The 132,820-nt window shown below is 43.9% G+C and overlaps 8 protein-coding genes and 1 long non-coding RNA gene across 14 annotated transcripts in view; 5 read left to right on the plus strand and 4 right to left on the minus strand.

The window, feature by feature from the left end:
- Nucleotides 1-17,631: 17,631 nt before the first annotated feature.
- On the plus strand, nt 17,632-20,276 carry C1GALT1C1 (C1GALT1 specific chaperone 1). 2 transcript variants are annotated; one of them, XM_064159498.1, is made up of 2 exons: nt 17,632-18,046; nt 18,908-20,276. In XM_064159498.1, the coding sequence occupies exon 2, from the start codon at nt 18,914-18,916 to the stop codon at nt 19,868-19,870; it is 957 nt and encodes a 318-aa protein (XP_064015568.1). In that variant the 5' UTR covers nt 17,632-18,046; nt 18,908-18,913; the 3' UTR covers nt 19,871-20,276. The 2 variants fall into 2 exon arrangements, with proteins under 2 accessions (XP_064015568.1, XP_064015566.1); XM_064159496.1 differs by lacking the exon at nt 17,632-18,046 and adding an exon at nt 18,241-18,317.
- Nucleotides 20,277-22,002: 1,726 nt separating this feature from the next.
- On the minus strand, nt 22,003-29,012 carry MCTS1 (MCTS1 re-initiation and release factor). The gene is made up of 6 exons (XM_064159499.1): nt 28,792-29,012; nt 27,569-27,721; nt 26,767-26,864; nt 25,588-25,721; nt 24,505-24,572; nt 22,003-23,104 (listed from the first exon to the last, which is right to left on the minus strand). Exons 1-6 carry the CDS (start codon nt 28,800-28,802, stop codon nt 23,023-23,025), a joined length of 546 nt encoding a protein of 181 aa, XP_064015569.1. The 5' UTR covers nt 28,803-29,012; the 3' UTR covers nt 22,003-23,022.
- Nucleotides 29,013-34,948: 5,936 nt separating this feature from the next.
- Nucleotides 34,949-59,902, plus strand: CUL4B (cullin 4B). The gene is made up of 20 exons (XM_064159500.1): nt 34,949-36,249; nt 38,795-38,910; nt 43,691-43,794; nt 44,232-44,301; nt 44,766-44,839; nt 45,790-45,952; nt 46,045-46,134; nt 46,421-46,503; nt 47,527-47,594; nt 48,609-48,727; nt 49,592-49,784; nt 50,674-50,778; nt 51,073-51,183; nt 51,879-51,964; nt 52,681-52,788; nt 53,058-53,171; nt 54,102-54,207; nt 54,296-54,468; nt 55,002-55,154; nt 56,241-59,902. Exons 1-20 carry the CDS (start codon nt 35,721-35,723, stop codon nt 56,334-56,336), a joined length of 2,661 nt encoding a protein of 886 aa, XP_064015570.1. The 5' UTR covers nt 34,949-35,720; the 3' UTR covers nt 56,337-59,902.
- LOC135184033 (uncharacterized) lies at nt 40,179-66,609 on the minus strand. The gene is made up of 5 exons (XR_010305829.1): nt 66,510-66,609; nt 63,015-63,706; nt 56,597-56,667; nt 44,202-44,256; nt 40,179-42,087 (listed from the first exon to the last, which is right to left on the minus strand). It is a non-coding gene; the product is annotated as an uncharacterized LOC135184033 (long non-coding RNA).
- A 119-nt stretch (nt 66,610-66,728) lies between these two features.
- LAMP2 (lysosomal associated membrane protein 2) lies at nt 66,729-80,697 on the plus strand. 2 transcript variants are annotated; one of them, XM_064159501.1, is made up of 9 exons: nt 66,729-66,888; nt 68,041-68,159; nt 68,673-68,886; nt 69,465-69,626; nt 70,424-70,626; nt 71,128-71,247; nt 71,509-71,587; nt 72,328-72,495; nt 78,315-80,697. In XM_064159501.1, exons 1-9 carry the CDS (start codon nt 66,831-66,833, stop codon nt 78,455-78,457), a joined length of 1,266 nt encoding a protein of 421 aa, XP_064015571.1. In that variant the 5' UTR covers nt 66,729-66,830; the 3' UTR covers nt 78,458-80,697. The 2 variants fall into 2 exon arrangements, with proteins under 2 accessions (XP_064015571.1, XP_064015572.1); XM_064159502.1 differs by lacking the exon at nt 78,315-80,697 and adding an exon at nt 73,581-77,788.
- Nucleotides 80,698-81,474: 777 nt separating this feature from the next.
- Nucleotides 81,475-89,293, minus strand: ATP1B4 (ATPase Na+/K+ transporting family member beta 4). Its single transcript, XM_064159749.1, has 8 exons — nt 89,069-89,293; nt 88,228-88,390; nt 86,463-86,591; nt 85,610-85,714; nt 85,136-85,332; nt 84,480-84,536; nt 83,735-83,830; nt 81,475-82,853 (listed from the first exon to the last, which is right to left on the minus strand). The coding sequence occupies exons 1-8, from the start codon at nt 89,291-89,293 to the stop codon at nt 82,692-82,694; spliced, it is 1,134 nt and encodes a 377-aa protein (XP_064015819.1). The 3' UTR covers nt 81,475-82,691.
- Nucleotides 89,294-94,020: 4,727 nt separating this feature from the next.
- TMEM255A (transmembrane protein 255A) lies at nt 94,021-121,463 on the plus strand. The gene is made up of 9 exons (XM_064159507.1): nt 94,021-94,177; nt 98,140-98,282; nt 102,745-102,807; nt 108,399-108,488; nt 110,282-110,344; nt 111,285-111,373; nt 114,025-114,187; nt 114,531-114,674; nt 118,187-121,463. The coding sequence occupies exons 1-9, from the start codon at nt 94,120-94,122 to the stop codon at nt 118,343-118,345; spliced, it is 972 nt and encodes a 323-aa protein (XP_064015577.1). The 5' UTR covers nt 94,021-94,119; the 3' UTR covers nt 118,346-121,463.
- Nucleotides 121,464-122,458: 995 nt separating this feature from the next.
- On the minus strand, nt 122,459-132,680 carry ZBTB33 (zinc finger and BTB domain containing 33). 4 transcript variants are annotated; one of them, XM_064159505.1, is made up of 2 exons: nt 132,526-132,680; nt 122,459-127,373 (listed from the first exon to the last, which is right to left on the minus strand). In XM_064159505.1, exon 2 carries the CDS (start codon nt 127,369-127,371, stop codon nt 125,344-125,346), a length of 2,028 nt encoding a protein of 675 aa, XP_064015575.1. In that variant the 5' UTR covers nt 127,372-127,373; nt 132,526-132,680; the 3' UTR covers nt 122,459-125,343. The 4 variants fall into 4 exon arrangements, with proteins under 4 accessions (XP_064015575.1, XP_064015576.1, XP_064015574.1 ...); XM_064159506.1 differs by lacking the exon at nt 132,526-132,680 and adding an exon at nt 128,598-129,660; XM_064159504.1 differs by lacking the exon at nt 132,526-132,680 and adding an exon at nt 128,366-129,660.
- Nucleotides 132,681-132,783: 103 nt separating this feature from the next.
- NKAP (NFKB activating protein) overlaps nt 132,784-132,820 on the plus strand; it is a 3,879-nt gene continuing 3,842 nt past the window's right edge. Inside the window, exon 1 of the mRNA XM_064159508.1 lies at nt 132,784-132,820. This exon is cut by the window's right edge and continues 251 nt beyond it. Within this exon, the coding sequence (XP_064015578.1) occupies nt 132,812-132,820 (9 nt within the window). The 5' untranslated portion in view covers nt 132,784-132,811.

A 132,820-nucleotide genomic window follows, 5' to 3' on the forward strand; every position in this document is an offset into this window, starting at 1 on the left:
GTTCCGAGGTCCTTCTCAGAGTAGGGTCAACTAGAGCAATTTGCTCAGGAATGCACTCAGCTGAGGCTTGAACACCTCCAAGGACTGAGATCCCACAAACTCTGTAGGCTCCATTGTGGTAAAAAATAGCATCCTTATAATTAGTCAGCATTCACTACTTTCCAGTTTTCATCCACTGCCTCTCATCTCATCCCTGTGCACCTATGAGAAGAGTTTGGTTCATTCTCCTTTACATTATCCAGTCATGCAATTGCAGGCAGCAATAAGATCTCCCCTGAACTTTCTCTTCCTACAAATCTTTTAGTGAATGAACAGTTGTAACACTTCCAGTGCTTTTCAGAGTACATGAACCTATGTGGCAAAGGGCAGCCTTCTCATTGGTTTGGCTACTATTGCAAACACAGGGGACCGTTCTCTTCCAAAAGCTACAAATTCAGTAGATCCTTCTCTGTCTGACATGCAGGCAGAGCCCTTTCCTATTAGCAGTGGTTAGGATTGGGTTAGGTTAAACAAATGCAAAGTGCTTGGATCTTTTTTCTGAAGCAAATTACAGATCCAGTATACTTTATTAGATCTGGGAAACACAGGATATTTCTCTAGACTAAAAGCTATATTGCCTCTGCCCTGTAATATCGTTACAGCTCGGGTGCTCAGAATTTGTATCAGCACCTTCCAGCATCTTTAAAGTTCCAACAAGCTGTAAAGTAAGGATCTAATTATCTTCTTGTCATTTAACTGTTGTTGACCTGCTACCCATAATGCTGTACTAAGTCACAGAATGGAGACATGACATAGGCAAAGTTCTGGCAGAGACAAAAAAAATCACCATAGTTACATTAATAAGCTTTCCCCATAAGGCAAACTCAGCTCAAGCTACTGCAGTTCTAATTTCTAATTTGTTTGAAATCCATTTTGATTTTCTGTCTCCTGTTAAATACAAATCTCTTCTGGGCTCTGGTTTATGCATTGATTTTTGCAGTTGTATCCATATTACATTGGGACCCAAATCCACAGTTCTCTAATTCAGGTTGCACAGAAAAGTTTAGATGAGTAATCCCTTTTTATTTTCTTTTAAGTAGATAAATACTTTGCTTCTTTGAACAAGGATGAGATTCATAGAATCATAGAATAGAATCATAGAATCACCCAGGTTGGAAGAGACTTCCAAGATCATCCAGTCCAACCTAGCACCCAGCCCTATCCAGTCAACTAGATCATGGCACTAAGTGCCTCATCCAGTCTTTTCTTGAACACCTCCAGGGACGGTGCCTCCACCACCTCCCTGGGCAGCCCATTCCAATGGCAATCACTCTCTCTGTGAAGAACTTCCTCCTAACATCCAGCCTATACTTCCTCCGGCACAACTTGAGACTGTGTCCCCTCGTTCTGTTCCTGGTTGTCTGGGAGAAGAGACCAACCCCCACCTGCCTTCAACCTACTTACAGCACCATTTGATCCCACAGTCAAGGACACACATCAGGAAGGATGGACTGTGGAATTCTTAAGAATGTGGTTTTTTAAACGTTTCTCTCTGGGCTAGACTGTAGATTGGAGAAATTCACAGTTTAATGAAGTCTTCAAACTGCTATTTTAAATAGCTCCAGAGTGGCCATCAGAGCTGCACTGAGACAGAATACAGAGAGTCTCCCAAAAGTCTCTTCTGCACAGGCCTCATCTCTAATGCAGCACAGGGTGACTTTTCCCTCTTAAATAATCACAAATGGGTCTGACATTTTTATTTCAATCAGGGCAATTCTTACTGATTTTTATGGCTGCTAGATTAAAAAATACACACAGAAAGCACAATGATTATTACTACCTGTGCAGACCTGGTTTCTATTCCTGTCAAGTCATTTAGGGCTTTCTGGAATAGGCAGGTGCAAACAGAGGCAAAGCCTCTATTCCTGCTCTCAGGTTGCTAAATCCATAACTGGAGGCTTGTACCTGTGTCAGCACAGCACAATGCTCAGCCTCACCCAGTTGTATCATCTTTTGCAAGAAGCTCCTCCAGACACACTCCTTCAACTGGAATGTCAGAAGGTAATGGTTCTGAGGATTACAATTCAAAATTAACTCTTGAGATGGTCTCAAGATCATCTCATTTGTAAGGCATAAATGTTATTAACTACTTTTTAGTGTTTTCCCACCCTATTTGGAGCTTTTTGAAGTACTTGGTGGGTATGAAACAGAAAGTGATAGATAAATACTGAGATCCGTTAAAGTGGTAAAGATTTTCCTTTGTTTTATATAAAAGCAATTAAGAATTCTGACTAGCAGCTGACAATTTCTGCTGCTATAGGAAATGCTGTTCCAAAGGCAATGAGGTTTGTGCCTAAACACACTTTCTGCACCTTCTTTATTCACAGACTGTGATACAAGAGGTTTGGTCCTCTCTTAGATTCAGTTCAAATAAATATTTTCAATCATAAACTTATTTTATAGAGACAAACAGAATACTGTCAAGGACAAAACTCTCCTTACTGTTTCTCCTTTCCTTTCCCAGTTTCTTCCTACAAAGAATATGCCAGAAGACAAGACACCCATGGTACTATTCCACTAATACTAAGACATTTTGGTTCCTTCCTCTTAGAAAGCATCCTAGATATATGCTAGATTGCTTGCTTTCAAAATAGCCAAGAAATAGCCCAATAGGTTTTCTGGGCTTGGTTTTCATGTGGGTTTGGGGGGGACAAAAGTGAGGACTCCCTTCTTGGTCCTCTTCAAGCAGAGCATGAGCTGTATGATTTTCTAATATATGGTTCATTGTCTAAGATTATTCATCACATTGATCCAGGATTCTGCAGTAGTTTAAATATCTTCATTGTGTTCTTGTTTAATGTCAGAGGTTGCCTTTTGCCCATCATCTCAGGTGGAAGAAAGCAGAGCAGTCACTGTGCTTTGCTACCTGCCATTGCATAGTAAAAGATGCTTTGTACATTTTTTTTAAGAAGATGGAGTTTTCTATTGCTCCACTGCAGTAATTATTTTTGTGTCTCATTACTTCAAACCCTTTCTGCCTCATTATAAAAACACCACTTGCCAGAGCTAAGGTGAGTAGCACAACAGCACTTCAAGGCGGCGTGAATTAATCAATACAGCCTCTACAACTGAGAAGCACAATGCAACTCTCAGTGGGAAGGTGTAGGCTTCATTTCAAACTGCTCTCCACCTTCCTAATTAAGCACTTTATAACTCATCTTCTACAGAAAGCTTCAGCTTCCAGGTATAAAAACAAACACCTCTGTTGAGAAGCAGAGATGAATATAACTGGAGCTGAATCAAAATAACCCATCTGTAGAAGAAACAATGAAAAACATTGAGTCAAGCATGATAGTCCCTACTCCACCCAGAATAGTTAGGCTTGATCCATATACACCTACTCTTTTCTGTACAGTATTCTCAAGCCTCAGGGTCACTTGATCTGACAAGAAGAAAAGAAGCAAGGGCCAAGAGAGGTCTCTTGCCCATCCTTTTCAGACTAACACCCATCTCATTGCCAAAGAGCATTTGTTCTGGTACTAAGGTGCTGTGAGAGCACACAGCACACAGCTTGACACTCACTAGAACTCAAAAAGACAGATTTTTATTTCAAGAGCCACTATCAAATGAGGAAGCGGTTAAAGATTAGGACCCTTCATTAGGGTCACTGAGTGACCTCTGTGGGCTGTACATCAAACATTCACTCCATTAGCTGTACTTAAAAAAAAATGACTTTTTTTTTCTTAAAATAGAATACTGTGTTCCACTGTGTCTTGTGAGTGGACACAACTTCCATCACCCTCCCCATCCATCCAGAGCAAACCAGACCAGAGGGAGCCAGCAGAGCCCTGGGTTAATTGCTGCAGGAGCTGCTTGCCAAACTCACATAAAGCTCCACCAGTACAGTCATCCTTTGTCACAGACAAGACCTCTATCCATGCAACTTGCAACTCAGCCTCTAGAGCAAGAAAATCAGCCCTTGTGCTTTCTACTACCAACTCATCATTGTAAGATGTGGCCAGGCCCAGGGACCTAGGTCCAACAGCAGCTCTCCCTAACTGCATGATTAGGAAATGTGAGGAATAGTACAAGTCCTTCATAGCAGGAGCTCCTTCCTTCCTGAAGTACAGCAGTATAGCCTTCTCCTTCAGAAGAGGGAGCCACGCCACGCTGGAGGGTGGATCTGGATCATTAATTTCTACCTCTAGTGATGATACAGGAAAAAGCAGACAAATTGAAAACATAATTTCTCCTGTTACTCCCAAAACTTTTATCTATTTTGCAGTCAAGCATTAAAGCAAAGGCTTAACAGAGTCAGTGCTTTCTTACAGATAAGGTCTCCCCATGGCTGCTTTTGTTCAGCTGTGCCATGTACAGGTCTGGTTTGGAGTCTTTTTAGCACAGCAGAGCTGACAGAAGTAGAACCAGTGCTTTAAATAGGGAAATTTTGTGCACTTCTTTAATTTACTTAGTGGGAATCCTCCTCACAGACCAAGACTAATATTGTGGCAAGAACCATATGCATACAACACTGCAGTTTATTCTGTATCATGCTGATAGTTTTCTAGTGTAATTTAACGCATGAGATTTTATCACCAGTCTTTCAGCAGCAGATTTCAAGGAGGGAGAATGAAAGGGCTTATTCTTACATGTATTTTATATGACGACAAAGGACTTTATATGAAGACTTCAGGTTAAAAATAATAATAAAAAATCTTAGCTAGGCCTCTGATTTGATCCAGGATTGACAACTGAGCTAACCACATTTCTGAAGACTTTGCAGCAGCCAGAGGAAGAAGCAGTTACTGTCCTGCTTGACTCCAGAAGGTTAATCCTGAAGGAAGGCTCTATTTCATCATATCAGAAAAAGTCTTCAGCTCTCAGTTTCCTCCAACAGCTGTTTGTTAAACAGCTGCTGTTGGCTTCAGAGTTTTCTACCAGGCTCTTACATCCTACTGCAGACACCTTCATATCCTTGTCTCTCCAGCACCCTTATCAAAATTTTTACTCCCTTCTTTTGGCATTGTCTAGATGAGTGTTGCATAATTGCATCTGTTTATCTCAAGTATTTTTGTTGCTATTCCCTTTTAACACTACTGACAGTATTGCAACAAGGCAATAGTCCCTCATATCTGACTGAGCAGTCATGAACACAGCATGAGCACAACATGCCAAAGCCAAGTAAATGAAGGGAACAGAGCTCAACATGCACAGCCCCCTTGGAAGCCTGCTCCACCTTACAGCATGAATGGAACTGCCCCATCTTTGGGTAACTGGCTCAGTTGCCCACTTGTAGCCTGAGAAAGGCCAGAAACAACTGCAACATCTCCTCCCACCATGCTGGTCTGACTGTGCATACACACAGCCTTGACACCTCCTAGGCAAACATACTTTGTTCTGCCAGTGCACAAAAGTAGCTTCTTCAGCTGAGGAAAACGTGCTGGGCTTACTGCAGAGCTGAAGCAGTGCAGACAGACACAAATTCTGTGGCCGCCTGCCAGCAGGCAGAATGGTGACTGCAAATGCACATCACTGTCCTCCCACAGCCAAGACAGCAGCTTCACAGCAAAGGCAGAGAGCAGGAGCAGGCTGCTACCAGCACAACCCATTTGGTCTGAGTACAGCTCACAGAGGGATAGTCTCAGCCACAACAGGTCTTCAAGCAGCAGCCTGAGCAATGCAGCTCTAAAAATGGGAGGCTTCTATGCAGTGCTTTAATACTCAAGGACAAACAGGTACACAACAGGCAAAATATTTCTCCTGCTACCAATATGCTTTCTGATGCTAGACAACATGAGAGCTACTAAGGTGAAATCCAATTTTAATCCCTTTGTTGAATGAGTTCAAGTAAGTTCAAAAGGCAGCTTTCTGTCATTGTTACAGATCTCATCTCCTGAGACAAGGTGAGGCAAGTAAATCAACAGAAGCATCGTTACTAAACCATAGGAGAAATGGGTGTACTGGGACTGAGCTGGTTTTCTAACTACAACTTTGATTCACCTATTTTTCTCAAGCTCATCTCATCTGTCAAGCTTTCCAAATCAGCACCATTTCAATGCCTAGCTGAGCTATAAAGCTTCCACTGCTCCTTAGCTGTAGCACTTAAGCCTCTACACTAAAAACTGTAGCAGCACATGAAGAGAACAGACGTGTTTATGTTTAATGCTCACTATAGCTAAGAGTCATTTATGTAAATAGACACTTTTGTTTGCTGGAATTAATCTTTCTCTGGGATTTTTTTCCCAGTGGCATAAATCAGGATGGGTTATTTCCCTTACAATTTAGAATACTCTTCTTTCTCAGACACTGAGAGCAGAGAAAGACAATCACAAGCAATTGAATTACCTTATACTAATGAACTACCATTTGTCAGCTGAGGCATAGTGACTATTTACTTGCATGTAGCAGGTAAAGCACAGAAAGGCTTGAGGAAGGCAAATGAAGCCAGTGTTTTTAATTCTGCATTTGCAGCAAGCCAAGAGAGCACTGTCAACCACTTACAGTCACCTGCCTTCAAATCTTGTCCTTACTCTACATTTTCCACCTTTTCCAAGTCTCCCAACACTGGTTACTCTGACCAGTTCCTACTGAATTTTCCACTGACCTCTGAGTGCTGGAGAAAGAGATGTATTCCTGAGGAATACAGGTTTCTGGACCACAGCATAGGGAAGTGGAGAGGCTTGCCTGGTGTCTTAGGAAGCCAGAGTGCAGCTCTATTCTCAGGTCTGCAAGAGACATTTTGAGATTTCTTATGCCTCCTTTCCCTCACATCTGAATTGGGAATAACTTTGCAAAACATCCTGAAAGAAGAAGATGTATAATACTGCAGGAGAAGGAGATGCCCAGATGTGAAATCTTGAATGACTGCAGTGTATATCCATTAAAAGGAAAAAAAAAATCATCTTTTCCTACCCAATAAAGAGTTAAGGGTTCAAAAGAAATGGTTTAAGCAATTCTGGGTGCAATATTAGCTCAGCTACATGAGTTCAATCCATATGGCATATTAATGATTCCCAGCAAGGAAACAATTTCAGGAGCTATTCATTTAAGCAATAGTTTTCATTCCATCTAAATACTGGAAGCAATAAAGGCTCCTACGCACTCAGTAAAATAGATGGGGAAATAGCATAGTATGAACATCAGAGAATAGGAGGCAGATGTCAGAGTTTCAAGGCATAGAAGGCTGGATTTTTATTTTTCCTATTCCAGCTTCAAGTGCACGAAGGAGCACAAACCTGCTTTGGTTTTCAACACAGTGGCACTTGGTGCCATGGTCTAGCCTTGAGCTCTGTGGTAAAGGGTTGGACTTGATGATCTGTGAGGTCTCTTCCAACCCTGATGATACTATGATACTACTATGATACTATGATACTACTATGATACTAGTATCCAAAGGTAGAAGCTTGCATTTCCCCTAGGAGAACACAAGGTAAAAGTAGAGGGGGTCTCCAACAGAGAGGGTGATTCAGAGGATCAAAACATTAGGTGTCTAAAGCAGGGAAGGGGTGAATATTCCCCTCCCCTCATCTGGAGAGACACTGGACTTGCCTTAGCAGTAGTCCTTCAGGTACTCTGATACTATTTTAAGTTCCATAACAAAAATGAAATCAAGCTTAGCAGAAGGACCTCTCCTATGTGCAGCACAGGAAAAACCATGCATGCTTTTCCCTAGCCTGTCATCACACACTCCAAATGCCCACCAACAGTGGCACATCCATGGGTTCATATATTCCTTCTTACAAAAGCTTGATCTCATGGGCAGCTGAGGACTACAGGATAGCTCAATTATCCTTTGGTTGATCCACACAAGAAATATGTCAGGGCTGTGGAGCACAAGTCACAGAACACATATTTCTCCAGATGCTGATTTTTTCCTAACAAGATGTGATCCTCTTCTGCTCTTGCCAATGCCTGTGAAGACACTGCACGAGTAGCAGCACATACTTCAGTGACAAACACTAAGGGTCCAATCTTTATAGAAGTATGTATTATAATAGAAAAGTTTGCAGGTGCATGATCTAATTGGAGTTGGATCAAGCCCAGGATGAAGGACAGCATATCCCTCAGATACAAAGGACAATGGTGACCCTTTCACCTCATTACCATCAGACCATTCCACCAGTTACATCAGCACTGCACAAAGACTAAGGTTATCCAGCATTTGAGTAGGCTTAAATGCTTGAGTAATATGTCCAAAAAGGGCTAGGCTGACACAGGCAGGAATAATCACCTCTCTCTGTGTGAAGATGTACGCAGATTGCTATCCCAGAGCTACAACAAAATCAATGAAACGCTTTACTTTGTTCAACTTGTTCTATTACCCTATTTGGCCACAAATGGAGGCAGGTGCTATGCTACTGCTCTTTGAGGCATTTACATCAACCACCTTTCTTCAAGAGGAACAGTAAGGAAACTTCAAATACCCAAAACCCCTGAGGCATTCAGGAAGCTTACAGTGAATCTGGCACTGGATTCTGACTACAGCACTGCCAGTGCTCTACAGTGTCCTCTACACTGTGGCACCAGAGGTCTCGGGTGTACTCAACAGAGTTGTGATTTGAATGCCAGTTACCTATGGGATCAGCTTAAATATTTTTCTTGTTCAAGCAACTCTCCAGCAATGCTTCCCTCAGCAGTATTTCAGCCTCCTGCCACCTAGTTAGGCTAAACAGATCTGCACTCAGTTGCCCCACAGTCTGTAGAAATAGAGCTTATTCTAAGAAATTCATAAAATGGTTTGGGCTGGAAGGAACTTTAAAGATCATCTAGTTCCAACCTTATTGCCATGGGCAGGGATACCTTTCACCAGACCAGGTTGCTCAAAGCTCTATCCAGCCTGGCCTTGAACCTTCAGGAAGGAGGCATTCACAACCTACCTGGACAACCTGTTTCAGTGCCTCACCACCCACACAATAAAGAACCTCCTCCTTACATCTAATCTAAATTTGAGGCTGTTCCTGTCTCAAACTGTGCCAAGGCAGGTTTAGGCTGGATGTTAGGAAGTAGTTCTTCACAAAAAGAGTGATTTGTCATTGAAATGGGCTGCCCCAAGAGGTGGTGGAGTCACCATCCCTGGAGGTGTTTAAAAGGAGGCTGCATGAGGCACTTAGTGCCATGCTTTAGTTAATTAGACTGGTTGGGTGATAGGTTGGACTTGATGATCTCAGAGGTCTTTTCCAACCTGGTTGATTCTGTGATTCTATGATTCTGTAATCTACCCTCTTTCAGTTTAAAGTTGTTACTCCTTATCCTATTGCTACATGCCCTTGTAAAAAGTCTCAGCTTTCCTGTAGACTCTCTTTAGGTACTGAAATGTTGCTATAAGGTCCCCTCAAAGCCTTCTCCTCCCCAGGCTCAACAATTCCACCTTTCTCAGCCTGTCTTAATATGAGCTAAGGGCTTCTGATAACAGCTGAAGATCCCTCTGTCTTCAGCCTCAGAAGGGATTAAAATCACTGAACATTTGGCAAAGAAAACTGTTTACATTCAGCCATGACACACACACCATACACAAGGGAGAAGTGAGAAGCTACCAATCCTACAGAGAAGCATTTCTATTAATCAGAATTATAAGTCCACCATTGACAAATAAAGTACATTTATTAGGTGATCTTGATAGGAACATCACCTTCTAAGAAACTTGTACCCATATAAGACTCAAAATTAGTGGGGTTTAAAAGTCTTGTAAGCTTTGGTGTCCTTGGTCACCTCTTTGAGCTAAGTTATGCATGGTGACAAAGCACCGAGCACATTGAGGTCCATGAAACTCACTGTTCTGGCTGTATTTCTTGCCACTTCGAGCCACTTCTTAGAACTGATAAATTCTGGAGTTTATAAACTGGCAGGAGCCCTGGGCACAGGGCTGAAAGCACCTCACAGAATCATAGAATCATAGAATCAACCAGGTTGGAAGAGACCTCGAAGATCATCCAGTCCAACCTAGCACCCAGCCCTATCCAGTCAACTAGCCCATGGCACCAAGTGCCTCATCCAGTCTTTTCTTGAACACCTCCAGGGACGGTGCCTCCACCACCTCCCTGGGCAGCCCATCCCAATGGCAAATCACTCTCTCTGTGAAGAAGTTCCTTCTGAATCTGGTCTCCTTTCCTTGAAATTCTGCCATATAATCCCACTCACAAGACTTGCAACTTTAGGGTTGAAGCTAGCAAGAGAGCTTGTTGCTGGTGCTCTACAGATACAACTTTTCAACATAGTGCCCTGACATCAAGCTGCTTCTGCTGTGTTTTCAGCAAGTTTTGTACAACAGTTACTCTCTTTAGAGCTGTACCTGCAAAGCACTACCAAAAAAACCTCTATTAAAACTGCCACAGTAAACCTGCTGAGTCCATAATACGAATTCAAAGTAATTCCAGGTCAAACCTTTAATCAAAGAGACCTCTCTAAGCTTCTTCTTGCCCTTATTAAAGAGATTTACAAAACCATGAAGGAGGTTGGAGAGTTAATGATGTGCCATTTTAAAGGGCTCCATTAAGATTTGGGTATTTTTATCTTTTAGAAAAAAAAGCATTTGCAGATTATAACTCTAAGGAGACAATTATAAGAGCATTCTGAGAGTCCTTTCACTTGATCTATAAGAGGGAGAAATGGTACAGCAGAGCATAGGAAAGAAAACACACTGCCTAAGCCTTTTTCTTGAATAGGATCCTAACTAGCCACGTTGCAGCTGCAGTGAAGTGTCTTATATTCCTGTGATTTATTACTATAAGGGCCACATCATCTGCCAAAGCATGCTTGTAAGATATTAAATGGTTTCCAAAGGAAACATTATAATAAGACAGATTTTAGGGCTGCATTTTTATCCTGATGAGTGTCTGTGAAGCGCCTTTGAAAACTTTTGTATCAGACATAAATATAAAATTATTGCCAAATGCAGTTTGAATCTGGGAAGGTTTCAGGAAGGAAGCCCAGCTAGCCACATAAAGGGATGAAGAGACTCTTTACAGAAGTGAGAATGCAGAACAGTACTGAAAGAGAAAGAAAGTGGCAATCTTCCAACAGGCTGCGCCTTGAACCAAATTGCTTTCTGTCTAACATGATGAGTTGTTCACAGGCCTGAGTTATTCCCTTACCCTTTTAGCCTGACCTTGGACACTAAGCTTCAAATCAAATGTAAGTAACAAATTAAGGGCTTGATCCTGCACTCCAGCTTCCCTTTGACTTCAAATTGTGGAGAAGGGATGGTATTAAGACCCATATCAATGTTGATCATGGTAGTATTCCTGATGGACTTCCAACTAGAAATGACACCACAATCAGCCTAGCTACTGCTAATAGACAATTTGAGATCACAGTAGAAAATGAAGAAGCAATATTTGCATTGATCCACACAGCATCTGTAAACCTCAGAGTCAGCCTTTTGAGATACTGATTCGCAGATGAGCATTTATGCCAACTTGTGCCAGTTTCTCCATTTCAAAAGGGAAAGAAAATCCACCTTACAGTATTTGCTCATAGTTGTAAGAGTCTGCTCTGTTGTCCTGCCGTTAAGTCAGGAAAACTGCATGCAACTGTAAAGAAATCCCAGTACTTCCCTCAGAAAGACCTTGGGAACATAAAATATGGGTCTATCACACATTTTAATTTGTCATTAAAGCATAGGAAGAGGTAAAACAAAATATCAATACATGGAAAAGTAAGGACAGATAAGAAGCTAAACAGATTGGCAAGCTGTGACACTGGATATTCTGTCATGAACACCCAGAAATTTACTATCAGGACAAACAAGCTTCTTGGGCACCCTGTATAAAACATCAAAACATTGGCAGTGAGAAAGGACTAGCAACTTGCTGGCTTAAATAATTCCTGACTTTAGCTTTCTAGTATAGGAATCAAAAAGCACAAATAGCAACCATGAGGCATTGGGGACAAAGCAGTTTCGATAGTTAACACCACAGAGAAAAATTCTTCCCTGAGTTTCTTTAGCCTTTGGACAGGATGTAAAAAATCCTGGGGAATAACCAGCTGCATGAACAGCTGGAAATATGTGGCTAATCATCAAAAGAAGGGTCTTCTGAACGGAGTCTTCCCACCATTACTCGTATCCTTCTAGAGAAGTCTTGCAAAACTTCCACAAAGGATTGTTTCTGATTTTCAGTTTACAATAGCAGCTGCAACCAACAGCACCTCCCTACAAGCCAGGAATATCTCCATCCACATTCACAGAGCACAAGTTACACCACTCCAATACCTCAAACCATTCACTTTAGCACCAACCTGTGAAAGAATAACCCATAACTGTTCAGACTTCTGCTTACTTCTCTTTCTCATTTCATAGTCAAAACAAGCATTTCACCTAAACTACTGCAAATTTCCTTGGAGAGAGAGGATCACATTATGATGAAATCCATCAGATGTGGTTTAGAACTATAAAATTTCAGGATCAGCCCATAAGAATCCTTCCAAGTGTGTGGCATAATTGTCTTCCTGTGCATTATTTCTGCAATCCCATTCCAATTATGATGTTCCAAAGCCTCTTCCTCAATCAGAGAAGCCAGGTAACACATGAGAATCCATTGAAAACATTTCTAGCAGCTTCTTTGACGGATGTTGAATGCACACTGTTGATATTTTAACTGCTTAGGAATGACAATTAAAACTGATTCAGCACTGAGAAACTTCTAACTTTGTTCTGATCAGCAAAAATCACATTCAGAATTGAGATGACTAGTATCAGTAAAATTCTGTTTCAGTGAACTGCTGCTAAGTGATAATTTTGTTCTTCAAATTAGGAGAGAGGACTAATAATTGAATTCAAAGACCTAGTTATACATTTTGGTGGGTTTGTTTCCACATAGGAAGAATGACTTGAGCAGAAATCCATTAAAATCTTCAGTATTCCCATGCTAGTCTGATTCTAAGCTTTTCCATTAAGTAGCACAGTCACAATGGCATTAAACCACTTAAGCAGCAAAAACAGCACATAATTATCACTTCTAATTCAATCTTTTAGAATGTGGATAGACACTGTACATCACTGACAATTCACACTCCTACAGAGACTTTTGTTCCTTCACAGCAGCTTCACAGCCTCTTGTACTGATACAACTGACCCAAACATTTATGATTTTTTTTTTCCTCAAGAAAAACTCCTCAAAGTACTGAGCTAGCAAAATTAAGAAAGTATTACAATGTTTCATTCTTACCTTAAGGTAGATGTTTAGATATAGGTGGGAATCAGGGCACTAGTACCAGCATATCAACATTTGAAGCAATCACTGTACTCTCAGAATTATGAGCATGTTAAATTTTGCACATATGAAAAAAAAAGTCCTGCTTAGAGTGCATGAAGTACATGGAAGCTCTGTAGAAATTAGAGAAGAGAGCATGTAGCATCTCCCTTGCCCCTTAAGAGACCTCATTTTATTTACCACCTGGGACCTCTTTTCCTTAGGAAGTAGGATGTGTGACATCTTATCTGTACCTGCTGCATCAAGCAGCAGTAGCAATGGCTTGCACCCTGTCACCAAAACACAGCTGGGAGGTGTGGCTGGTGTGAACAGAACCAATATTCACTTTGCACCACTGCCATTCTAATGCAGACAGACAGGCAAGAGCAACACCAAGTGTGGCAGGCTCAAGGACCCCCCTTCAGGTGCCTTTGTCCTGCTGCCCCCTCATATACAACTAAGCCACTGGCACACTCTAAATACTACCACAGTGCTAAGGAGCAGTGGCACCTTTGCATTTCTGCAGCTGGTAAAGACCAATAGAAGTTAGAGCACAGGAGTGTTGTGGTTTAGATGTTGACAGCAGTGCCTTTGCTAAATGCTGCAGCACGTTAGCTGCAGTAACAGAGGCTGAGCAAGACAGGAGCTTAAAAACAGCCTGCTGTTTACAAACTCAACCAGCAGAAACCAAGCAACACACTAAGACAGGCCGACCTGAGCCCCACTGAGACAATACAACACTGTCAGCAACTGTTTGGAAGAGGCTAAAATCTGTCACATGGACTGATCTCAAATGCAGCAACTGCGGACCCTATGTGCTCTCCTCTTTTGTCTGCAGTCTGTGCTACTCCCTGCTCATGCGTGCTTGCTATCAGCACTGCTTCCATCCCTGCTTCACCAGAGAGCACAAAGACTCTGCATCTGATCATGGTGCCAGAGTGACAGCATCCACTCTTTACAGGACAAGCTCTCTCTTTCATGGGTAAAGATGAAGCAGTTCTGCTCTCACCCTAAGACCAGGCATATAATGTTCATGCTACATCTCTGCTGAATCACAGATTTATAATTGCAGTACAGAGCTCTGAGCTGCTGCTCTAATATCTTCAATAATTTCAGTTTGTCACAAGCACATATCTAGCAGACACTTTTGCTTTGCCTCTGCACATCAGGATAGGAAAGAGAATGTCTGTTTGAAGAACATAATAGTTCAAAACTTCAATTTCCTTGGCAAAAGTGAAGGGATGCCACCATTTGATACAAGAAAGCATCTCATGGAAGCTACTGACATTCAGGCCCGTCAGATGCTCTGCTATTTTCATCCGTCCTTCTCCTATTCTTCCCTTAATGGGAACAGATTTTTCTGTTTACTAACAACTATTTACTCACCACAACGTTTTGTACAATAAACATCATGCCAGAAGCTTTTCTGTATCTCCACATAACTGTCTTGCACATAACTAAACTGAGTGTCTAGAGAAGATTTTCTCAGACCCTGGACCAAAACTCCTGTAAACCAAAACACAAACTTAGTCCTGGGATTAGGCTCCACAGGTGTCTGCAAAACATGTCAAGGCAACACACCCAAAGAGCAGGGTTCTCCTGATCCCTCCGTGTGCCACAGGGCTGTCTTTGTCACTGTTGTTTGCAATGGTGCTTCTTGCCTATACATTCTGAGCCTGAAAAACCATCATTTGAGACCATAATTTTCTCAAGAGGCTCTTTTTGAAATAACTTCAGACTGCCAAAAGCAAGCTGCTTAAAGATGCAGCAAAACCACTTCATCCCTGTTCCACACGTTTTATTTTAAAGCACTATTAAGAACTCATTCTTTCTGACTGAATTCTATTTCCATTTTCACTTTTTTTTGTCCTTTGGGAGCTTGAAAAACAAGACTTTTCTATCTTTTTTGTTTGGTTGGTTTGTTTTGTTATTCCTTTTTCCTGTCTGTTTCTATTTGACCAATGAAGATTCTTTTTTTTCCCCCTGTGCTACTAAGAGAGTTGACATTAAAATATCTCATTCCTATCCTCTTTCTGTTGTATTTGTGCATCGGGGCCATTCACAATGATGTCAGTTCAGCTCTAGGCATTGTCTCTGCTAGTTCAATTCCAGCTGAACTGCTGGATCTAGCAGGACATTAGCATTCACTTGATTGATTTAGCATACCCAGAGAATAAGATAGGTTTAGTATTCAGCTGCACACATTAAAAATATGAAGAAATTAGAAAGCAGTCCAAAGATGGTAAGTTCTTTTACAGTCACATATCTTTTGCTTTTTATACATCTTCCTGTGCTTGAGGGTACCACCTAAATAATGGCCATTTCAATGGCAAGACTTTCCTTGACAGTGCTCATGGATGAAAGAGGAGAGGAAAGCGATTTAAAACTATTGTTTAACACAGTTAATCAACTTAACTGATTTCAAGGCCAGAAGATTGTATTATGCATTATCTCCTATAAAAATGAGGGCTATGTAATTTCACCCTGTAACTACAGCATTTTGTCCAACTGGAGAGAACAAATCTTTGGAGGTACTTCAACTGGAATTTTTAAATTAGTATTAAATATATAACACCATTTTGCTTGCTGGCTTTAAAACCTTCTTCCTTTGTACAGTGACAACATCTTGGTGTCAAATATGGCTGTGCACACTTGCTCAAGATGCACAAGAGCTCTGGAGAGGCCATGTCTTTCCAGATTCCAGATTTTCAATGTGAAACTAAAGTTAAGAGAGAATGTGGGGCAAAATTTTCAGAAGAGGATAATAAAGTTTAGCTCTAGAATCCATCCCTCTCCCAAAGAAATGGTGAGCAGCTCACTGTTAAGTGAATATAGAAATCTGGCTTTATCTACCTGCCAGTTAGAATCTCTATCTTACCATTTTGTGTCTTCAGAACAGGGATTTCCATAAGAATTGAAGATCTCAGCAGACATGTTTCTTCAGTTACACTGGATGTTAGGAGGAAGTTCTTCACAGAGAGAGTGATTTGCCATTGGAAAGGGCTGCCCAGGAGGTGGTGGAGTCACTGTCCCTGGAGGTGTTCAAGAAAAGCCTGTATGAGGCACTTGGTGCCATGGTCTAGATGACTGGATAGGGCTGGGTGCTAGCTTGGACTTGGAGGTCTCTTCCAACCTGGTTGATTTTATTCTATTCTGTTCTATGGACTGAATGAAACAATGGAAGTTACAGGTATGTCACAGGGCTCATAAAAGCCCTTTTCCTTCATTGTCTGTTGGCTTCAATGGGAGTTCAGCTATTCGGGATGAGAGTTTGCAACCTTCAGACCAGAACCACACTAAACACCATCTTCTGATGGTGCCAGGCAGACAGCTAAAACTTGTGTGTTCCCAAGTAGCTTGAGAAATATACGAGGTGACGTGACAAGAAAGTCAGCTCTCACAGGTCTCACATACCTCTCTATTTCTGGCAATTTCAACAGTATCTCCTGATGAGGGGTTCTTTCTGCATGGCATATATAGCTCATGTGGTGCTTAACTACCCAGAAATGTCTGCAATAGTTCACCTCTAGCTTTGATTACCTCTTCTGAATGAGCCTGCACTGTTCTAGCCCAGCTGTTCTGCTGCACACTTGCATAACAGAGACAGATGAGTCTGTTTCCAAGAGAGTGGACAGTCCTTTGTGATTATTAACAAGCAGTCACTGTAAAAGATGACAACTCATGTGTCAGCTGAAACATTTCACATTAATTGGAACAAAGTCCCTATGAAATACATTTTGATAATAGCCAGTATCTCATGGACACGTTGAGAACATAATGTTTGATGTCTTTCCTTGGAGGCAAATGCAGCAGCAGGGAGGGAGGAAAGGCAAACAGGAAACAGCAGGGGATCAGCCGTCTGTCCAGGCAAGCTGTGGGGCTGCTCAGCTCTGTCAGCAGTTCAGACTCTGGCACAGGTCTGCAGGTTTCAAAAGCCACTATTGTTTGAGAAGGCAGTGGAGACAGTACGAAGGATCACTAGGAAGAAAGGGGTGGAGCTGCAGCCAAAGAACGTGCCAATGGGCAGCTAGTCAGTACTGAAAAGATGAAATCTGGATGAACTCTTGTGTGCACACCTGCCTGTCTTAATACAAAACTGATGCACAGCCACTTGTGGTGATCTTTGAGGAGTCATTTCTGGCTCATTCCTACTGTGTGACTGTGCATCTCCCTTGGCTTTCCTCACTTCCACCTTAGGGCTGGCCTTGGTTATGACATGTGAGTGGTTCCCAGCCCATGGGGCAATGACCAGCTCTTAAATACAGGTTCTGGCAGTACTTTGAGATGGACATTTTGCCGGAGGACGTGTGCATCCAAGCGAGTTCTACTATCACTCCCCAGCACCCAGCAAAAGCTGCTGTGAGACCTCATGCATCACTGTGCCACGTGAATCTGTTTCACACACCGCAGAGCCAGAAGAGTCTCTTCAGGCCTGTAACGTGCTGACCCAGCCCAAGCCACGACTTGGTAACGTTTTTCTGCTGAAGCACCAGCAATGGTTTCCTAAGCCCGGAAGGGTCAAGCGGTCGACGCTCTGGCAGATCGCTCTGCCCAGGCAGCGTGGCTCCGGCGGGAGCGGCTGCAGGCAGCGTTTCCCCGCAAGATGGCAGGGCTGCCCCGCCACGGCGTTCCTCCTCCGCCGGGTGGGCAGCCGCTCGTCGCCAAACGCCGCCGTGCCCCTGCAGAAGGGGAAGCCGGCAGCACACGGGCCCGGTCCTGGAACCCCAAGGGTGCTGAGGCGACCCCGCCTTTTACTCCAGTCCTCTCCCGCCTCTCCCTGACTGGAGCCTCCAGGCGCGCCTGTCCCGCCAGCCCTGAGGACGCCCGCCCGCGGTGAGGGCCGCCCGCCGAAGGCACTGCGCGGGAAACAGCCGCCACAGGTAAGAGGCGAAGCCGGGGCAGGAGGCAGCGGAGGCAGGGTGTGACAGGCCAGGCTGGGTGCGCAATGCGGCGGGTGAGGGCGCAGGTCGGTGGGAAGGCAGCTCCCTGCGAAGTGGCATCCACGCCGATAGGAGGCGCCGCCGCACCGCGCAGTGCGGCGCTTCCGCGGGCAGGAAGGGAGGGGCAGCGGCGCGGGGCGCTTCCGGGGCGGGAGGCGGCTGCTAGTCGGCTGCTGCTCATCGGCTGCTGCCTGCGGCTCTGGCGGCGTCGGTAAGCATCAGCCGCTCGCTCGCTCGGGCCGTCCTGTCACCGGAGCCGTGCGTGGGAAGGGAAGGCAGGGCCAGTCCCACCGGTTGTAAGACTCACCCGGCGCTCCCACTGCGGGCAGTGGGAAGGGCCGGGCCGCCGTTAGCGAGGTCCCGAACGGCAGAGTGGGAGGGTGGCGGAGCGTGGCACTAACGGGACCTGGCCTCTGGGAGAGCTGCCCTGAGGAAGCGCCGCCTCACACGGACCGCGACGTGTCCGCGGTAGCGGCCGGGCCGATGAGGTGGTGTTTCGGTTCTCTCGGTGGCCAAGCAACGGGGCTGGCGTAGAGTAGCGGCAGGGGCCGTGTGATCACGGCTGCGGAGCAGGCCTGGGGTACAAGAGCGCTTCTGCCCAGATCTGTTGTACCGCTGCTGGCGAAGGGAGTCGAGATTGGGAACTCTGTTTCTGTCACCGCTTGTTCACCATCGTTGTCCTGTTGTGTCGTTTAAGGGAACAGCAGCTGGGCTCACAAACTGGAGGTGTTAAAACTCTAGGAAATCTGAAATAGTCAAGTTATTCCTGCAAGTTCTTACAAGTTCTTCTTTCCTTTCTAGGAAAAAATGACTTCTGAAAGCAGCTCCTTTATGAAGGGTGTGGTACTTGGAGGAGTATTCTGCATGTTGGTTACACTCCTTGGACATATTAAAGTGGGCCACGGGACTAAAGCGCATCACCACGAGCACCATCACATCCAGGCTCCCAACAAAGAAGATGTCTTAAACCTTTCAGAAGGTGAACGGTTGGAGCTTAGTAAAAGTGTCCGTGTTTACTGCATCATCCTTGTGAAACCCAAAGATCTGGGGCACTGGGCTGCAGTGAAAGAGACATGGAGCAAGCACTGCGACAAGGCAGAATTCTACAGCTCTGAAAACGTCAAAGTGTTTGATTCTGTGGCTGTCAACACAAATGATATATGGGTGATGATGAGAAAAGCTTACCAGATAACATATGAACGCTATAAAGATGAATTCAGCTGGTTCTTCCTTGCATATCCAACAACATTTGCTATTATTGAAAACCTCAAGTATTTCTTACTGAAAAAAGACCCCTCACAGCCTTTTTATATAGGTCACACTGTGAAATCTGGTGACCTCGAGTATGTCGATGCTAAGGGAGGAATTGTGTTGAGCATTGAGTCACTAAGAAGACTCTCCCGTGTTCTTGAAGACTCTGACAAGTGTCCAGAGCAGGGAAGTATGATTTGGAAACTTGAGGAGGATAAACAGCTGGCAATCTGCCTGAAGTACACTGGAGTGTTTGCAGAAAATGCAGAAGACTCAGAAGGAAAAGATGTCTTTAACACTCAATCAGTCAGTGCTCTCATTAAGGAAGCAATGGCTACTCACCCTCAGCAGGTGGTCGACGGCTGCTGTTCTGACATGGCCATCACCTTCAGCGGCCTGGCCCCAAACCACATGCACGTGATGATGTACGGTGTGTACAGACTGAGACCCTACGGCCACACGTACAACGATGCACTTGTCTTCTTGCCACCTGCAGGCTCAGACAATGACTGACATCTCTTCACAGGAGACCTGGAATGGAGTCAGCTCTTCTGGTGACACATTTTGTACTGACAGATTCAATTTTTGTATCTAGCAGTACTGGCATACTTTTTTGGGATTTTTTTGCACGTTTAGGTTTGTGGAAGGAGAACTTTTTTTCTATATCTTTTATACAGAAATGCTTCTGGGTTTTGACAGTGCTGGAATGAAATGATCAAGTTGTTTATGACACAATGAAATTAAGTTTATATGGGGGGTTTGTACATGTAAATATTTATTAATGAAAACTCTAGCGACCTTTAGTCTACTGGTATATTTTTACAAGACTTGATTCTTTCCCTTCTTCCAGACATTTCTAGAATGTCTTTATATCTTTCTAAGATGTACCAATAAAAATGACCACAGCTTCAGACTCTGAGACTAACTTGAAGGTATTTCCTTTACACTCAACTACACCACAGCTTCAGCTATGCTGTTTACTCAGCTCTTATCACTTTACATGCAACCTCCTAACCCAGTAAGGCCTTGTTAGGAGGAAGCAAGCTGACAAGAGAGCTGTTAGAAGTCAGGTCAGAGTAACACTAAATGACCTTTGGACTGCTGTTTTTAAGGAGACAAGAAATACTCTGTTTTAATAAGCATTAACACAGCTAGAGGGCCTGTTAGTGCAAGGATAATTGCTCATTTAAAAACTCAATTCATGTGTAAGCACATTAGAATAAAGGTTCAGTATTATTTTCACTCCTGTTAGTGGCGCTAATAGCGTTCACCAGGAAGTTGGTTAACTGTCAATACAAGTGGGGTATAGTACAATCTATGGGCACTTAACACCAAGTTGCCAAAAAAGCAACACATACTTGCATTCCAAACCTTTGAGTGTTCTGTAGAACTGGTTACATGCATAGCAAAAAAACATGTAGACTCTCCCCTACTCAGTTTAGGGGAAGGTTGTGTGGTGGGTTCTGGTGGTGGTGTTTGGGGGTTGAAGCATTTGGAGTTTTTTTTGCCAGCTTGTTTTTTTTTGGGATTACCTGACCTGGATCCTTCAGGACTTATGGAAAGTACTATATCAATCTGCTGCACATAAGGCTAGGGCAGGCTTCGCTGGTGCTGCAATGTTCATTGAAAAAAAAAAATCTATGAAGATATTTATCCTTTCCTCCCTTTGTAATACCACACCTTATCCTGGACTGCAAGATGGCAGATGAGGAAGTGAAAGAGCTGCTTCAGAGATGGTGAGAATATCCACCTTTTCCTGTTTTAAGCATCAGGTCCTTCCCTCAAGAACAGTCAAGCTCTCCTAGCTCAGCTTGTCTCACTGTGCATGTTCTCCATGGCACACAGAGCTCACCTAAACATATCCAGACAAAGCTTTAGTAAGGTGGATGTATTACCAAACTGCTACACAAATGAATTTAAGTGCAATTCAGCTTTTCTCGCAGAATCATTTTTATAAGGTTAGATCCACACTTGTGAATATTTTGGCAAAGCAAGTTAAGTTTTTATTTCAGTGGTGTTTCTGATATAAAAGGCAGTAGGCAGAGTGCAAGTCAAGGTTAAAAAAAGGGGGGAGTTAACAATTCAAACCAAAATAAGTCTAATTTTTTTAGATTTCAGAGTACTAGAACACACTCTGAAACAAGATGGAAGAGGAAAAAGGCAAGCCAAAGCTAGTTTGTTTTATGAAGAACCACTGAAGCACAAACTCAATCCCCCTAGCACCAAGAAATTAGTAAATTTACAGCAGTCTCAGATAGGTGAAAAAGTCCATTAATATTCAGAAGGGAAGGGCTGAGATCCAACCAAACTTTTCTGCAGCACTGCTGTAATGACCTTAATTTGTCTTCCCACATTGGTAAATAGTTTCACATTTGCCCTGTCCTTCTCAAAAGTACAATTTTGAAAATAACTTCGCAGGAAATCTATAGATAGCTCTTAAGTAATATCTCCCAAGTCTTAATTTGCCTTTACAATCAGAATATCTCTGCCACTATCTTTTGTAAAGATCTTAAGGTGAGCAAACCAGAACAGCAGAACAGAACCAAGACAAGGCACTTGCATACAAAATTGCATTCTACCATCATAAAATACAAGTGTTAGAACAGAGACTTGAAATACTAATAAATGCTTCCAGAGACAGTTACGTGTGGCAGACCTTACATTTCTTTAGTTTATTTACTGATTCCATGGCACAGGCTATTTTCCATAGGCATATCTTTGGGTATGCAGTTGCTGAACAACGAGTTGGATTATCCAGTCAAATCCAGTGCTCTAACTCATTCTGTAGGTGGACATCTATGTGGCAGTGTGCACAAGCAGAGATCTTTTGAAATTCCACCTGAAGAAGTTGCTCCTGACTACACTGATAATTGTGTTTTGCTACCATCCCTTTGTTAAATTGTGATTTTTGTTTCTGCACTGAAGAAGGCAAACAGGGAGTAAAGCATCAGGCACCAAGTTGGCACACACTCCATCTGGAGCATGCACACCACTACTTTAAACTCCGCTACAAACAGAGTGGTATCAAAGTGTTAGCAGGTAGAAATTTGAACTTACACTCTTCAGATATGAGCTAGCAGAAAAGAATTTTAAGTCCACATAAGAGTCTAACTTCATAAATCCTATGCAGATACATGTATCTTAAAAAGAGAAAACCCTGAAGTAAAATACTGAAGTTAATGCTGTTAATAAATTAAGTTAAAAAATAAAAGTAAAAAAACCCCAGATTTCTCCACATTCAAGAAACAGGTAGACTAACAAGATGTTCATTAGAAGAAAAAACATCTGAAATGTTTTGGAGGTTTCATAAACCATGTTAACCACACACTTCATATTACTCTCGTAGAAGAGCATAAAAATGTAAACATTTCTTGACCTTTTCCTTCTTTTCATTTGAAATAGTCTACTCACAGTCCATGCAGGATCTTTCCACCAGGTATCTTCAGCCACTGAAGACTTGAGTTTAAGATGGAACAAAAGAACTGTAATAAAGGGAAGTCTAGAAAACTATTGTAGCCTAACAGTACTTTCGCATTCACTTGATTTATTTAGCAGAGCCACAGAACAAAATAATTTGTACATTCAGTCACATTAAAAACAAGGAATTACAAAGCAGTCCACATTTAATCTAAGTGCATTCCTTTGGAGTAACACAGTTCTTTGTTTCACTTGTATGTCTTCATATGCCAAAGGCCATCATTTAAATAATGGATATTTTCAATACCAATCCCTTTGTTGACCTTCTCACTGTAGGAGGAAGGAAAGAGGTACAGAAGAATTAGCTAGGTTAAATATTGGAGCAGTACAAAGTACAATATTTCAAGTAGAAACTGCAACGTCTGTCAACTGTCATCTCTCAAGTCAAACCTTCAACAGCAGGCGGACAGGAAGCAATTTGGGTACACGTAATTACAAGCACTGTTTAATGATATGAGGACAGTATTTGCCTTCCACATTTGTAACTACTACTTTGTGGAAGGCAGTTCTTCAGACAACACTTTTACTTTTCTTCATTTTATAATTTCTCTACAAAATAGTGCAGTGGTTGTAAGCAACCTTCCCCTCTCCTAGCAAAGGAGGTAGTGTAACATGAAATTTGACAAGCTCTGGTTCCAAGTGTGCCACGGACTATCAAATGCAGGTAAGCTGTTTCACTGCTACTTGCAAGATATATTATGCCTCTATATATTTTGAGTCATCATCTTTCTAAAATGATTTGGTTTGTGCCTGTATTGGATTTTTGGTTTTCTTTCAGTGCATTATTTAATGGAAAGATCTAATTTTGTCACAATAAACAAAGAGAAATTTCTGGGAACAAGGACAAGTTTCATTCCCCTGCAAAATAAAATATATTTACATTAAGTGTTGCATTACTTATACAGCTTGCCCAGGAGTAATCAGGAAGGAAAAGAACTGCCACATTAATTGCATTAACTGATGTTAACACATCAGGCACTGCAAACACACCAAGTGACTGGAATAACACTGCTTCACCATTTACAGGTCTAAACAGTAGCACACAAAAAAACCCACATTATCAGCCTGCATAGATCAGTATAATTTCATTTTCCTCTGCAGTTAATGCTGCATCTCACAGGAACAGAGTTTTCAACCCAAAGGCTGCTGAATTTAAGCCAGAATTAAGAATACAGGCAAGTCTTTGCAAATCAGAGCACAGCACTGCAGATGTATGACTGGGACAGAAGTACCTCTCTTTTCACCTACTCTGTAGTCTTCTGAAGGCACTACAAAGGATCCTGAAGAATATGAATTCCTCAATAGCATGTCCAAATCCAGATTGCTGCAGTCCTATTCTATCCCTGCCCTCTAACACACTCCCACCTTTCTCCTTTGTGCTACCATGATGACTGAGGACCAGAGAATGACCCAGTACAGACAGGCTGATGCTACTGAGAACCATCTCCATGTGAAAGAGGGACTTGTTGACAACATGATCAGTTTCCTCAGCCACACAAGTGCTAGAAAGGGCTGGAATCAATACAGCCCAAACCTGGCTGGTGCACCTTATATCCTAATTCAAGATGTTGTTATTATAGCACTTAAAATTACATACTTGAACAACACATGCAGCAATATAACCTTGACAGTAGCACTTATATTCCAATTTCATTTTTTTTAACACTTACATGTCCTCAGCTGACATTTTCATTACTCCCACACATAATGCATGTTGTTTGCCCTCTGCCATTATTGCCTATGAACTGCAGTTAAGGAAAACAGATCTTTTAACTATTTCAGAAAAGTAAAAACATGAGGAAATGACTTTGCAAAACGTTTCAAAATCCCATGCTGAACTTTTACCTTTTCATTAATTCTAGAGCTCTAGCTCTATTTAGTGTAAGCACAACAATGCACTGCATTTAACAACTAAATCACTGTGTAGAATAAAGCATGTATTTATGAATTTTAAACAGCAATTACAGAAAAAGACCTCTCAGCACCACGCTGTTTCTTCCTTCGTGTCTAACACTGACCGATGATAGTCTACCTTTCCTGGAACAAAACTGCATGTGTTTGTGGGGTTATTTTAGATTTCAAGGTACAGAAGAATCAAGATAAATCTGAAAACCCAGAAGCTCTAAAATCAGACAGGTACTTTTCAAAATTTGGCAGCATAAGGTGCTAACTGCTGATATTTTCGTACAGCACCCAGGACAACAAAAACAGCACAGCTTGGTATTATTAATGCTGCATTTGCAAAGGGTTCCTTTCTCAGTAATGTAATGAGAAAGGGATTAGCATACTTCTCTCATTTTTCATATGCTGAGTTCATCAGCCACACAGAACAAGTTTTGACTGTAGCAAAACTGATCCTAAATATATTTCCAAATCCCCTAGGAACAGGAGCAAAGTCTTCTATGACTATAGGAGATTCAAGATTGATTAATAAAGCAAGACAAATTATACCATACAAGTCCTTTAATAGCTCTGCATAAAATCTTGAGGAAGACCCACCTATCTATTAGACTAATGGAACAGCATCCCACTCAATAGCACAGCAGCAGTAGTTATTAGGCTTCAAGGATCACAGTGAGAAAAAGAGAACTATTTCAACTCTGCCACATAGCAGCTGAATCTCTGCAGCAACTTTCCACTTACTAGTTATTCCATGAAACACATTTAAAATCCAAAGTAATTCGGATTATGATCAGACAAGAGCAGAAATTGAACTCAACAGCAAGCAGTAACTCCTAGTTAAAGAAGGATACAACAACAGTATCAACGGCAGCAGGGTAAAGTTTTGCTCCAGGAGACGTCAGGCCAGGGCACATTATATTAGCTCCACTTAGTACAAATTTAATGGCACCTTTATCAACCTGCTGATGTGGAAGAATAAATGGATCTAGGAGGGGAAAGACACAGCATCACAATTAATACAGTAAGATGACAACAGGCATAACTCATTATCAAGTCAGTTTAGATGGGGCAATTAGATATAGAGCATGCTGCAACTGTAGGAAACTTGAGAAAATTGCCAGAGCTCCTGCTGGGCTGTAAAGTCCCAAAAGGACACAAGTACTGTCCTCCTAGACCACATCTTTTATCTGAGAACCAAAGAGTAACCCAGCACTAGGCCGATATACCCACACAAAGTAACACTTGTACTAAATTGCCCCAGTGAAAACAATCACACAAGTGCCCATACACTTGGTCTTAAAACAAAGAAGTTTAATATTCCTCAGATTACATGTATAACCTCTTACATGAAATAAAACCAGCTTAATGTTAGCAGGAAAAAAAAAAAAAAGGCAAAGCATGGACAAAATTCATGGAGGCTTTCAGCTGACAAAGCCATTCTTCCAAGTGCACATACCCTTCTGAAGGATTTCAAATACTGAAATTTGACTGAATTACATTTTTACAGACACCTACACTCATCCAAGTCAGAGTAACACAAGCAGAACAGTGAGACTAGCAAGAAAAGTAACATGAGGGTAAATTGTAGAAAGCAAAAAGGAAGCTACACAAATCCTTACAGGAAACCAGTATACTTTATATCATTAAACTCATGATTAAGGAATATTTTTTCTAGTAATTTGGAAGGAAGCAAAAAGAGTTCAAGCAAGGTCTCTATCTTTGTTTTTTCAAGTCTAAAACCAGAAAATTTACATTTCTGGGACAGAGAAACCTCTCTCGATTTTGTGCTTTGCACAATTTAATTCTTAGAAATCAGACTGCTTAACATATAGCATTACAGTAACTGTGGAGGAAGCAATATGTATAGCCACCTGAGATAGCAAACCAGTATGTTACAGCTGAGAAAGTATATTATATATTCATATTCCTAAATAGATCTTAAAGTCCTCCTGCAGAACCAAATTAAAACGTTCTGTGGAATCACGTGCTCACCTCTCTCTCCCCACCACTACTATCCCCAGGAAACTTACATTTGTGAAGCAACCTTAGCGTTGGGTAGAAAATCCCTTCTCTTTGTCTGAAGAACAGCAACTCACCATTCACAGTGAGGATTTCTATATGTTCATGACTGCAAGATTAAAAAAAATAAAATATTCCAACAGCTACTTAACTCTTTTGCAGTTGAAATACATCACTTCATAGTCTAGTCTATGTTGGAATTTGAGAATTAACACAGTCAATTAGCAAGATTTATCTTTAAAGCTTTGTTTTTATGGCTTATTTTTCAACACCGTCCTCCTGCATACTTCTTTCCTCTTCAGAAAGGGAAAAATCTACAACCATCCAGCTGCACATAAACTGTAATTCCTCCATGGGTGTTCTTAAACGCAATGTACCGAGTACACAAAAAGGAATCAGTGAAAATATACTACCTTCTATTGCAGGAGGCTTTTTTTAAATCTAGGCACTATATTGTAAAAACCCAAAAATAGTAAAAAATGCTACTGGAAGTTATCCAACCAGGGGTACAAATCTGAGCTTTCAAAATCATAAAGCTGAATGCATCCCTTCAACACCAGGCTGATCCCTGAAGAGTCTCCAAGTATGCTGCACATCCACTACTTGGAATAGTTTTATTTTCCTCAGATATCCTAGTAGCATTTGCTTTTGAGAGTTTGAAGAGTACACATAAAATGTTCTTGTTTGGCCAAAACAAGAACTATTAAGTCAGATAAGATGCTTATCAAAAACACTACATTCATCTACTACAAACACATAAAGGAAGCAATCACAGCACCTCGAAAGCAACGTGTTAAGTGAAAGAAAACTTACCATCTTACTATTTTGACTGGGTCTTTCTTTGGCATAATTTGGTTTAGCCATGGTTCAATAACAGGAAACTGGTCGATCAACTGACTCTTAATACCTTTTATAACTGAAGTCTTCAGCTGGATGCAGTTTGATACATTCTCCTTTTCATCAAATCTGTCGAGTAAAGATACTTCAGAAATGCACAGTTTACTGCATATGTCAGCAGCATTCTTCAGAAGCATTTATAAATTCACCATAAAACTTCAGCAGTATCACACCTGTGCAGCTTTCAAAGCTAGGATTTCAGGATGCTTCCATTTGTCCTCGGGAAACACCAGGCTGGGGGAAGACAGGGAGAGTCTCCCCTAGTAGGCTTTGTTCTTATCTAGGACACCCCAGTGAAAGGTGTCCCTATGGCACTGGAACTAGCTATTTTTTAAGCACCCTTCCAACACAAACCATTCTAAGATTCTGCAATTCTAAACTCAGTGTACATTCCTGAAACGTGCTCTTAGTCTCATAGATACACTTTGGCACACAGTGTTAATATATTCGACTCATAAAGTAGACTCCGCGGGTAACACTATAACCCTGTTCGAAAGTATTTAGAAGACTCTTTTAATCCGACCACAGACATACGAAGCACGCTTTGTACTATCCTGAAGTTCAAACAAGTTAATGACTCAGCTTACTTTTTTCTCTCATAAGCTAGTACCCGAGCAGCCCAGGCCAACGCGGCCGAAGGCAAAGCTGCGGGCTGAGGAGCATTTCTGCTCCGGAGGCTGAAGGCTGCGGCCCAGTAAGACCAAGGAGACAGGAGGAGTTAGAGGGAGATGGACCGGCCGCTCCCGCTCTGCAACTGCCCCAGCCCTAACCACCGAGCAACGCCGGGCCGTGCTAGCTCCGCCAGCGCCGCACCAAGCTCAGGCCGGCAGGACCGAGTCCCGGGGTTCGAGAGGCGCCGGGCCCACCCAGAACACTTGCCGGGCCCACCCAGAACACGGGCCGGGCCCACCCAGAACACGGGCCGGGCCCACCCAGAACACGGGCCGGGCCCACCCAGAACACGGGCCGGGCCCACCCAGAACACGGGCCGGGCCCACCCAGAACACGGGCCGGGCCCACCCAGAACACGGGCCGGGCCCACCCAGAACACGGGCCGGCCCGCGGCACCCTTTCCCCCAGCCCGCCCGCCCCTCCCCAGGCTCCGGCCTCGCGGTGGGAGGCAGCGAGGCCCCACTCACTTCTTGAACATCCTGGGGGCGGTGAGGCGCCGGGCGGCCAAGTGCCTGGAGCCGGCGAGCGGCGGCGCGGGCACCCCCAGGCGGCGCGGGCACCCCCAGGCTCCGCGGGCACCCCCCGGCTCGGCGCTCCCTCACAGGAGGCTCCGCGGGCACCCCCCGGCTCGGCGCTCCCTCACAGGAGGCTCCGCGGGCACCCCCCGGCTCGGCGCTCCCTCACACGAGGCTCCCGACGCGCCCGTCCGCGCCAGCCGGAAGCGCAGCGCACTTTACGGCCTGTCGCGCCGCTCCATGACAACGGAGCGCGCAGGGCGTCGCGGAGGCGGGGCGGGGCGGGGCGGGGCGCAGGGACGGGAGCCGCCGGTGCGGATCCGCAGCGGCTGGTGGAGCCTTCCGGTCCTTGTAGCCGCTCCCCTTCGGTTTAGATCTGGTATTACCGTTCTCATCATCCTGGCTTCCAGCGGCGTGAGGTCATCATGAACCGCAGAGCTGCTCGGAATTGAGAGGCGAAGTCAGCGCTGCCGGGTCCAAGCAGAGGGAGTGGTGGAAGCCTCTGCCCCGCAGACTGCTGAGGCCGTGGAGCAGCCGTGTCTGTCACAGCGAGCGCACCCACGAGGCGCGGGGCCAGAAGCTGCCTCGCTGTAAGATCCTGGGTACGTTCGTCTGCCAGAGCACTGTCCACTGTACGGGACTGGCTCCGTTAGGCTTTCACAACAGCTAGGAGATCTTTGCCTGCAGACACGGCGGGGTTTTCCCAGGTAACGCATCACTTTAAATCAAAATTAATCCTTTAAAAGAAAAATCAAAGCACTCATAACCCCTGTGGGTAAACAACCGTAGTTTGGTTAGGAAGGCTGTGAACACATTCTAGGAGCCTTGCACCTGAGGTGTCAAAAAAATCCTAATTGCTCTGTGTGTGTTGGACAAGTAGAACTTCAGTGTTTACATAGCACAGGCCTGTGATAGACACAGAGGCACCTTATCAAACACACTTGAGATTCCTGCCCCGCTGTGGGAAAGATAAAGCACAGTGGTAAGTAGTGCCTGCACCAGTCCCCGATAAACAGGCAAAAGCAGCATAGTCAAAAGCTCTTTCACTTCTAGCAAGGACCAAGCTCCACGGTGCCAGTGTCCCTACTTGTGTGCCTCTGCCCAGGTGTTACTTCACCCAGGGTTCACGAGGCAATGCCAAAAAAAAAAATCACCAAAGGTTTTATGGTTGGTTTTAATATGTCCTGACTCCTGTATCAGCTCACACAACTTACTAATACAATTCCAAACACTAAATAGCTTAACAGGGAAAAAAACCCCTCTCTTCAAATTACAGTATCACAGTATCATCAGGGTTGGAAGAGACCTCATAGATCATCAAGTCCAACCCTTTACCACAGAGCTCAAGGCCAGACCATGGCACCAAGTGCCACGTCCAACCTTGCCTTGAACAGCTCCAGGGATGGCGCCTCCACCACCTCCCCGGGCAGCCCATTCCAGTTCTGTTCCATTCACCCCCTGCCTGAATTTTAGAGAAGGATGCAAAACCTGGTCATGAGCATTTGAGGAAGGAAAAAAAAAAAAGGGAGGGGGCAGTTAGAAAATAAGAATTTTTTTTTAAGTGTTTCTTGTCAAATTGCAGGTACTGGAGCTGATACAATGAATCAGTCAGAGATGATGGTCCCATGTCCTTCAAGGTAGAGAAGGAGCAGAAGACTCCCTGACTCACAGGGAAGATCACAACTGTCAGAGAGATGGGTTCTGGTAACGATGATTATGCCACATAGTATTTTTTAGAATCCAGCTAGGTTTTGCTTGGCAATGGCTGCAGTAATCAGACTAATAGGAAAAATACAGAGGGAATTTATCATATGACTTTTTAACTCTTTGAAGAGCAGTAATGGAGGAATTTGTTCTTTAGGCAAGTGGCTGGTATATAAGCAAACGTAACAGCTGATTATTTCTTTTTAGGGTAATGGAAATGTTACCACTAGCATGAAGGGGCAAAGAGAGAGGACATGAAAAGACCAAGTCATCTTTTATGCTAACAATCAAGTTCTTTTTCCACACAAAATAATTTATCAGCTTTGATACTATAACCATCTCCCACAGCATCCTCATAGCTAAATTGAGGTAGTGTGGTCTGGATGATCAAGTCATGACATGGATTGTGAACTGGTTGAAGGGAAGAAGCCGGAGAGTTGTGGTCAATGGGACAGAGTCTAGTTGGAAGCCTGTGTCTAGTGGGGTCCCCCATAGGATTAGTGCTGTTCAATATATTCATCAGTGATCTGGATGAGGGAACAGAGTGCACTGTCAGCAAGTTTGCTGATGATACAAAACTGGGAGGAGTGGCTGACACACCTGAAGGCTGTGCTGCCATTCAGCAGGACCTGGACAGACTGGAGAGTTGGGCAAGGAGAAATTTAATGAAATACAACAAGGTATAGAGTCTTGCATCTGGGAAAGAACAACCCCATGGACCAGGCTAGGTTGGGGGCTGACCAGTCAGAGAGCAGCACAGAGGAGAGAGACCTGGGGGTATAGAAGGATGACCATGAAGCAGCAACGTGCCCTAGTGGCCAAAGAAGGCCAGTGGTATCCTGAGGTGTGTCAGAAGGGGAGTGGTTAGTACATCAGTCATACAAAGTAAACCCAAGCCTTTATACATGGTATCATTTATTGAAGTAGTGAAATAAGAGTCAGGAACACTGATAACTTATTTTAAAAGGACAGGAATGAACTATGGCTTGGTATAAATATTCAGGCATTTAAATCATGAACACCACCTCCACCTACTTTGTAACATCACTAAATATACTAAGCTATAATCAGGAATTCAGTTTTAACTGGAACAGTGACATCACTCATGCTCAGATTAGAAAGTGAGAACAGGAGTTTATCACTCTGACAAACTATTCCCTACATCTTTGTGCTGCTTGGAACAACTTTTATTAATACTTTGCCAAGTAAACAATCCTTGCAGAGGTGTCCAGGGTTTTAAAAATGTAATGAAAAATTCATCATACTCCCACCTGAATGTTAGCAACATAAGGTAAACTTCTACTCTCAATGACTCCTGATAAGTGTGGTACATGTCACTGAGCCATCTGAGCTGCTGGTTTCATGCTGGCCTAAACCAGCAAGATTAGTTCCTAAATGTCAAAAGTGGCTTTTGTCAATGAGAAGCTCTTACCTCCATTATTCCGCTACCTTAAAGCACCTGGATCCCTGGCTTGCTTCAGGGCTGAGCTAACCTTGAGTCTCATCTCAGCACAGAATCATAGAATGGTTTGGATTGGAAGAGACCTTAAAGATCATATAGTTCCAAGCCTCCTGCCACGGGACTAGACCAGGTTGCTCAAAGCCTCATCTAAACTGGCCTTAAATGACTTTTGTTAGTGTAGCTACAAAGACTTCAAGGGCAGCTAATTGCTTGCCCAATCTTACTTGTACAAATTATATTTTAAGAAGGCTCTGAGCACCCAGACTGGAATTTTGTAATACAGCTCTTAGTGTTATTCAGCCCCACCATCAGAACACTGGAGACATTTGTTCTGGTTCCAGTGTCACTTTTAAGTACCAAAATTCTAAAAGCCTAGTAGCCAGATAACACTGGCAAAACAAGAGGTGCATTCGGCAAATGACTTTACAACCCCTCCAGTCCTGGCAGAAAACCACCCCTCAGGATCATGTGCTAAACAGAAGGGTTTCAGAATCTCCCTCTCCTTGAGTTTCAGTGGGAAAAGGGCAACATCCACTGCACCTGGCCTCCTCCTGGGTACCCAGCACTTTCCCTTGCCTTCACCTGTTCTCTCACACGTTCCAGGCTGTGAACTGTCAGGAGCTGCATATTTTGCAGACTGATGTGACACAGTCACTGACGATTCTCCACTAGAATAACTGAATGACAGGATAATCCCCCTGCTTCTCCAGGAGAAGGGACAATTGTTCATGTATCCTCTTTTATAAATCCAGTAATTTTCACAAACCAAGAATCTGTAGAGATTTAAATTAAATCTCCTACATCTCCACACCTCATATACTAAGTTGTCTTAAGTGAACTTGACAGTTACTGGAATAGTTTTATTTACTTAGCAAACTTGTTTCTTTCTGTTACCTCTGACTTGGAATGCAACTTATTAATGCTCGGGAAATAGACAACCTGTTGTGAAGCCAGTCAAAAAAAAGACTGCATATTTTTGGGCTTTTTTTTAATATGGAAAAAGTACCATTCTACTAGTATTACATTTCAAAGGCCTCAGGAGCTGTCTTGACAGTTAATCAGACAGAAAACGTGCTCCAGAAAAACCTCAGTAAAATTAGATTCCTATCTTTAAGAACCACAGTTTCTGTCAGGACAAGTTAGTGTGTCTTTCTATCAAACACAGAGCTGCTGACAGCCTTCCCCCAAGGAGCTGTGCTGGCAGGAAGGCAGGTGCATGTTCTCAGCTGAAGTCCTTGGAGAAATGTCTACTGGGACAAACCTCACCACTCGTTTTCTTACCTTTTCTGCAGCTATTTCTCAACAGTGATTGAATCATAATAATACTCTCGGAGAGTTCCTATTTTCTTTGGTAATAGATACACTTGACTCAAAAAAGAGCTGCTGAAGCTCCTCAATTTCTGTTTTCCCTTCCAAATGTTTAAAATAAAAAAATCCTAGGCTTTAACCCAATGCAAACTATAGAATAATAAAATCATTTAAGCTGGAAAATACTTTTCAGATAGTCAAGTCCAACAGTTAGCCCAGCACTGCAAAGTTCATCACTAAACCATGTCCCTCAGCACCACGCCTACACATCTTTTAAATACCTCCTGGGACGGTGACTCCCCCACTTCCTGGGCAGCCTGTGCCAGTGCTTTACAAGTCTTCTGAGGGAGGAATTTTTCCTAATATACAACCTAATTCTCCTAAATCTCCCCTGGTGCAACCGAAGGCTGTTTCCTCGCTTGTCCCGTCCCTTGTTACTTAGGAGAAGAGACCAAACACACATCTTGCCATAACCTTTTCAGGTAGTTGTAGAGAGCAATGAGGTCTCCCCTCAGCCTCCTTTTCTCCAGGCTGAATAATCGCACTTCCCTCAGAAGATTTGTGCTCTAGAACTTGCATCAGCACGGTTGCTCTTACTGGACAGGTTCTAGTGCCTCAATGCTTTTGTTGGAGTGGCTCAAAACTGAATCCAGTATTTGAGATGCAGCCTCACTAGTAGTGACTAAAGGGGGAAAATCTCTTCCCTAGTCCTGTTTGCCATAGTATTTCAGGATGTTATTGTCCTTCTTGGCCACCTGGGCAGACGCTGGCTTGTGTTCAGCCGGCTGTCATAGAATCATAGAATCATAGAATCAGCCAGGTTGGAAGAGACCTCCAAGATCATCCAGTCCAACCTAGCACCCAGCCCTATCCAGTCAACCAGACCATGGCACTAAGTGCCTCATCCAGTCTTTTCTTGAAGACCCCCAGGAACGGTGCCTCCACCACCTCCCTGGGCAGCCCATTCCAATGGGAAATCACTCTCTCTGTGAATGTCGATAAACATCCCTAGGTCTTTTTGCCCCGGGCAGTTTTCTCACCACTCTGCCCTACGCCTGTAGCCTTGCACTGGGCAGTTGTGGCTCAAGTACACATTGAAGGCCATATATAGTAAAGTCGTATGGAAAGGTTGACACTAAATGATTGTGTATATATACAAATGTAGGGGGGAAAAAACCCAAAGTAGGGTTACCAGGCCGAAGCCTTCACCCCGACCACAGGCTCAGGGAGTAGTACCTCAACTCCAGCTCTAATTAGACTCAATTTTGTATCACGTTTACCTCAGCCAAAAGCCGTGCGGCCAGCGAAAAGCAGGACTGCGGCTTCCGACGCGTCCCTGAGGGGTCTGCCCCGACGCACAGCACCAGGCTCTGGCAGCCGGGGCCGCCCGGCGAGGCGAGGCGAGGCTGGGGGCAGGAGGCGCTGACCGGCACCCCCTGCACACCCGCGGGTACGGGGCGCGGCGAGGGACAAGCCCAGCGCTCAGCGCTCAGCGCTCAGCGCCCGCCCAGCCCCGCCCTCTCTGCGCGCCCGCCGCGCGGAGACCCGCGGCCACGCCCCCTGCCCGCAAGAAGCGGCCTGCGCGGGAGCGGGAGCGGGTTAACGAGCGTGCCGTTACGAGCTGCCGGCCAGCATGATCGGTTCCGGTGGGTGAGGGCGGTGGGGAGGCCCGGGGGTGCCGCTCCCCGGAGGCGGGTCCCGCCGCCTACCCGCGCTGCCCGGGCCGTGCTTCCGGCAGCCGCCCCCCAGCATGCACGGCGCCCGGATGTGCCGCCATCTTTCGGCTCCCTCTCTGCCGTGTAGTGACAATAACAAGCCCCGGGCCGGGCCGGCCCCCGCGGGAAGCGCCAGCCGGCGGCGGAGAGGGGGAGGCGGGAGCCCCAGGAGAGCGGCTGTGGGGGAGAGCGGGCCGGGCGGCGGCGAGGGACAGGGAGGCGTGTGGGCCGAGGGGCTGGAGCCGAGGCGTGAGGGAGTCGCGCTCAGCCCTCCCCGCTGCTGCTCGGCGGAGACGAGTCGGCCCGAGCAGGAAGGGAGCGGAAGGAAAAACGGGGGGAACGGGCGACTGTGGGGTGATACTGGTGTTGGAGAGAAGAACTGAAAGGAACTGGTGGGTGGCGAGAGGCAGAAACAGACGCTCTGCTGAGAAGGCAGGAAAAGCAAGAAAACAGAGACGAACTACGAGAAGAAACTAATAAAGAAAAGGGGAGGAGAGCAGATAAAGTGATTCCTCCGAGAAAGAAGAAAGCAAAAGAGGGGGAATACAGAAGGACAGCATTGATGAGAGAGAGGAGTTGAAAGACCCCCTTTCCGAGAAACACCAAACAGAGAGACTGACTCAAACTATCTCTCTCCATTTGTCACACCATAAGGATTTGATGCCCCTCAGCCTGTTCACTTCTGTGTGTTCATGTTTCCCACAGGTTTCTCTTCCCCCAACCCCCCAGCTGCAGCCCAGGAGGTCAGACCTGCCACTGATGGTAATACCAGCAGCAGCTCCTCCTGCAAGAAGAGAAAGTTAAATAACAGCAGTAACAGCAATTCTGAAAGAGAAGAATTCGATTCAATTTCTTCCTGCGCCTCTTCTCCTTCCAAAAACACCTCCTCATCTTCCTCTGTCATCACCACTTCCTCGTGCTCCTCCTCAGGGGTTGCCTCCTCTAACCATCACCTCCAGAAGAAGCTGCGCTTTGAGGACTCCGTGGATTTTATTGGACTCGATGTGAAGATGGCTGAAGAGTCGTCTTCATCCTCCTCTCCTGCTGCCTCTTCTCAACAGCAGCACCAACAACAGCTCAAAAATAAAAACCTTTTAATTTCGTCAGTGGCCGTGGGGCATCATGCAAATGGTCTGACCAAAGCTGCCTCCTCTACTGTTTCCAGTTTCGCCAACAGTAAACCTGGCTCTGCTAAGAAATTAGTGATCAAGAACTTTAAAGGTAACAGGACATAATTTGTCACAACCTATGGGGAGCTGACACCCAACTGAGTGTTTTATTCTCAACCTGAAAACCGGTTGGCTTTCAAATAGCTCCAAGTTATGCAGGAAATGCTTTTCTGTGGTGAATGTTTCTATGCTTACGTAAAGGGAGAATAATGTTTTATGATGCATACTTGCCCAGTCATGTACACATCCTGAGCTGTACTTCGCTGCTTGGGACTTTTTTTCAGCCTCCTTTCACTTTGTCTCTTGGGAAGGCTTTATCTTGTTAGGCAAAAGGTCTTGCTATGCAAATGTGTAACTCGCCTTCCTTCAAACTCTGTGTCTCTTTTTAATATTTTTGATTTAGGGCTTGGTATTTTAGCCCAGTGTGGTAGATCTCTTCAGGGAATGCATACTTTTAAAGTGGGCCTGGTTCTATATGTCTTGCCTCTATCCATGTTGTCTGTTTATAGGTTAATCTGCCTGTGCTTAGTTTTAAATGTTGAAACTAAGATGATTATCAAGTTCTTATGGTGGATTTCCCTTCTGGTTTCCCCATTTGCCTTTAAAGTAGGTAGTTTAGGTTTTCTCTGAATGCTTTCCTTGCAGTATCTCAGCTGTAATTTTTGTTGTTTATCTCTTTAGGATCTTTTCTCTGTCTGAATATACTGTCACTTTAGAAGCTTGCATTATTTTAATAATTCATCTCAATAGGTATTTGAGATTCTTGAGTACTGTTACTAGAGACCAGCTGATGCTGAGAAATTTAAACTTTAGTGATGCTTCACTTTGTAGTAAGCAAAGCTTGGGCAGAAAGCTTAGATAAAATTCTGTCTTTTTTTCTCCCCCAGAAAGATGGGGAAAATCATGAGCGTTTATTTGATGTCTTTTGTTATTTTTTAATGTAGCCTGATAGTTTATTTCTTTAGATTATCCCTCTTTTTCTCCTATGCATTTTAGGGGAGATATTACTGACATTAAAATGAATTTCTAATTAGTCACTGTAATGTTTTACAGCAATTCATTATCAGAAAGAGTAATTTTTTACTTTAAGGTCCTAAACTGGGAAAAAAGTTCTCTACCCATCATGTCATCATCATTTAATTTGATTATTTTAAAATTTATATTTGCAGTGCATGATAGTTAGAACTGAATGGCACTCTCCTGTTACTTCTACACTGTTATATTTAAGGGAAATCAACTTTTATGTTTAAAATACTTGTTAAATGTCATGGATTGCATGGTGCTCTGATCATCATTGCTTACGAATCGGTATTTGAATCACTTACTTAAAAAGCATTTCTCAGTGTTGTGCCAGCTTTGCTTTTTATAATAATAATCCTAAAGTCATTGTCTTTATCTTGGTATGATAGCAATAACATCCTTTACAAGTTCAATAACTCCCTAAAATCCGAAATCTTACTCTTTACTGCTGAGTGGTGTACTTGTTGGCTGCTGGAGAAGATAGGCTTGTCTCTCTAGATTCTTGCACTACAGCTAAATTTGCGATATTGCAAATATTGTAGGAAAGTACTTGGGAGAAAAATTACTTTCCCCTGTTTATTTCTACAGAAGTCATAAAGCTTTACAACTTGTGTTTTGCATTTAGATACATTAAAACCGATTTTAATAGAGGATAAGCTGTGGGCCGATTTCACCTGTTGGTGGCATGGCTTTCTGGATGTCTATCTTCCTTTATTTTTTTGTTTCTCTCTTCTCCTTTTGGGAACATGGCTATTAGAACAAAACTGATCTTTTTTGCTTGTTATATGGCCATACAGAATTTTAAAATAGCCCTGGTATGCTGAGGATGTGACTTGTAGAATTTCTCTCTGCCTGCCATAAATGTTTTGGTCTTGTTCAAGAAGCTACATAGCAGGGGCACCTCTAGAAAAGAGGCTGAAAAAACAGAGAGAGTCATATCTGCACAGCTATTTGAACAGTAAAAGAAAGCTTAACTCTAGGTTATTCACTGGCCAAATCCAAAAGAGATGCAAATGGATTACTTTAAAGTATTTCAAGATAAGTTTTTCCTTGCAACCATAAATTACAGTATTTTCATGCATGTTTCTTTTAAACTATTAATACAGAGTAGAGCTAATAAGGAGTAGATTGCGGAAAAAAAAGGCAATACACAACTCTATCCTTTTCAATCCATCGTTTTCAGCTTTCATGTTCCCCTTTTTAGTTATGCTGTCCTGGTAGCGAAAAAGAGCATACTAAAGATAGTAACTGTTGTGCTGGTTCGTAGCCGTTGTCCCTTCTAGATCTACTCAGTCCAGAGTGTTGTGATTTTTATAAATCACACACACTGTTCAGGCTACAGATGCAGTGATGTGCAGGGAAAGAGCAGTGCTGAGTTTTGACAATACATTACTATTTCCAATGTAAATAAGATACTCCATTTACATGAATGCTTTCTTTTCACGTAAGTACAAATTCAAACCTAGAGTATTGGCCCACATCTCTTTGCTCTCAAAGTTGTTTTCTGTTTCTGTAAAAGGTAAAATGTTTTGCTTTTTCTAAATACTTTCTCCAACTCTATATAATTTCTTTTAAAGAAAAACCCAAATTGCCTGAAAACTACACAGATGAAACCTGGCAAAAACTGAAAGAGGCTGTAGAAGCTATCCAGAACAGTACTTCAATTAAGTACAATTTAGAGGAACTCTATCAGGTAAGTGCTTTAAGTCAGTGATACAGCTGGGCTTTTGGGTTTGTTTTTTGCAAACAAATCTAGCAAGGCTTTTGATACCTTGGTAAGAATGTGACATTTTGCTTGGTGAATGCTTTTGTCTTCTGAAAACTTAATCAAATATTTTCTCAAATTTTAAAATCATCAGTAAAAATTTCACAAGACCTAACATTGAACTTGGAAACTTTCTTCTTGCTGCAGTATGATCAAAGATGTAGTTTCCCTTGTTGACAAGAAGGGAACTTTTTAACTAAGGCAAGGAGAAATGTTCCCTTTACTGTTTTGTGGCATGTGGCTGTTAAAGGAGGCATGTGAAATCCTGAACTCCTCATGTTTAGATAAGACGATGACTATTAAAATATGATCTGTTCTCTAAATACAGTATCTGTTCATGATTGAGTATCATAAATAATATAAAAACTAAAACTATTTGGGTTCTAAACAGGAACTAGAGTTCTGTTTTTTTCATTGAAGTTAGCGATTATTGTATTTTTTTTTTTCTCATTCAGCATCCTATCTACTCTAATAAGCGAGAATCAAAATTTATTCTCAGCAACAGCTCTGATTGTTTTGCTCTGAATGTTTTAGGAAATTATCAGATTTGAATTGCATTTCCTAACTTTTTTACAAGCTCCACTTCTGCTTTTTTCAGCTGAATGTGGCAGGGAGACTGATCTCCCCCCTCACCTTTTCCCTACTAACATCGTGGTTCTTGTGGTTTTAGTGGCCTAGCAACAGTGCTGCTTTGGCTGGTTATTAAGAAACATTTATACTTTTTACTCTAATTTTAAAGCCTTTATTACTTGGTCAGTTATTTGATTTGTTCCTTTGTAGGTATATAGCTTTATCTCCCTCTGTTTTTATTGTCTCTCACCTTTTCAATTGTAGTGGCATTCAGGTATGACTGGTTTCTCTGAAGTTGGGGAGAGATATCTTGTTTGTACAAGGTTTGGGGAGAGATTTAGGGAAGGATAAATTTCCATTCCTTGTGAAACCAAGAACCTTAGGACAGTTCCTCAGTCCAGTGCAGTTTTAAGCTCATTATCTTTTAGGGAAAAGATAATTTAAAACAGCTCTTTTTCTATTAATTGGATTATAGTTTGTCAGGGTGATGTGTAGTGTTGTTAAAATAACAATAGCATTGTTACTTCTGCAAAACTTGGTGAAACTAATAAATTTCAACACACTCTGTTGGCTGGTGTTGTAAATTACTTTAGGCTGAACAACGAAGTAAATGACTGTTAATTAAATACTTGAAGGTTATCCAAAATTGTTTAATAATACACAGTGCTGTTGAAAATCTTTGCTTTAGCTTTGCAGTTGTCACTGAAATTTCAGCTCGCTTTTACAACAAGCTTAATTTAATGTTTCTTGCACTCACAACACCAAAAATGTACTTTGTTTCTTTTAAATCTCCATTTTTAACTTGTTGTGACTTAAATGCTCTGTAATGAAATGGACTGCAAAAAAGTATGAATTTACTTTTGTTTAATCTAAAAAGAAATACCTTAATTTAAAAATAGTAAAAGGAATCATTAGTGTTTGTAAATGCTAACTAATGTATTTCTGAATAGTTGCTTGGTCAATGGAGCTGATGCCAAATATGCCTTGGCAGAAACTGTTATTCATTGCAAGCAAGTCTGCAAAAGTTCTGCTGCACACCTTAAAATAAGATCTTTCTTTTTAATGGGGTTAAACTTCCTGACTTTGATTTAACACTTTTCCATGTTAAATGTTTGCTCAGTGAGATTTCCTGAGGCTTTATTTCTCTCAGGGACACTAGCTTCATACTTTGTTCTTCCCCAGCCAGAGATACACATCTGGGTAGCTGAAATACTACAGAATCAAAACCTTTTTATTATAATAATTTTCCTTAAATTTGTGCCAGAAAATAAAGATCTAAATTTCAATACTAGAAATTTGGGCTTAATCAAAGTTAAGTAGTTCTGGAAGCTTCTGATTTTCTTTCATCAGTCCTGTGTTCAGTTCTTTTGTCTGCTTTTCCCTGATATGGAAACCCAGGTGTGGCTGCTGCAACATAATATATATTACACAAAGGAAATGTGGTGTTTTCCTTTTTCTGACCATCTTCAGGGCACAGATTCCCTGACTGGAAAGCTTAATTTGAGACAAAATAATTTTGTGAGATAGGGCTCCTAAAGTTGGGAATTCTTGGTACATTACAATTATTGTTGTGTGACACCAGTAATTAAATTCACAAAGCACAATGTAGCAGTAAGTGATGTTATGCTCCACAGAGCAAATGTTAATAAAAGGTTTTGTGTTTGTATGCTTAGAAAGTTTAATCTCTTTAAAAAAAAAAAAACAGTTGAGAAGAATTCCTGAATTTTGATTATAGCATTTTTGTGGATGTTATCAGTGAAGAGGCAAAAGTTTTTGCACTTGATGTTCAAACACTCAATGTTGACCTGTTGTTAATGCTTCAGAATTCTGGTATACAAATGCAAAAGCACAGCTTTATATGAACACTATGTAAGTGTCTATTAATATAGGTTAGCTTATTTCACTTAATGCTATATGTTTGTCCATCTGCAGTGCAGAAGGCAGGGTTTTTTAAGGATTTGAAGCAGCGTGGTTAAATAGGAAGGAGAAAGGTGAGGATCTGGAATAGGTTGTCCAGGGAGGTTTTGGATGCCTCCTCCCTGCCAGTGTTCAAGGCCAAGTTGGATGAGGCCTTGAGAAGCTAAGTCTGGTTGTGAGATGTCCCTGCTCATGGCAGGGAGGTTGGAGTAGATTATCTCTAAGGTCTGTTCCTACCTAAGATACTGTATGATTCTGTAATAGTACTTGTTTTGATAGGAAGCAATTAGAGAAATGTTGGTAGTTGAAGTGGATGAACTGGCCAGAAGTATAGTAACGTGTCTACTGGCATCCTAAGCTGCTAGGTAGAAGAAAGATTAATTGAGGTTATTTAGGTAATTAGTCTGTTCATCCTAAACCAATTGCTTTCCTAGCTCTCCGCTAACTTTCTCTGAAGCAAGAGGCAGGAGGGAGGAGGACAAAAAAAGAAAAACCCCACATTTCTTGCACTTGACAAAGGTCTGATCAGGTTTTTCAAGCCTAGATTTCTCCTTTTGCTTCTGAAATCAAAGCAGTGGCTGTTTTCTTGTTTGCTGCTGTTTCAGCTGGAGTCTGACCCTGCAGGTACAACATGGAGTAGTTGAGTGCATCCATAACCTCCTGAACAGTAAACTGTAGAACATGATTTTCTGTCTCATTGTATTTCTCTGGGAATTCTTAAGCATTGAAGCTGAGAGCTGAATTTGTTGTTATACTAAGATACATACACTCCAGAGGTAATACTGGCTTTGCTAGTACTCTTCATTCAGACTTGATCCAGTCTTAGTTGATACACTCGCCCTCTCACTGCACTTGTTTGTTTCTGACAGTAAGCTTATGTAGGTTTGGTTTGCTTGTGTTGTTGTATGGGATGGTTTTGTTGTGAGCTTTTGATTTTCATGGAGGGCTTTAGGTTTTTTTTTGGTTTCGTTTGCTGGTTAGGGTTGGTTGTTTTTTTTCAGTCTGTCCTAGAGGCAGTATGAGCTGTAGTGCACTTGCTCTAGAGATTTGTTTACTTAGAATAATTACCACTGATATCCAAGCATAAACTGAGGAACTTCTCATTTAGCTATTTTGATTATTGATGTGCTTTTAGTGGTGGCTGCTTGCTGGTGGCCTCTGTTTGGACTGTTGGGAAATATTCTGGGTGTCTTCAATGTTAATGGAGTGGATGGATCTGGTCTGTGTACTTACAAACTACACTATCGCTGTATGGTTGTGTGCAGTTGCTGTGGAACAAACTTTCAGTCACTGTTTTTGTTTTTTTTTTTTTCTCCTACACATTGCTTGAACTGGCAACTGAAGTATTTTCTGTTAAACTGAATCAAAAGACATTAGTCCAAAATCATATACACCTGTCCTCTGTAGATTCTGTAAATATTTTACAGAAAAATCATGTGTCTCCATCAGTCTACAGACACTTAAAGTTCAGCTGCTTTCTTAGTCCTGATAAATTGTATAAATTGTGAGAAAGTCTTGTGCTGTAGTTCTGGACTAAAGAATGCTTTTTTGCTTGTTCAATCTTCAAGACCTGTCCCCATTAAACTTGTTTTGCCTCTTGCTGTGAAGCACAGCAGCAATTCCTCTAATACTTGATTACGATCTAGAAATCCAAGATTTGTAAACATCTAGAATGTAAGTCATGTTACTAAAAACTGTTCAGGATTGTAACTGAACTTAGGCAGGGAGTTGATGGACAGATACATATATGTATGTACTTTGGGAGTGAGGCAAACTTAATCAAGGAAAGGACTGCAAAAGGAAGTAAAACTAGCAGGACTGTTCTTCTAATATCAGCGTGACTTCCAGCGCACAGCAGTTAATAAAACTGAGATCTCAAGTGTCTACTTTGAAGTATAAAACCTAGCAAGGTGCTGGAACATATTAAACTAATGTTCTTAGAGATGCAAGTCCCACAGTTGCTTATGTTATATTGGTACTCCAACTGAAATCAAACTGTAAGCTGCTCTGGGCATGGCCTGCCTTTGTTTCTGTTGCCATCATAGTGCCATATACAATGTTGTGTCGCTTGTGGTTTGCATGCAGTGGTCAACTATGTTACAATTAAAAGTTGGTAGACTTTCAGGCAAGAAGCAGAATTCCATGGTTGTTCTGGGGGGAGTTTTTTCCCCTTTCCTTTTAAAACCACAGTTCTTTTATTATTCATTTATCTTTATTTCAGGCTGTTGAAAATCTCTGCTCCTACAAGATTTCTGCAAACTTGTACAAACAATTGAGACAGATCTGTGAAGACCACATTAAAGCACAAATCCATCAATTCAGAGAATATCCTTTTTTTTAGCTGTTGACAAACCAGAATGTTTTTATCTGCTAGTATGTCACAATGGCTTTCTTTCATTAGTTCATTGACTCTGAGACATGGTAATCTGAATTCCTTAATTTTGCATAATATGGTCTGCTTGTTGTTTTGGTTTTGTGAGATCTGAGAGCCTTACTGCCTTCTTTGTAACCATTTGAAAAGTTTGGGAGAAAGTTTTGTGGGTATTCATGAAACACTTGGACATCTTGCAGAAGATGTCATTTTGATTTCTTCTCATTAACATGAACCCTCATTAAAAATAAAACCATGTTTGCAAGCAGTTAACTGGCTCTTTTGGAGAGTGAGGCTGTTGTGCTGTCTGCTAAGTGTATTGAAAAAAATAATCAATGTTTTATTTCATTGCTACCATTACCTGTTAGAGTTTTCTTAACCATTTCTTCATGGATTCATTGGATAGTGTCCTTTTTCTAAAGAAAATAGACAAATGTTGGCAAGATCATTGCAGACAAATGGTAAGGTTTTTGTATTTTTGAAGAAAACCAGTTGCCAAGTCAGCCTGTGTTTCACTTAATTTTGTTCCTTAACAAACGTACTGTGCTGCTGAAATGTCTTAAATTTCTATCAGGCTTATTCATGAAATGCTACTGTATCTAGTTAGGTAGAAACCAATCCATGAAAGTACTTCTCTAGTGCGTTTCTTGACACGTTATAGACATGTGCACCTGTAACTGTAGGTTCTGTGCAAACCTTTCTTGGTTTATACTTATTTTTTAAAGGAGCTATTAGTTTAAATAGATGCTAAATGTTGCATTGATCACATCACTGAGACTGGCATCATATTTTAAACAAATCAAGCATCTAAGAAAGCACTGCCTGAAATCTGTCAGTGGTACTTTTTTCCCTTGTTGGGCATAAGCTGTGCTACTCCTCAATTTCAAGAGAGAAATGACTGACTTTTTATTCCCTCTTATGACAGATTATGATTAGAAGTATATTTTTGTTCCTGGATCGAACTTATGTACTTCAGAATTCCATGCTGCCATCTATTTGGTAAGGGCACAAAGAAAAAAAACATTGCTGGTTTTCTTTTTAATCTAAACTTTATAGTGACTTCTAAATTAGTTGGTGACTGTGTGCTGTGCTTGTTGCAAAGGGAGACTTCATTGTTAATTTATTTGTCATAAATTACAGTATTTCTCTAAAATAGCTGTAATAGCAAATTTCAGCTATGTAGATCTCAACTTCCAGTTTGCAAGTTAAAAGGAAATGGCTGTTTAACAACTGAAGTGCAAGGGTTTGGGTTGCCCAGTTACTGGTTTTAACATGCATGATATTCAAAAGTTTATAAGTATTTCTGAAGGAAAAAGTTACCTAAAATAAAAACGAGTGTCTTTCTTTTAGACTTGCCTTCCAAGACACACACTCCATTACTTTAATAATTAACAAATGCCCTGCAGTGCTTTTGGCACCACCTGAATTATTTTGCCAGAGACTGAGGGAGTGGCAGATGGCTTTTGCTGAAAATGTCTAGACGCATAATTTGAAATTCATGGAAGTCTTTAACTGGGATGCCCAAAACAGAGATCTGTATCTTTCACACCGCTTGAGTTCTACTAAGCTCTGCCTAAGAATTGGGTATTAGAACATGATGTCCAACAGCTTGATCATAGAAAAGATTACATTATCCTTTTCTCCTGAAAGATGCTGTTTGTTCAGTTGCAATCCTTCTGGCAACCAAATGAAAAATAAAGATATTGCAAAAGTTAGGTGGTTGTTTAGGGGGAAGAATGTGCTTTGGTCTTTAAAATCTGTAACTTGCTGATGATACTTTGTCATGGTTTGTTTGTGTTTGTATCATTTCACCTTGAGTGATTTGGGAACAGAGGAATGAGGAGTTTGAAGAATGCTGGTATTTGCCTCTCTACTTGATACAGTTTTATTAATAGAGAATATTTGGGTGTGATTCTTACACAATTTATTGAACAGTATTTTCTTTTTAGGGATATGGGGCTAGAATTGTTCAGAACTCATATAATCAGTGATCAGAAAGTTCAGAACAAAACTATTGATGGCATTCTTCTGCTGATTGAGAGGGAAAGAAATGGTGAGGCTATTGATAGGAGTTTACTGCGAAGCCTTCTAAGCATGCTTTCTGACTTGCAGGTGAGTAAATATGTTTCCCCATTAAACCAATAAGCAGCTGAAACTAGTGTTCAAGAAGCTTTAACCTGATGGCTTTCATGTTGTGTCCCTAGATTTATCAAGACTCTTTTGAACATAGATTCTTGGAAGAGACCAACCGCCTATATGCAGCAGAGGGGCAGAGGCTTATGCAGGAACGAGAGGTATTTGGAGTGGTTAAGAATATCTGTTATGCCTGTTGATGAGGAGCTGTTCTACTGCCTTAGCCAGCATGCAGGGCAATAATGTGACCTTCATGTTTTATAGTACTTCGGAAAAGGAAATTCACATGCAGTTGCCTTCAGTCAAAGTGCTAATGATTTCTGCTTAAAACTGGAGCTGCTGCTGCTGTCAGACCAGTACTGTCTTCTTTTTGTCTTTCTTTTTTTTTCTCCTGATGGTTTTTTTTTTCTTTTTTTAAATACAAAACTACTCTGGTGGTGTTTTCAGGTTCCAGAATATCTTCACCATGTCAACAAGCGCTTGGAAGAAGAAGCAGACAGGATAATCACTTACTTGGATCAGAGCACACAGTAAGTGCATTCTCTCTGCCTGATAGTGAACTATTTGGATTTTCTTCTGTCGAGGGACATCTGATAGCTACAGTTTCTTTCAGTTACTGACCACCAAATGCTTCTCACTTCCCACAGTTTCTTGTTTACTGTGAAGCATCATGGTGGCTCACACAGCTGATGTCCTTTTCTAAGCTGCTGGTTACTTTGACATAAACACTGTTGGCATCTGGTTAGCAAAATATTAGCTGCCATTCCCAGTCCAAACATCTAAAATGCAATTAATCCGATGTCATCCTACCTGAAAAAGCTAGGACCTGGGATAGACAATTCTCAAGCTAAAGGCTCTGAGTATTTATATAAAGATATTTGCATATTTATATGTAGTCTGAAAAAATGACTGTCCCTCTTCAGCCTTTTCTACTTAAAGAGAGGCAGGATCATCTCAAATACACTCAAGTGGAGGCCATGATTGATAGGACATAAACATAAAGTGACAGCTGTTGTCTGAGAGAAAACATAGTTCACTAATGAAAGTCATTGAGCAAGTGGTAGCAACTTCCTAAAGAGCAGGCACAGAAGATCTCTGAGAGGAAGATGCTTCATTGCTGCTGTTGTACAATTTTATTTCCTTCCTCCTTCAGGTGCTAAAACCTTTTAGCTTGTTTAGTAGCTTCCTTCATCCACACCTTTATTTGTGACCAGCACCCTATTCTGCCTTAATGCCTTGTCTTTCCACTAAATAGAAGGTAGATTCTCTGCCAAACTTGTGCCTAATTTCTTCACTAATAGAATCATTGTCCAGCTTCCTTAGAAGTCACAATGAAGAGGCTTGTTGTGTGAATTAAATTTTCAGTCAGCAAACAGCAAAACCATTGCTTACTGGGGAGGAAAAAGTAGTAATACATGTATAATTATTTCAGGTCCTTGGCCTCAGGTAGTTGGTGCACTCCTTATGACAAGTGTAGATAACATCTCACAAAATGATTCACAACTATCAGTAATGGGAAAAGGAAAAATAATTCTAAACTTTTTGTTTTGTAGGAAGCCACTAATTGCTACTGTAGAAAAGCAACTTCTAGGTGAACACTTAACAGCTATTCTTCAGAAAGGTAATCTCTCTTCTTTATAAAAATGTTTCTATTAACTGCTTTGTTTTTCGGCACAGGAATTTAAAGCCTCAAAGGGACAGATTCAGGTGCTGGGGGAGGGCATAAGGTACATCGTTCTTTGATGCCTTTTGCTTCTCCATTCATGAAATAGCATTGACCATTTTGCAAGTGGGCAAGTACCGTTCTCCTTGTCAGAGGTAAGGAGATGCAATGCTGCCTTCAGGTACATGGGAAAGTGAAAGGAAAACTAGAATAGGGGACTTCTGAATTCAGTGTGTTAAAGTGAATTTTCAAGACTCAGAGGCAAAGGAGAAGCCTTCAGACTGTGACTGCACCAGGAAGGCTGAACATTGACTGTTCACAAAAAGCAGTTTGTTTTTAAAAAATGGTATGATTTGAGCAATGAAGTACCTCAACTTCAGTTTTGCAATAGTCTTTGTGGAGTCAAGTGATCCTCTGTTGCTCTGAGGGATAGTCTGTAAATAGCTACTGGTATGGCAAGAGTTGAGTAATAACATCAGTCCATACTAGCCAGATTCTGGATGAAACAGAATGTGAGCATCTTCCTGCGCATCAGTAACAGACCCTGCTGTGGATCATCAAGCCTTCTCTGCCAAAAAGTTTAAAAGGTGAAGATGTTTCTTGAAGCTGCTTGTCTTCAAACATCTGTAAAATTTGACATCTGGAACTGAGACTTAGTTCTGTCTTTCAAGGAAACGGATCAGCAGAGCATGAACATTTTGAATCTTTAGGGAATAGTAAAGTAAGCAAATGTATGTTATATGAAGTACACATACAAGATACACAGTGCAATGACTAGGTTTCTGAGGTTTGAGCCCGTTCAATCAGCTGCTCTGTGTTTTGCAGTTAAAATAGATAGCTTTAAAAAAAATAAGTAAAAAACAAAATACAAACCCCACCATCACTAGTTGATTAAAAAATGCTAGCTTTCAAAGTTGCACTTTGTTTGGATTACTCTAGGTTTAATTACTATTGAAATGGTCTCATTTGCAGGTTTAAACCATCTTCTTGATGAAAACCGAATTCAAGACCTTTCTCTTCTGTATCAGTTGTTCAGTCGTGTGAGAGGTGGAGTACAGGTTCTCTTGCAGCACTGGATTGAGTACATAAAGGTACTATTCCTAGAATTCTGGAATTGATGCCACTGTTGTGTAGTGGTTTAGGTTTATAGATCGATAGATGCTTAGCTATGCTTATATATGAGGTGATAGAGATAAGTTTATAGAGATATGAGTCTTCATTAAAACATTTTTCCAAGAAGTAAAGACTACTTGCACATAGATACCTGTAATAGGCAGCTTTTGAAACTGTACTAAGAAAAATCCAGTAACTGTTCTCACTCTGTCAAAATACTGAATGTTCAGTTGAATTATTGCACTCCAAATAAACTTGAAAGGTTTTTCTTGCTTATGGTTTGTTGTAGGGGGACAAATTTATTTCTTCAATAGACATTTGAATCATGGCAGAACGTTTGTCTTCTCCCTGCTAAAATTTCCAGTCACAGTGAGTGGTAGCTTAAGTTACTAGCCAGTTGAAGTTCAAAAACCCCCACCTTAATATCAATTAAGATATTTAAATGTATTGCTCAATGAAAATGTTGCCAAATAAGCTAAGGTAGTTGTGGAGGAAAGCTCTGTAATGACATAGGAGTACTGTTAAATCAAATTGACTTTAGTGGGAGCTTTGTGGAAAACCTGAGGATATAGATGTTTAAAGAGGATGTGTTACTTCTGCAATACTTAAGTCTATTTCTTCAGACAGAGAAAACAGAAGATCTCAATCTGTTTGCTTATTCTGATTGGTTTTGAATCCACATGCAAGTCTAGGAATGATTATACAGTAAATACTTCATAATACTTCTGTTGTGTTAGTGGAACTATAAAATCAAGACGTTACAAAGGTAACTTGGGCTTTTAGACATCTTGTAATTTAAACTTATTATTCAGGCTAACTGAAAGGTATGTTCTATTTTGCAGGCATTTGGCAGCACCATAGTAATTAATCCAGAAAAAGACAAAACCATGGTCCAAGAACTACTTGATTTTAAAGACAAAGTTGACCATATTATTGATGTTTGCTTCCTCAAGAATGAGAAGTTTGTAAATGCCATGAAAGAAGCCTTTGAAACATTCATTAACAAAAGACCAAATAAGCCAGCTGAACTCATAGGTATTTTTCTTTTTTTTTCCCATGTGGGTGATGGTCAAGAGAGAGATGCTGATGCAGATGAAATATGATGGGGTTCTGATAAAAGACATTATGCACCTTGCACTGTCAACCTCAGGATCTATTAAAGAAGTTATCCTATTGAACTGGATAGCATTAAACATTAAGAACAACCTGCATTTATCAGTTCACTGGGTAGACAGTAGGCAAGTGAAGCATATTGGAATTTGAGCATTCCAGCAATTGACTGGTGTCCAGATGTGAGAGTACTGCTGATAAATTGAGTTTTTACAGAAGCTAACATAACTGTGCACAGAGCTGTTAGGGTCTCTACATAGACATCTGTGTTTTAAAGTAGAGCAGCAAAGAGGTGAGGATGCACTGTGCCTTTTGCATTATGGGGACAGAGCCTCAGTAGTTTGCCCAGAACATTGTTTATAGATGTATACATTACCAGGCTGGCTCTCTGCACTTCTGAATACTTGAATCATTTCCCTAAGCTTTACAGTCTGTTGCACTGTCAGGGCTTTGGAGTAACACTTTCCACCTTTGTTTATGTTACAGCTGTGTCAATCTGTAGCAGTAGTGACTTTTTGCCTTGAGATGGTTATATGGACCAGGATTTATTACACACGCTCAGAGTTTTGTTTTAACATTGTTTGCTAATAAGATGCAGTAATTGCCTGTCTGAAAAGACAGATCAGGCTATAATGTTGTTGTAACTTTATAGGCTGCATGAATATGAGCTAGCTGTAATGAAACTGATTTGAAGGTGATTCCAGGATCTTTTACATTTCCAAAAGCTTTTACAGTATTAGATTTGTTCATTTTTTTGTATGTTATTGTGATGCTAAGCATATGCTAAACACTTTATTCCTGAACGTTCTTCTAGCTAAATATGTAGATTCAAAACTTCGTGCAGGCAACAAAGAAGCTACTGATGAAGAACTTGAAAAAATGCTGGATAAAATTATGATCATATTTAGATTCATATATGGTAAGTAACTTTTTTAATGGGGATACAGTCGTTGAATTGGTAACACAAAGGTATTCTGAAATATTTTTTGCAGTTTGTCTGCATTTTCGAGTGTTTAATCTGTGTAGATGCAGTTTGTTGGAATTGTGCTGTTTAGTTTGTGTTCAGGTGACAATAACAAGATCTAAGTCCATGTAAATCCTGATATGAAGGCCCTTGTTAGCTCTCCTGAGCTTCAAACTGGGCCTCTTGTAGGTAGTGTGTGTTGAGAATAAATGATGATATGTGATCATTGTCAAATCTCATCTCTTACAGGAAAAGATGTCTTTGAGGCCTTTTATAAAAAAGATCTAGCCAAGAGACTATTAGTTGGGAAGAGTGCATCAGTAGATGCAGAAAAATCTATGCTTTCCAAACTCAAACATGGTAAATATCTGTCTGTCTCTTTGCTTTCTTTTAAAAATAGACAACTAACGACATCTTTCCCAGAAATGCTGTATTTGCCCTTGACATGCAGGTGTTGAGGTTTTGAGGAAGTTAATTTCATTTTATCTTTGTAATAATAGCAATAATAGCCAAAAACTATGAGCTTAAAGTGCATGGTATATCTTATTCCCTGTGATAAAGTTGAGGTTCTCTGATGATTAATTCAATTGTGTACTCAACCTGAGGACAACTTCTGCTTGTAATGCACCTCATATAAGTTCTGAAATATGAAACTGCCACCTAGCAGTCTTCTAGTCTGGTCTTCATTGTTTCATAGAATGGAGTCTTCTAAGGGTAAGAGAAAGCTTTTTAGAACTTGCTCTTGTTCTGTTATTGAAGGATCGTTTCGCAGGCAGCTAACAGAGATTAGTATTGTTGTCTGAGTGACAGATTGCCAGTGGAATCCTAGGATCCAGTCATATCCATATGGAAAAACAATGGAGTTGCAAAATAGCTGTCATACTAAGACATTTCCCCCCTTCTTCTTTATAACCTTATTCTATAACTTAAACTTCAGGTCTTTATGTAAGAACATCTGCTGAAACAGGTCTTCTTCCTTCAAAGTACATTCTGATACTTAGCAGTAACTGTGGTGTTGAAAATAAACAAGATTTTGCATTGTTCTCTTTTTATAGAATGTGGAGCTGCTTTCACCAGCAAACTTGAAGGAATGTTTAAAGATATGGAGCTTTCAAAAGACATAATGATACAATTTAAACAGGTACTGTGGGAAAGCCTGCCGTGGCTCCCTCCTTTACTTGCTTTTTTAATTAGTTGTTCTGAGAAAGCCTAACAAGAAGGTACAGGATGTCTTCAGTTACAAACACTGAGTTTAGCTCTTTTTAACTCTCACCACAGAGAAAAGGACTTCGTAGGTAATGGCTTTCAAAAAGCCATTTGAATTTATTGATGGCTTTCCTGAACAACAAAGCAAAAAAACTGGAATAGGCTTCCTTAAAAATGGAACTAAACACCAAACCAAACAAAGCTACCACTCCCAGTAATGAAAGAAGAATTGTAAACTTATAAATCATTTTAACACCAGTTACAAAGTATTTTTAACCACAGTATATTCTCATGGCTTGGCTTGTAAGCTTTTGCCCATTAGCTCTGGTGGTTCTGTAATGTTTTGATTACAAGCAAATTTTAACATTGTTTCTTCCATTCACACGTAAATGGGTACATTTTCACATCAGCCTGCTAAAACTTTTCTTTTACTCTTTTCTTACTCTATGGACTTGTCTTCAGAATTCAGAAAAGTGCTTTTTCTTACCCAAAGTTTCTTGTATGTAACTTAGAGTTTGTATAGTGAAGACCTCATAAGGTCACTTGCCTTCTGTGCTCTTGTAATGTCTGTTCCAAATAACTTTTCAGTTTTACCTGAAATATCTTTAGTAAACATAGCTTTGTTTAAATATACTTTGTTTCTTCCTTCAGTATATGCAAAATCAGAATGTACCTGGCAACATTGAACTAACAGTGAATATTCTGACTATGGGTTATTGGCCAACCTACGTGCCTATGGAGGTCCATTTGCCCCCAGAGGTAATGAATATAAGCATCTTTATATAAAGCATCAGCATGTCAATAATGTGTCTTGGTATCAACATTATCTTGGTTTTAAACATGCATGTAATGTCTAGAAGGAAATGTGATGTGTAATGTCTTACTTAATGGAGTGCATTTTCTTGCAGTCCCCTTCATCTTTCTAAGCCTTTATTTAAGGCTTATTTGATTGTGAAGAAGGGAAGGATGCTTTTTGAAGTAGAAATTGTTGTTTAGTCTTTTGAGTTTTCTTTTCTACTTTTTTGTAGATGGTAAAACTACAGGAGATTTTCAAGACCTTTTATTTGGGAAAACACAGTGGTCGGAAACTTCAGTGGCAGTCAACACTAGGACACTGTGTACTAAAAGCAGAATTTAAAGAGGTGAGTGTATTCTTGCTCTTATTCCTGCTGCCTTGGTGATTCCAAATCTGCACTGTAACTTAGGGATATATCTGGAAGGTGTTTTTTTTTAGGCTGCGATGGCAAACTTAGCAGTGGTTTTGCAGTTACTTTTAACTTCCATCCTCTTACTATCGTTTTTGGAGTTGATAGTTCCTGAAATACATGTCTGAGAAGGTGCACCTGATTTCTTATCAACGGCAAATGTAACTAGTCACTGCTTGGGGAAAATGCACGATAGGTTTAGTTCCATTTGAGAAATGACACTGATTTTTATAACGGAGTTAAAAAAACAGGAGCCATGTTCCATAGATTGTTAATCTTATCTGACAGTAGTAAAAAGCTTGTTTTGAAGATGCTTAATGCTGAAATAAAGAAAAGTTTTGGATGACTTGTGAGAATTCAGCTGTTTCTGTAGGGCTTCCAGTTATTCTCCTTCAGCATTTATTCATGGGCACAAATATGTTTTAAGAAATGTTTTGGGATGTGTATGTTTACACCAGTTCTAATTTCTGAAAAATAGTCTTGGTGAAGCAAGTATTATCAAATTTAGGTATTTCAAAGGTTCTATAGTTCCTGAAAATATGGTTGTGTTACACCTGTTCTTAAAAGGTCCTCCAGACTGCAATTTTAAGCACTGAGTGCTCTGAGTTGTCTTATAACTTGGTGCGTATCTGGGGTGAGTTTTGTCACTGGATGTAATAGTCTGTTCTTGTGACCTCAAGTTCATTCTGTATTTAATAGTAAACACAAAGTAACCAGTAACTTTTATTCTTTCATATTCTCAAATAAAATAACAATAAAATCCTTTAAGTGATTTAATAGACACAGAAAAGTGACTCACTCGTTCCTTCCTCCCCACTCCACCAAAAATATCCAACAGCCTAGTAATGTTTATTTTCCTTGTTACAGGGCAAGAAAGAACTTCAGGTCTCCTTGTTCCAGACACTGGTGCTGCTCATGTTTAATGAAGGAGAGGAGTTCAGTTTAGAGGAGATAAAGCAAGCCACTGGGATAGGTTAGTATTGGAAACAAGTGACTCTTTCTGAGTGTTCTTACTGAAAAAAAGTAAACAAAAAAAGCTAAATAACTTGTTTCTGCTTTAGAGGATGGAGAGCTGAGAAGGACACTTCAGTCTCTGGCTTGTGGCAAAGCCAGAGTACTCACTAAAAGCCCCAAAGGCAAAGATGTGGAAGATGGTGATAAATTCACATGTAACGATGATTTCAGACATAAGCTCTTCAGGATAAAGATCAACCAAATTCAAATGAAAGAAACGGTATATTCTTTTTAATCCTTTAGGGGTTACATTCTTGGGGTAAATATCTTGTTGTTTGTCCATCTGCAGTTTGTTTTTGTTTGTTTGTTTGTTTTGTCTCACAGTTGTAACTTTCATACTGACGTGTTTGTAAGAGTTACATATATAATCTGGATGATTGAGCTCGCTGTGTGTGCTTCCATAGTTTGACACCAGTGCTGCCACATGTCTCTTAAGAGAAGTTCCAGTTACTGAATGTTCTTTTCACCCTTGACTCTGCCTTGGCTCTTTACTGAATGGTTTGTGAATGCAAACAAGTTCACATGGATTTTCCCTGACATGCATCTGATGTCAACTTTGTGCACAGATTTGTAATTGCTCATGCAAGTTGTTTTCAATAGATAGTTGGCATTAGTATTTATAGGGGACTTATGTCAAATATTTGATAACGGACATTTTACTGTCTTACACTGAGAACTTTCTTAGAGACACAAAGAAGAATTGTTTTGACAGTACTAATATTCTCTTCAAACTTCTGTAAATGGATCCTTCAGGTAGAGGAACAGGCAAGCACTACAGAGAGAGTATTCCAAGACCGGCAATACCAGATTGACGCTGCAATTGTACGAATCATGAAGATGCGCAAGACACTGAGTCATAACCTGCTTGTGTCAGAGGTCTACAACCAGCTTAAATTCCCAGTAAAGGTGTAGTACTGACTTCTATTCTTCTAAAACTGTTAGGGTTTTTTTCCCCTAGCTCATTGTCAGTTAAACATTCCTTCTGCCCAAAATACACACCTCTTTACTATTGGGAAGGGCAAATATTTCAGGATTTCTTAAGATTCAAATTGCATTAATTGATCTGAATATTACCTTAGTATTACCAAAAGCTTTCAGAACCAGAGTCTGTTAGAGAGTAACTATGCAGCCAACTCTCCTTGTACACTACTCATGCATTTTAAATGTTCTGGCAACATGTTCTTGAGGACAAGGAGAAAATTATTTGGCTATGTAATGCAGAATTGGCTTTGATTATTAATTTGATCTTTTTTCATATGTTTGTAACAGGTCTTTGTCTAGACAGATTATATTGGTTAAGTTTATATATAAATACGTGCATATGGAATGAAAAGTGGATTAGTTCACAGTTGCAGTGAAAATTTACTTATTGTGTACTTCCAAATAGTAATGCATCTGTTTGAGCTCAAATAGACAGGGCTTTCTATCAGTGGAGATGTAAACCAAAAGTACTGCCATGTCATTCTATTCTGTTACCATGTTAAGTTACTGCATGCCTGTAAGTATTAACTAAACCAGAATTGGGGTTTGCAGGGTTATAACAAGATTTAAGTGGTTTTCCTTACTCTCTTGTGAGGCATTTTTAGAAAGTCCTTCACCCAACGAACTCATAGAGCTCCCAAACTGTTGTAAAACTCCCCATTGTCAAGATAAAAGGGCACTTGTACCGTCTTTTACTAAGAAAAAGTCAGAAATAGAAACACTTTGGTACATAATGTATGAATTGCAGTTCTTTAGAGTTCAACCAGCAGCAAATATCTTTCCCTGCTGTAAAAAGTCTATGCTTAGCTGCAGGTGACAAGCTAATTTTGTAACTTTCTTTTCAATCAACCATGCATTGCAGACTTCAGAATGCTTTAAGGGATTTTGTATTTTTAAACTGATTTCTATTTCTTCAGCTATCTTAAACAGTGTGGATATTTGCCTTAAGTAGAAAGAACCAGGAAACATTGACTGCAAAGTAATAATGCTGACATCTGCTTTATTTTACAGCCTGCTGACCTTAAGAAGAGAATAGAATCCCTAATTGACAGGGACTACATGGAAAGAGATAAAGAAAACCCAAATCAGTACAACTATATTGCATAAACATATGTTGGCCTTTGTTTTACTGCACACTTGGTGTCATACACAGTTGCCAGTGAATAAACTAGCCTGTTGATCCTGTTAATTGACTTTTTATACTACCAATGATTGAATGAAAGCAGTGTAATGGAGAAGTATAGTAGAGTGGACTTCTTTCAGTGGTTAACATGCCCATTTAAAGAGTACTATTTACATTTTAAGAAGAATGCTGTTGAACTCTGCATGTTATTTAGTAAGATGTGCAGAAAGCTGAAAGAAAGTACCTGGTCTTTGTGATTCCATTAGTCTCTGGGTCTGAAGAGGAGTCCCTTGATACATGACAGATCTTTCACACCTTTAAATGGAAAAAGGAGGTTAATTAATATAAGAAAATAGCCTTTAAAATGCTTAAACTGCATGCAAACTTTTAATTTACTGTACAGAATGCATTTGAGTTAGTAACATACCATTGGTTTGGTTGATGCCCACACTTGGATTTTTCCCTTGAGGGAGGGAAAAAGGGGAATAAGCCAAGCTATGCTTATTGCTGATCTAATGGAAAATACTCTTGGTTGCAATTAAGACAAAATGGTACCGATATGAAATGTGTGAAGTGTGTAGTGTGGGCATATGTACTGTATATACAAACACCATTCTTAAGTAACTGCTACAACAAAAGGAAGTTCAGATTAGATTTATATGGCTTGCCTGTAAGACTTAAGCGTTCACTTTTGGCAATTCTAAGCATAAAACAGCCATAATGGAAAAAGTGACAGTTTTTACTAGTCATGGGTAGGAGGCCTTCACCTCTTGGCAGCAATACTCTAGGAAAGAGAATCTATTTACAGATACCTATGAAAAGCCACACTGTTCATGTGGTAACACTGTAAGAACAAAAGTTGCAAATGGATTTTAATACTTGTTTTGCTTTGCAACATTCTAAACTTGAACTAACCTCAAGGTTTAGACAGGGCAGCTCTTAAAGACTGCCCTGCTTTGGATTGCTTTAACTTAAAGCTTTAAGAACTCAGCCCTAGATGTGGCAGGCCTCCTAGAACCCAGAAGCCTACCTCTCATATAGAAAGTATTGCTACAAGGCATCTGAAATGTATTTTCTTAGATGACCAGAGAGCATTCCTTGCATCTTTATAAGACATGGGAGAATGTCACTTGAATGTAGAGCTTTGTTTCAACGAAATACATTTTTCTTATTGCTATAGCAACACGTGCCAGGAATATATGGAAAAGTGTCTGCAGGAAAGGTAACTCCTCCACGTAACAGTTCTTCCTTAGCCAGGCTTTAGACCTATGATCAGCTGTGTGCTCTCAGGCGCTGATAGTTCTGGGGAATACCAGACAGTTCTTAAAAACAAGATGTTACTTTTGTTTAATGGCAGTGTAACTTAGATCTGTAACTTCTATCACTGTGATCCCACAATCAGGGGTGTGCATGTGCAAGAGAGGGAGAGTGTATGTATGCGTATTTTGTATCTGACACATCCCATCTTTGCTGCTTTTTTAATCCACTGTTTAATTCCATATTTTCTGCAGCTGTGTTTTCTCTCAAGCTCTTTTATATGCAGCTGACAGATGAAACAGATGTTTCATTTCTCCTACCAAATTACTTGCTGACACTCCACAGCTCTTTGTAATCTGCAGAAAATCTACCTTATCCTTAGACACTGTTGCAGCATAACCACTGTTAGACATCCAGGATCACCCTTGCCTCTATTAGAGAAATGCTAAGAGTAGAGTTGTCTGACGAGGAACTTGGAAGACTGCTCCTGCAAATCTTTTAAAGTATTAGTTCAAATAAAGACCCCCTGGGGAGGGGGAAAAAAAGCCCCTCCCTCAAAGCTTCTGTATTTTGCATCTTACATTCATGTTTTCTTGTATGTGTTTTTTATCTCTAGCCAATAAAAGATTCCTTTTAAAAAGGGGTTTTGGAGAAGGAGCATAAACTTCACTCTTTGGAAGACAGGAAGTGATGAGTATCAGTATTGAACTGGTTCCATTCAGTCTGTTGTAGCATGTAGTGATGTTATATGTTTGAAATGCTTGTTCTGGTAAAATCCTCCCTCATTAGACAAGTGTGTTGCATTCACTCTAACTGGAAAGGTCTATTTAATTTTTAGCCTACCCATTTCAGTAACTTAAATGCAGAAGATACTATCTGGCAGACATCCTCACATCTCATCAGACTTCCATGATCTGAGGCAGACCCTAAGTGGCAATCTAGTTAAAGCAACCCAAAGAATAGACTTTGAGAACCCTGGCCAGGCCCGGAGAGGGGGCAAGAGAGGGAAGGGGAGAAGGCTTCTCCTTGTGTTTTCATGGGGGTCTTTCCAAGAACCTGTTCATCTCTTCTGCTAAGGTCTTGCTCATTCCTGGTTAATGACAAAGCTGCAGCCAAGATTTATTGTCCAGCTGTGCAACTCTGCAACTTCTTGCTGGGATCATGTGCCTGCCTATTGAGCCATATATATCTGTCAGAAAAAAAGTGAAAGTGGGCTTGGACCACAACTCATCTGGCTATAACACAGCTTGTCTGTTTGGCCACACATTTTTAATCTTGACTCTTGCATGCAGTTTATAGCACCTTGTTCATAAGAAATTGCAGTTTATTCTTAGAAATATATATTTTAGGTTTTTTAATCTTTATACCCATAAATGGACTATTTTTTTGTCTTGGCTGGTTTAAAAAGTGACCATTTTGTTTAAATGCTGTAATTGCAAATGTGTTGTAAACGTCATTTTGTTCTATAGTTTACACAAAGGTGCCAAAGTAAATAGTTAATAAAAACAAACAAAAAAAAAATCCCTAGCAAATTAAGTTGCTTTAGCTGTTCTTCATATTTTGGTCTCTGCTTTTTTTTATTTCTTTGTCAGCCTTTCATTTTTTCCTAGACATATCATTTGCCCTAATGCTTTCTTTAAAAAGACAGATGAAATGCATCTAAAGAAATGTTCAAATACCACTTTTTTTAGCGATTTCATATAGTAGGAAGAATATTTTCTTTGAAGCGTTACACTAAAATTGTAAGAGTACAGCAGCATTCAAAAATGTAATATACTTTTTGTATAACAGTTCTTCAGAGTATGTCTGGAGGTGGGGGGAAAAAAACTAACCCTGTTACTTTTCAGAAGCCTCTTCCCTCAGCTACCAGAATATGAAATTTGTGCTTTTCACTGCATCAAAAAAGTTATAGTTCATGCAGACTTGCAAACAGGGCATGTATCACCATTGCATCCTTCGATGCAAAAAGCAGCAAAACCTTTTTTATGTTTCATAAGTCTGATATGGGTACAGAGAGTCTTTCTTAAGTTGGTAAATAATGTAAATACATGTCCTTTCGGAGAGTGAGTCTGTTATCTAGGTATTTTGTGTCATTTAATAAATATTAAACAGTTTTGTGTTGATAAACTTGTGTGTAAAATGCCTTCTTACTCCCAAGTTCTGTATGTTGGGCTTACTAATGTTTGTGGCTTTAAATTCTTCAGCTTGTGCTTTGAGAGCAAAATACTTGTTTGCTACTTAAGTATAATAATTAGTTCCTTCTTCAGTCATTAAAATCCCTTGAGTTTTCTAAGTGGCTTCCATTCTTGGATTTATTTTTTTGAGTCTTCTGCAAGGTTATTGGAGGGGAAGGATGCATATACATCCTTGCAAACAGAATTGGGATTAAAATGCATGGAAGTGACAGAAATGGTTCAAACATAACAAAGGGTCATTGGTAATAGAGGAGGCCACTCCTCCTTCCTTGTTTCCTAGTACAGTTAGTAGTCTTTTTTTAATGGCTGTGGTACAATTGTTGAAGTACAAAGGACAGGGATGATGCTTTTGATGATGGCAATCGTGGGCATTTCATAGTTGTTCTTCAGGCACTTAGAACTGGTGGAAAAAATCTGAGCAGAATTTGCAAAGAATCACAGAACTCTAGAGGTTGGAAGGACCTCCAGAGATCGAGTCCAACCTCCCTGTCAAAGCAGCATCGCCTAGGGCAGTTTGGCAGGAATGTATCCAGGCAGGTTTTGAAAGTCTCCAGAGAAGGAGACTCCACAACCTGTGGGCAACCTGTTCCAGTGCTTCATCCCCCTCACTGTAAAGAAGTGTTTCCTCATGTTGAGGTGAAACCTTCTGTGTTTCAGTTTGTAATGTTTTAGGCTGGCCCTTCCTGGTCTGGGCATTTTGTGGACTTAATGGAGAGGGGAAACAGTGTTTTAGGTTACTTTCTGAGTTCTGGAGGGGGTGGCTGGGAGACACAGCTGTATAGCAAAGCAAGTGCTGACCCATCAAACTGATCTCTGTTGAAGGCTTGCATGTATTGTATGGAGGCTGATGTTGCATAGTACTGCTGCACTCCAAAAACCTTCCTAGTGTGGTGGTTTTCATGGGTATGGTGACTCTCTTCCACTAATACTGCTCCAGCGCTTGCTCCCTCTGTTACAGTCTGGAGAAATCTAACTCTTCTACTAAGATTTTTTCCTTGAAGAGAATAATTCCTGTATTGTCTGCAATGCTGCAGAATTTTTTGGGGTGTGTGTATATATGTCCATGCTACAGAAGCAGATGGCTATTTGGAGGTTGGCTATCTTCTCTGAGAAAAGTAACATAATGCAGTAAATACTTTTATTTTTTGCTGCTATGCTTTCTCTTGATTTTTCATGGGAACTGGTGTCAAATCAAATTTAAGACAGTAGCACTGGATTTGCTTTCATCACCCTTGAAGAGGCAAGGGCTTATGGACATAGTCTTGTACTTAGAGAAGGACCATCTCAAAACCTGCTTGAGAGACACTGCACTTTGGGCTGAGGACATCTTGGAAAATATGGAGTTAAGTGGAAAGAGGAACAACGGGGTGTTGATAAACCTGCAATGGAGCAGGTTTTTCTTCTGGTTAAGTAACTGCTTCCTGCTACAAAGTCATCTTCACAGTGGTTTTTAGAGCTTTCATTGCTGCTTGTGGGAAACAAGCATTCAGATAAAAACAGAAGAAGAAACAATCAGTTGTTTGTCAACTTGAGCCACCTGTATTTTAGAGGTGGAAAAAAGCATAATTACTTGCATGTTCTAGTACAAAATTGTGCCTTTTTTTGAAAACAGTGTTAAATGTAGAGTTTCTGCTCCATCTAGCACTGTTTTCAGCATTAAGGAAGTTGCAGTAACTGCTTTTCCAGTAGATCAAACGTTTAGATGCTGTATGCAGTTAAGGCATGCAGAAGGTCAGGCTCTGATAATGCCCAGGCCATTTCAGGGCTCAAGGGTTGCAATACTGCTTTGCAAGGCTTAGTCACTCTGACTTTGCATATAGAGAAAAGCTGGTAGGCAAATAAATTGAATCCATGATTATCTGGAATGGGTTTTCTTTTACCACTTTGTTTGGAGCAGTAATTTTAGCACAGTACGACACATTGGTGTTGGGCTAACAGCATCTTCACTTAGTACATAGACTTCTTTCATTTTCAGACCAAGCCTTTCAAGAAATTACCATGGTGCAAGTTCTGCTTTACCCTTGGGTAGTCTCTGAAGCTTGAAGTATATGAGAGAATACTTCTACCATGGTCAAAACAGCATCTTCAAAAGCAGTCCCTTAACTATGGCAACAAAGTCTTTCCATTGATGGTAGTGTAAGGCTCAAAGCAAGACTGCTCTGATTTTTACTGAAGACTGGGCAAGACACTACAGACCCAAGTTCTGCCAGGTGCAGGCTAGGGAGCAGGTACAGCTTTCTGGCACAGAGGTGAATTGGAACCCTGTCACTGTGCAAGTGGAGCTTGCTTGTAGGCTGCAGCCGGGGAGTGGATCAGGCTCACTCCTGCACCCAAAGGCTTGTGGTTCTGTCACTTGCAGAACTGGCACCTCCTGCACATCTCTTCACTGCCTTCCTTTTTATTCCTACAGCAGTAGGAGATGCTTCAAATCCTAGCTCCAAAAGCACGAAGCAGGCATGCAACCACGCAGTAAACAGGCATTAGCTTAGGGTTTGACAGACTTGGTTTCCAACCTCTGAAAGAGCTATAAATTGTAGACTAATTACATATAACACCTCATGTGCTCTCTGCAGAAGAGATGTAATGTTGCTGCTAGATCACAAAGACTCCTGCAGCACTGAAGTCTCACAGTTAAAATATTCAGCTGTGGACATGACTCTATTTGTTCCAACCCAGTATTTTAGATGCAACTTCCTTTCCTGCTGAAATCCCTCAGAAAAAAGTTACAGTCAATACATCTTTCGTAAGAGCTGGAAGTAGGAGGTATCTCAAATGCAAAGCCGGGGATTTTCATAACGTCATCTGAAGCTGACAGATGTATCCTCAGCGAGTTAGCAGTTTAGGTCGATAAAAACACAAACGTGAGAGTACCGACATTTTTCTACTTTGCTGTTACAAGCACAGTGAGTATTCTGAGCTGTTAGCTAGGTTTTTTTCACACTGACCAGACCTACATCTAGAAGTAGTTTGGCATGACTCACAAAGTACCCAAGTATCATCAGCTGCCACGTTAACCCAGCTGCGTGTACTCTAGTCACATGCAGCAGCAGCGGGAGCACAAGTGGGCACTCCAACACCAACAGCACCTCCTCCGGCGTCCCGCTGCAGCGCGGATGCCTGTGGTAGGACGGCACCATGTCAAGTGCCAGCTCCCGCCTTGCCTTCGCCTTCCCGGGAAACCAGCGTATGACTGAACCAGGCTGCACGTACCGAGCTGTGTTTGTGTAACAAGCTGGTGACGAAGCCTGTGCCGCCTTCCTGCTCAGCTGGAGAGATGTGTTGCCAGCTGTGTGACAACAGGACATCTCCGAGAGCTCTGGCAGGAAGTTTTGCGGCTGCCCGCCGCAACCTGCTCTCTGATCTCTTCACCTCCCTGCCGAGGTTTCTTTTCCTGGCCTTTCACGTGATTGCCCCGGCCCTGACTCAGCACTTTCCCGCGGCACTTTAATGGTTTGGTTTCCTGCACCTCCTCCTCCAGACACCCGACAGCTCCCGGACGCTGCCAGCCGCTCAGAGCAGCGCCAAACCGCTGCTTTCGCACCGCTTAGCTCATCCGCGGCTTGCCAGCTCTAGCGCGGCAGAGCTCTCGGGAGCCATCCTTCTACCGCTGAGCAGGCTGCTACCCGCAGCACTGCAGCTGTCACACCGTGCTGCACAAAGTACATAGTTTTCATTACAGCGTCTGTGTCACAGCAAAGCCGTATTCCCCAGGCGACAAGGGGGCTGCGTGACAAGGGAAACTTTGGCGAGGAGTTGTAACTCACAGTCGTTGGCACGATTCAAAGAAGGTCCCTGTGGTTCCTCTGCCTCCACTAGGTGAATCTGTGACCTCTCTGGCCAGCATTAATCTCTTCATCTTTCCACCTCTTCCATGTGAAATGAACCAGATGCTTCATCGCCTCCTGTAAAGAAATCATTGTTTCTGCTATAATCCTAACCCTGTTAATAGCTAGATAGATCAGGTAAATAAATACCCAAACCCACCACCACCAAAGCCACAGAAAATGTCCTGTTCTTTAAAGAGATACCTAAAGCAGTGAATAAATACATCAGAGAAAGGCAGTGATCACTGCATGTCCTGGGTATTACCTCTTTCTTCATTCTACCACAAGCTTTGTATTCTGCACCACAGATCAGAAACATTAAGTTACTTGGTGCTTCATTAAACACTGTACACTTAGCTTCTGACCACACACATCCATCATTTTTTTTCAAGTCCTGGGCTAAGGAAAGTTTGATTACATACAACATATATAACCAGATGAAGCTGCTAAAGGATTTGCAAGGGATTAAGCACAGGCTGGACATCAAGAACATGTGAACAAAAGCTGCAGAACAGTGTATACATTGGAAATTAGGCCTGAAGTTTTATTCCTTGATGAAATAAAGCCTCAAAGAGAAATCACAAGGATTTTCATATTTGTTCTCACTCCATGTCAATACCTTCTTAAAGCCACTGACGAGAGACTAAATAAACCATAGTAAAAATGTAATGCCATACAGAAACATTACAGTCCTCAGTGTCACATCAAGCAGTAAACCTAAGGTCAGAAAAATAATACCAGCCTGCCATCCATCAGTGGCTCACAAAATCATGCCAACTGCAACATCATGTCCTTCTCAAAAGTAAAAAGGTAAGGCATTTTCTCTGCATCATAGCAATAGTCATCCACATTTCTATCATTAAAGGAAAGCAGCCAATCATATGAGCTTGATCTTACTGAAACACGACTATCAAACCAGTGTTACTGTTTTTTAAGACTGCCACAATCAACACAGAAATTACTCATGATAAATCAGGTGCAGCAGATACTTGTGAGAGCTTGAATCCTGCAAGTACTGACCATAATAGCTTTCCATGGAATCTAAGACTAACAGGACAACATCTGACCCATGATAGAAGATCTGTTAAGCAAAAGAAGAATGGAGTTTCACTTGCTTCCTCTAGACAGCAGTCAGGCAACAGGCTGTGGGGACTGCCCCCAGATTCTCCATTTAGGGAAAATAGTGCCAAAACCCTAGCTTTTGTTAGTTGGATGGGAAAGAGGAGACTATTGCTGTGCCAATACAAGAGCACACTGTTTTTAACACCCTCTAGACTCCTTCAAATGGCTGGAGCATGTGGGGTTTGCTGGGAAGGCTTCATCCTGTACATGAGGAGAGGCTGAAAAAATGAGGAGAGGCTGAGGGAGCTGGGATTGGTTAGCCTGGAGAAGAGGAGGCTCAGGGGTGACCTTAGTGCTGTCTACAACTACCTGAGGGGTGGTTGTGGCCAGGAGGAGGTTGCTGTCTTCTCTCAGGTGGCCAGCACCAGAACGAGAGGACACAGCCTCAGGCTGCGCCAGGGGAGATTTAGGCTGGAGGTGAGGAGAAAGTTCTTCACTGAGAGAGTCATTGGACACTGGAATGGGCTGCCCGGGGAGGTGGGGGAGTCGCCGTCCCTGGGGCACTTCAAGGCAAGGTTGGACGTGGCACTTGGTGCCATGGTCTAGCCTTGAGCTCTGTGGTAAAGGGTTGGACTTGATGATCTGTGAGGTCTCTTCCAACCTTGGTGATACTGTGATGAATGTGAGGCACCTGTGCCAGTTCCCTTCAGGTGGAACCACAGAATTAATCAGGTTGGAAAGGACCTTCAATCGAACCTGTCACCCAACAGCATCTAGTCAACTAAACCATGGCACCAAGTGTCACATCCAGACTCTTGAAGCAATTCCAGGGATGGTGACCTCCACCACTTCCCAGGACAGCCCATTCCAATGGCCAGTCACTCTTCCTGTGGAGACTTTTTCCTCACATCCAGCCTAAACCTCCCCAAGGACTCCACACAAGGGCAGGAACGCCATGGCTAGCCTTTGTGGCTGCTTCATAGTTTCCCCTGTTGTTGGTAGGGTCAGCCTTGACATACACACACCACAATAAACTATCACTTTCTCCTCCTCCAATTAATTAAAGCCTACTTCAGCATCTCTCTCCTAAGAGTCTTACTGTACTTGCTCCTAACTCCCCAAGAGATTCCTTTTTAAAACCAGACTTTGCCCTACAATGGAAGCCTGCAGAAATGTTGGAGTCCCAAGGGCAGGACTCTCCCTGGCCTCTGCAGTGCTCCATTCTCTGTGCTGGAGTTCAGCATTCTCCAAGCCGCAAGCCTACGGTCCTCACATCTCACACCTACTTCCAGTCCGAAATTCACCGGGTTCCTTGTCCCCTCCTGACCTCTGCCCCGCCCTGCTGGCTCTTTCCTCTCTCACTGGCACCAAGCAGCTGCTTTCTCCCCGCTTCTTTCTCCCCCACGGAGCATTTTTGGCGCCAGAACAGCTGCCGCGCAGCATCCCAGCTCCGGGGGCAGCTGCCAGTCCCTCCCTGCTCCGCAGAGGCCATCGCTGGCACAGCTTCAGCCCCGTCACTGCGCAGGCAGTCACCAGAGAGCCCAAGCACACCTCTGGGCAGCCCTGGCTAACACTGGTGGCAGCGGTGTCAGCCCGGAGGGGCACGGTCAGACGCCAAGGGCCACCCCAGCACGAGAGTACCCAGGGCAGGCCTGCCAGGCCCTCACGACCCCGCGCTGTAACCTGGTGCAGTGCCTCCATCTTCGCCTCAGTTTGGGCCATCTCTGCCCCGTTTAATTTCTTGTACACATGGAAAACATCTCAGTTCTTGAATTTGTTGTGCTGAAAACCTGTAAATCCAGTGTCCTTGAACGCGTACCTCCTCTCAGCTTGCCCTTTTCAACCTACAGCACCCTCAGGGGAGACTGCAAAGGACCAAGACAAGCGACTGGCACTTTGCTTCTGCAGAGACCCGCAGAGGCCTGGCAAAGCAGCCCCGGAGCCGGCGCGGCCAGCCGCCCGCCCGAGGCGCTGCGAGGCGAGAGCTCTGTCCGTGAGACGTCGAATCGAGCCCGCGCGCGGCGATTGGCGGCGCGCGGGCGGCGCCGCCCCGCCCCTCACATGACCGCTGGGGAGGTTGCGCTGGCGGCCGCTCGCCTCGCCCGCTGGCCTCTCGGCGTCCCTCGGTGCCGCTGCGAGCATGGAGCCGCGCTGCTCCCCCCGCTGCCTCCTCTTCCTGCTGCTCCTCGGCGCCTGCGGTGAGTGCGGCGCTGTCTGTGCGGGGCTGGCGTGTCTGGGGCGGCCGGTGCCGGAGGGGGGAGCAGGCAGGGCTGCTCTCCCTTCCCCCGCTCCCAGCGCCTCACGTGACGCGGCGTTGGGCAACGGGCGGGGGTGCTGCGGGGCCGCACGGCGGCTCCAGCCCCGGCCAGCGGCTCCGGGCCCGGGGCCGCCGCAGCCCGGGGGCGGCTTGTCTGGGGCGGAGGCGGTGCCGGCCTGCTCCCCGCCGTCTTGTCACCCGTAGATGCGGAGCGAAGGCCGGGTGCATCGTGCTGGCCCTGTTTGTGCAGCCGGGGCAGAGGGGCGGCGGAGGCTGGCCGGGTCCCCTCTCCGGGTTGGGGCACAAGCTGTGGCGGCTGACAAAAGCGTGTCGCTACTGGCCCGCCAGAGTAGGGCTTCCAAGCAGTGGGTTACCTGCGTGGAGCCTTTCAGCACTGCTCACCTTCTAGGGTCCGCGGTCACAGCAGTGTACATGCAGACTGGCCTCGCGGGAAGGTCGCTGCTGGAAGTCGCTGGGTTAAACAGTCCAACGACTGTAAAGAAGCTTTTGAATACCTGAAGGGAATACACCATGCATGTCTTTTGAGCCACAAGACTTGGCTGAGTGTGAAGTGCTGTGCTCATGCACTTCAGTTTACTCAGTTTTTCACCAGAGAGCAAATGCTCAATTAAGTCTAGAGAGTAGGTTTATGTTGGATATCTATCCAGTATAAACCCCCTTCGCTGTGAGGGTGGCGAGACACTGTAACAGGTTGCCCAGACAAGTTCTGGAAGTGTTCAAGGCCGAGTTGGATGAGGCATTGAGCAGTCTGGTCTAGTGGAAAGTGTCCCTGCCCATGGCAGTGGAGTTTGAGCTAGATTATCTTCAATGTTCCTTCCAACCCCAGCCGTTCTGTGATTACTTGTCTCTGTCAGGTAAATACACTATAAAACATTCTCTCCATTTGCATCTGGCTTCAGTGATTTCATTGTGCTTCCTAGTGCTTTTTAGAAATCTGGCTATGCTTTCAGTGCCTGGCAAATCAAATCCAGTCCTGAAATAATATACAACTTTGTAATGAGCTGTCCTCTGAAGTGGTTCTAGAAAATGAAATAAAAGCTGTGTCTTAACAACAAATAATCCTATCTTGTAGGTTTTTTCCAGTCATATGCAGTGGAAGTAGAGTTAAAGGATGCCTCTAATGTTACGTGCCTGTATGCAAAATGGATGATGAGTTTCTTGATAAATTATGAAACAAACAGTAGTGATTATGTAAGTATTTGGAGATAACTTTTGTCGAGAACTGTGTTTTGTCCTGGATAAAAGTTTCAGTACACTCTTTTACCTAGAGTGTTTTGGGGTTCACTTGGTTTCTGTTAGCTCAGTTGTTGTTAGTTGTAAATCCTAATTTTTAAACTTAGTGTAAGTTCCCAATTAATAATACAAATAGCCTGAAGTGCCTATTGCACTTACTTAAGTGGCATACTGGTCAGCCTTGGTGTTTTTTGTATGTCAGTGGAGTAATGTTCTTAGCCCAAACAGCAAATGTAAATTGCTGCTCAGGATAGTGAAGATTTACAGCTTTACAGACAAGTTAGATTTCTGTTGTTGCACTTGAAGCCTTTCAAAGTCAGAGCCCTGTTCATAATTTTGTAGAGTAACCTGAAATAATCTTACTGTTGTTGTGCAAGGGTCCATCTGATTCCAACTTTGACAGCTTTATGGCAGTGTGATGGGGAAGAGCTGCAATTTGTGAGAGTCCTTGAAATTACCTTTTTCTTGTAGAAAAACACAACTTTGAATCTGTCGTCCAATGTGACACACAATGGAAGCATCTGTGGCAATGACACACAAGCTGCACTCGTGGCAGTACAGTTTGGAGAAGGCCACTCTTGGAGTGTTAACTTTACAAAAACCAATGAAACTTACCAGGGGGACTTCATCACATTTACCTACAACACCAATGACACTGCTGTTTTTCCTGATGCGAAGAGAAAAGGTAATGTTCAGTGCAGAGTCCTGCTTACAAAACAGTCCTGGCCACAAGTGCTGGATCTCACATGCCTGACCTTAGTTGGCTTTTTCAAAGTTAGAAGGCCTGTGCCATATGCTGCCTAAGCAGTCATCGTGCCTGCATGCCGGAGTTAGCTTCACTGAATCTGTAATTCCTGTAAGTGGAACAGGAGGAGAAGGTTAACTGTTTGAACAGCTGTGATCAGAGAGGGGCTGCTAATAAAACAAGAGGCATATGGAAGATTAATTCTAGTGACCTTCCACCAAGCAAAACAATACTGTGGTAGGCTTTCCATGTACTCATACCTACTAATAATAGATTTTTGTACTTTTTTTCTTTAAATAAAAGGCGAAGTAAAAGGATTCACCTTTTTAATGGCTTCTCTAGTTCTAGAGGCTTGGTTACTTAACACTTGGGTCAGGAGACATAGGTAAAACATTGAAGAGAAGCTAGGGTTGTTAAACTTAATTATCTCTTACTCATCTTACAGAATTAATAGAAAACATAACTACCTATAAATGTTCTTGTTCGTGAGGCTTTAAAATATTTGTGCTTGTTTGTAGGACCTGTTACCATTGTTGTAAAGGATACTATGCGTCCAGTTCAACTGAATAACGTCTTTGTGTGTCATAGTGCTGACTTTCTTGAAGCAGAAAATGTAACACAGATTTTCTGGAATGTGACTGTGCAGGCTTTTGTTCAGAACGGCACAATCAGTAAAAAAGGTAAGCTTTTCAGTTTGAACGAGTTGTTTTGTGTTGCACCTTAGTGCCAGAGTCCCACAATAAAGAATCCACCAGTTGAGGATGTGCTGTGTTGAATAATGTTCACGTGAACGTCCTTTAGTATGTCTTTCCTTGTAGAATTGATTTAGTAGTGTGTAGCAGAGTAGATTGTTCCCGTGCCAAAGTGGTCATCTAGTAGTGTATTCCAGTAATTGGAACTTTAAAAGTTAGTCCTTCAGAAATACTGCTGTGAATTAGATCATTTGAGCTTCATAATTTTTAGCTGACTGCCTTCCATTTTTCAGTGGTAGCCTCTGCTTTTTAATTTAGATTTGTCTCATCGTGTCTTAAAACTACACAAAAGATGACTCTGTCATCTTGCTACCCAGGCTGAACAGGGTTAACTAGTGCTGTCTACAGCAAATCCATACCACACTTTTGTAACCACGTGTGCTGGTTTTGGCTGGGACAGAATTATTTGTGGTTAAACCATGACACCACTTAGTGATCTTTGTCCTTGTGTTTCACTTCTGTCTGTTGGAGGCAAGTACTGCGTGTGCTGCATGGATTTAGAGTGGGTATTTGATTTGGGGCAGAATTTGAGAGCAAGTAGTAGCTGTAAATAGTTTGGAACACTATGCCATTGTGCTGGTTTGAGACTTCTGACTCTTGGAATTACCAGACTCCCACTCAGCCTGTTTCACCAGATACGTTGGTAACTACTGAGCTGACCTCTCTGAGTCTTAAGACTTTAATAAAGCTTCAGAACTGAAATGGTGGTCACTGTTTCTTTTCAGAGTCTAGATGTCCTGCTGATACACCTACTCCTGCACCTACCATTCTGCCTACTACTGCATCTACCACCACTCTACCACCTGTTCCAACCACCACTCCGAAACCTGTGGAGAATCCAGAGTCAGGAAACTATTCTCTTAAAAATGGAAATAAAACTTGTCTTCTGGCAACTGTGGGGCTACAGCTGAATGTTTCCCGGGACAAGGTGCTTCTCCTATTTTAGAAGAGTAGAAATGTAGTTACTTGGTATGAAAAGTGAGTGCAGAGTTGTTTGCTGGCTGTCCAAAACTGCTTCGAAGTACTATATATATGGCACCTCTCTGACGTCAGAGTAGTTTTCTGCCGTAATACCTAGCTTCAAAACTTGACACGGATTTGATGTAACTTGTTGCAGAGAGCACAGTACCTCTAACGTGAAAAGCCTGGAACTTTCTTCGCTTTTTAAGGCTGTTGGTTCCTGCAGATACTGTCTTCCCCCACAGAGGGAGCCAAAGATAACCTTGTAGTAAATCAACAGACTAAGACTTCAGTGGGTAATTTGTTTATACCAGCATGTAAACTTAAGTAGCTTTTAATAGTAGCCAGGCTTTGTCTTTCTGCTGTCAATTTTATAGCAAGGTCTTTTCGCCTAAGACTGCTACTGACTGAAACAACATATTCCTAACAGCAGGTTTGATGTCTTTGATGTGGTATGTCTGTATTTCAGCCTCTTCTGATCAACATCAATCCAAAAACAACTGTTGCAGACGGTGCCTGTGGTAACACAACAGCAACTCTGAAGCTGAATGATGGAAATAGCACATTGATTGGTTTCACATTTGTAGTGGTAAGTAACTTATTTTATACTAAGTATTCACTTCAACAGCATTGAGTGATGATCAATCATAGTAAAATCCTTCTGTCACTTGCTGGTGGCAGACTGTTCCCATATAGAATGCAGAACTAGCCAGCTGGTTGCCTCAGGACAAATGGAGAATTGGATTTAAGTTGTAGAAAAGATGACTGTGGCAAATGTCTTATAATATGTGTTCTTGATGTTAAAAATGCAGAATTGCACACTGAGATTTGGTTGTTGCTTCTTAAACAGAAAAATGTAAGTGGAGGTGGACAAAAATTTTACCTGAAAGAGGTGAATGTTACACTGCTCAACTATCTGAATGGTTCTGGTAAGTAATAATATCTGCCTTAAGGAAAGCTTTTATTCAATGTCTGTGTTCAATACTTCTGAGTTTTTTCAGTGCTGTTCATGTGTACTATTACTTCCTTCTTTAAGTTGGTAGGAATGAAAGTAATAAGCAGAAATGGCTGTAAGAGTTGCTTAAAGCAAGTGTGAAGTTGTGAGGTTTTCCCCCTGAAACTTCTGGTAATGGGGTCTCTCACTCTGGGAGAAACACATAAATAAAGAATCCTTCTTTGTTTTCATTAACAGGGTTTTTTTCAAGTGTGAAATACAGTTGAACCAACTCTGAAGCTTTTTGGTTTTCCCAAGACAGTTTCTGTCTTGGATTGAAGATATTGCTACAGTTTCCAAACACTTCCACTTAACTCTTGCTGGGAAAGGAGATCACCCCTTCAAAAACTGAAATACCCTTTCTTCCAGATCAAACGTACAGGACTTTGTCACAGCTTTTGCAGTTAGAAGGGCACTAAACTGCTTGTAACTCTGCAGTGGTGGTTTGAGTGCAGGTACAAGGAAAGCCCCATGTTGCATCTATGTAGAGAATAGGTTGCTGCTAAGTACAGTAGTAACTTCCATGCCTGTTAGCTTTTGCTTAAGCAGAGCAATCACATTTCAGACTACCTTGTTTTTCAGAGTAGTCAGTGTTGAAAAGTTAACTCCTGTAGGTTCAACTTATGATTATATTAACAGCTCTCTTGTTGTCCATCCCCCCCCTTCTTTGTTTAGTCATTTCACATGCAGACAACAACAATTTCAGCAAGTGGGATGCTTTCCTTGGCAGTTCCTACATGTGCCGGAAGGAGCAAACTCTTGTGATTAATGAAGAATTTCAAATAAATACTTTCAATCTCTGGGTTCAGCCATTTCTTGTGAAGGAGAATAAGTTCTCTGCAGGTAAGAGTTCTTTTTTTGTTAATTCTTCCAATGCTTACACAGTTCCTACATGCTAAAAAGCACCAGTGTGGGGCATGAGCACTTTTTTTTTTTTTGCATCTTAAATGAAGTTCCCAGACTGACATTGAAGTTCAAATAAAGTTTTATTCTTGCTTAAATGTCTGCTGGACACTGAAGAGGTTCTTGAGCATTGCCTTGCAGTTGTCTGACATCATCTTGATACACAGTTTTTTGTAACTTTGAATATATAAGAAAACAGGACAAAACTGGAGCAGAAGTAGATTTTGGCCACACCATCAGGTGTTTCATTTTTCTCCTGTCTGTCTAAGAAATAGGAGTGCTGAGGGGGAAATGAAGTGACAGAACTTCTTTATGAAACAATATTCAATAACCAGAACTAAAGAAAGTTTCCAAAATGTTTGTCTGCTGCAGAAAACTGAAATGGCTTAAATGACCTTTTTCTTAATCTTTAGTGTACCCTGGTTGTTGTACTTCACATTAATATTGGCAGCACAGCTTTAACTAATCTGTAGACAAATAGATTGAGTGCAGATTTTTAAACTTTATTTTAGGTAGAGGTAAGTTAGCTCCCCAATGTAAGCAGGATTTGTCATCACAGATTCTAAAGAGTTACTCTCATTTTATTATGTAGTTAACTTACAGCTACCTTTCTTATTGAATATCTGTAACAAGTCTCTAGTATGGATAGATTTGTGATACTAAATCTAGATGGCTTTATTCTTGATGAGTGAATGCACCAGACTTGCTTTAAGCATGAAATAGATAAGCCTTGTTCTGTCTTAAAAGCAGAATAATGACAGCTCCCTTGGCTAGTACAGACCTTGTGCACATACAGACTTGTACACTGTTAGGTTACTGTAGTTAGCCAAATGTTGCAAGTGATTGTAGTGCTTGGTGTGTGCTGGGTGTGCCAGTGAGACCTCTGCAGTTGTTTGTCTCTAGTTGAAAGATGTAACAATACTTGATGTTTGAGCACCCTATTGAGGAAAACAGAATTTTATACCACACTTGGCAAGTATTGTGTCTTTATTTATTCCTTGTTGCAACCTTTCTCTCATCTACAGCCCTGGAGTGTTCGGTGGATGATGACAGCATTCTAATCCCAATTATAGTTGGTGCTGCACTTGCTGGCTTGATTGCCATCATAGTGGTTGCTTACATAATTGGCAGAAGAAAAAGTTATGCTGGATATCAAACATTGTGAATCTAGATGTGATTCCTGTTCTGATTTCACTCTAAACAAAGCAAGTGCAAGTTCTGAAGTCCAAAAAAGACCTAAAACTTAGGAGTAATTACTAGCCACAGCTAATTGAAGCTGAGAAACAGAGAATGTTTATCTCAGATGAAGCAGAGCTACGGTTTTACTTTTCCTGCTGTAAGAAGACGACGTGGGTTTCATAGCTGTTTTGAAGATGTCAAATATTGGATGCATTGCTAGGCTAAGGATTTCATCTTGCAAAACCCCTAAAGTATCTAGGATTTATTTCTGCTTTTTACAAATTGTAGCCTGAAACAAGAACATGTTCTAAACTGATGTGCATTGGACAACTCCCAGAATAGCATAGAATTTGTACTTGCTTCTGTCCTTTGCGTTCCTTAGTTGTCATAACTGTGGGTTAAGCTGGCAGCGTTAGTCACTATGTTGACTCATATTTAACAAGGATTGGACAATGCCCAGTAACAACTTTGTTTTTCATAGAATTAACTTTAGGCTGGTGATTAAGTGATCTTTTGAAGTGGCAGCAGTAACTTAGCTTTGACAAAATTTGAGTAGCTTACTCCTGCCTTGATGTGGCTTCAGAAATCATTCCTATATTCCCAACTGCACAAACTAAATGGATAACCTGTACTTGCCAAATGGTGGATGTGTAGGAAGACTTCAGTGCTGTTTTCAAGTGCTTTCACACACATAAAAATACTGCTAGGCATTGAATTCATCACTTGGCAATCATCTAAAATACTCAACTGAGGCAGAGTTCTGCTAAATTAACGCAAGCTTTTTTGCTGCCATCAGTTTAAAGGGAATAACCTTTCTAAATGTTCCAGAATTTTAAAGTGCACTTAACTTTATATCAAACTCTGCACAGAACTGGTTGTCTTGTGCTTTTGAATCACCATTGTTTAAAGATGCTTTCATTTATTGAGCCAGTATCTGTTGCTGCAGCTTGAGCTGTCTTTAAATCTTCATCTTGAATGGGTCTCTGCCAACCAAAATTCACATTAGAACTGCCCACCATTGGCATTCTTAATGTTTAATGTACTTTGAGTTTGACTGCTGTGTAGCATTTATTAACATCAAGAATGAAAAAGCCAAACAAGCCTGAGATGGACCTACAACACCTATTTTTCTTTGCTGTATGGAAAGGATCATTAGATTAAAAAATGCAGTGCAACTGGACTGTTCTTAAACTGCAGCTCTGTAGAGACTAACCCTTGCTGCACAACTTTCTCTGACCTCCTTGTGCTGTAATACATGTTTCTCACTGCATGGGGAAAAAACAAGTCTTTTAGACTTCTAGGTAAGTGTGGCTTTTTTGCATATGTCATAACATGAGCTCCCTGAAGTAGTTATTTAATGCACATAACATTGTCTCCCCCTTTAGAATAAGTTTAACCTGTGTCCAAGCTGGTTTAGTGTTTTATCGGTGTTTTCTAGGGCTGTAGAGATTTGTGGCGTGTTTGTATACAGATCATAAAATAACATCTCTTTCAGTAATTTGTTTTTCTTTTGTATAACAGTTATCTTGACACTAGCCAAGGAAGCAAATATGGGTGGCTAATGCTTACTCCAGACTGTAGCCTACAGCTTGAATTTTGCATCAGTTACTGAAATTTAATTTTAATGGAAGTGGGGAACTGTTAGAAGTTTAATGCTGAAACGAGCTTCAAGACTTTCCATTTTAATTAAAAAACAATTCAATGACTTTCATATTAATAGATCCTCAAATGCAGAAGTTCATAACGATCTTTAGCTTCTTTTTTTTTTTGCCTGATGTTTAGTGGCAGCAGTTACAAGTGCATTTCTGTTCAGGAGTAGTTACCTTGCTGTATTCATCATCAGACCAGGCTAATTTTTTAACCATGCACAGTTTCCAAGTGAATCTACAGAATATTAGTACAAACTGTTCTCAAAACAGAACAATACTGGAAGTATCTTTGCAAAATTGGCAACTTAATCTTCATTTACAATCATATTGGCTCACAGTGAAGTACTCCTAGACTGATGTGCAGGTAACTGGTTCAACAAACAGCCAAGTTTCACCTGACTGCCTGTTGTTATAAACCCACTAATTTTCCTTTATGTATTGCTCCGTAGGGAACTGTCAACTTGTTCAACATGCTCTAAATAATAAAGATTGTTCTGTTTCTTAAGGAAACTTGTTCAGATTTTTAACTGATTTGAAAACAGACATCTTGTATTTTTTTTTTTACAGAAAATAAACTAAGGTCAACTTCAATCAGTCTATATCTGAGACTCTGTCCTATAGCAGGTAGAGGTGCTTCTCGAAGGCTTCTGTCTGTGCCTTAATGCTTTGTTTTGCAGCACATTCCGAAGTGTGCTTGGGTACAGTCTGCCAGCAAAGGCAGCTTGGGAGCTAACAGAGATGCTGTAAATCTGGTCCATCAGTAGCAATTTCCTTGTAAGCCTTTTATGTCAGTTGTAGCCACATCCAGACATGGTGTTTTATGATTAAGTTTGCCAGCCATCTTAAACTGATGTACAGCTGTGAACAGTTCAGTTTCTTCTTGCAGTCATCCTGGAAAATTAAATCAGTCTCTGCATTCAGCAAAGTGGGACAGTGTTAGGGAGCCTTCTGGGTATTGGGCAGTAGCTTCATCCTCTCTGTTCATCCTGCCTGGGCTTTTCTTTAAAAAGAAAGCATGACTTTTTAAGAAAACTTCTTTACCACAGTGTTCTCTGTTGTATATCATCTACCAGTAAAGCCACACAATTCTGGGCTGCCAGTTGTGTCTCATGATTGGAACCAGAAGGGAAGATAGATTTTTATACTGGGAATGAAAATGTCAGTGGTCAACATTTCTGGTGATTTTTTTTTTAATGGAAACGTTCAACCAGTACGTCCAAAAAACTCTTCTTTTTGGCTTGAACGTGGAGTCTGCTTGTCATGATGCACAGTGACCAGATTCAGCATCTGAAGGTGCTTCTCTGAAGCTTCTAACCATTGTACCTGGATAAATGTGTGCCAACAACAGTCACAAACCAGAGAGAGGTAAAGGATGGCATGTTCCTGGTATGAAACTTTAAATGTCTTTTATCCTGGGAATTCCTTGTAACAGTGCCATACTGGTGTGTGTACTGCAGCAGTCTGCTTCCTTGAACAGAGAGGTGAAGGGAATTTCTTTACTGCCTGCTACCTTTCTCCAACAATTGATACTCAGTGACCTTTATCCTGCATGTCATAGTTCAGTTGTGTATGTTGATCTTCAGTGAACAAAGGTGTCTAAACATCAAATGCAATTCTCTGAGATACTTTCTGGGCAGTCAGGATGTTTTGAAATAGCTCAGTGTCTCTGTATAAGGTATGTACATCCTTTTTTTTTTTCCCTTACAAATATATCTCTACTTAGCAGTAGGTGCCTTCAAATTGTCTGAATGTAGTGTTTTCAGCTGCTGAAACTGTCAGTTTCTTCCCTCTTAGCCGAAGGCTTTGTATAGACTTCTGTGAAGAGGTAGTGGCAAGTTTGTACTGGACTGTAGTGAGTAAATTTCCCCTAATTAAGGCTGTTAGAGGCTCGAATGATTTAAATACTCACTTGAAACTGTAGCTAGCTTTTGTTAATGCATTGAATATGTTCCTTGCACTTGCTCTGCTCTAATAAAAGCTCAAAGAAGTTCTATAAGGAGCTCAGCTTCACTAAAAGCATGTAAGCCCAGCCCCCTTGTACTGTTCGAGCAGTACACACGCACTGTCACATCTTGCTAAACATCTCTTGGCACCACACATGTGGAGCTCTGCTTTCCTTACAAACAGGAGGAAGGCTGAGCCCTGCCTAAGGTTTATCACTGAGTTTGGAATCGGTTCTCAGTGTTGTTTGTTACTCCTTGCCTGAGTGTTCAGATCAGCAAGGAGTTCATAACCTGTTTCATAACCTGTGTATTAAAGACCACTGTAGCATTAGAGTTGCCTCTTTGGGTTTTGTGGTTTTTTTTTTTCCTCCTGTGTTGATTTTCTTTGTAAGATCTGCATCGTTCTGAGCTGAAACTTGTAACCCTTCTATTTGAAATTAAAATAAAGTTACTCAAAGAGTCTTTCAGTGTTTTCCATTCAGTGCTTTTAGCATATGTATCTCAGCCATGCTGTAGCTTCCAGTAAGTTATGACTTTGCTACATGGTTTGCTATCATTTCAATGTCTAGAACCTAGAGAAGTGCAGGTGACTTGAGGGTTCGGGAAGTAGTTTGGACAAGGCAATAATACACCTGCCTGTCTGCTGCTGTATTGCTATTAACTGCGAGCAGTGATCAGCTAACGCATGCAGAGACTGCTGTTTTCTCCTTGCCTTTCTAATCTGAGCAGACTTCTCAGCAGAGGAAGATGAAGTTAAAACATACAAATGGAAGAAGTAGATTACCAATACAAATGATGAGTGTAGCATATGCTTCAAGAAATTAATCTTTCCATAAATTCTTTATTCAATACTGATTTCACTTTGGCTGCATTACTGTAATATAATGTAAGTTCTCAGAAAACCTCTTAGCTCCTTACTTTCTTTGGTTCCTAACACTTTCCTTTACTAATTTATTCTCCCTTGCTTCTGTTTTCCCTCTTTCTGCAGCTGAAGAATGCTTTGCTGATTCTGACCTGAACTTTCTTATTCCAATCGCAGTGGGAGTGGCACTTGGCTTCCTTATCATTCTTGTCTTTATCTCTTACATCATTGGAAGAAGAAAAAGTCGTACTGGCTATCAGTCTGTATAATCTCTTAATTACATATCTGTTGCCACCTTTCCTGCTCTTCTCCTTTTGCCAGACTGCCTGACCTGCTCCTTTATAAAAGAAGAAAAACAAATGAACTTGTAGTTTCTTCACTTAAACAGCAAAACACGACAGGGGAACATGCCATGAGCCTGAAGATGAGTTGCAGAACCATTCAAAGCTAGTGTATGCTTTTGGAGAAAGTAAGCATTCTGAGGACCAGTTTGGTGGGTGTCCACGTGAGAAGTGTGATTATTTTGAGTAAAGAAAATGAACTGAACTTTATTTCTGTTTAATGTTTTTATATGAGAAACTTTCTAGCTGTGTACATCTTAGAGTGCTAAAGCTGAAACCACAGCAAAGGTGTGGCTGCTATGTCAAAAGGGACTGTAACTACTGTGGGAAAAGGAACACCGAGTTATTTATGGGCTTCCATTGGGAACTTGGCCAATGGCTGTTGGCTTTTTTCATTAGCTTCTTGTGAATCTGTCTGGATTTCCTGTTTTTTCTGAATGTAAAGGTAGTACCTGATTTCACCAATAAACTAACATAATATGGGAAGAACATCCCATTCTTCCAGTAAATTAATCAGTACTGCTAATGTGTGATAAACAGCTGTGCTTTGTCTTTATGTCTTTATTCATGAGGATAAGAGAGCTTTCACTGCTCGGAAAAGGCAACAGTCTGATGAAGGAAGTGTGTCCTGTGCTTTTTCTGTTTGTGTTTTCTCTTTTGCTTGGAGCTCAACTGTGAAGTGAGGGTGGGAGGCTGGAGTTTCACCACTGCACTTTGTCTCAGCTTTGGTGCTGTGCCCATGAAAGAAACTAGAGTTTGTCAGCACTGGCCCATGCGAAGCTCGAGTGTTTCTAAAGCTCTCCAAAACTGGTTTAGAACACAGGTTGTTCAGAGATTGCTGCAGTTGCCTTGGATGGCTTTCATAGGTTAACAAGATCACCAAAAAGCTGTGATCTAGGAATGCAAATGATAATATAAAACCAGCCTGTTTTGATAGGATTCACCTGCTTTTAACTTCCCAATTATTTCTCTCAACATCGGAAGAGAGGACAAAATTCTCTAGTCTGAGAAATGCTGATAAAGCAGAAACTGTGTGGTGAAGAATTAAGAGTATCTCACTTGTTTGTTATTAATGCCATAGCCTTTGCAATTCTATGCTGCATATCTAAACCAAACCAGAAGCTAGTTGTTTGTGGTTGTGTTTCATTTCTTTCCCATCAGGTTCATGTTGGTAAGATAAAAGAAGCCTCTCGCTCCTTCAGCCTCTTTGATCTGTCTTGGTAAAAAAGGCTTTTGCAGCTAGTGAACCCTGATTTCTAACCATGGGACAGCTCAAGAGCTGCCAGCTCTGCAAAGAGCTACTGACAGCACACAAAGTTTGTCTTTTGCAGCAAGTGTTTACTAAAGCTACTTCTGTATTTAATCTCTTTATGCATTGAGCCTCCGTGTTGTAAGGGAAAGCTCCTTCAGTAATTCACCTGCACAAAGAAGGCAGTCAGTGTTAAGTAACTCAAAATAGCTGTATATCCAGGGAAGCCAGACTTCTGAAGAGTTAAATCATGCTAGAAAAAACATCTGTGTGTTCAGTTATTCTTGTCCTCACTTTGACCAAAGATAAGCTTTACCTGAATCTGACAAAAATTATTTCTTGCACTGTAAATGGGCTATGGATCCAAATAGTCTTTTTTTAATCAGGAGTGTAATTTAATGCTGCTGGGTTGGACTGTGTGCTTTGGGTTTGGTTGTCTCGGGTTTTTGTGCTGTACCTTTGCTCCCACAATACTTGCTTTCCCTGCAGAGTGACAAAGAGTGACTTATTCTGAGAGTGGCAATTTCTGAGTAACAGCTGCTGCTGCTCAGAGTGTGTTGCTTCTCTGCTGCCAGCAGATGGGTTCCATCCACGGTTTCATGCTCAGACTGCAGATAAAAGTGCATTGCATTGGCTAGGTTATTTTGGTAAACTGTGGCAATTCCCTAGATGCATGCATGTATATGTGTGTGTGTATATATGTGTGTGTGTGTATATATGTATATGCATCTATTATAGATACATGTCAAGTATTCTTCTGGACTTCAACAGAAGTAAAAAAGTTAAGCCAGCACTTTAGGGTGGTTGTAGCATGAAGAGTGGTGTATACAATTCTCCAGGTCTTTCCATGACTGTACAAATATGTTTGTTGAAAGCAGAGTATGTGAATGGACAATAAAGTTAACTGTGGTATTTTTAACACTTTGTTTTAGTGTAAGTAGACACATGCTATTTCTGAGAGCTGTTCCAGTGGGATTGTCAGCATGCCTGGATCTGGATGTTGGTGGAGAAACAAAAATTGTAGCTTCTAAACTGTTAGCATAATTGCATCCCAATTTGTTGATTGGATCAAAGCATGGGTCCAGTATCTGCTAAATGAGCAGCTGCTTCATTAGTCCTTTCAGTAGGAAGGTAGGAAATAGCTAATAACTAGTGCTAGCTGGAGATCTGTTGTTTTCATGGCTTGAAGCACAGAGGGTTTGGATTACTTTTAGGATTTTATGGAAATAGAAATGTTTTAAAGCAATTGGCAGGCAGGGAAACATTTGTGAGATTAACTTCTTTTGGATGTCAAAGGAAGATCTACTCCTACAGCACCATCTTCCTTGGCAGGAGCTGGTTTATGTTGGTCAGAAAATGCTCTTTCAGATAAGCTGTGCAGGCAGAATAATTGTGTTCCCTTAGCTCTGTTACTATCATATGAGAAACCACATCTGAACCAAATCAGTTCCTAACTAACCCTAGTTCATTTTTAAACAGTTCTTAAGTGTTTTTTTTTGCTTATTGTTTGTTCGTGCTACTTAGCACGTTTTGAATCTTGGTGTAGTGGGCTTCTAAAATCTTTGGCCCTAAAAAGTGAAGCACTCAAAATTCAAGGGTCTTGTTGTGTGCTGCTTTGAGATTCAGTCCCAAGCTGCCCAGCACAGTCAAAACCCACATCTCTTCCACCAGTGTTTTAAGAATGGTATCACAGAGATAATTTTGCTGTAATCACTTTATTTTTAATACAAAAAATTACTTCTTAGAGACTTTTATATAGATCAGGAAATGATGTCAGACTAAGTACCTGGACTAGAATGTAGGTCAAACATACCATAATGCTCTTGTTCAGTCAGTAATTTTAGTAAGTGTGCTTTCCAACTAGTGCATTATCCTAAGGTGTCCTGTCCTGCTGTGTTCTTATCACTTGTAAGAGGCAGAGCACAGTTTGGCTCTGTCGGGTACAAAGCCTGTATGCTGGCAAGCTGGGGAGGATCTGGCTGCCACACAGCAGAGGTTGCTCAGCTTGGCAGCACCCTGCTGACAGTGGCAAGTGTGCTTCAGAGGCCTTTGACTTCACTGACACCTTAACAATGAAGTGACTTAGCATTTCTGCAGTGTTACAGCTGTGACCTCTCAGGATCAGAGAAGGACAAGACAGAAATATTTAGGAAGGTCCAACATGTTTCTCTGGCACTTCTGTGCCTGAAGAGGGGAAGGAGGAGCTCTCAACCTGCAAACTATGATGAGAGAAAAGCAGCTTTCACTCATCCCTGTCTAAATAGACTTGGAGCTTCCCGAGGCAGGGAGAAGTACTGGGGTGAGGAGGGAGAAATGCATTTATCTTCCCCCTTCAGAAAGGAACAGTTGGAAAGGTTCAAGGATAAATGATTTTTTTGCCTGACCTTTGCTTCAATACCTTGGGTATGCTGAACAATGCTGCACTCAAGATGCCCCAATGCAGAAATTCTAGATGTTTTTAGAGCTGACATTTTCACTTTTTAGCTGTGACATTGCAAACATAACCAAAATGTTGTTGTTTTCTTGTTAGCTTTTGCCTGAGAAATGCACATAAAACTGGAGTTAAGATTGAAAATAGAAGTCAGGAAAAACACATTCTACCAGAGTCGCTCATAAAAGACCTTAGGAAAATAGTGGTCAGATGCCAGAGTTCTTTTTAATCAAAACTGAAATGCTTTTGCAAGTTCTCTGCCCAGGAAATAATTTCTACTAATAATGATTGGCAGCAGGTGATGAAAACTGTGGTTCCACACTCCATTGCATCTCATTTGTTTCCTAACTATGAACAAAAATAAATTAGCAGAAGTCTCCATGTGCCCATTATTCCTAGCAGAAAAACAAATGCTGGCTTTATGCTTTAAAAAGGGAAGAAAAAGCCTCTGATTGACTTATCCTAAGTGGTGTTTGTGGTGCCTACTTCCCAATGCTGAGTGTGAAGATGATCCGGCCCAGGAAGCGGTCGCTGTTAAGGTCGTTGACGATACCTTTCCCGTTCAGTCTGCACTGAATGGGGACCAAATGATTCCTTCTCACCTCTGTGAAGTGCATAGCCACCAGCGGGGATGTGTAGTTCACCTGAAAAGAAGGGAGATGTAACTAATTTCTGAGGGAGCAGAAAGGCAGGCAGTGCTTTCATGTTAAGTAAAAGTCATCAGCAATTGGTCCCTGGTTGCCAGGTGTCTCAGGTGCATTTGGCTGATGTCCACCTGTGGTCCCTCTGGATGCTGAAATGGGGCCTTTCTGTGGCTGGGACTCAGAGGAATGGGATCACATTAGAGTTTTGCACTGCACTGTGCCTCTTGGATGGATTAGCCAGGACAAGGAACACTGGATAATGGGAATCTCAAATAATTTCTGCTGTTCTAAAAATAATAAGGAATCTGTGGTGCTGCTTAGGTCTCTGTGCTCAAAAGACATGCAAGACCTGGCAGCTAGGGCTGATACTCATCCTCAGCCACCAGCAGCATGACAATAAGAGTCAGCCTCGTCTTCCATTTCAACTTCTGTTGTGAAGGTGCTTTACCTCATAACAGTGTACAGCCCAGCACAGATCAAACCAGTGCTGCCTGGCATGTTCAGAAATAGACACCCAATGATGGACTGCTGCTGGTTCAAGTCACCCAGCCTAAAGTGTTTTCTCACACCTTTGACAGAAACCTCATCCTTTTGTCACCTAGCCCCTGGGAAAATGCTGGTGTTGAGACCTTCTCTGGGAGCTAGTAAAGCCAGCCTTGGTCTCCAGATGATAAATGTAATCATTCCCGTTGCTGGCAAGAGGGAGTGGGAGTCCCCAAGGATTTCCTGCAATTTGCTGGAGACAGAAATAGAGCTCTGTAATCTCAGTGCCCATGGCCTCTGTCCTGCCCATGGCCACCCAAAATAGCCAGAAAGCACATCTGTGCTCTCTGCAGATCCTGCCCTTCCCAAGGGAACATAATAAATGAGTCCTTACTTACATGAGTGAACTTGCCATAGTAGGGATAATACATGAGATCGAACGTCCCGTTTCCAGGGTAGAAGTCCACTGATCTGAGATCACTCTCATTGCCTTTCTGTGATTGGGAAAAAAATAAAGGGACATACATAGCACATGGGACACAAAATGCAGCTCCATTCACAGTAAGTGAGGGAGCTTTAATACCAGCATCTCTTGCAGATCCAGGTGGGGGCTGCGCTCTGCCTGCCTGCTTGTGAGAGCCAGCTGCTGCTGCAGCAAGCCACCATAGCAGCGCTGTGAAGGCACAAGTGAGGGTTAGTGAATTTGCTGCCAGTGGATCCCTGTCTGTGCTTACTGCTTTACTGTTCTCTAAGGCTGCTGGAACCCTTTATCCACCCTATGGCTGTTGGCTTGCAGGGTGCTCCCCAGGACTGATTTTGCAGAGCTGGTGGGGATGGAGGTGAGCAGCTGCTGCCTCTTTCCTCCCAGCTTCAGTCTCTAATTGCATGACAGCATCCAGCCGTGTGAGCCTGCCCTCAGGACTGGTGAGGCTGGCAGGAGCTGACAGCACTTTAAGGGCATGAGCCAGGGGTGAGAAGCAAGGAAACCAGTGGCGTCTGCCACCCTCCGCAGGCTGAGCCTCATTTATGTTTGGCATCAGCAGCACTGGGGCCTATGAGTGCTTGGGGCTAAAACAAAAACAGACATTGGAAGAGTCCATCAGAAGGAGGCACCACCCTGCCCACCACGAATGAAAGCAGTACCAGCACTTTGCAGTCCACGCTCACGGGGACCCCAGCACCAGGACGGTAGCCTATGATCTGCAACAACAGAAGAATCCTTTATGAAATGCAGTGCCAAATACATGCTGCCTCCTTCCTCCAGGGCTTAAATCTTCATGCTGGCCATGTTGTTCCCAACAGGAGTTACATGCCCCTGGAAGCAGGGTCTGCCACCTCATGCAGTGCAATTTGTCTGTACCCAAACGTGGGATTGGTGCCCAAGAGCCAAGGCAGAGCAGAGAACCCCAGAGAGCCCAAACCTCTTGGAATAACATAGCCACTTCCCACACAGTTTACACCCCCACCCCTTGTTTTTCCAGATTTCATACTAATTGAAGATTTCAAATAAAAACTATATATAAATTCCCATGATAAAGAGGCAGGGGTTTGGGATGTTGCCCTAAAGTTTGGTTCCTTCCATGCAGAGGCCTGGCACAAGATCCTCAGCCTCACCAAATCAAGCAAGTTTTGTAGTGTTTGGTTTGTTGTGTTTTCTAGAAAGTGTGAGCCAGCAGGTTTGGGGATTCTAGTTTCTTTTTTTCCCTGGGCTTGAGAAGAGGATTTTCAGTCCCTACATGGTCTTTTTCACACTGGGATGCAAGAAAGGGAGGAGTAAGGTTGACTGGCTTTCTCTGTACCCGGTTCATCTTCAGCAGGATACAGGGCTGGCCTTTAGAGTAGCCGAAAGTGGAATCCTCAATGCCAGAGCAGTTCTGCAGCAGCGAGCGCTTGAACTGGCAGGCCTTCTTCTCCTCACTTTCACTGCCCTCTTGGATGAAGTACTGTCCCGAGGTGCACTCGATATTCTTCTCCTCTTGAACTTTGTCATCATAAGCTGGGGGGGACCATGAGACTTGTTAATGTCTCTTGAGAACTGCACAGACCCATGCTCTCAGAGTACATCTGCATATCAAGCAAGTTAGAAAATCCCTCCTGGAAAGGCAAGGATCCTTCCCACAGAAGCTCCCATGACCACCTTAGGGAGACTTGCTTTCTAGATAGGGAACATGAGATGCCAAGAGCTGATCTGTGCCCCAGGAGAAGACCCTTTGACTGTGTGCATGGATGCAAAAACCCTGCCAATGTGACTCCTGGAGTGCCTAAGAGCTTACCTTCTAGGAAGCGGTGCATGCTGTCCACATAGGGTTGCCATGTGCTAGGCTGAGAGACATTGAAGGCAATGGTGAACCCATTCAAGTGTGGCCTGATCATTACCCCTGAAGAAGGAAGCAGACCCTGTTAGAACAGACATGGGTAGACTGGCCACAGGCTTGAGACTGGTTCCCAGTTGCACTGTGACTGGGCTTGGGTCTGATCCCTCATCTCCATTTCAGACCCAGAGAATACCATGCACATAAAAGTATCTCTAAAAATATGGGACACCTGTAGAGTCCCAGCAACACTGCAGGGGAGAGATGAGCTTGGGACTGCAGAGGCTGAGGGGTCTCAGCCATGTAGCCAGATCCAGACAGGGAGCAGGGTGTGGAGGCCTTGTATTTCCCACCAACATGCAAACACAGGGAATATGCAGCTTCTGTCACAGGGAAAGATGGTTTTGAGCATTACCTTGCCAGGGCTCCCCCAAATAATAATGCACAGAAAACACTCTTGGCTTGCATTTTATTTTGAAGATAGGGAGTGTAAAAGGACAGCAGCTGAAATGAATGGGCATCGCCTATAAAATGCCTAAACTTGAGACTATTTAGTCTAACAATTAGCAAAATTAGAACAACAATTAGTATAATTAGAATGAATGCTCCCCACGGGGCTGTTTAAGATGACCGATCCTCTGTAGTGCACCTGCAGCACTGTCAGTGCCCTGAGGCAAATGGTGCTACAGAGGCCTGGCTGAGCATACAGCTCCAGTGGGGCTGTACCTGAGGTCCCTGCCACCACATTTCAGTAGCACTTTGCTGGGCAAGCACAGGCAGAAGTGCCTGAGGCCAGGCTGGCTGAGGCACATACCTGGTGGGGATACACGGTCCCGGTACCTGGGTGTGTAGGGGCTCAGCGTGAGCAGCATCACGTAGAGGCAGAAAGCAAACATTCCCGCCAGGCACGTGTAGAAAATGAAGTAAAACAGAAAGATGAGGCCTGCAAAGAAGGCAGAGGGCATTTTGCTGTTAACGCAATCAGAGCATGTTCCCTGGGCTGTGTCCCACAGGGATGCACAGCCGTGCTCAGCACGGCATCCTCTGCAATGAGTCCACTGTGGAGCTGGGAGCTTGCAGCCCCCTCTGCACACAAACTCTGACATTCTGGGGGTGTAAGACTCAGCCAGACACACTCCCTGCCCAGCTGTGGGGCCAGGACAGCTGCTGTTTGACTCTGGAGTCCTTTTGTTGTGTGGCCCTTCCCAGAGCTGGGTCAGGACCAGGTCTGTGTGTCTACCTGCCTCAGCTCTCTCCAGCAGACAGACTTGACCTTGGCTCTTGCCCTTCCCACCCTCTCTTGACGTGGTGACACACGAATTTACCCAGTGGGGGCTGTGGGGTGGTGCTCTTGCCCCAACTCCTGTCACCTGCATAGCAGTGACCCCAATGCTGGGGCTGCAGCCAGTGGCATCACTTGGGGGCTGTGGCACTGTTGGCTGTTGCTTATCCCTGACATACAGGGTTTGTTTTTCCTCTGGACCAGGCTGATGGTTGAGGATGTCTCAAGAGGCCATGGCCTATGAATAAAAACCCAGCAGCTCCGAAAGCAAAGTGAAGCCCTAAGGCAAACATTTCCCAGGAGAAACATGCCGGCAGCTCAGAGGGAGCCCTGGGAACACAGATGTGTGCTCCTGCCGCGGCCACGGGGCTGGGAAGCACTGCGGAGCCGCGTCCTGCTGCAGGCCACGCCAGGGTAGACAGGACCCTCACTGCTGCTGGTGGCACAGCAGGGCCAATACCCAGCCCTGCCACAATGATGCCGGGACAGTGACCCTACACCCGCCTGGCAGGGCTGCAGTTGCTGCCAGGGTGCTGAGCTGATGCTTTCTGGGACATGGTCCCGACATCATTCCCATTCTTTCCTGCAGCAGTGCTTGCCCTACAGCTGTGAGGCATGCTCTTAACCGTCCAGGGCACCACCAGTGGTGATTTCTGAAGACGGATGGAATAGACACGCTGCTCCAATCCCTTACTGGCACACCTCAGCCTGGATAGCACACACAGGCTCGGTTGTGGGCACCACGTCACACCCTAGGAAGCTGCAAGGTGGTTGTGCTGACCAGGACCTCCCTTCCCAGAGCCAGGAAGCATGCAAGGAAGGAGGCTGCTCAGCCCCACGGTGTGCACCCTCCCCAGAACGTCTGCTCCACAACTCAGGCACTGTTTTCTCCACCAGCACTGATGACTCCTAAGCCACCTCCCCACGGGCTGCTGATGTGGGCAGGTAGGAGCAGGGTGGCTGGCAGCTGCAGAAACAGGTGTCTGCACAGACCAACCTGCAGTCCCTGCATTTGCTAGGGCTCTGAATTTCTTCCCAGTACACCGTCTAGGCTGCCTGAAATCTTTGGCTTTGCATTCTCAGTAAACATAAACATCCAGGCCAAGGGCAAGTTTCCCAAAGTTTCCTGCTTGTCCTCCTTGCTAGTCCTTTATTGTGGTGGTTAGAAACATCTACCCTGAAAGTGTGGGACAGGGGTGGTCAGTCCAAGCTATCAAAGCTGTTTACAGGCAAGTACATCGGTTGTGAAGGAGAAAAGGCAGCGATTCCTGAAAGCAGGGCTCAAGCAAGGACCTACCCCAGCTCTTGGCCGTTCTCCCCAGGCATGTTCTCTCCTCTGGGTTCCAAAAGAACATCTTCATCTCCCCAGCCAGGTCTGCCCAGGTTTTGCTCCCCATGTTTGCTGTGCTCTCGTTCTCCCCTCTGTCAGGAATCTGGACCTTCTCTTCATGCTTATTTTCCTGGAGAAGTTACAGAGCACAACCCCCACATGCAAGCTGAACATTTCATTGGCCAAAAATAAATACAAAAGCACTTAATAGCTGGAAATGGTTCAAATTTCCATTTTCCCATCATCACTCTTGAGTTAAAGAGAGGCTGTTCTGACTTGAGATTGCTTAGATCCCAGCATCCATTTTTCCATAACAGGCACGTCACCGAGGCACACTGGCTACTGTCTCCTTGTCCCAGCATTCATATAAACTCATCTTTCATCACCTGTGTGACCATGACCAAAGAAAACCTGTGAGCTGTGAGGGCTGGGGTTGTTCCCACGCTTCTGCAACATCTCTGGGTTCAAATGCACATTTTCTGTGCTACCACAGATGACAGCAGGTGGCATTGTTTAAGAGGTCATCCAGTTTGTTTTTCTTGGCCTGTGAGCAAGTGCTTAGTCTTTGGAGAAATCCCTGGGTTGATGTTTTTTAATTATGCTAAGTTTCAGGGAAAAGCATCTCCCCAGGCAGGGAAATTGCTTTTTTGCCTCGGTGGTGAAAACCCATTTGTCTGAGCTTGGCAACACAAATCTCTCTGTACCTGCACCTAGACAGGAGTTGCCTGAGATGGGAAACAGCAGCTGTCCCTAATCCTCCTTGAACTTGGACATCTCCAAGGCAGGTGAGAGAGGGTGTAGACCTCACTTTAAGCTCAGGGAAAGGACGGCCCAGGTGTTGCTGGAAAGAAGGGGTGATGCTGAGATCTGGATCACCTCCCACCCCCCCACCTTGCACTTCAATACTGCTATTGCTGCTGCAGCAGGACTCAGCTGCTCCTAACTGGGTCAGGGCCATGCATGTCCACTCTGGAATCTTCCCAAGGCCATTGTGCCTACGATAGGCACAGCCCCGCAGCAGCTGCAGCGGCATGATCACCCCGTGTCTGTGCTGAGGGCTATGGAAACCTGCCGGGCTGTAAATCATCACCATCCCACTGACTGCTCCTGTGGGGCTCTTCTTGGAGCACGCCTGCAGGAGAGCACTGCCTCCGGCAAAGTGCCCATGGCCGCCGGTGCAGCAAAGGCAACGCTTGGCCCAGGTCCCACACTGAGACCTTCCTGAGCCAGCGCATGCATGGCTACAGTCCTGTACCGTGAAGGGCTGATGAAACCAGAGGATTTTGGAGCGAGGAAGCAGCAGCCTCAACACAAGGTGCTGGCAAGGACGTGGGAGAGGAGGTGTGGGGGCTGCTAGCTGCCAGACCATTCATGGAGGGGCAAGAGATGGAAGAAGAGGAGGAGGAAGTCTTCTTCCTCCTGCTCTTATCCCTGTTAAACAGAAGAACGACCAGCAACTGCCGTGGAAACCTTTTCTCAGACTGCCAGAGCAGCAGGGACTGCTTGGAGGGACTCTGCACTGCTGCTTAGTGCTCCTTTGGGAAAAGCCTTTTGGATTTCAAACCAGCTGCAGCTCAGAATCAGTGAGGGCAGCACATGGGCTGTCTGCAGAGCCCTGGTCCAGAATGCTTAGAGCCCTAACATTGCTTAGAACTGGGGCGGGGAGGGGAGGGATGACTTGGGAACAGCCCTCCATGGGCTGCCATGCAGAAAGCTTTTGGAAGAAGGGAAACTTTTCTGTCTCTCCTGGCTCCATACTGTGTATCTAGCACTCAGTGAAGGGTTCCATCCTGTCAGTTGGGAGAGGCCACAGAGCACCATGGCAGTGCAGGAAGATTGTGGGGGCACAAGCTCTCCTCATTGGCAAAGAGGTCTACATAGGGCAGCTGGACAAAATAGGATGACTCCACTGTTAGGTCCCTGGTGGAGGTCCCTGAGCTAGGGAGATAGATTACATCTGGATTGCAACACCTCCTAGGTGTTTTATCTTTGCAGCCCAGGATCAGAGATGGTTTCAGAGCAGTCTTTTACACCTAGATAAGAGACAGGAAGGGTGGCAAGAGGCAGGGCAGGAACATGCTGGGGCAAGATTAAGACAGAACCGTGGTGAGACCTGTTGAGACAGCCAGGACTGCTACCCACTGTTACAGCTGGGGTGATCAGGTAGTGAAGGAAACTGGGGTTTGGACCCGGTAGCATCATGCCATGCTGATGGTCGTAGGTACCCTGAGGGAGGCCACAGACTTTCCTTGATTCTCAGCCTGGACCTGATCAGCTGTCAACGGTGGGTTCTTCCTGCTGAAGGCCAGGTGTATGGGAGTGGCTCATGCCTAAGTATGCTTCTCCCTCCTAGCCCTTGTCACTGCCCAGGACCTCCCACCAGACCCCCTGCTGCCCCTTGCCCTCGCACAACAAAGTGCTCATGCTTTCCCTAAGGTACAAAGCAGCATTTCCTGAAGCAAAGAAGGTATACTTATTGACCTCAAAGCAGGTCTGCGGCAGCAGCCCCCACATTGCCTCTCAGAAGATAGCCAGTGGCCCCTGAAAGACTCACCACCTTCTGGCGGGGATCGCTGTGCTGGCCCTCTGTGCCCCTGGCACTGGCATTCCCGTCCATCCCTGGTTGGGAAACACAAACAACTGTGAGCATTAGCACCACAGGAGACCAGGGCCGAGTCCAGCAGCACTGCCCCATTGTGAGTGCCATGTTGCCATGGTCCTTAGGGACATAGTCCCTTCCCCAGCATGGCTGCCCAGCTCTTTTACCTGCCTGTGGGGAACCACACTGCTTTCCCTCCTGCAGGGCTTCAGCATTGAAGAGTGGATCAAAAAATAACTTGCTTTCCTAAGAGGGGTGAGCACAATGCAACAGGATCCCGTCTCGAGGCCCCTGGCATCTCGTGCCCTTTGCAGCACTCTCGTAGCATCCCGCCCCGTGCCCAGGGGGTACGTGCCCAAGGGGCACTGGCTGCCGTCAATGCCAGCCAGTGCCGTACATGGGGAAGCCGATCCGAGGAGACCACATAGCTGTTAATAAACATTAGCAAATCTCTAAGGCCTTCGACGGCCACATGTGTCTGTCAATATGTGCTTGTCAGTCACGGCAGGGCAGGCAAAATGCTTGCAAAAACTCTTTTGGGGTGAAGGGGTAGTGTGAGGGGCAGGTCTATATTTATCCCTTCAAAATGAGACAGCAGCTAGGAGAGTGCAGCATCAGCTTCCCCAGCCCAGCTGATTGAGCTGGCTGCAGCCACAGAGACAGAATCCAGAGGGACAACTTGTTCCTGCAGACTGAGGCTGGGAAGTGTCAGATTTTCCCCCATCAGTGAGTAATAGGCGCAAGGAGGTGCATTAGGGGCATAGAGAGTGTGTGCTGCTGTGAGGGGCTGGCATGCTGGGAGTGCTGGAGGGCAGCAGGAGAATGGGGCACTGTTGTTGAGCCAGCCTCACCAAAACCTTGGCAGCTGCTGCATGTGCAGCAGTGCCTCGAACAGCTTCCAGTGTTGTGATGGCAGTGTGCAAGGTCTGCCACCCCCTGGCTGTGCCCCATGCAGCTCTCGAGGAATAGTGTTTTACACCACCTGTCCCAGCAGGAGTTTAGCACCAGCCACCAGCTCATTCCCTCAGCTCATTTCCAATGGAGCCAGTGACCCTTCCCTTCACAGCAAAGACAGATCCTGTTTAGTGGTGGGGAAAGGTTGCCTTGTCCCAGCCTGGGGCGCTGCCTGAAGGCACGGAGACATCTGTTTGGGGCTCCTACAGGGCTGCACCATCCAAGCAGCCGAAGCACCATTTCTCCCTTTCCCCTCCCAAGCATGGCTGAAAGCCACCCACCGGCTGTGCTAATAAATGGGCGCAACGGGAAAGAAAAAGGTCTGGCAGCTGCCCCAGTCTGTGCTGAGCTGGCCAGGGCTGCGGCACGCCTGCTGCCAGGTACACAGGCAAGGCTGGCTTAGTACCAGTGCCTGCCTGCAGCCAGGCCTGATGGCAGGAGGCCTCACAGGTGGCCATGCCCACAGTTGGATGTGGGGCCAGAGAGCTGGGATGGGCCACAAGGACTGAGCAGGCCTGGGCAATAGTGAGGCACCAGCAATTCCTCAGACACGGACACAACAGCACAGCAGTTGTGCTGCTGCACAGCCTAGCCCTGATGGAAAAGGGAGCTGAAATCCATCCACTCTGTCACTGACAAGGAGTTGGAGGGACTGAGCAGGACGGGGCAGTGCCACCCTCACTGCCCAGTGGGGCACAAGCAGCAAGCACAGGCCTCTTCTAGTTCACTTGAGGTAAATAACTGTTGTTTTCTCTGGAGGTGATATATTCTTTGCCATTAATTGATTTGGGCGTTTGGAACTTGCCTCTTGCACTGCTGTCAGTGTACACTTTCTCTTTCCTCAGAGGAAAAGCTGGTAATTAGGCTCTTATCCAATAAAACTGTGGGGGTTTTGAGGCAGAGATAGCATTCATTTCTTTTAACTTGATGAAATATGCTTCGCCTTGAAATAATTACATGATTTGCACTTAGCACCTGTCAGCCCAGGGCATTAAAGTGATTTACAAGCAGTTACAAAGCCTGTTGGGAAGATGCTTTTATCCCCATATTGCAGACACAGTGGAGAAAACAGAGGTTGAGGGTCTGCCCCGGCTCCTTGGCTGGAGATGCAGGGAGCTTGTAGGATCTCCTGAGCATCCCATCTTAGTGGGATGCAGCACACATGCAGCATAGTCATCACCACAGGAGCAGAGATCTTAGAGCGCCGAGCCAGTGTCCACGGCAGGGCCGCCGGCTGGAAGTGCCACCAGCAGCGCTCCGGGGCTCTGCGCTGCAGGAAGGCGGGAGACGAGGGCGCGGGAAGCAGCGAGACGTCTGCAGGGCGGCAGCGCCGCGTCACCCAGCACCGGCGCGGCGCCGAGCTCCTCCAGCCGGGCTGCTGCTGAGGTGTGGAGGTCCACTTCTGGCACCTCCGAGAGGCGGGGCAGGAGCTCCATCCTCTTGTACTCAAAAAGCCCCTCTAGGGCACAGTCGCTTCACTATTTCCCAGCAGAGTGGTATGAGCTACCTGTGTGGACCTGGAGCTCCACACCCCAGGGGCAGTAATTCTGTGAAGAGTGACATAAATCTGGAGTCATAGAATGATTTGGGTTGGAAGGGACCTCTATAGCCTCTCTGGACCAACCCTCCTGCAGCGAGCAGGGGCATCTGCAACTACAAGCAGGTTGCTCAGAGCCCACTCCAACCTGACTCTGAATGTTGCCAGGGACATCTGTCACGCCTCTGGGCAACCTGTGCCAGTGTCTCACCACTCTCACTGTAAAACATTTTCAACTCTCTCAGCCTGTCTTCACAGCAGAGGGGTTCCGGCCCTCACATAATTTTTTCGTGGCCTCCTCTGGCCCCGGTCTCACAGGTCCATGTCTCTCCTGTGCTGAGAACGCCAGAGGTGAACCTAGCACTGGAGGTGGGGTCACAGCAGAGCAGAGGGGCAGAACCCCATCCCTTCACCTGCTGCCCATGATGCCGGGGGCATAGCCCAGGCCACAGTTGGTTCTCAGCTGTAAGCGCACACGTTGGAGGCTCATGTTCAGCCCCTCACTCATCAGCACTCCAAGTCTTCTTGCACCGCGCTGCCCTCCAGCCCCACATCCCCCACCTCCCCCCGTCGAGATTCGGCGGCACCGCCGCGGATCCGCCCCCAGCTGCGCCGCCGGCTGGGGGGTGGCAGCGGGCGGTGCGGGTCGGGCCAGCCCCGCAGCTCCGACCGCTTTCCTCCAGCGCGCAGGCGCGGCGGAGTCGCTGTCGGGGCTCTGTCCGCCGCCGTGGCCCGGCGGGCTGCGGCGGGGACCGGCGAGAGCGGCAGCATGCGGCAGTCCCTGACTCAGCAGCGCCCGGGCGGCGTGGCGCTGCCCGACTCCGTGGGTAAGTGCCGCGGGGGAAGGCCCCCCCGGTCCAGGAGGGTGCGGGTCGGTGCGCCGGGGCTGGGGGCGCGCGGCCATTTTGGGCAGTGCGCCCCCGGGGCCGGTCCAGCCGCACTGGGCTGGACTCGACCCTCGCCGTGGGCAGCGGCTGCGGCGGCCGAGGCACCCGCTTTCTCTCTCGGCTGCACAGCTCTGCCCGCCCAGCCGCCGTTCAGGCGGATTGCAGCCGCCGTCGCAGCGGGACGGTCCGTCTGCTCCCGGAGCCCCCGGGGCTGCGGCACGGGCACGACGCTCCCCACTCCTGTGGGGCCGCTCGCTGCCCGGACGGAGGTGGCCGCTGGTGCCCCCGGCCCATGCGGCATCCTTGAGATCGGGGTCCGCTCCCCTCCCAGCGCTCCTGCACCTCTAAATAGGTCAGAGAATCTCTCGAACGGTCCCGCACCGGCTGCTAATTGCAGTTGCCACCCCCTTCCACCCATCCATGCAGGAGATGAGCCACCCAGGTACCCGGAGACCCTTCTCTCCTGAGCCCGCTGGCAGGGCCCATGGTTAGAGAGCGGTTCGTGTCAGAAGTCGGCCAGTGGCGATTTTTTTGGCATAGAGGTGGAAGAAAAGGAGAAGGACTGGGAAGGAGAACGGCTCAGTGCCAGTTGCCTCCCTTTCTCCAAGGGTCAAAGTTGAAGCTGGCTTCCTTGGGCAACTTTGTGGTTAGTATTCCCTTGTGGCTTTTGCCCCCAAAGAACAAGGTGGAGAAGTCAGGGCTGTTTCTGGGCCATCTTGTCAGTTTCCTTCTGATAATCAGGGAAAAAAATGAGTAAGGGCAATACAGTGTTACTGCAAACTTCCAAAGTAATCTGGAAGAACCTACTACAACCTCGTTTTTACGGTGTGTTTGCATACAGTAACTATAATAAGAGCATGTTTCTGAGGCTTAAAATAAAATCAGCTTCCTGAAGCCTGTCTGCTCTATGACTGTTGCTTTAGCAAAAGAGACAGGCTATAGCTAGCATTAATTTTTTTGAATCTTCCTCACAAAGTTAAGCACAGTGCAAACACCTTGTTTGAGGTTGAGTAAAGCACTGCAAGTTTTGAGGTGTCTAATTTGGATAGATCACAAGGAAAAGGCTATCACTGTCTTTTATAGCAAAGATAGCAAAGCTGTTGTAGCTCCACTTCTATGTGTAAAACTGTACCAAGCGGAGTAGCAAAGATCTGATGGGAATGCTTTCAGCAAGAATTAATGAGAGAGGATTTTGGCAGGATGACCCTTCAGCAGTGGAGACATTGAGTATGGGTATGCTGAGGCAGCTGCAGGCATCCTTCGAGAAGTACAAAACCACTTTCTCAGTGTACAACGTAACAAATTGTGTTTTCAGAGGAAGAAAAAATGGAAGCGGTGTCTTGGTACAGAGCTCAAGTGGAAGTAATCACGTTATCTCTTCAATTTCACATCTCTCCCCAGTATCAAGTTCAGGGATTATGATTGGGTTTGTCAGGACTTGGAATAAAAGCATTTTGGTTTGGTTGTTGTCGTTGTTGTGTTTGGGTTTGCTTTCTTAACCTTGTGAGGAATATTGAAAAGCTGTCAGAAATTTTCCGGTTGGAAATCTTTTATTTCACTTCTGTAGTGCATGTTGGTGTGTGCTGGTTGCCAGCTGGGAAAAAAATGTAGAAATGGAAGAGTGGAAAACATGGAGATTCTGAAACAAGTTCAGAATCCATGAACGGTGTTTCAGGCTTCTTCTTTTAGAAGTGTTTTAGGGGTTTGTTTGCTCGTTTGTTGTTTTCTGCAGAGATGCTGTTACAAAATGCTCTGGTTCTGAGGAAGACAGTGTATTTCATGGTAACTTTTTCAGCACAGAAATACCTGTTTGTGTGTGTATACACCGTGCCCACGTACTCACAGTGCCCTCTCAGATGCGCTGTGGAGGGTGTGTTTTTTCACAGCGCACAAACATCTGCACACCCACACAGCCTACCCATAAAGGGCTGAAGTGCTTGAGGAACATATGGCTGGTTTTACTTCTGCTCATCTCTGTAGCAGTAATCAGAAGGCTGGCAGTCTATCATGTGTGCAAGCAAGGCAGGTTCCTTCTTTCTCACCTTTCACAACTAATCTATATAAGAAGCAGTATTTTATTCTTTGGTTACTTAAGTTTTGTGCAGTTAAACCTGTGCTCCCAGTACTTTGGAATTTTAAGACATTTACGTGACACTTGCATTGAAATGATTGCACTGGAACTGGAGCGTGACACAAGCTGTAGTGGGAGGCACTGCATACACAGTGGCCTAATATCTTGATAAATTATGAACGCTTCAGAAGTCTAGATTTTGTATTATTATTTGGCAGACTTAGGAGACTAAAAAGATTAACCCCTAACACAACCTGCAGCAAACAGTTGGGCATCTTTATCTCCATTCTGTAAAAAAAAAAAAGGCATAAAAAACTAAGGATTGCTGTGCTTTATAAACTTCTCTTGCCTTTCATCTCGGCTTTTAGGCCCCAAGTTTGGGCCTTGCCTGTGATTTCAAGCTCATCATGTTGGTGTGGGTGAAATGAGCCAGCCCTATATCCGTGGCAGCTGTGCTGCATGGACCAGCATGGAGAGGAAGTGCTCCTGCCAGCAGCTCAGCTGGTGGGGTCAGGTTGGAGTGGGTGTGGAGGAGCAGTAAGTTGTTGCTGCACTGTTCCCTGGAGAGAGCTGTCCTTGTGCAGTAAGTGAGATAATTTGTACCACTGTGTGTCCGTATGGCTGCATTGGTATAGCTGTCTAGGATGAAGAGATCTCTCTGCTGCACATAGGTGCAGACCCTAGTGAAGAGGTGCCCAGCCAGGCCTGGTGTGCTCTTCTCTCTGGAGAGCTTGGACAAGGCGCTTTTCTGCAGGTGTTATATCTTACCATGTGCATGCTGTCATGTAGCCCCTGAACACCTCAGATGGGGGTTCCCAATGTGGTTTGCTTCAGGGAATATGCTCAGCAGTGGTGGAAGCGGCTCCCTGAATTGGGGACACACCCGTGCCTTTCTCTGCGACACTGAGAAGTGCTGGTGACATCACTTGGGAGCCTGCGAGGTGGGAAATACCTTTGTCTGCTCCTGGGGTGCACTGGAGAGCCCCAGGGTGTGGCCTCAGCAGCCCACAGGGAGTGGATGGAGCAGGGGACCATTACGGTCCATTATTCTACCAGCTGCTCTTGCAAGTGCTGGATTATGTCTACATAATGTATGAAATGTAATCAAAAGGATTGTTCCAAAGAGTGATGTGAAGATGGCAGAGCATAGGCTGAACAACTTGCCTAAAGATGTTGCTGGCTGACAGAATCACTATTTTATATTTACACTCATTTGGGACACCTATAAATATATAAAAGAAAAAAAATCATCAGGCAGCTGTAGATGAGTTTTCTAATCCACAAATTCATTATTCAAGCATCTAAAAATACTTGGTCCTTGCTGAACGCAGGGGGCGATACTACAGGCAAGGAGAAGTGGCTGTTACTGGTGATGCCTTATTTACATGGAAGATTGTGGGTGCCTTATGTATGATCACAGCCAAGATTTTCCTCCTCAAAGAAAGTGGCATCCAGTGTGGCTATTTATCTTGTTAGAAATAGATCAGAATATATGTAAATACCTAATGGTGACATTTATTTGCTCAGTTGCCCCAGACCAGTGGGGATGGGAGGCTCCCATGTACCCAAATGAGCTCCGCAGAGCTACAGTTCTTGTGTCCCTTTTCACCTGAGACAAAAAGCAATAAGTAAATGTAGATTCAGGTACCCTGGTAATGCTTGATAGAGCATGATAGTGAAGGTGAAAAGGAAGAGCCAAAGCCAGAATTACTCTCAAATTAAAAGAAAGAAAGTTCACCACAATGTGGTTGGCGGTGGGAGGAGAGATTTGCGGTACTGTGACTGTCCCCAGATGGAATCAGCAAATTCTGTTGTGTATGTGTGTTTTTAGGGTCGTTCAATAGAAGAAAAAGAAATTCCCTCTACGTAACTGTGACTCTCCTCATTGTGTCAGTATTAATTCTAACGGTGGGCCTAGCTGCTACAACAAGAACCCAAAATGTGACTGTTGGAGGTTATTACCCAGGGGTTATTGTAAGTATAGAACTCCTAGGTAGGTCTAGAAAACTTATTGCCTACAAAATCCCTTGTAATGCTGCAAATGTTATACAGGGTGCTCTTGTCCTGATTATGCTCAGCTACTTCATTGCCATTTGATTTATTTGTTTTGTTATTGTTTTTGCACCTACTGCTCATTCCCATGCAAAAGACTCTTCCAAGTGGCAGCCTCCTCTGAGCCTAGCTTTTGAGTTAATGGTGAGACAGGTAATAGGTCTAATGTCAGTCAGAGTAACAGCAGAACTTAATTGTTTGCATGCATCTCATTAACCCCAGGCAGAGGAAGGGCAAAGAAGGACTGTAAATGCTGCAAGAACAGTTGATAGACCAGATCTTGAAATACTTTTCACGTGAACTCGTGGTCATAAAGTTCACTTGCAGAAGTGTTTAATGATTCGGAGTCCCTGAATGAGGAGAGGCACATTAGCTGTGGCAGCTCGCCAGGGGAGCATACACATCAAAGCAGCTAGCGCAGCCATTTCCTCTCTTTTGTTATCAACAGATGAAAATGGGAAAGGACAATCTTGTAGCTTCAAATGGCTTAATTTAGAGAAGCCCACTGCTGCTCAGCCTTCTTGCCGGTAGATGACTCCTGCAGAATCATAAAGGCCAAGTGCGTGGTGCCCATCTCAGCATAACAGAGCTCTAACGTGAGCTGGAAAGCAAGTTCCAGGCTGTTCATCTGCATGTCTGAGGCATGCTCAAAGAGAAGCATAAAAAGGACTAAGCTCCAGCCAAATTAAGTGCGTTACCAGACTGAGTGTCACTGCAGCTTCCCAGCTACAGGCTCCTGGTGTAACAGCTGCGGAGTGCTATGCATTTAGGTTGGGAGTCTCAAAGCTGGAGGATTAAAGTCAGTCCAGATAACTAGATGGAGACTTGTTCATGCTGTGTTGTGGTTTGATTTATTTGCCAGATGTTGCTGATCTCTGGGAGGTTTATACTTCTCTGTGGGCATGCTCTTTTATGACTGAAGAGAGCCTCTTTACCGCCATTGGAGTGGAACATTGCAATAGACTGTATTGGGCCTCTTCAATTTAGGATTGGTTTTTTATGGGTTGTCCCAGTAATTCCTGCATTTAGGCTTGATCTTTTATAATGAGAAATCAAGAAGGAAGGTGACAGGCTGGCTTCAAATTCTTCACACTTAGCCTACACTCTGTCAGCCTGGGTTGAACCTCATGCTTCAGAGCAGGTCCTGCAGGCTGATGCAGATGGGTAGAGCCTGTTCACATCCCCTTGACATCTCCCATGCTATTTATGTTCTGGGAACGTCAGCATCGCTTACTCTTTCATAAGGCTCAGTCTACTCAAGGAATTAATTAATTCCTGGACTTGGGAAGGGCGCTGAGTGACTTTATTCAGAGGCACCTTGACAGTTTGTGCTTGTCATGAAATTCCCCCTCTCAGTTCATTAATTCGCTGTGTGGAAATGTGTGACGACCTCGCCTGTCACCCTGCACAGGAAAACATTTCAGTGTGCTGCTGGATGCTTCAGCAGATCCTTAAAATAGCTGATGTTTCGTAACAAGCTGGAATTTCTCCTTTTACTGTGAGAAAAGGGCTTGCTGTCATGCACAACAACTTGGTGAGTTGTCCCCAAGCAGGTGGCTTCTGCAGCCCTGAAGAAGCAGCTTCTTGCAGGTCTTGTCATCCAGAACCTCACGGAAATATAAGGCCTGTGTGCATCTCCGTTAGGGGTTTCTGTGCATCATTAGTGGTGCACCACCATTAGTCGTACCCTTAGTACCCTGGAGTGGTGAGGAGAGAGACAGAACTCTCTTCATGTGCAGGGTGACTTCTTAACCTGTGAACCACACCCATGAATGGGATCACCTCATAGGACATCAGATGTCTCATTGCTGCCATGCTTAATGCACCATTCTTTCCTTTAACTGGTGTGTCTTGGGCAAACATCTCTTGTGCAAAGAGGAAACGTGCAAAGCAGTAGCTGTCTGATGCAGAGCATTGTCTTCCCAGGCCTCTGCTCCTGCGGAAGGACATAACCAAGCACTGGAGACCTTTCACACATCAGTGGGATCTTGTTTGGGTTGTTTAGTTTTGTTTGTGGGGTTTTTTTTGGCAGGGGGGTGTTTGTTTTTTTCCCCAAAAAAGTGCAGTTCCTCGCTGGCCCAACTGGAGGAGCTAAAGCAGAGGCTGCCTTCGCCTTCCTCCATAGCTGCACTGTTACGTCTGTGAACACCCCAGCTCTTCTTCTGCGGCAAATATCCTCTTCACTTATGGCTAGGTGACTGACCCGGGTTTGGGAGGCCCATGGTATGACCGTGATCCTCAGCAGACAAGAGTGATGATCAGGTGCTGAGGGCAAGCACTGTTACAAAAATGAGGTTATGAGAGAGATGTGTGTTGTCTCCACATTATAACAGCTTCCACCATCTGGGTAACTGACTGACCTTTCTTGGGCTTTGACAGGCAAACCTCTTCTGTTCCTTGTCAGGCATGCTGGCCTGGGGCTTGCTCTGGAAAAGCACATTCATTTTGTGTCCTGTCCTCTTTTCAGACAGATATCCCAGAGGGTTGTATCCACCACCAAATAAGTGATATAACCGATGCAGGTTACTAAGATCTCTTTGTCCCATCTATAGAAGAACAGTGATTTTCCCATTAACACAATGAGAATTCCCATTAATTAATGAGAATCCAGATATATTTCATCTTCACCTGCTGGATGTACAAACTTGCTCTATTTTTTTTCTTTTTTTTTGAATTAAGTATTTCAACTTTTGGCTTAAGGCTGCTCTAAAATACTGTGTGGGCATTTCTCTTAAATGTGTTGGATCAAGCTCAAAGAGCACAAAATGTTTTTCTAGAGCATTTGTCTTAGGTATGTATCACCATACAAGTTCCTTACTGCATCACCAGACTGAAAATCGTGTCTGGATCTCCCAGGTTTCAGGTTCAGAATTGAGCAGTAGAAGTGTTACCTGGGGAGGGTGGGGGTTGTTTCTTGCCCAAGCTGAACCAAATAATAAACCTAGAGGCACTGGCAGATCAGATCAGCAGTGCCTCTCACGTTCTGCCCTGCCTGCCTGCAGCATTAAGCAGCGCTGGGCACCGTTGCTGTGCATCCCACTGTGGAAGTTCATCCCTGATGTGAGGACAACGGTCTCCTAGAGCTCAGAGTGCAGGGAGGCAGCCGGGAAGCAGCAGCCTGATGGGCTGCTCTGCTGCAGTCCCTGCCGTTGAAGCCAGCAGCCCTTGCTGCCTGTGGCGCTGCACCAGCGTCACTGGGCTTAGTCAGAGCAGCTGAGGATGCAAGCCCAACTTTTCATCATGTTTGTGTCTGCTAATCTCTGCACCTGCCTCTGCCTGTTAGCATCAGTTTATTAAACCTTGCTTTTCTATTCCTGGGTTTGAAAATATTAATTCTAGGTTAGTTGACTCATTCTTGAATCCCTGCAGCTTGTCTCCTGCCTTACTGTTTTTCCTGAGGAACCGACCAGCTGTTTGGCGTTCTCACCCAGATCTCCACTGTCCTCCTAGTCTACTGACTGGATTTCAACCTACTTAATATGACCAATCCAACTGTAGGACTGTTCTGCCATTTCTCATTTTGCTGATCTGTAGAAGTGGAGCTGGATATGCTCTTCTCCTATAAAAGACCTTTTTCCACAGAAGTGCTTGTGCTTCTCCCCCAACAGTCTGTGATTTCTGGCTGGATTCTCTGTTTCTGGCCTGTCTGAGGTGTTCTCTGTCCTAGAAATTTACATTTAGTGTAGCTAAACACCTTAAGGCTGTGGAGAAAGAAAGTGGGAAATTACACTTCTGGATGACTTCACCAAGCTGCAGTAAGAACAGTGTTGTCGGCTATGGCAGCAAGAAAAGGTGCTTTGGCTGGAGTAGCTTATCCTGTTGGCTGGGCTGGCATGAGCTCTTCTGATAGAAGACCCTGGGTGATGCATCCTCACTCCTGGAAATAAGACATAGAAGAAGGCAGGAAACTGCTAAATCTCACCACTTGTAATTCCCTCTTAATTCATACTTGAAGAAATTCTCTGACCTGAAAACTGAAATGATTGCTCACATGCTTAACAAGGTGGCAGAAGCCTTGTCCTGCAAATCCTGGTAATGTGGTTCTGCTAGGTTTGCATCTGGAGGCTCCTGAGTGTTCATAGGGTTACTCCAGGACAGCAATGCATATCCTCATCCACCAACCATTTCTCAGCATCACTGGGGTGGGGATGGAATTCAGAACTCATCCTTTTTGTTTCTACACATGCTTTTAGTGTTATATGATGGATACACCTGATAGTGCCTGCTAGTGAGAGACTCCACTGATTCCTTGCTGAAGGAAGAGTTCTCACACATCTGCAGTATGTTCTTTTGCTGCTTCTGGATTTGTGTTCTGTCTGTCTGTAAAATATGTTTGGTATTGTCCTGATCAAAGTGTATGTAATAATAATACATTATTTTTCAGCTTGGTTTTGGATCCTTTCTTGGAATAATTGGATCAAACTTGATAGAAAACAAAAGGCAAATGGTAAGTTCACTATAAAAACTTTAAATTAAAAAAAAAGAAGGGTAGTAACTCAATTTTTTTTTATAGAGAGAATATTCTTCATGCTCCTAACTCTTCCAGGGTAGTGTTGCATGCCTCTTGAAAACTAGAGGTGATTTCTGGCAGCCAGAAGAACAAGGCTCTTAATTCTTCTCAAGATAGCACAAAATGACTCTGCACAGTCTCATTGAACTCTCTGGGATTTCTTCTAAAGGGCTCGAAATCAAATTTTTGGAGTGTGTTTTTGTGTTGAGCTGTTACAGTATGTGATGCACGATATGGGTAAGTAACATAAACATAAGATGTTATTTTAAACCTTTTAAAATAAATTCCTTAGTGACTTAGACCTCTGCAAAAAAATATTTTGCCGCTGTCTGTTCTAAGCAAAGGATAAAGAAGATCAAGCACGTGATGGTGTAGCAACCAGCCCAGAGACTGGTGATTGGAGCCCTTAGGGGGTGCAGCAAAAAGTCCTTCTTGAGGATATGAGTGCCCAGGGCTTTCTGCTCTAGGTATATCTGGAGAATAAGTCACTCAAAACATCAACATGATGTGAAACATGAAGACTGGCGTAACTGAAAAGCAACTGACTTCTCCAGTGGTGCTGATAACGTGCCCATTGTTGGCTCTTGCTTCCACACGCCTCTTCAAGTAGGAAGGAAAACCAAGAGACTTTACATGCTGTAAATTAGCAGCTGAGGACCTGAGAAGCGCACGAGGCACTGACCAGACCAGATGTGTAGACCACAGCACTCTCTGGTTCCCTCCTCATGGTGCAAGGAAGATTTGTGTACTGGGACTAGAAAGCCACTGGTTGGGCAGGTCTCTGGTGTCCCCATGGGAGCAATATTCAGAAGAGAGCACTTGGGCAGTTAAGGTGCAGATAGCACAAACTAGATGAGATGAGTGCTGCTGATATGATCACAGCTGAGCTTGTGCTGGGCTGGGGTCTGTCTGTGCAGTGGGGATAGAGCTGTCCCAGATGACCCACTCTGGCAAGCCCAGGAGACTTTTGTGGATTTGGCTGCATCTCTGATGGCCTCTAAACATGTCTTGCTGTTTTATAAACTCCTTGACTTCCTGCCTGTGCCTGAGGTTAGGAACTGTAGTGCTCAGAGGTGTCAGTAACAGTGGGTAGGTTTCTGGAGCATTTAACAGAAGATCAGAAGTTGGTCTGTGCTGCAGTCCTGGCAGGCTGTTGAGCTCAGTCTTTCCCAGCCTGTTTTCTGCCCTTGCTGCATGTCGCTGACTTGTGGTAGCATGTGGGGAGGTACAGGGTAGCTTCTGGAACACCTTGTGAGCATTCTTTCTCTCTGGATAGTGACCACAGTCCCTCTCCCTGTTTCTTGCCCCATGCTTTGTCAGTGAGATCCCTCCAGCCTTCCTTGTATGAGGTTACTCAGGGCCAAGGGGCAGTCATGAGTGCTGGTACCTGCTTTTGCAGGGATAGAACTGCCTCTGTCGGGGAGGCTCAGGCTAGCACAGAATGCTGCTGACCAAGGCCAAAGCACCTTTGCCAAGCTTGTCATGGTTTGACTTCTACTGGAAGCTGAGCACCACCCATTTGCTCACTTCCCTACCCCAGCACCCCAGGCAGCGGTGGGAGAGAATTGGAGTAGAAGTAAGTAGACTTGTAGATTGAGGTAAAAATTACTTAATTGAAATCAAACTAATGATGATAGTAGTGGAAAATAAACAAGTGAGTAATGAATAATGCAATTGCTCACCACCCACTAACCAAGGCCCAGCCCATTCCCAGCCAGCAATCCCAGAGGAGGAAATCCTGAAACTGCAGTCCCGGAAGAGAGAGCCAGCTTCCCAGCTAACCCTCCTCTATATACAGGGCATGATGTTGCATGATAGGGAATATTCCACTGGCCAGTTGTGTCCAGTGCTCTGGCCATACTCCCTCCCAGCTTCTGCTGCACCTGCATGCTCGCAAGACACGTGAAGTTGAAAAGTCCTCGATTCCTTAGCAGTATCAGTATACTGTCAGCATTTTTTCTCACACCAATCCCATGCTCAATCCAAAACACAGTACCACTTTAGCTACTAAGAAAAAACAGATAATACCTTAGTTCTGTCCCAGCTGAAACCATGACAAAGTGTCAGAGGGAACTGGGAGAAATTCTTGCTTGTCCTGATCCAGAGACTGGACTTACCTCGGTTGCTGTGTGCTTAGCTTTGCAAGTAGGTGCTCCCTGAAGAGCAGGAGAGAGAGGGTGAGACAAACCCTGCAGGAGAGGAAACTCTTTTCTACAGTTAGGGAGCAGGGGAGGTGGGTTTCCAGTGGATATTTATTGGTTTTACGCTGATTCTGCAAGAGCAATGTTTCCTGTTCTTTTTGTCCTAGCTGGGTTTCAAGCCTCTTGCTTATGTATTAACAGCATGTCAGAGTCTGGTTGAGCAATGACCATGTTACGCCAGTCCTGTGTTCTTCACAGGTGTCCATGACAGTGTGCCTCTGACTTGTTTATTCTGAAGAGCCCTGGGTAGCATGTTTACTGTTTTCATCTCTCATTTTGTGTCCTAAAAAGCATGCATGACCCAGCTTTGCAGGGCTTGCAGCACTGCTGCCTCAGATAGCAGCTGGCATATCTTTGCTTTGACCACAGAAGGGACATGTAGTAGCTGTCACTTACTGTCTCTGTGCTTTATTTGCATCTACTGCTTGCCCAGGAGCCCTTTGGCAGTTTTGTCCATCACATGTTTCCATAGCACCACTGGCAGTGCAGGACTTTTCCCTTCTGCGAACTTCCCCAGTGTCCTAGTTGCTCAAAGGCAGTCCTGATGTTGATTGCTATGCAGTTGCTTCTCAGTGATGGCAAAATGTCCCAGTACAAGGGAACCTGGAACCCCTCAAACTAGCACACAGAAGAAGCTAAAAGTCACTTCTGTTGCCACGTCCTTGTGCATTTTTCTGCCCATAAGCTGGCCGGACAACATGAGTTGCTCAAGACAGCAAGATGGGGAAAGCTAATCTGAAGCTTCTCTCCAGCCTACAGACAGAAATAGACTTCTCTTAGTTTTCCCACACAGACATATTGGTTTTCATGTTGCATGTCTGCACTTCCCACTTGTCAAAGTAAGGGAGAGCTTTCATCCTCCCAGGGAGAGCCAGCTGCCCAGCATGCTGCCCACCAGCCTGCCACCTCTGCCTGCCAGCACCGTAGGCAGCACTGACTTAGACCCAGCTGCCTGTTCAGTTTTCAAGTGAGGAGTCAGTCTTGTACATCCCTGCTGAGAAGTAGTGACCAGCAGATTTGCAGACCATGTTTTGCTGCACCATAGCCTAAAGGGAACCTCAACTCAGACACTCCTGCTTTGTGGTTCCTGCATTATCCCAACCCAGCCTTTTGTTGTCCAAATGCTACTTGGTGTGGCTGCGTTTGGCAGGAGTTAGGTGAGTGAAACTGGGCTGAGTCCCTACCTAGAGCTATATCCTACGGCCCTTGAGAGGGGCATCTGCTTTCTACAGTGACAGTATTGTCCACCACAACTCTTACTGACAAATCCTGGGACTAGTTGAAAACCATGGCATTTTTTAAAAATAAATTTGTATGGGTTTCTTTGCCATTTAATTTCCTGTGTCATAAATCCTCAGCATTTGGTTTTCAGGCTGTGCTTTCTCCAGGTGGGAGAGAGAAAACTGTAAAGAGAGCAAATCCATTTCTAACATTGTTGGACTAAATGACCTTCAGTGGCCCCTTCCAACCCAGACCATTCTATGATTCTCTATCTCAGTAGGGCTGTTATGAAAGTATCACCATTAACCTTGTATCATTTTAAATATTAGCAGCTGCTGTCTGCAAGCAGGGGCAACCGACAATTGTATATATTTAGTATTTGACTCACTTCCCATCTCCAAGGGTCATGCTATTTAGGGAGAATATCCTCTTTCATGTGTGTATGAAAACCTGAACTTGCTACAAAACAACTTAAGCTATAAAACCCATTTCTTCCACCCAGACTGCAAGCAGCTATGCTCTCTGTCGTGTTTGGTTTCACTGCCTCCGGTAGTGGAACAGTACAACTGCTCTACTGGGGAGTGAAGTTGTGATCCAGGTGCGGAGATGGCATGGGTCTGAATGGAGTGGAAAGGCTGCTGTTTGCAGCTGACAGAAGCAAGCTCTTAGCACAGGACCTGATTCTTGGAAAACTTGTCACCTGCTGCCATCTGCAAGTACTTTGTAGCACAGCATCTAATACTGCAGTAACAGTGTGTTACCAGTGACCGTGACTGGTTTACATGGTCATTGGGTTAAGTTCACAATCTGCTTTACCTGCTTTGATTTGCAGTAGTGCAAGTCTTGAGTAGTTGCCTCATCTGGAAAATCATTTTCTTTTCTCTCATTTTGAAGCTAACAGAAGTAAGCAATTGTACAGGGATCATTTCCACTGCCCCAAGTGAGCCCTCCTGCATCTCCACTCATTGCTCAAGCTGACCTGGCCTGCATGAAGATGTTGCACAAGAAAGGTCTGTTTTTGCTGAAGGATGTTGGAGTGAAAACAGTGTGATTAAAGGACCTCAGGATTTTCAGGTTAAAATAGAATCATAGGATGGTTTGGGTTGGAAGAGATCTTAAAGATCATTTAGTTCCAGTCCCACTGCCATGAGTAGGGACATCTACAAGACCAGGTTGCTCAAAACCCCATCCAACATGGCTCCCTGGATTGGAGCCTCCATAACTTCTCTGAGCAACCTGTTCCAGTGCTCCACCACCTCCATGGTGAAGAATTTGTTCTTAATGTTTAGCTTCATCCCATTTGAAGCCATTACCCCTCATCCTATATACTGCTATATACTGTTGTAAAAATCCTTGAGGGTTTGTTGACTGTAATTTAGGTATCCACATGGACAGGCAGATTATACTTTGCTTTGTTTTCCTTTCTCATCTGGTTGCATCAGTTGTGCAACCAGTGGAAGAGGGTCAGATCTGTATGATTTCCTTGACTTGAAGGTGGAGATCTCTCTCCTTACAGCTCCCCCAAGCCAGGAGGAGGCTCGTATGCTGTTCTCACCACAACCCAGCACAGAGGAGCCCAGACAAGCTGCTGTGAAGGTGTACAACGGCGGTGTTGTAGGGAGGTCCCCTGTCTTCTGGGCTTTGTGTTTAGGTCTGCATGACAGTGTTGCTTCCCACCAGGGAGGTTCACATAGAGCATACTCCTGTGTCCTTACAGCATGGGAAGCGTTCACAGGAGCAGCTCTCTGCAGTGCTCCAGAACAGGGAGAGAAAAAGTCTTTTCCTTTCTCTCCAGGGAAGAGTTAAAGATAGCAGCAGCCAGAAGAGGGGTTGTATCTCAGCCTAAGTTTAGAGCTTTGGAGTCATTTTAAAACTTGCATTACTATATCAAGGCCCCAGAGAACCAGTCTGGCACAGTGTTGCTACTCAGCCACCTTGCAAGAGCAGATGCTCTCCTTTGAGATGCACATCCCATTGGCTTCAGTGAGACTACTCTGTGCAGCCTGAGCAGACATTTGGGTCATTGTTTGCTTGAGGGTTTATTGACTGTGATTTAGATAGCCTCGTGGAGAGGCAGATGATATTTTGCTTTGTTTCCTTCCTCAGCTGGTTGCATCGATCGTCTTCATCAGCTTTGGTGTCATCGCTGCGTTCTGCTGTGCCATAGTAGACGGCGTCTTTGCTGCCAGACACATAGTAAGTGCCTCCAGGAAAACACAGGTGCTGCAGTGCCTTTGCTCTGGGAAAACAAGTGATGATGTCCACGATGTCAAATCAGGCCACGTCCCAGGCATTTGGTGTATGTCAGGTGCTGAGTGCTGGTTTAAATCATTAAATTCAGACAGCAACAAGCATTTGCATCTTAAAGCTTTGCTTTTGGGGTTCTTTTTGTGTGTATGCTGTATGTGTTTACTTGCATCTCCAAGGTGTAAGGTGAATTACAGCTATTGCTGCCAGCATCTATTGTATTTTAAATGTCAGCAGAGGTAGTTCTCAGTGCCAGCTGAACTGCTGGGTGTTGTGATTGAAGGAAGCTGTTTGATACGAGGCTCATTAAAGTGTTACACTGTAAACAGGAAGTGCTCTCAGGAGGTTCTCAGTTTCCATTTGATGACTGAAAGTATACGCTACTGTTGTCAAGACCAATCACCAGTACAGCTGGACCTGCAAAAGCTTCAATTGTTAGTATAGAAATGCAAAAGCACAATTCCATTTCAACTTTTTAATTGGAATGTATAGCTGCAAACAGATGTTTCTCTTGCAGCTCTTGATGACTTTGTTTGTTTGTTTCCAAAATGGGATTAAAAAGGCAGATTTGGGGTTTTTTGTTTGTGATGAGAACAGAAAGAAACTTCAGAAGGTCAGAATTACCCATCAAGTGGAGACTCCCCATGTCAGCTGGCTCATTATTCTCCTTGTCAAGCTAGCTCCCTTTCCTGCCCCTGAGCATTGCGTTGGTAGAAAGATGGCTGGGCAGGAGGGTTTGCTGAGAGAGCAAAGGGCAGCTCCAGCTCCACTCAGCTGTATAATAGGTCACCCTCTGATCAGATGCAGCCAATAAGTCTTTGCCATCTCTGTTTCTACTTGTGAGGGCATGTGAAGCATCAGCTTTGATAAAAACATGGAGCTCCTTTGACTCTTGATGCTGGCTGTGTGAGTCTAAGCCCCACAGACTTGCTCTGGGATTTTTAGGTGTTGACCTCATGGGTTGGGGAATGGCATGAGCTGGCATTTCCTCCCAGTTGGCCCCAGGGATGTCTGCATGTCTGAAGCTGCTAGACCTCTGCAGCTGGGATGATGAGGGCTCTGGTTTCTGACTCTATGAACAGGCATGTCTTTGGCCTTGCTTCACCCACTTACAGTACAAAACTGTCACCATCTTGCAGGAGAAGTGCTCCTGCTGTGCTAGCACAGTGTCCCTACTATCACCTGCTCTGCTGCTGCCACCTTGAGAGAATAAGTCCAGCTGCTCCTGGGAAGGGCTTGCTGATGCAGATACACATCTAGTGTTGCTTTTCCTGAAATTTTGCCCTGGGGACCAAGCTGCCTTGAAGTGAGATGTTAGTGGTGTTTACATGCTGAGTCCAGCATGGAAATCCAGAGGTGTCCCACCAATCACTCAAGGGACCAGAAAGATAAATTTGCCAACAATTGAATGAGAAATTGTTATGATTCAGCATGAAGAACTCTCAGAAATGTGTCAGACAGCCCTGGGATGTGCTTAGGGGGATGAGGCGTGAGTCATCCAGTTTGGGGTGGTCGCTCTCACCCAAATAAACCTGGCTCAGGAGCCTACTCTTGTGTCTGCCTCCGAAGACCAGTCTTAAACGTTACCCGGCGCTCAGGAGGGCTTGGGTAGAGACTGTTACCTATCTGCCAATGTGCTGAGGTGCTGATAGGAGAGCAGGGTCTTTCTAAAGCCTGGTGCCTTTCTCCAGTTCAGCATTGCTTTCACTGCAATGCTAAGCCTGGTGCTTTTTCATTGGCAGGATCTGAGGCCACTCTATGCAGGACGATGTCAGTACTACTCCAAGAGTACAACTCCACCAGAGGTAAGAGCAGATTTGGCTGTGCTGACACCATAAAGGGGCTAGCTTTAAGATGCAGATGGAGGAACCTGCTGCCAAGCTGCTGCTCCAATGTCCCAGAGGCCTGTGAAGTGAGGAGTGGGTGGGAGACTGGGCCTGGGCTAGGAGCCAAACACCAACAGGACCCAGAGAGTGAATTCCTCCACATTTGGTACTACCACATTAACGAAGGAGCAGGTGCAGAAAAGAAGATAGGGGATACAAAAACATACACTGTTTTCTCTGGATCTAGCTGTGCATTAATTTCAGGAGCAGGGTGATGGGTTAAGAGTTCATACAGTAGCAACACAAGTCAGCCTCTGTGCCTCTACTGTCTTCTCCAAAGAGGAACACATTGGGGGCAGTTGTTCCTGCCATGTACTGATAGCATGTGAGCAACTTTGACTGCCTTTGCTGTGCACTGAGTCTCTCTGAGATTCCCTACCAAGTCACCAAATAGTTTTGAATAACCACTATATTCCAAGTTAAAATGTCTCTTTGCTTTTCCAAGTAAGTAGTACCCAGTGGCATTGGTAGGCATTCTTGTCTTAGCCAAAAGACCATCCACACGACCTTCAGTGTTACAACTCACACAGACAGCTAACTGTTCTGAGTTGCTGTGTGATGAGAGTGTTAGCTCAGCAAGGTCATGGCTGCTTCTAGGAGTTGCACAACTCCCTTCCTCTGCAGACATGTGCTTATCTATGTCTTCTCCATAGTGAGAGGAAACACTGGTCTGTTCTGATCTAATGGTTCTTTATTCCACTGTGACTCTGTGCTGCAAAATAAAGGAAGAGACATCTATCTGTGGCTAATCTGGAGATCAGTGCAAAACCTACATGTAGTACAGGCCAAATAGTAGCAGAAACCATGTTTGGTGCTTATGTCCTCAGGTGCTTTATGCATTGTTTCTGTATTCACACAGGCAGTCTGTCACCCACAGCGCCGTGCACCCTGCACACCGAAAATAAAAACCAACACCTGCTTCTGCTGTGACCTGTACAACTGTGGAAAGTGAGTAAGCTAAGCATACCATTCCTGGCTGTGGTCATGCCAGTTTGCAGGTGTGTGACGGGCCAGGATAGGGTGGGAGTGAAATATCAGTTAATGACAGATGTTGTGGGAAGAGATCTTTAGCTTCAGTTGTTAGCAACAACAACTCCCAGGTATCAAGTAAAAGGGTGTGCGGAGTACACTAAAGCCATCCCAGCTACAGGTGGCCTTGCACCAAGCTAGCTCAGCCCAGATGGAAAAATGACAAGGGTGGGAGTTCCCATTACTTCCATGTTTGGTGCCCTCCCCAGTTTTTCCCCTATTGAGTGCCCCTTGGCACTGCTTGTTCACTGGGGTTTGGTTTGGTTCAGAAGAGCAAAAATGTAAAAAGTGGGACACTCTTCTTCCTTGCTGTGTCACTAGTGCATTCCCAAGCCTGCTAACAGGGAAGAGTTTGCAGGCTGGATGTTTATAAATCAGTGTCCTCTCTGAAATATCTTTCATGGTCACAAGGGACGAGGGTTTGGAAGGTGTACAAGCACTGTGCAAAGATGATTCAGAGCGATGGGTACCGATCAAGAGCACTGCATAGCGGTCACACCATCATAAGATCTGGCTGCTGTTCCTTAGCCAACATAATTTGCAGCATGTGCTGCTTATATTTGGAGTGTCTGATGTGTGTCAGCAAGTAATTAATACATTGATTTTTTTTTTGGTTCTGGCTCTTGCCTGGGGCTGTTTCAGGCTTAACGTTTCTCACAGTACTTATTTGGGCTTGCCCTCTCTTAAATAATTGATGGTGGTGGAGGAAGATCAGAAGCTGTTCTTCTGCGTGCTGGGAAGGGTAATCCCTGGTCTCTGTAGGACTTCATTTCTGGGGAAGCCACCTCAGACTGGTGAAGCTCACACTTCTCTTTGACAGTTTACAGCACACAGTCCTTTTTTACTAGCTAAAGAGAGCAACACACAAAGAAGTGATTGGAACAGAAACACTTGTAAGGTGTCTGTTGTGGGGTTGTTTTTTTACTTTTTAATCCCAGTCAAGCGGGTTCAGAATTCTGCCTCTCACCCATTTTCCCCTCTCTGATACATCAGATGTTACCATCTCAGTCTTGCTTAGTACCACACAGGTGTTCTGCACTGAGGAGGCGTAGGTTCTTCTGGGATCTCAGTAAGGAAGGTATGGGCACTCAAGAGTGGTTAGCTTATGTAAAGGATGGAAATGACAGGAAAGTGACAGCAATCTTGCATCCCTCCTGGTGCTGGGAAACCTGGCTGTGGCAGCATGGAACAAGCCCCTTCCTGTTGATAAGTGCATGTTGTACGTACTTGTGTAATGCTGAATGTTGTCAGTGGTGCTCCAAGACTCTTGAGAGCTTTACACTCTCACTTGTCTCCGCAGGAGCGAGCTCCTGCAAACAGTGCTTACAGGTTGCATTGTTCGAGGCAGTCACGGTATGTGCTCAGGTCGTGCAGAGGTCATGCTGGGCCTCTGCAGGCTAACGTTGAGGTTTCACAGCCGGTGCTGTGTGCTCTGCCTCCATTCCGCTTGAAAACCCTGCTGCCTTGTGGCAGTGCCTTCTGCGCTGGCCTGCCACAAGAAGATAGGGAAAAGTAAAAGCAGAAACCACAGTTGAGTAACGAGGGAGGGAGGCTCTTGTGAAAGAAGGCATTCCTGCAGGCCTTACAGAGTCTGCTGGGGAGCTGAGCCTCAATCTGCTGCTCGATGTGAAAGATGAGCCCATTCTTCCACATTTCCTCAAAGCCCTTGTGCAGTTGAACACCATCTGTGAGCTGAGCAAGAAGTCACTCTTAAACCCTTAGTTTTGTTTTCTTCAGTAAAAGAGGGGAATTTGCTGTATCCCACTGTCTGGTAGTGGCTACATTGAAAGCCAGCCTGTTTGCCAAGCAGTAGTTGCATAGAAGTCGTCACTGGAGAATCCTGCTGTAAGACCCCACCCCTCCAGCTGCAGGAGCTGCTCTTCTCTTCCGAAATAATGACCTCAGTGAATGTGACCAAGTTTTCTCCATCTCTTTTCTGTATGTGAAAAAGCTTTTTTTAGCTTTTAATGTGAGCAGAAGGACCTTGTTCTGCCAGGGTCCCATGGGTCCTGTCAGCCCATGCCGTTGTAGAGCTGTAAAAAACAGGCAGCTGGAGCAGAGCAGCAGAGTTGAATGTGCTTGGTGGCCAAGCTCTGTGGTGCCAGGAGGCCAGCTCTGCTGTCCTGTGCCCATCCCGGTCCCACCCAGCTGTTCTTGTGGCTGTGAGGAGCAGCCAGCACTGCTCTGGGAGGCAGATGTTGATCCTCTGGACGCAGACTGATTTCCCTGAGTAGTTCCAAGACCAGTTTGTCCTTCAGATGCCTTCAGGAGATTTCAGATGATAGAAATGAGGCACATAGAGCCTCAAGGTTATTTGGGTGTTTGCAGGTCTTACAGGACTTGTTTATTCTGCCGTGTATCAAGCTGCCTTCTGCTGCTGTCATACAGGGAGGTCTCAGATGCCACAAGCATGAGATCCAGCAAACTTTACTCCTACTCCCTTGGTAGTTTGACCTAGACTATCATTAAATTGCACAACACTGTTTACTGTCCAGCAGAAGTGCTTGAGTTTTATGATCTGTGGTGAATTTTTTAACCATTACTGTTGGGTTTTTTTTTTTGTAATCCAGTCGAGTAGAGATTTCTGGAGGCTACTATGAGTACATCGATGTCAGCAGCTGCCAGGACATCATCCACCTTTACCATTTGCTTTGGTCCGCCACAATTCTGAACATAGTGGGGCTGTTTCTAGGGATCATTACAGCAGCGATACTTGGAGGCTTCAAGGACATGGTAAGAGGGTGCAACTTTCTCTGGGCATTAAACAAGACTAATCAGTCAAATTACTTTGAAAAAATAGTCACAAAACTGTGGAGTTTCTTGTGTGAGTGCTGGGGTGCACTGGGCTACAGCGAGCTTGTTCTCTGGAATCCAAGAGGAACCAATAGCTGGCTGAGGAATGAAATGACCTCCAGACTTGTTGCCTAAGAGGCAAGCAGATCGCCTGTTGCTAGCTCAGCAGAGTTGAGCTCCAAAGACACACTGTGATCCTTTAAATTGCTCCTGCTTTCATTCAGCTGTCAGCTTTCTGCGGCTTGGTGACTACCCTGAGATTCTCTTCCTTTTGTTTCAACAGACTCCTTCCCTGCCTACGTTAAACTGTACAGTTGAAAATGCACACCCATCAGTGTCCTACTACTCCAGGCCACAGGTGACGTCTTACAACACCTACTACCACAGCACTCCTCACTTGCCTCCCTACTCTGCATACGACTTTCAGGTAGGGAATGTTACAGGATGTTTTCTTATTTAGCAGCAAGGTTAAATCCAGTCTGCAGCACTCTAGAGGCCTGTCTTCCTGTCATTCACACGGTTTAATTTTCCTGTTCCTGCAGACAACACCAAATCTTTCCTTGGCAGTGCTCATTCATACTAAAACAGTCACTCCCCGAAAGCTGTCCTTGAAGAGAAAGCAACAGAACCTTCTGCCTGCCTCTCTTCTTGTTCACTGGTAGAGGCTACATTAAAACTAGGCATTGCTTGTAATGTTCTGAGGATAGAGGCAAAGTGAGGTGTTCAGGTGCTAGGTTTCATTAGGCCAATGTGTACATCTGAGGGAAACAAAGGAGCTTCTGGGAATAAGCTGTTTGAGCTTCTGAAGGTATGTACTGACTGGAAGGCTGTTCTGTTGTGGTTTTTTTTCCAACACACCTCAGTTAGTTGGATAATCTGTGCGAACATCACCTCTGTTGTGATGGATCTCTTCCTTTCTTGAGTTGTGTAGCTGTGCTACTGGAAATGCTGACAACATCAACTTCCACTTGTTGAAGCAGATGAGGACATTTCGTCCTTAGTTCTTCCATCGAGTAGATGCTACCACACTGGTGACATTAACTCAACCCATCATACTTCTTTTTCTCACAACCACGAGGACTGGAAATAAGAGCTTACGCTCTTGGACCCTAACTAGGAGGTGTGCTCTTCATAGCCATCTGAGCCACATATTGGTGGTATTGTGAGTCCAAGCCTTTGTGATTTTACCACTAGTGCTACTAGACAGCACTTTCCTCAAGGCTTCCTGGAGGTAGATGAACATTTACATAAGAGTTTCTGGAAATGAAATACTCAGTTTTGGGACTCATTTTTGAGATTAATGTACAACTTAACACAGTCACTAGTGGTGTGTTAACTATTTACAGTCACAAAAATGCCAACCCAAAGGCATACCAAACTAAGCTCTTCTGCAAAGTCCTCAGTGATTGTTTCAGGATTTGTCAGTACTGCAGCCACAGTACCAGCAGAGAGCTCAGCATGGGTGTATTTGTCCTGTTTTTCAACTAGAACTGCTGCTGGTCTACTGCTAATGCTTACAACTCACGTAGACAGATGAAGCCTCTCTGTTACACTGCTGCAAGCACAGGTGTTGATTTAGGAGCTGGCACAAAAAAAAAGCTGGGCCTAAACTGAGGTAATCAATATTTAAAATAGCCCAGTCTCTCTTTCAAATGCAATTCCAAGTCTGAGCCTTGCTTATCTTTTGGGGAACTTGAGAGCCTACCTGAAAATATTAGCTAAAGCCTCTGGCCATAGAGACTCTTGCCTTGAGAGCACTGATCTCTTGCTTCTGATCTGAGCACTGTCAGTACCACTAACACCTTCTCCCTTGACAGTAGGCAGCACACAGAGCAAGCCCTTGCCTCCTGGAGCACTTTTGAAGGCTGTACTCTCCCTGGTGCAACAGTTGGCCAAGTCAGTGCTTCCCACTCATCCCACACATCTTTAATGGGAAAAAACCAACACTCCAGAGTTCTAAAGAAGCCTGTGCCCCTGCAAGGATTTGCTTTCACATACAGCCCTGAAAGGGCAGATGCAGCTCTCTGGTATTTGGAAGAGAACAGGGTCTTGCAGTGGCCTCTGCCTGTGCCATGGCTAATGAGCACTCTACCTTGCTGGTTATGGTGAGGAAGGCAGCAGACCTTTGCAATGGCTATGATAGGAGCTGGGCAGGAGGCAAGGGCCCTGGAAGGAGTAGCGCTGCTGTCTTACTCCTCACTCTGTGTACTTCGTTTGGGGCGATCAGGCAAAAAAGCCTCAGTCCTGCAGCATTTTGACTTCTGCAAGTCCTGAGACATGTTTGGCTCTGACAAGAGATCACAATGAAGCTGTGGCCTTTCTTTGCATTTCACCCCCTGTCGAAAGCAGATTTAGTGCCATCTGCTTAGCCACTGGCTTTGTTACCAAAGCCAGGCTGCTGGCCGTGGTTGGTGTGAGCCAGGCTTGCTTGTAGCCATAGCAGCTGTCCTCCAGCACTCATGGCAGTGACTAAGGCACTTTGTAATGGTCAAAACCCAGGGCTCCATTTGCAGCAGGTGCCAGTGTGATGGCACTGCAGCAATGCCCTTCCAAATGTCTTTGCAGCCCAGGGCCTGCCACCCGCTGGGCTTTAGGTGAGCTGGGGTATGATGAAAGAGCTGCTGTGTTGTTTGAAATGGTAACAGTTTGTATGGCTTTCTGTGAGATCTTCAGTGAGCAGCCTGGGCTTTCACAACCCATAGTTCTGCTTAACAGACCTTCACAGGCTGGTGTTAGTGGTGTCTGTGTTACAGGTAAGATCCTGGTGTCTGCCTGTTTCTGGGTCCCAGGACTCTTACTGGAACTATTTGAGAAAATTAATGTTTGCCTCTCTTTTGTATGCCCCATAAAGGACTTGCACCGACACAGGTTCAGAAAGTTAAACCAATCAAATGGCTTAATTTATTAAAGTGACAGATGCAACACATTCAGGGTTGCTGGTGATAAAGGCACTAACTGCCAGATGATGTCAGGAGGATGCTAAGTGCAATGGAAAATGCCCTCTTCCCACTGAAACGTGAGGAGGGGGAGGTTCTAAAACCTTTCAAAGTCTGTTTTGAAGTTGGATGTTTGTTATTTTAGCTTTGCTTCATGGGTTTTAGCCAAAACAGAGCTGTCTTACACTCACAGTACTCCCTCCCTGAGCCATTTTGCAGGCGAGCTTCACATGCCTTTGTTTAACACAACCACCTTCTGATTGTAAATTATCCTGTTCCTGAGGCACGCTGTGTTGGCTTGCATTCCTGACCCACAGTAAGCTAGGACACAAAGAAAGATGCTGTTTGAAAGCAATCTGCTATCACTGCAGAGTCCATTGCCCCTCCACCCACCAAGGTAACCACTGTGTACAAGCTCAGCCTTGCTGCTGCCCCTGCACAGGTCCTTTGGCCTGCGGTCCCATGCCGCTTGCACGCTTCTGCCTCTGCCAGGGCCTTAAGCCAGACACAGAATCACAGAATGTCAGAGGCTGGAGGTGACCTCGAAAGATCATCTAGTCCAGCCTCCCTGCCAGAGCAGGATTACCTATACCAGATAACTTCTCCAGAGAAGGAGACTCAACAACCTGTTCCAGTGTTCTATCACCCTCACAGGGAAAAAATTCCTCCTCATGTTTAAATGAAACTTCCTATGCCTCAGCTTCCACCCATTGCCCAGTTTGCAGTTGTGCAGTCTCTGTGAGCTGCAGCAGGTACACAAAAGCAATGAGAAAGAGCTTTACTTTTTTTTTTTACTCCCTTCTTCTAAGGAGTCTCATTATCCAAAATAGCTATTCATAGGCTGTGCTTACTTTGAATACAACACATTGAGTACTCATTTACATGTACGTGTTTGCAGAAATGAGCCTTGAAATGTTAGTTTTGCACTGCTTGGTAACACTTTGCCAGGGTCCTCTACATGAAGAAGTGGTTACATTAAATCCTTCTTGCTGTCTCCCTGCAGCATTCCAGTGTGTTTCCAGCCTCTACTCCTTCTGGCCTCTCCGATGAGCCCCCGTCAATGTCTCCATCTCCCAGCTATATGTGGTCCTCCAATGCGCCGCCTCGCTACTCGCCACCATACTTTCCACCTTTTGAAAAGCCACCACCTTATACACCATAAGAAAAAGGAACAAAAAAATACTTGCCATTGAAGTAGTTGTGAACATTTTGTATTTGTATTTTACTGTCAGAGGAAGCAGGAGTTTAACAGTAACGAGAAAAGATAACGTCGTAGGGTATTTTCATGTACGTCTAGCAAATAGAACTTTCCTGAGGGGAGAAGCTTTTCATAGGCAAGCTGGATTTATTTCAGGATGCTTCTTGAGGTAGAAAGTGAAATGGAGTTGTCTCTCTTTGAATTGTAACTAATGCTGAAGTCAAATAGTTTGGGTGGTTGCACTGCCTAAATCTTCCTTGTATTCCTATAAAGAGCATCAGAAACTGTCCACAAGTCTCTGAAACAGTGCAGTGAAAACATTTCCCCTTCACCTTCTCTTTGGTTGGGATTTTTTTTCTTTTCTTAAGTTTCTACTGTTAACTTTTTTAATAGACTGAATCAACACCTTGAATAAGCACTGGTTTTGTATCTGTATTATGGGCTGCACATAAGGAGTATCCACTACTAGTTCTCCAAGTTGTAAGTCTCACATGGATAAAATTCAACACTGTGTAATATAGGATGAAACTGATCGGAATTTGCAATTATTGTTGTGACTTCCATTTAATCTTCAGCTGATAATTGTGCTGATTGATCTAGATTACAACATATTTTGCATGCATCCTGCATAACAAGAGAAGGTCAGCTTTGTTATGTGACACACTGTCCTGTAAAGTGTGGTTCTACTCCAGGAAGTGATTTCAGATGACAACATTCAGATATGAGCTGCTCAACCTGAGCATTCTCAACTGCTTACTTCAGGTACTGACTTTTTGTTCCTTATTTCCTAGAGATTTGATTTCCTTGGCATTAGATTGTTGGCTGTAATTCTCAGTTGTCTGTGATTCCTTTAAATTGGTGCAGATGAAAAGCTAAGCCTGGCTTTCAGAATCTGAAAGTGGAATACATGCTCAGGGCTGGGAGAAGGAGCAGGGGAGAAACCAAACAGATGAACTTTAAACCATGGCATCTCTCTTCTTTTAATTGAAAGAAAAAGAGAAATACTGTCAACAAAGAAAACATTGCTCTCTGATCTCACTTTTCAAAGTACACCAACACTTTTGCAATGCTGTTTTTAATCCTCTGCATTTGCAAAGCCCTTAGGCTAGACTATGTGTTAACTGTATCATTTCCACTGTTGAATAGTGATCAGTGTATTAATAAGCTAAAGGATGACACTCTTTATCCAGAAGTAAATGTAACTTTTCTCCAGTGACAGGAAAGGAATACAGCTTGTAGGATTTAAAGCAGTAGTGTATGCTGAACACATTCTGGTGACATTTTGTTTTACTACAGATTGTTGAAGTGCAGCTCCTTAAATTTGCCCACTAGATATCAGCTTGTACACTGGGCCATGATCTATTTTGTATTACATCTTCCTGAGTTAAATCTTGATAAAGGGATCAAGGGCAACTTCAAAATAGACAGTACATCTGAAAAGGATCCCTACAAATTAGAGGGCCACATTAGTATCAGAAAATATTTTAAATTGGAGTTCTGTCCCATTTCTGACAAAGACTCTACCATTTGTGCCTGTCAACTAAAGAGGGCTGGAAGGACTAAGAGAAGCTACAGAGCAGGACTAAGAAACTCACGAGGGTGTGTTATATTGAAAGGTAAAGTAATTTGGCAAGAAATAAACCCCATTGTGTTCCAGACTGCCCTCAGAGGGGCTGGGTTGGCTTAGAATCTGAGTGATACCCAAATCAGCACTATGGATATTCAACTACCAGGATTAGGGATACATTAACAGTGCACTGCACTTTCAGACCAGCTGCCCTTCGTGAACTCCATGACCATACTAAAGGAGCTTGGTCATGTTCAGTGAGAAACCTTTACAACTCTCTTAATGAACAGTGCAATTTACTGAAGCAACAGGAGTACAGGCTCTCAAGGACTGATGGTGATAAGTGTGCTGTCTGCAAAGCATGAGCAAGTGTAACAAATAAATAATGCAGCCTAGCTACAAATGCACAAAGTCAGAAAACTGTTCTGTAGAGATTTCTGAGTTTGCCTGAAGAAGTACTCAGTGTAACCAAGACTGCAGATCTTTCCCAAAACGTGTCTCTGGGGTGGGGCAGGGGAGGCTCAGCCTGTCAACTGAGCCCAGAAGTTGGAGGTGGTCTGCAGTGGTATCTTCCATGATGTCTCCCCTCTCTTAAGCCTTTTTATACTGCTTTTTACCTTGCAGGTGGAGCTTGAATGACTCTAGATGTAGATACCTTCATTGCAACTGGTGTAAAACTCTCTGGCTTCACTTTCCTAAAGACTAGGAAAAAAATCAGAGTGCAAGCTCAGTGAGAGATGGTCACACCTTGGAGGCAGGTAGTCTTTGGGATGGAAGTGTGTTTTGGTGTTGTAATAGGCAAAGTTCACAGAAAGTACAGCATTTCATCGAAAAAAAATGACAGAGTGTTGCCTCAGGATAGCAGATACACAGCTTATCAGTTCCATAGTACCATCCAGTTCCCGGCTCTGCCGTGATACCGTAAATCCTGGCTGTGCTGTCTTCACTCTGCTCCACCCTCTGTGCTGTTCCTATGGTTGCAGGCTATGCTGCTCAGGGAACCGCAGTGGAATGGATTCCTCACATACCAGCTGTGCTCCACCTGGAAGCTTTTTTAGTGTCATACCTTTCTTTAATGTGTGAGCAATGCCCTACCTTTAATACAGTTTCCAAGACACCTCCAGTAATGATTCTGCAGGGGAACACAACTTAGTGGCAGAGAAACAGTTAGGAAACCATTGTGTCATTGGCTTTGAGTTGACAAATACTAAACTTAGGAAATTATCCAAGTTACTGGTTTGGTTTTTTTTTCAGATGAATATTTAAGCAAAAATTACATTGCTGCTTTAAATTCACTATAAAAGTGAAAGTCCATTTTCACACTTACAAAGTTACTGGTGGGATTTTCTGTTGAATTACCTGTTTCCTTCTGCTTAAGTATAGAACTAAACATTCAATGTAAATGCAACATTCTGTGCTGTACTCATCATTTCTTCTGAGAGTATCAAGATTGTGACTCATATGTACCCTTTTATTACTTACCAAAGTTAAATAAAATTGTGTGACTTTTCTAAACATTGATAAATTGCATTTGACATTTTAGCAGCTTTCCTGGTTTACAGGCTTTTTGAATGTTACTTGAAGAATTCCAGTATGGTAGCATTGTACATTTAAAAAAAACACCAAAACAAACCCATAAGAAAACAAACACCCCTCCTTTTTCTGCCATGATTAGCCAGAGACATTTTTCCTTCTGTTTTCAAAAGCCCCCACACTTCTTAATTCTGCATTTCTACCCACATAACATGATGGCCTGACTTCAGTCACTCTGATGTCACTACTGCTATTTTTTGCTTCACACAGAAGCAAATAATCCAAACAGTGCAGTGCCAGTGCTTTTTTTCCTTACTTTCATATTTACTGCATTACTTTGGGCATAATTCTGTCAGCTGCTCCTGTATGTTGTCATAAGGAGGTAGAAGGAAACAAAGGCATCTAAAACATCATTTGTTAATTGCATTCCTTACCTGTAGTAGAAAGCCTGGATAAGATAACTGATTTTCTCTGTTAGCCATAGAACACCAACAATCTAACTCTTCCAAATTGTAACTAGTCAGCAACCTGGTTAAGAGGAGCCCTAACCATGAGTTAGCTGAAATAATACAGTGACACTGGTCACTGTATGTATTGATTTCTAGCTCATTTGCAGTGACAGTAATAGTTGGATAGTTCCACAGCAGCTCAGGCTATTCTAAGAAGTGGAGTTGCAGTTAACTTTCTTTCTTTATTTGAGAGCACTCACCCCAAAAAAACCCAACCAAAACCAACTGACACAAACAAACAAACAAAAGGCGAAGGGAAAATGACGCCAAAGCCACCAAAACCCACCCAACAAAAAAAAAACACACACAAAAAATGAACTAAGCCCCAGCTGTAAACACCTACCCCACCACAGGGTTCCCCTGTGATCCCCAAAGACCTGGAAAAGGAAACCATAAACCATCACCTATCCAAAATGTTAAGAGTGTAGAAGCTGAGCTGTCATTAAAAAGAAACATGCTAGACCCATCTTTAGAATTTAAGAGGTTTTTATTTTTGCCATAGAAAGCTCTAAGAACTACTATCAAGTATTGATTAATGAAAAGTAGAACACAACTTTATAAAGTATGTTAAGGAAAGACTGTACAACTATTTACATAACAGATCTGGCAAAAATGATACGTGTCTCACGTGGAACAGCTCCTAGGCAACAGCCCTAGAACTCAATGTTCAATGTATATAGTTGTCAGCTTCTGCACCTTTATAAGCTGCGTGCCTTAACAGTACGAAATAAATAAGCGGTCAGTTGCTCCCTCACTATTTGTTTAAATCAGAGACTGGAATGCTACTGTATGAATACCCAGAGAAACCATACAGTGAGGATGCAGTCACCTTTATCATATTTTGCAGCAGACCCATTAATGATTTCATCTGCATAAAAATGACCAAGAGGTTTGCCACCATACTCTGTTAAAATTCAGGGTTTATATAAATGCTTTTTTTTTCAGATTAAATCTTTTTCTTTCATTACCCTAAAGCCAATTGCTTAATATTTACATAAAGGTTGTTTTTTTTTTCATTAAGTTAAACTGGAAGCTAAGTGTTTACAAAAGCAAACAGAAAACAAATAAAATCAAATACAAGTGCAATAGCCATAAACCTAAATATAGATGCTCATGGCCCCATAAAAAGAAGAGTTTTAAAAGAATGGATTTACTATGTTTCCAAATCAATAAATACTGGAAGTGAAATTAAAAAATTATTTACGTGACCTCTGGACTTTGGATATCAAAAATCACTTCCAAGGAAAACTGAAGACCCTGAGACACATGCAAGCACGAGTCTTCTAGCAAAAATAGTTACAAAGCCCTAATTTTCCAGTTTTCCTCCAAAAAGAGACCTTTAGTAGGCACAGTTTAATTCAAAGTTTTAAATACATCAGCAGCAAATATCGATAGCCATTGCTTAATTATTACTGAATGTACACTTTGCAATGTATGCTTAATTCTAGATGTGTCATATCAGTAACAAAAATAGCATTTTCTTGTCAAAAAGTTCAGGAACTCTCAATACAGCACACAGGGCTGCCCGTGCTAATACAGGCAATCAGGACTTAACGTCTTGTGAGGATTGTTTGACTGCTGAAATGGCATCTCAGATAACACCCAACCCGTAACATCTGAAGTGTTCAAAGGGGGTCTGTAGTATGAACTGTTAATAATCTGCTAAGTGGTGTTCTTGGCTTACAAAACAGAAGAGATGAGCATTACATGCATAAGGTAAATCCTCCTTTCTCCCAGCATTACTCAAACAGATGTCTGGTACCCTTTTTTATAGCTCGAGTTGTATTTGAACCATTTACCATGTAGATGTATTTCTGTGTGTAGAGTACTGTGTGTCTGAAATGTTAACCTTTAAGGTCATAGGATCGAGATGCTTATTTAAAAACCTTTAACTGTAATTTAAACAATAAAAGGTTACAACAACTAACTAGTGCTATACACAACAATCTCAGTCATGTCTAGAACCTGAGCGAGTTTCACATTACCATTTACAAAAATTCACCAAGTCACTAAATCTGCTAAGCTATGACTCCAGTTTGTTTTCCTTAGGTCTACTGTTTCCTGTTCAAGTTGGACATCTCATTTGTCTTATAAGTGCCTAAACATGTTACCAATTGCAAGGAGAAACAAAAGGACAATATAATAAGCCCCAAACTGAAAACAGATGACAACTAGACAACTGCAGAGAAAATATACTTTGCATTTTGGTGGATGGAAGTTACTTTTTGATTTTTGGTTTAGTCCCCATGCTTCCATAACCCTATAAATGGGAAGGAAAAAAAAAAATCCCAATCCCTGTTTCACTTAAAAGATCTAACCAAATGGGCTGTACAACATCTCAGCAGTCTCACTGCTGAGCTGATACAGCATTTGTTTTATAATCTTGAGAATGTAAAAGCCTTCAGCTGAAAAAAACCCAAACAAACAAAAAAAACCCTTTTATTGTAAGTATTCTTTTTAAGATACCAGACTGAAGCCCTTCTAAACTCCTTAATGGCATCTGTTCCCATAGTTAGAAAACCTAACATTATTCCTCATCCTTTGAAAGGAAAAATTATCTTTTACCTTCCTATGTGTTCTAAGCTTCTCCACTTTGTGGGGGTTTATTCTCATTTTTCTCATTGCAAAAAAAAAGGTAAAATACAACACTCCAGACACTGAATGCTCTGCTCACCATTCTGCCAAGTATAAAGGTTGTTCAATTTACCTGCAACTATCTTGTCAGCAATACTCATTATTTGCATGAAGATAGCTAATTCATATAAAAGCAGAGCCAAGATGCTAGTTCAAAAATACACTACTCAAAAGTCAGTTATTTTGAACAGCAGCAGTAATCCATTGTTCACAAAAACAGATGAGTAGTGGGATTTTTTCGTTTGTTTTTTTTTTTTTAAATGGTTCCATATTCAAGAGACTATGATGAAAAAAATCTGTTTGCTTGGTTAACATCTAAACAGGATTCAGCATTTTAAGTGTTAACACTAAAGAAAGGGTTTATATAGTAAATATGGGTACAGGAAATACCTCAATTACTTTATAAGAGTTCTAGCTCTTCAGAAGAAACTGTACCTTTTCAAGCTACAAATCCCCACATTTTGATCAAAATTGATATACCAGAAAATTCTCTTTAGAAGTGTCCTGCTCTGTATTCAAGTAAACCTTCAGATGAATTGCTTTCACAAACCACTTGCAGTTACCTATAATCCTTCTAAGGGCTTCCATTTGATGTTTTGGTAGAACAAGTTAACTTGTTTTCAACTCTTAACATTTCATTTTTACAGTGATATTAACAGTTCATTTAAAACAGCCACGCTATTTCTGCACTGAAAGCTTTTCCCAGTGCTTTATGTGCTTCAGTAGGATTCTGGTATTACAAACTCAAACTCAGAACTCCCCTCCGGTGGATTTTGTTTGAACATTGCTTCGTTTCCATGTGGAACAAAAATGTCATCCCACCTAATGTCTGAAGAGTTAGATGCTGTTCCTTCAGTGCCATCTTTCCCTGTGCCAACACGATAAACGATGCCACCGTTGTTCATTCCTGGTATACTGTTGGAGCGATCGCTGATGTATGTGTACTGTCTGATCTGCAGAGACTTGCACGGGTGCAATCGATAGAGCTTGGTATCTCCAGAAGGTTCTTGGCTATGAACTGATCTTATGTGGGAGGCTGTAATTTGGTAGTTAATGAAGCTTTTGCCACAGGTCAAGCACTGGTACCTTCTCTCACCAGTGTGGTGGATTTCATGCTTGGTACGGTACTCTGCAAGAGGAAAAACTTTGTCACAGTACCGACAGGGATACTTCTTCTCCCAGGAATGCATGTTAAAGTGTCTCCGTAAGCTCGTCAGGCACGCGTACGATCTTTTGCACACAATACAAATGTAGTAGACTCTTCCATCCACGATGAGCTCGTAATGGTCATCGTGCTTTACTTTCATGCGTTTCCTGTTTGGAGAATCACCACCAGACGTTTTAGGTGTTTCATCAGCCTTGGCTTCGCCCTCAGCATCACCCTTTACAGGAATGACTATGTCATACGTATCCTCACCGATATTTGCATACACCTTACAGCCTGTGGATAAGCCTCCTATTTCAGTTGTGGTATCCAATGTTATGATTTTCTGCCCTTCTGCCGCCTGCTTTGATGCTACACCTGAACTTAAGTCCTTCTTGTTTCCAGCAAGGATATCTGAGATTTTTATTTTAAGTTCTCTGTCTATAGAAAATGTCTCATCTGACAGTGTAACAGCCTGTTTTTTCTGTACAGCTGGTCCTTCAGTCGTTGCTGTCTCAGTTACAGATGGTTGCTGACCCAAAGAGCTACTGTTGACTGAACCAGGACTAGAGCTAATGATATCAACATCATCTTCGACAACATCATCATCATCAACAGCTGTTGTTTCCACTTCAGCTAAGGGGCCATTATTGGATGTCTGTCTCTTCTCCTCGAGTAAATTAATTGTAGGTGTCACATTTGCTTGATGCGAGGAGCTGGCACTGAGCGATGAGTTAAGTAAAGGCTTATTCAGCACAATGATATTAGGAGTCAAGTGGTGTGGCGTTCCAGGGACATGCGATTCGGCACCGGGTTGTGTTTGGTTTGAGCTTAGCTGGCTAGTAGACAAAGAGAGTTTCTGAGCTGCTGTGGTGCTCGGCAAATGGGGAGAGCCACCACTGCCACAGGATTTTTGGTCGGAAACTCCAGATGAACTTGGGCAAGGCTGGTTCTGGGTTGCAGCATTTGCATCTTTAGTACATTCTTTTGGAGGAACAATCTCAGAGCAAAAAATAACATCATCATCCTCATCATCTGAATCACTCACTGTAATTTTTGTAGTCTCATATTCTATGCCGTGTAAGGAGAACGATTGTGTTATAACTGGCATCCCATCTGTTGCCTCATGACTCTCTGGCCTTATCACAGGTACTTGTGTTTCAGCATCCCTTTGACCTGGACCAGAAGCTGAAGTTTCTGATGCACCATCTCTGACCTCACTTGACACGTTTTTTCCATCAGACAGAGGTATGCCCAGATCAGCTATGAATTTAACACCTAGCTGTTGCCCTGATTTAATCAGTTCATCAAGTAGATCAGATCGAATGCTAATTATTTTGGAACTATAAATGTAGTTCAGTATTTCTGCAAAAATTTCTGCTCTTACAAAGCTCAGTTCAACCACTTGCCCAGCCACTGAGAAAAGCTGGTGAAAATAAGTGCTTGAGGCCGAAAGGATGTTCCTGTGAGCTCGAAATTTCTGGTCCTCCACAATAACAGTAACATCACAAAAAAGTCCATGGTCACGTTGTTCGTTCAAAGACTGAAGGAGCACGCTGGAGTACTGTGTGTCTGTTGCAGAAATCAGTTTCTTCCCCTCCATTCCTACAAAGTAAAAGACATCAAATTAGTAGAAATACAGATGTATGGCTTTAAGCATGTGAGTGTTCCCACATTTACTCTTTATTCCTTGTGTCAAAAAAGCGAAGCAGACACTATTCATAAGTTTACAGGACAGAACACTCTGCAAAGCTTCCTTCTTACTACCATTTGTCTCTTCACCTTCTACACAAGGTTGTGTGATCCTGAATATATCCTCCATTCTTACAAGGTGAGGGACAGAGATTATCTGATTTCACAGCCAATGAGGTAAACTTTAAAACAGAAATGCAAGACTCGAGTCCCTCAAAGGTCTGTAAGAGATTTCTTTTTTAGCTGTGAAAATACCCTGTAAATTGGCACAAGAACACCCAGTAGCATCCAGGACAGGGTAAGATCTGTGCATCTCTATGACACCAGTCAGCTGAGGCTTACCACAATATTGTTGCTATTCTTTTTTCTATGGAATATTTTTTTTTCAACACTTCCTCACATATTTGCAGATATTCAGTGTCCCAAAGCGACTGAGGCAGTACGATGACAAGAAACACCATTAAAGCCACACTAATCAATCTATTGGCACTTCCCACTCGAGGCCCCGCATCGAGATGCAAAAAACAGCATCGAAATATGCGGACAGCTACTTAAAGGCTTCAAGTCCTTCATTTTACTGCTAAAACTTTTATTTCCACACGCTTGGAGGGGCAGGACGAGAGGCAGAGGCCAAGCGCTTCCCCTGCCGCTGCCCGCCAGCCTTCCCGCTCCACCGCACCGGTCACAGCGGCGGAACGTCAGCCGCGCTTCAGGATCATCTCATTCTCCTCCAAGGCCAACCTCTCGGCTTCCCCCGTGCTCCCCGGTGAACTTTACCGTAAAAACGAACGTTTCGAGTCAGAGACACCGCGGGGACGGCACCATCGCGGGAGGTGTTTCAGGGACAGCTGCCGAGCCCCGCTGCAGGCTCTCCGAGCAGGACAACAGCGGCCGGGCGGCCTCACCTCAACGAGTCGGAGCGGCGGTGGTGCTGACAGGCGGCGGACTCCGGGGAGTGACCCGGCAGCGGCGGCAGCCGGAGCTGACGGGCGGCCCCTCCACCGCTTCGGCTCAGCCAGGCCGTGCCGTGCCTATCCCCGCGACTTCCTGCTCCTGGCAAGGGGAGCCGGCCCCCACCGGCGGCGGGAGGGGAAGGTAGCCCGCGGCAGGGAGGAGGAAGGCGAAAGCCCGCCTTACCTGCGCTATGGCCACCAGCACCTGCCAGCCCTTCCCCGCACAACGGGAACAGGGCCCCGCCGCCGCCGCCGCCGTTCACCGGGCTCGGGCGCCGCCCCCGGTGCGCAGCCACTAGGCGGCGCAGTACCACGCTGCCTTCCCCTGCGGGCCGCCGAGCTCCTCCCAAGCGCGCTCGTCACCCCCGGCTTCCCGACCGAAGCGACTCGGGATCCTTCGGGCGCGCTCGGGGCAGAAGCGGGGAGGGTCAGGCCGCCCGCGGCCTCAGGGGAGGCTTCAGACTGGGCCCCTTGGGGTGCGCTGAGCTTTCGCGACCAGGCGTCCGCGGGCCCCACGCCGGGCGCGGGAAGCCTCTGTGCCGCGGTACCCCTCCACACTGGGCCGCTCCCAGGAGCCGCCACACGCCACCCGGAGTTGCACCGCCCGGGTTGTCGCCCACCTCCCGCACCGTCTCCCGCCTCTTCGTGCCGGCACCTTCAGGAGCACTGAAGAGGGCTTACAGGCCTCGCAGCCACCGGCGAGCGTGTGCTACTCACCTCCGCGGCCCCAGATCCTGCTCCACCGGAGGCCTTGGGCAACCGAGGGTCAAGCACACAGACTGCTTCGGCCTTGAAAGCCCCTGCCTGGCTGCCACCTCTCCTGCTCTCCCTACTCCAGGAAGAGACTGCAGTAAGCCTCCCCACAACCACCTGCCTTAAGTCTGACCGTGGAGACTCGAAGGCAGCAGGTTTCTTCCCACTGCAGCTTGTTTCCTTCCCGGGGGAAGAGAGCAGGCTGGCGCTGCTCTGCCAACCACTGACGCAGCTGCCACCTCCACCCAACACCGAGATCAGTAACCTCAACCTGAACACTCACACTGCACCATCATTTTATATCCTTTGCACCACAGTGGCATGTGTTAGACCCCACTCAGAGCTCTATAGACACGAGTCCTTTCACAAAACACAGCACTTAGCACATTTGATGTGGGGTCATCAAAGTGAGATACCCTTTACGTGGTCTCTTGAAAACTATCACTGTTCATGAGCGGTCAAAGTGCACCAAGATCATTAAATGCATTCTTCTGTTACAGATCTATTCTTCCTTCCTCCCCCACCCCGTCTTCTACAGATTTCATGGACTCGAACCACGGGGGTTCTTGTTTTTACTTAGAATTCAAAAACTCTGCCACGAACAAATGTCCTATCAAGTTTGACCAAAAACATTAACAGGTCACAGGCCAGAATTACTGGCACAAATTAGTGCCATCCCTCACTGCATGTATCAGCAACAAAATGCTCCTGGTCTAGGCTTATGAGCCCTTCCAGCAAGAAAATCACCTGCCAAGCTCCTTGTATTTGTACTGCTACTAGCAGAAGTGCCTTTTTGAAGTGAGAGCCTTCAAATCTGGAATGTTACAGAACTGATTTCCTATTATTTATCAGTTTTTTGAGACTGTTGAGTGAAGAAGAATAAATAACAGAAAATACTGATCAGGAGGAAAGGTAAGGTTTTCCTCTTTCTTGTAGCCCTTTTTTCCTTAGTTTGCAGTGACTTTTACACAAGAGGTTAAATGGGAATACTACTGTATTTTTAATTCTCATTATTTTTAATTCTCAGTAAAGAACTCTGTGTTCTTTTTTCTTCTCCAAAAATGCCTGACAGTCTGAATGAATCCATTTCTTAGGCCTTCATCCTTCAGCTTTAAGGAGATTTCTTCTCCCCATTGCCATGTCTATCAGAAAAACTTACATATAAGGATGAGAACCGAAGCATCATCAGTTCTCAAAAATCAGGTTTGAACAGCTTGCTTAGGCACAGAAATGCTGGCTAATTTAAAAGATGACAGTTTAGCTGTGCGAGTGGCACCATCCCCTTCACATTTACCTTTTTACCAAAGCTTCTCTCTATGTCAGCTTTTTGTGTCAGATATAAATTCTGAACCCCACTGCCACTTTGCCATCATCAGGGCAGAGCGAATGCTCTGACCGACTTTAAAACGTTTACTGAAGCTGCCACTCAATCCTCCTGCACCTAAATGCAGAATTTCAGTGTGACTTTTTTTTCTTTAGCGTGCACTGGAGGGTTTGTTTGGGGTTTTTTTCTCTTTTATTTTTAGATAAGGCTAGGAAATATTTGGTGATTTAACTCTGTGGGCATCCTCTCCCTAACATGAAAATCACCTTGTGAAGCCGGTGATTACATTAAGAATGTGAGAAGTGTCTCAACAAAGATAAGATCGTTGTGAAACACCAGCCTGATGTGGCAGCTCTGCCCACCGAGATAACAATTGTCCAGCGGGTGTGGTGGACCGCTAAGAGAGGCAGAGGTCACTCCCTGTAAGGCACCTGCAAGTCACAAATGCATTGTAGTGTGACAAGGGTCTGGGCCAGGTGCATCTACAGTGAATAAACCATAAACAACATTAAAACCCGTAGTTATGCCAGTCCAGGGGCGGTGGAACATCACCTGGGACATCTAAGGATGGAAGCAACAGTCCAGGAACATAAGTGCACTGTAAAGCTTCAAATTAAGCGCCAGAAGTATGAAGTGCTCCAGAGAGGTCTTTTGTTCAGACAGACCCTTGGGTGCAGTCTGTGCAGTTTTATCCTGAGAGCTGCTTCAGTACAGTGGAAGGCTGGCAGGCCAATGCTGCCCAGCACTGCAGTGCCCAGTGCCTCTGAACCCCTTGGCTGCCCACCTCCCTGCCAGCCCACACCAGCTCACAGGAAACCCAGGTTTCAAAGCTAGGGAGGGCCATATGCTCTGATGAAGGCCTCAAGGCTACATTTGCTTGACATGTGGACATTATGCCTTGCCTAGCAACTTCCATTTATCTTACAACTTGGTAGCATGACCTCCTGTGAAAAATACTGAGATACAAAGTGGCTTGGACTTCTTCCCAGGGGCATCTGACTTCACATACAGGGGTAGAGGAACTTGGGCAGCCTGTGCGAGTGTGAATACCAGCCCTAAGTCTCAGAGTCACTGTAGGTTTCAGGCTCTTCCTGAGACTGGGAGCTCGGAGACACAAGTCACTAAGCTTTCACTCACGCAGTGAGGCTGCAAAAATACAGCCTGTGCAGATGTTTATCTGTCTCGTTCAAATGACCCAAACACAGATAAAAACAACAGCCTTTTAAAAGATAGCCTTATCTAGTTTAATTAGGAAAGCAGCAGTCTCTTTTAGCCAAAATATTCATAAACTCCCACAGCAAGGGGATACCAGGTTGTTCTCAAACAGACACAGGGTAGGTAACACCTTACCTATGTGCAAACCTCTGGTACCATCTTCTCTGTCCCTTTTCTGTACCAGGTTACATGCACGCAGGCTAGCACTCAATTTAAGCAGGCCTCCTGCTTTTGGCAGATATTTTGATGTTGCTTATGATAAGCTTGGGAACTGAAATACTGTTTCATTAGGGAAAAACAGAGTGACAGCTTTTCTAGAGAGCAGAAGGCAGCCGGGGCTTTCTGGGAGGCACCAGCCGCTGAAATGCCATGTACCGCGAGCAACTGAGCCCAGCGAGGTCCCGCTGCACTGCCCCGGGCAGAGCAGCAGAGTGGCGTTTCTTAAGAGGCCTCGCAGCAAGAGACTCAGACCTGGCACCCTGAAGGGTGCGCACAGGAGGCAGGCTAATGTCACACTGGCTGGTGTATTTGTCTTCCCAAATCACAGCTGCTTCCCGTGCTCCTTACGTGCTGCCACCGAGCCCGGCGGCCCGAACAGGTCGGGCTGGGAGGTGCTGTGGGGCTTTTTTGTTTCTGAAAGTGCCCGCAGCCCGGCACGATCCGGGGCAGGGTGAGTAACGGGGACACCCCGCATTGCCCTCGGCAAAGGAAGGGGTCAGGCCCGGACAGCGGGGACGAACCGTGAGCTGTCGGCCGGGCAGCAACCGCTGCGGCCCCATCTCGGATCGCGGCTTTCCCTCCGCCCCCCGCGTCGCCTTACCTGGCACCGCCGTTGCCCGCAGGTCTACGCTTCACGGCGGCCGCTCGCGGGTGTCCGTCCCGCCGGCGGGGGGCTGTCCCGCCGCCTGCAGCAGAAAAGGAGCTGCTGCCAGGAACGCCGCTGCTAGGCGCCGTGTTGCCGGCCGGGCGTGTGGAGCGTTACGCCCCGCGGGCGGCCCTGCGCCGCTTCCGCCGCGCCGCCGCTGCTCGCCCCCGCCCGCCCGGGAGGCAGGGCGCCGGAAGCCGCGCGGAAGCGGCTCGTCGGCAGCGGCCGCCCCGCAGCTGCCATGGCGCCG

The sequence above is a fragment of the Pogoniulus pusillus genome, chromosome 19, assembly GCF_015220805.1.
Source record: "Pogoniulus pusillus isolate bPogPus1 chromosome 19, bPogPus1.pri, whole genome shotgun sequence".
NCBI classification, from domain to species: domain Eukaryota; kingdom Metazoa; phylum Chordata; class Aves; order Piciformes; family Lybiidae; genus Pogoniulus; species Pogoniulus pusillus.

What these genes read in the sequence shown, in the direction of transcription:
- MCTS1 (XM_064159499.1), bottom strand. An exon ending in CTGCCGTTGATACTGTTGTT is followed by an intron (nt 24,573 to 25,587) that starts GTATCCTTCTTT and finishes TGCAGTTCATAG; the next exon opens with GCAATAATGGCAGAGGGCAA. An exon ending in AAAATGTCAGCTGAGGACAT is followed by an intron (nt 23,105 to 24,504) that starts GTAAGTGTTAAA and finishes TTCCTCCTACAG; the next exon opens with TGAGAAGGTCAACAAAGGGA.
- CUL4B (XM_064159500.1), top strand. Translation starts at nt 35,721, where the DNA reads ATGTTTCCCACAGGTTTCTCTTCCCCCAACCCCCCAGCTGCAGCCCAG. An exon ending in AAGATCATTGCAGACAAATG is followed by an intron (nt 44,302 to 44,765) that starts GTAAGGTTTTTG and finishes CTCTTATGACAG; the next exon opens with ATTATGATTAGAAGTATATT. An exon ending in TAATGATACAATTTAAACAG is followed by an intron (nt 51,965 to 52,680) that starts GTACTGTGGGAA and finishes TTCTTCCTTCAG; the next exon opens with TATATGCAAAATCAGAATGT.
- ATP1B4 (XM_064159749.1), bottom strand. Translation starts at nt 89,293, where the DNA reads ATGCCGCTGCAGCTGCTGCGGGGCTGTGCCTATCGTAGGCACAATGGC. An exon ending in GCGTGGACTGCAAAGTGCTG is followed by an intron (nt 83,831 to 84,479) that starts GTACTGCTTTCA and finishes TCCCAATCACAG; the next exon opens with AAAGGCAATGAGAGTGATCT. An exon ending in ACTATGGCAAGTTCACTCAT is followed by an intron (nt 82,854 to 83,734) that starts GTAAGTAAGGAC and finishes CCTTCTTTTCAG; the next exon opens with GTGAACTACACATCCCCGCT.
- ZBTB33 (XM_064159505.1), bottom strand. Translation starts at nt 127,371, where the DNA reads ATGGAGGGGAAGAAACTGATTTCTGCAACAGACACACAGTACTCCAGC.
- C1GALT1C1 (XM_064159498.1), top strand. Translation starts at nt 18,914, where the DNA reads ATGACTTCTGAAAGCAGCTCCTTTATGAAGGGTGTGGTACTTGGAGGA.
- TMEM255A (XM_064159507.1), top strand. Translation starts at nt 94,120, where the DNA reads ATGCGGCAGTCCCTGACTCAGCAGCGCCCGGGCGGCGTGGCGCTGCCC. An exon ending in GGCGCTGCCCGACTCCGTGG is followed by an intron (nt 94,178 to 98,139) that starts GTAAGTGCCGCG and finishes GTGTGTTTTTAG; the next exon opens with GGTCGTTCAATAGAAGAAAA. An exon ending in GTTATTACCCAGGGGTTATT is followed by an intron (nt 98,283 to 102,744) that starts GTAAGTATAGAA and finishes ATTATTTTTCAG; the next exon opens with CTTGGTTTTGGATCCTTTCT.
- LAMP2 (XM_064159501.1), top strand. Translation starts at nt 66,831, where the DNA reads ATGGAGCCGCGCTGCTCCCCCCGCTGCCTCCTCTTCCTGCTGCTCCTC. An exon ending in AAACAAACAGTAGTGATTAT is followed by an intron (nt 68,160 to 68,672) that starts GTAAGTATTTGG and finishes TTTTTCTTGTAG; the next exon opens with AAAAACACAACTTTGAATCT. An exon ending in TGAATGTTTCCCGGGACAAG is followed by an intron (nt 70,627 to 71,127) that starts GTGCTTCTCCTA and finishes TCTGTATTTCAG; the next exon opens with CCTCTTCTGATCAACATCAA.